General features: G+C 44.1%; 3 protein-coding genes across 3 annotated transcripts; 2 read left to right on the top strand and 1 right to left on the bottom strand.

Annotated features, from left to right (window-relative positions):
* Positions 1-9,025: 9,025 nt before the first annotated feature.
* On the top strand, positions 9,026-61,236 carry efna3a (ephrin-A3a; the record flags this gene model as incomplete). Its single annotated transcript, XM_079231784.1, has 5 exons — positions 9,026-9,138; positions 53,018-53,319; positions 53,587-53,652; positions 55,293-55,370; positions 61,118-61,236. The coding sequence occupies 5 exons, from the start codon at positions 9,026-9,028 to the stop codon at positions 61,234-61,236; spliced, it is 678 nt and encodes a 225-aa protein (XP_079087910.1).
* A 33,817-nt stretch (positions 61,237-95,053) lies between these two features.
* On the top strand, positions 95,054-108,588 carry efna1a (ephrin-A1a; the record flags this gene model as incomplete). The annotated part of the gene is made up of 5 exons (XM_079232146.1): positions 95,054-95,151; positions 105,355-105,650; positions 106,541-106,606; positions 106,717-106,830; positions 106,957-108,588. 5 exons carry the CDS (start codon positions 95,054-95,056, stop codon positions 107,082-107,084), a joined length of 702 nt encoding a protein of 233 aa, XP_079088272.1. The 3' UTR covers positions 107,085-108,588.
* A 6,262-nt stretch (positions 108,589-114,850) lies between these two features.
* On the bottom strand, positions 114,851-116,160 carry dpm3 (dolichyl-phosphate mannosyltransferase subunit 3, regulatory). The gene is made up of 2 exons (XM_079232162.1): positions 116,136-116,160; positions 114,851-115,869 (listed from the first exon to the last, which is right to left on the bottom strand). Exon 2 carries the CDS (start codon positions 115,819-115,821, stop codon positions 115,543-115,545), a length of 279 nt encoding a protein of 92 aa, XP_079088288.1. The 5' UTR covers positions 115,822-115,869; positions 116,136-116,160; the 3' UTR covers positions 114,851-115,542.
* Positions 116,161-121,896: the final 5,736 nt, after the last annotated feature.

The following is a 121,896-nucleotide window of genomic DNA, read 5'->3' as shown; positions in this document are numbered from 1 at the left end:
GTGTCGCTGTGATGCTCTACGGTTGTAAGACGACCAGGAGTGAAGTCCCTTTGAACAGTTGGACGGGTTTTTCTTTTTTTACACAGTAGACAAACACTTGAATCAACGGTCGATCTGATTTCGGGAGATAAACACAGACTTTTCACAGTCTAAGTAAATTCCCCCGCAAAACCCTCGGGTTAAATTCTATTTACAGACAATTAGGAGCATTTACTTAAACCTGCATGAAGGGCCTGATGGGGTTTGCAACCTGGCGCAATATGACGATGAGCAAGACGGTAATTGCAAAAAAACCTGGATTTTCTTTTAATCTTATACTCTTATATAGTACTTTAAATTATAACCAAAGAAGGTTTCCAACATCCATTTTTGTTTTTTTTCATTACTTTTCCACTATTCTTTTCTTTGCTCAGTCCACTTATTGTTTTGTTCAGTAGCTTGTTACTTTTTTAAGCACAGTTGCCGTGTTTCCCATCCTGTAAAACTTGCCTGTGAGGAAGTGCATTGATCCCTCTCTGCAGTTAGCTACAGAAGCTAACACCCAGGGCTAATTTACGCCTCAGATTACTGGTGAAAAGAAAAAGTAGGGCGGTGCAGTGTGAGAGGATGCTATTCTAATAATTGTGTGAAATAAGGCTGAGCTACAGTAACTTGTTGCATGCAGGGTGAATACAGCATGAGCATGGTAATGAGTGCCTATAACAGGCTTGTGGACTGCAAATGACACCAACACATAAATAATCAAAGGCATTGGTTATCAGCTTGATGAATATTGAACCCACTGTGTCATCATCCTCCATAATCAGCTTGTCTGCCTCCTCGTCTGTGTTAACAGTCCTTAATATGAAGCCATAATCCAGCTGCTGATTTATTTATTTATTTGTCTTTCTTTCCAGAAAGCACAAACAAGGAAAGGTTGATGTCCACGCCCGGCCTTGCTCCGGTAGTGATTGTGACATTTCTCCTTCTCCCCCAGGGCACTGCTGCCCCTCCTCCCCCCCAATCCTCTGCACGCCCTCTCATCCCAAAAATGCTCCAATTCCTCCAGAGCAATATCTCTTGTTCGCGGAGAAAAAGGTCACATGCTCCATTATTTCAAAGTGAACTTTCGACCTAACATTTACAGAGGAGGCAAAAAATAGCTGTCGATGGGAAGACGCGGCGGGTTCAGTCCACATGTATATTTTTGGATGAAGGACGGATGCATAGGTGAGTGGAGGCGGCACATATGGATTATCATCGTTTGACAACACAGAGCTAAGTGTCTCATCCAAGAGACAAGGGATTCTAAGGCTGAGTGGTCACACATTGATCTCTGGTCGCAGCCGCGCGTACTGTACGAGCTGTTATGGCATATTGGGAGTCGTTTCTATGCTAATAATATCTGCTCTCCTTGAGCACTGTGGAGCCTGTACATGCAGGATGCAGCCAGCCCCTGCGGCTGCGATGGCAATGACTAACACTGCCTTTTAACTCTGAGTCACGCTGCCAGTCAGCTCTCTTTGCCAGTGCGGTTCCACCTATATAGCATTAGAGCGGTGAGCATGCACAGTGATGAGATGCAAAATTACCTTGTTTTTTTTACCATACACGGTGTGCCATTAAATGTTTGCTGATGACACCCTCCTTCCAGCCAATTACTGGTCATTAACAGATTTCACAGACGCCAGCTTTACTTCCACACAGCAGTGAGGGCGAGGAGAGAAGCAATCCTTTATGAATACATTCAGACGCATACTTGATTGCTTCCTCAATCGATGCTCGTCCTGTGGTCAGTCCTGGCTGCTGATTTGAGCTGGTTATTGACTCAGCTGTTGTTTGCTTTGTCGGACTAAACCGATACCCGGAGCTTCGCTAAGAACAGACCCAAGTGAGAGAAAAACAACAACTTTTAGGCAGAAAAATAGCGCCTGGTCGTGTTGTTATTGCATAGGGCTTATATAGGTATGTTGTATGCTTTGTGTTCTGTAACAAAGGGCATCAACTCATTTCCACGACGCAGCCACAGTGAAGAAAACGCTTTGCCTTTACTCGTATTGATTTGTTGTCAATCTTGGAGAAGCAGAGAGATTTTTATGTCCGTCTCTCGTGTGATTTTACGGCAACAATATCAGTCAGATCGATATACAGTTAATATATTTTATAGTTAATAAGTCACAAGGACATATTAATTTGGCGGGCATTTCTGTGTATTGAACAGCCCATTACAAGGGATTTATTTATTACAGATCAATTCAGATTTGTACTGAATTGCACCTGTTTCGATTAATAGTGCAACGTTATGATTAAAATGCCAGCTACACATTTTCTGAGCTTTCTGATTTATTCTGTGAATGAAAGCTCAGCAGTTTAATTCTCCTTTTTGATCATGCATCTTTCATTTAAGACTCTCACCCCCTCTCTGTTTTTGCATAATATTACATTCAATCAAACTATTTATTTCCCGATAATAATAATAATAAAAAGCTAAATTGTGCCTATGTTTTTGATGTGTATACGTGAATCAATTGTGAACCTTTTTGGATTCTTGAGATGCTACGGAATTATGAATGTTCTCCGCCGTTCTGTCTCAGCCTCCTGATGGTTCTCTGTGATGGAAAACATTCCTCTTCATGTAATAGTCATGCTTATTTACTCCACTTTATGTTTGCTTATTAGACGCATGCTGCTCTGCTCCGGTTTTCTCTCTTCTCAATATTTCATGCCATTGGAAGTGTATCTTTTCTAGACATTCCCGTGAAGCAAACAATATATTCTGTCCCCTTTTTTAAATAACGGGTTGTGAGATCAGCTTCTGCTGGAAAATCAGAACTTTTGTCGGAAAAACATTTCACAATCGATATTCCAACAGCAAGTTCTACAGAATTGTGAAAAGGGCACAACAGCAACAGGTGCCGTGTTAACTGGCGACTTTCAGCTAAATGTGTTTGTGGTTGCTCGTGGTAACTTGCATCAGTGGTTGGCGTAGATAAGAAACACAGATGAGTATGTAATTATGACTGATTGGAGGCTTTTACGAGGACGCCCACGTGTTCTGTTGGTGTTTTCAACAGCTGCCGCCTCTACGAGCAACCACGGACTCATTCGGCTGAGAGTCACCAGTTACCGTCGCTAAACCCAAACATCGGTGGCGACTACGACTGCGAGCGATTACATATGCTGACTAATACTGGACTGTGAAAAAGGCTGGTGTACAGGCCAGGTGTCTGTATCTGACCACATGCTCATGTATTCCACTCACTTACCAACAGCAAATGGATCTGGAGAGTCACTTTGTTCAGGTTGCATTCGGGATATTTGAATGATTAATGCTCATTTATAGCTTAGCCAGTTATTGCACTCCGCTGTAAAACTGTGCGCTCACGCTGACGTACGTCATCGGTTTCCTAACTGTTAAAGGGTCACTCGTGACATTTCTCCACTTACTTTTCATCATTCTGCATCAAATATTCTACAGTGCACGTAACAGACAAAACAACTAAGTGCACGGTGAGCCAAGGGATTTGAGATCAGGTATGGCCTTTTGTTATATTGATGATATGTTGACTTGTTGTCCAGTTTTCCCAATCTTGGAAAACATATTTCTTATCGAGAAGCAATTATTCCAGTTGAAACGTATTCCATCCATACAGGGGCTCCTGGAGGAAAAAGCAGGGTTTATCTCTAAAACTCTTTTTTCTTCTTCACACAATTACTTCAATCTCCTTTTGTATGGACAATGTATGTGGGATGGCAGGCTATTGTGATTATCCATTTCCACAAAGACTTATTCAGACTTATGCTTGTGTGCCTCAATGTATAACTAGACCATGTGTGCTATTTCCGTTTAACCTCCATAAGAGAAAAGTAACTGAACGTACAACAAGACCATACAGGATGTCTGCTATAGCTCCCATAGAAGGAAGCGACTGCATGTGCGTACACACAGTTTCAAAGCAGCACACACTCTCAATACACTTTGTTCTTCCTCCTTCAGACTGCATTGCACTCTGTATGATGATTGAACCTTCTCTGCGCAGAGAATAAACACTCCAAAAACAACATTTCTTTTCTCAGCGTTAGTTATTTCAGTATCATCGGTTTCTATTCTAGCCTATTAAATAGTTTTGCCACCACACTGTTCACACCGTCTTCGAGTGTTGCTGTTAGTAACCAGCTCCCTGTGGCCGGACAACTTGCCACATGAACAAGTTTGTTTGTCTTTTAGACCAGTGAAGTTTTGTTATAGTCTAATATACTGTATCAGAAGGACGAGCCCAACAGTTCCAAAAGCAACTGAAGCACAAAATCCGGCTGCATTGTGTTTATTATTCTGCTGGTTTTCCAAGCCCTCATACGGTGAACATTTTTTTTTGGAGAGGTAACGTGCCCTTAATCCGTGACAATTTACTCCAAACAATGTTTTTCTTTTCTATCTGTTCCTCTAAACAGATTGTCCTCAAAGTTCGTCTCCTCGCTCTTCCGGCCCTCCGTCCTTTACGACCATTTACCAACACATCACTCCCTTCCCGGAGGGTTCAGCCCTTCATCCTATAGCATCCGTTTCCGGGCGTTCCCTTTTCATCACTGCCCGGCGCCGAGGAACATTGTTCTTGATTGCTTGGCAGATGCCATTATCCTGGGCTTATATCGTCACAATCACGTTAGCCATTTGCACAGCTGCGTGCTTACCGAAGCGAGGCAGGTTAAGCGCCACACTCGAGGGGGCAAACCGATGGCGGCCCACCTGGAGCTTGGGCCAGGACTCTCCTCAGCACCAGGCCATTACCAAAAACACTGTTGGCCTTTCTTCCATTTAGCTAATGCCTCCATGTGTCCCTCTCCAGCTCCCCTACCTACACTCAGTTTCTCATACACTTTAGTCTTCTCCAACCTTCTCCACCTCTCCCTTGATTCCTGCACTGTAATTTCTTTCCTCCTCCAGCCTCCATCTATCCGAGCCCCCAGGCTCTCTCTATTTCTCTCACACTCTAAAACTTTTTTTTGTCCCTAACTCTTTTCATCCATCCCTCACTTTGTCATCTGTATGGGTATAGTGGAGTTACGGGAATGTGAAATGCAGATTCACACCAAATGGAAGAGGCACAGAAAGGAGGATGATGTGAAGCTGACAGGTTGCTAACGCGATGCTGAGCTCGGGCGGCGGGCTAGAGATACGTCTTTTACACACGAGTACTCTTACACAGACATGTTTATTTGTCTGGCTCTCCAGGTTCAAAGGGCTGTTGTTATTTTTGTCACAGCCACTTTATATTCACGTTTTGACATTTCACTAGATTAACTGATTAATCAAATAAATTGTTGTTTACTGACACCGCCACTGGACATAAAACTCAATCAAGACAACCTCATTTTAATCCATTAACATTAAAGCTGAGATTAGTCTGAAGTGAGACGTGGGGAGAAGGGGAACAGATGGGTTTAGGAAATGAGAGATCGCATAGATAGAAGCCAGGAGGAAGAATAAAGAAATCGCACTGAGGAAGAAAAAGCGGCAGATTTTCTCCTGGAATATTGCTTACGCCAGGAATGAAGTCAGTTAGGAAATCAATAAGAAGTCAACAAGGATATATGAAAGAGTTGAGGCTGATTGATGATAACAAATTATCTGAATAATCAATATGCCCATTGCTGCTGTTCATGAATTAATCACAAACAGAGCCAGAGTCGAGGTAACGAGCCATGGTTACTCTTAGTGTCGCGTTGCAAAGTACAAACCGTGCTGCGGCAGGAGCTGCGGGAGGCAATATGCATAAACACTGCATCACATGGTACAAAGAACAACTGTGTTCAATAACTTATGACACTGGGAAGCCTCGTTCAGTCGCATGTTCAAATACACACAAAGCAATCCATAAATATGCATGTGTTCCTCTGTGGTGGAGACGAGGTGCAGAAAACATATTAAATGTCACTCTCTATATTTTCGCCGCACTCTCATTGCCACTGTGTGGTCGGTGCGCGCAACAGGAAGCGAGAGATCATCCGATCATGAAGGAATAGAAGAATATGCTCCTCATATGCAGCACTTCCCTCCCGAGTGCGAGGTGACAAATGGATGACAAATGTTAGAGCGGATGGAGGCGAGTGATCCACTGGAGCCTCACAGAGAGGTGGTGGGACAGAGAGAGGGAGAGTTTGGGAGGAAGACAGGAGAAGAAAAAAAGTGATGGTACTTGCTCTTTCATCCGCGCCTTTACTCCAGTCGCCACGGCAACATGCCTGGAGGGCACTCAAGAGAGGCGTCATCACTGACAAAAACAACAGAGAGGCAAGGAGTGAGTGAGAGCAAATGAGAGTGTGTGTGTGTGTGTGTGTGTGTGTGTGTGTGGTGGTGGGGGGGGGAGAGTGAATGGGAGCCGAGAGGGGAGCAAATATGGCAGCAGATCCACAGCTGACTTCGGCTACCTCTCCTCCCTCATGGAAGGGTGCATATGACCTTCAGGGACTTGGCTGAGGAGTGTAATGACCACTCATTCATCACTGGAGGTCATTCAGATTAATGTTTGGATCGCTCGGCTAAAGTTTCACCAACAGAGTCTACGGCCACGTCTATGGGTGTGAATATCACTGATATCCCCTCTAAAAAGGACACTATTATGAGATATGAAATTGGCAGAGTTAATCAAACCGAGGCTAATGCTTAATATTTGGAATTAACTGAGCCATTAATACTGCAGGCTGCCGTTAGGCTAGATAGAGTGGTTAAACCACCACAGGCGAAATTAAACAGGTTAATTAAAGTCTCCAAATGTTCATGCTCTCTCCCTCGGTCTGTATTTCCCCGTGAGACACACACATATACGTGCGCACACAATCACTCACACACGTGTGTTGTTACTATACTCGTAATGACTTCCCACTGACTGTATTCATTTTCTAATATTAATCTGAATCCCAGCTCTAACTTTAACCCTTAACCCCCGCTGAATAGTGAATCAGAAATAATAATTTCTCCAAAATATCTTTCACTCCAACAACCTGAAGAATAAACGCTTTCTTAAAAAAAAACATTCCCATGCCTGTGCATTAAAAACACGTTGTTGTGTTACTGCCGAGATTCTCCAGTGTAGGGCTGGCTAACGTCACTCTCTGCACTAGCATCTGCCCGATCGGCACTAAGCATGTGCAACTCTCAACCGAGAAGAGAAAGAAGCGAGATGGCTCACTCTTTAGCTACCGCCATCATTCAATGAATGATGATGTTAACCATGATGTGGTTAATTTGCGTCATTCGCTTCATTTGCACCGGAAAGGGGGCGTGGCTTGTCTCCGTAAAAACAGTTACCATTTCCGCCATCCAGCATGGAATTAACCACTAGTTCTGCTTTAAACTTGTTGTGGAAATGCCACAAACGTTGGAACACAGCTCAGTGAACTGAGTGCGAATGACGGCCGCTTCCAGCGCTACTTCAGGAGGACCAGCAGCCAGTTTGATTCAGCAACGGCAGGACGGCGATGACGACGGGCGGAGCATCTCAACGCTGATTGGCTTTTGCAACTCAGAGTCACGCACATTTTTCTTGCGAAAGAGGCCAATTATTCGCAATGCGTCATTCAGTCAGTCAGAGCCCGGCGGAAATTTGCATTGTTCGCAAACCATTCGCGTCTGTGCATTGACTTCATTGACTTTGCATGTAATCTATACTCGCGAAAAATACAAATAACGTATCGGATGATGTCACGAGATGTTAATTCTTGTGACATCGGATCGGTGCGTATCTCACGTAGACGCCGATACCTCGATCCAGCATTTTTAGGCCACATCCAAGGTTTTTCCAGTGGTTTTCAATATCTGAACATCTTCAAATAAAATGCCTCACGACGTAGACTAGCGATCGCAGAGTCTCGTCCCTGTAACGAGGCCCCGCGATGGGCCCTGACCAATCATAGCTTGCCGTCTTTCACGATCTCAAAATTGGGCCATTATCGGGTTATCGTGTAATCTGATCCCAGCGCTCTCCACCACCATGGAGTTGGTTTTCCCTTTCATTTATCAAACCTTTCTACATCAAACAGCTTCATTTTCCGTCTAGTTGTTGACAAAGATGTGAACAGCGTACTTGTAATTAACTACGGTAATGATTAAACATGTGATAGTGAGCCAGTTCACAGCTGGTGAGGATTTGAGCCTTTTTAGTTTGTTCCCAGTTTAATCCCAAAGTACACCCTGAACTTTAGAGATAAATAGAAAACTTTCTAGATGTTAAGAATGCTGTATTATTAATATAATAACATACTATTAAATCTCACCTCAAACAAAACATTAAACTACTGTTTCTAATTATTATGTTAATCCTTAGACTAAACCCTCAATTTATGAGTCACGATTTATTTAAATGAAGAGGATACATTTTCTCCACACACTGAAACACAAACAAAGGCACGCACGCGCGCACGCACACTCACGCGGGCTGCATGCGTTGAGGGGGCGGGGCCGCAGCATAGACTGACATGTGAGCGCATCTCGGCCATCAGAGGGCGGTTGTGTAGCGTTGTGAGTGCAGCGTGTGGCTTCTGCTGCTGCTGGTGCTGCTGGTGCTGCTGGTGATGATGATGATGATGATGATGAGAGGAGCGCATGGTACACAAGCCTTTCAGCGGAGATCCAGCGGCTTTAAAGCTGCGCAAAGAACAATAAAGCCCGAGCTCAGGTGCCAGCTGTGAATGCGGTATATAGCCGATGAAAGCAGGAGCGCCAAACAGAAAGCAGGAGAGACTTGAAAGTGCGCAGCGGGCTCGAGAAACAAGTCCAGATAAGATTTAATTCGCAAGTGAAGATGCCCAAATGGCTCTCGTCGCAATGGGATTTGAGTTGAAGAAGTCATCCCGATTCAACTCGTCGTTCAGGTAACCGGGAACTTAAATAAAAGCAAGAAAAAAAGCCGCCTTTTCTTTTTTCTTTTCTTTCTTTTTCTTTCTTTCTCCGACCGCTGGGATGTTGTGAGCGACGCGTCGCCTGGGACAGAAGGAGCCGGGACGCAGCGGGACGAGAGGGCATCCAGGACGAGCACCGGAGGGGATTATGGCTCTCGCAGCGTTTTCTCTCGGCCTCATCACGCTGCTGGCGCTTTCTAACTTGCACCCGACGAGCGCCAACGACCGGCACGCGGTGTACTGGAACAGCTCCAACCTCCTGTAAGTGTCTCTCTCTCTGCGGAGAATGAACTTATTGTGTCCCCTCTTTGTTCACGCGCACCGGCTGACGACTTGTTTACAGGTCGTACACCCTCTTCCAGAAAGACAATAAATAGAGCAATAAGTTATTTCCCTAGCTTTAGGATGAGACAAGGATGTCAACCTGATTGCCATCATCTGTCTCATTCAATATTTTTCATCTCTATAAATAATTTCGAGCCCTCACATTTCTCTTCTCTGTAGAATCAGAGTACAGTAATGCATCTTTAGAGGGGACGTGTTCTATCCCTGCACCCTGCATGCAGAGTGAATACTGTGTGTGTGTGTGTGTGTGTGTGTGTGTGTGTGTGTGTATATATCTCGCTCTCTCTCTCTCTCTCTCTCTCTCTCTCTCTCTCTCTCTCTCTCTCTCTCTCTATATATATATATATATATATATATATATATATATATATATATATATATAGATATAGATATATATACACAGTTTATTTTATTTTCCATCTCACTTCTGCTTCACACCAACACATGTCTCATTGGAGCAGCAGTCACCTTTTCATCTGCCCTGCTTTCCCTTCAGTGCTGTCCGTCACCTTTCCTGGAGCACAAATACATCATTCACACTCGCGGCTCAAACTTCCACACATCTGTATATGTGTGTTCACTGTGAACGAGGGCGCCTGCCTGCCACACACGGACACACTTCCATGTCTTCACACGAACATCGCGCCTATATCCTCACACTCGTATACTCCTCCCACGGCAGTGAGGTTGCTCACCTCAGGTAAGCTTCCCCAGGCTCTCCTGTATCTCCCTCTACCTGCCAGCTGCAAAGCCAGCTTGCTGTGGGGGCAGAGATCGATCGTGGATTCGACTGCCTTTGTCTTCTCATTAGCCACCAGTGAATCCATCTTTCTCACATTCTTTTATCTCCTCTCCTCCTCACCCCCCTCCCATCTCTATCTGTGTTCCTCCCCTGTCCATTTGTATGCACCTCATACACAGGTCTCTCCTATCGCCTCTCTGTATCTCATACTTGCTTATTTTCTTCCCTCTCCTATTTTTCTGCTGCGTCTCACCAGCCGGCCTGTCCCCCTCAATCCCCCCCCCCCCCCCCCCCCCCCCCCCCCTGCATCTCATTACCGCACCCCGCACATCTGCTCCTGGTCTCTCATTCACCTCCCAGGCTCACAGCTGAAAGTACACATATACAGTAGAATCTAGATGATTAGAAATTGTATAAGTAATTTGAATGCACACGGACGTGGGGGTGATTAACACATTCAAAGGTTTCCTCAAGTCAAATAGTTAGAAAACTGCCATAAAACCTAACGGCAACGGTTAAGGTGCTGCTCCCAGCACGGCCACTGCCTCATTAATGTTAATGTGTGCTTGGCAGTCACATGCTGAACTAGATTTATAACTGCAACTAATCCCAAAAATAGAGGAGTGGCGTACCTGCTACTTGCATTTAAGCTCCGTTAAAGTGGCCTGTTTTTTGAGTGTCACAATCAGTACTAGTCCTATCTATCAATTTTAATTAGTCCTTCGCTGTGTGCTCAGTCTCAAATGATTTTCAACGGCGCGGATAAGGTGGCTCCGTTTAGTCGTACATCACAGTGTTAGCACATTTTGTGGCTTTGAATTGACATTTATGTGTTAAAGTGACAAATATGTGCTCAAATTAATGCATTCAGAATACTGTGTATGAGAGAGAGAAAGAGGGAGAGAGAGAGAGAGACAGAGAGACAGAGAGACAGAGAGAGAGAGAGAGAGAGAGAGAGAGAGAGAGGCAGTGGGGGATGGGGAACGAAGATGGAGACAAAGTGCAGGTGTGGGTCGACATGCCTGCGTGTGCAAAACCTCCCCTTTCTCCACAGCGGAGATACACAACACTAAAATAATAATGCAAAAATTGACCCAGTTTGCAGGTAGCAGACAAATCCTCAGCGGCCGTGGCAAGAATACTGACGTCCGTCAAGATATAAGAGGCCGCAGGCTCGGGGGCCACTTCTCCAACACTCGGGCCGTACGCGTGGACAACCTCACGCAGCTCCGGTTCGAGAGACAAATTCAGGAGGGAGCTGTAAGAAATGAAGGCGGCGACAGAGCCAGACACCAGAGGCCCTTTAGGGCCAAACTCTGGTCGGGGGGCCTTAATGTTTTTCCCTTGAGCGCAGACTTCAGCGCAGATGGTTACGGCACAGCTGCGAGAGATGGCATCGCTTGGAAGCCAAGCTGTTTGTGCCAAACGCCATGAAAATGGCTTTTTATGGTAATACACAGCTAGAAATGTCTCGCTCTGGCGTATTGAAAGTCAAAAGGGGATTGTCACGTCGCCGATACCAACAACACTGCCGTTTGATTATTTGCTGCTTGTCTGAAGTAAACAACATCCGAGGCTTATTAAAGCTTTTTTTCCCTCTGCCTCGGACAATTTAAGACGCAATGTCTCCATTATCATAACCCAAAGTAATAGCTCAGAGTGCTTTTGATTACCTCCCCAGTCCGTCACCCCCCTCCCTTAGAAAGTGTTTCTCTCAGCTTCCGCTCTCAGCAGTGTGCCTGGCCAACTCGTTACAGATGTCCCCGCTAATGGCTGACTGAGGCAGGAAAAAACACACACACACGCGCGCATCCCATTAAATCATCTCGCATCTGAGGCCATCTGCCAATTAGAGGGGGGAGATGTGGAACATCTTGAGAGCACACAGGAGCAGCGGTGCACTGCGGTAGCCTCGCCTACCCACCGGCAGCGTCCCGCGCTCCCGCCATCTCATCCCACCATCTCATCCCACCAGGTGTTTGGCCTCGCCGGTTAGACGGGGCCCGCGTCTCCGTAATTGGAAACCCCATGTCAGCGTGATCAAAACAACAGCGCCGCTCTCCCACTTCTTCCACAAGTCACCCGGTGCGTCCAGTGGCGCTTACAACTTAGCAGGACACCAGAGTAATAAGCCTTTGCACGGGCGTGGGAAGGAGTAGGGGACCGAGCTTCGCTAAATTGCCGTTCTCTTGCCTGCTCAGCGAGTTGAAAGTCTTCTTTCACCGTTTGAGTTACGGACCTGCGTGCTTCATGCGACACATCACCACCCCTGATTTAGAGCCGACGCGGTGTCTGTCGGGCCCCTAGACAGCATGAAGGTGAAGAAACATCCAATCCTCCGCATATCCCATCGGGTGTTCGAAAATATATTATCACCTTGACAAATAGCCTCCCTGAGACTTTGAGGTGATCAATGTTGAGTCTAGGTGCCTTCTTACTCAACAGGCTCATTAAGCGGCAGGTCGGTCTGCGTGGGTGTGTGCAGACCCAGCTAGCCTTGTGGGTGGTTCCCTGCAGGCCAGATCAGAACCCTGTAGGGTGTCTACACGGAAGGTTTGTAGATATTTAGTTGCAGTTAAGGGAATTGTTACTGAGAAATGAAGACGAGCGCGAGATGAGTGATGGAGAGGGAGAAGTGAGAAAATAGATGGACGGAAAGAGAAGGATGCGAAGTGTGAAGAATGTGACTGCAGGGGAAAAGGTGGGCGTAATGGAGAGATTGGAAGGAGAGCACGCCGGAGAGGTGGAAAGCAGAGCAGTCTTTCAGAGGAAGAAAGCGAGGGAAAAAGATTGATTGAGTTGGTCTAAAGTCAGGAGGGGTGAAAGAGAGCGCGGGTTTTACCGGATGTGGAAGTTAAGGTTATTTGGCCGAATGTGTTGCAGCTGCTGTTTTCTGACGAGATAATACCCGCGGGAGTTGATCCGCGCTAATGCGGACATGGGCCGGGTCATTCATGTGGACCGATGCTCTGAGACAATAGCAGCCGCCATTCACCTGCCCCGCTGCCCTGCGCCACGCGACGCAGGCGGAGCACAGGCTTCCAAAGGGACGAGGCGATTTGATACCTGATTACATGCACGTCCACCTGCTCTGCCTCTGGGCCATTTCTGCATACAAATGCGTTTTATTCACTGCCACTCAATTCATTCTTTCACATTCATTGTACGGCATTAGGTAGCGTGTATTTATATATTTAATTTTCTGTGGCTGCAGGTGTGTTAAATGAGAATGTGTGAACACCACTGATTGAAAAGTGCAAATGAATCTTTTTTTTTTATACGTTTTTTTTAATTAGCCATGTCTCTCCATCTGTGATGAAGTATTCCCCGCTCAAATTATTCAAGTTGTTTGTGAACGTTTGAATGCTTTATATTCTTGATCGGCCTCAGACATCCAGGAGATTAGTTTGATGAACAGCACTTTTGAATGGATAGTTAACTTGACATTATCACCTGGCTTCATTATGCTGAGGTGGTGCCTCAAAGCTGATTGGTCTGCTAAGCGGCGTGCTGGCCATTTTTAGCTCATATAAAGGAGTATGCTATGAGTCACGTAAATGGATGGAGAAACACTGAAAGGATTGTTAATGGTTCGTATGGATCCGAGGGTGGGTGAGCGGATCAATACATTTATATGGTATGGAGAGGTGAGTGGACCCCGGCCAAACAAAAACACTACACAGTGGCTTTTTGAGCAGCAATCAATACGAGTGCATCAGGTGATCAATGTCCAAATGTATTTTTAATTGGATTTTGCGGTGTGACAGTAAATTTCCATGAAGTATTCTCATGGAGCTCAGGAAGCTGAGATGAAGTATTGCCTTGGAACAGCATGCTTGAGAATTGATTATCTCGGGCTTGTCAGTCAGTGCTCCGGGGCTCACGCTCCATGGAGGCCCTGACTGAGGCTACGCTAAGCGAGGTCTTGGTAGTGGAGCAGGTCCCCGCTTCTGAGGAGACAACGTTCAAAAAAAGATTCATGAGGCTGAGCACAGATTAAAGGAAAATATGTTTTCTATTATACATCTCTTAGATTTAAACAAACTGTAAGTTATTCCTCCACAAGATAAAAATGGAAGGCTTTCATCCTGGCGTACATCTAGAATCAACCTGCTTCACAGATTCAAAGGTGACGTGAGAACATCAGTACACAATATATATATATATATATATATATATATATATATATATATATATATATATATATATATATATATATATATATATATAAGTCTCACAGCTCACCTGCTTAACACTTTGAAGCTAACCGCAGGTGTGTTGTTCATCTTCAAGGTGAATTGTTAAAGAATGTCTATATTTACGGTCAGACTTATTAATTAGAATAATTGCAAAGACTAAAGGAAAGAGCACAGAGGTATTGATGCACATTCAAAGGGCTGTTGCTCTTGAAAAACACAAATTTGACTCTACAGTGAGCATGGGTTAAATTCAAATATGGGTGGGGATTCAGATAAAACCTCAGGGGGAAACACTTCACCGACCTGGAGTTTAATAGATGTGAACCGGGGAAATAAAAAAACCTCTGTCACAATAGAATCCCCCATCTTGGGGCTTTATTTATCTTCTCTGGTCCCAGTGGATCTCAACCAGGGTTCCAGGGGCCCACAGGGGCCTTGTTTTTGAGGAGGTCCCCAGAAATATGTTGAAAGTATATTTTGACTTTAATTCCCTATAGAAGCGATTCCAGTGTGAGTAAGAATCATAAGAGTGACTAATCTGATCTTTACTTAACTCCACGTTATCGCCTCAACAGTTGACCACTAAATAATTATTCTTTAAATTATATCTAACAACGGAAATCTTCAGACTCAGATGGCAGTTAAATCTTGTTTGCCGAATGAATGAATGAATCGTGAGAAATTCTACATCCTCTTTTAGAATAGGGTAGATGTTCACCGGTGAGCTTGGCTCAGTTAAACGTAACAATTTGTAAACTGAGGTTTTTCTCTGACAGTAGGAGACAGTTGAAGACTTCATTTTCCTCGTCAGTTTTTTCAAATGCAAAGTAATGTAGCAAACAGACAATTCACAATTCACTCACTTATTCTAATACGTATATCATGTTTCACAAAGCAGATCTCTGATTTAATGGGATTGCATGTTATACAAATTGCATGGATGTGCTGACTGCCGATGTTTCAGAATGTCGAACAGTAACGTCACACATCTTACTCGAAATGAGAAGCCTCGTAATAAGTCCTGCTTTCAGAGTATCATGCGTGTAACGGGGAACTCAGACCTGTTAAATTTAGCAATATGTGAATAGAGTCTGGACAGTACCACCGCCTGGGACACCACGGTCGGGTCACCGCAGGCTGATTCATTCCCTGAGTTTTTTTGGGCATTCATTAATTTTGCGAAACAAACATCAATAGTGATTTGTCTGAACACATCTTACTTGTGTTAGGCTCGATTGCAATAACTTTAATTCTAGTCTGGCAATTTTCATTTACAGGACTCTGGCAGGTCTGTTTATGATATCTGCGTTGTGGGATGGGCGACGTTCACGCCGCGTTGGCATGTTATGGGTGACGTTTTAGGGTGTGATCGTTTTTAGGGTGTGATCGTTTTTAGGGTGTGATCGTAGAAATACAATTGGTTGTTTACGCCAGCTTGCTCGAAGGTACTAGATGGCAATGGCCGGATAGTGGAAAAGAGTCCATCCAGAGCTACCTCAGTTGAAGCAGGTGCCACTTTCTTTTGAGGAGTCCAAAGAAAAATATAGTAAGGCCATTCATATGCCATCAAAGGCGATTAGCATTCCTTGTGCTCCAAGGTTATAAAAACTGCACTTAAGTGGCAGTGGGAACCCACAGGAGATAGTCCCGATGCCAGCCAGGTAGAACCAATTTCAGACTCAATGATTTGAATGCAAATGCTTTCCACCAAAAAAGGCTTTCCAACCTAGAATGGGAGCTCCACAGTACATTACACTGGGAGTCTTCACTGCAGAGCCCGTTACCCACTGGGAAATTATACTGCCGCTATGATGGAAATGGCTGCCATGTAGGAAGAAGATCAAAGCTGTTGATGGGTGGATGGTCACTGGCTGGAGTTTGATTATTTGGGAAATTGGCCTTGTTACGCTACATGGCCTGGAAAATGATATGGCAGCCACAGCAGTCGGTCAAAATAATTTGTTTTGTTATTGAAGCAGAAGGCCTCTTCTGAGGTACGGCAATTGAGGTGATATTTCGCACCGACCAGCGCCCTCCGAGTTATCAGTGTCCCTTCATAAAAAAGGCGGCGAGTGAGGACACAGGTTTGTGCTCTGTCATATCTGGTTCTCTGTTCATTCCCTTCAGGTCCTGAGCCGTGACAGGTCTTCCCTCTAATGCTCTTGGGTGCTTAACAACAGCGGTGTTACGAGAAGTGGAATCTGTCCTCACAGCTTAGTGGATGATACGGCTCCAGTTTTCCTTTCATGCGAGGGCAATCTGGAATATGGGCAGTGTAATAATTAGGTATTCTGTTATAATTGAGATTTTTCTTTTTGAGGATATAATTACATGAAGATCTGAGACCCTTTGGCAGGCGTCGTCCCTGTAATGAGAATATTTGAAGAAAATTGAAATCACTCTCTCGTGCTCTGTGCATCTAGAATGACTACAGATAATTTGACCCTTCAGCAGCAGCCGCCACCTCCAGTGACTTAATATATCCCTCTTATATTGTTAGAGGGAACATTTAAATCAGTACATTTTCAAGCGAAACTGTTCTATTACAAATATGAGAGCAAAGTCTTTGGAGCTTGAAAGTGTGATGTAAGTCTATTTGATGGGACGCTGTGCCTACTGGCAGCCAAATGAGAGTTGTTTTCCTGTGATGAAGCCGGAGGGCTGATCAATTTTTATATTTGCAGATATTTAAAGACTCCTTCCTGGTGCTGTAGCCGCACAGTGAGAGAGAGCACGTACCTGTTGCTGTAAACTATACAGTATAAACTGCTCACACAAGTCATTATAGGCCAGGCTCACCTGTGAAGGGGTCAAATGGGTTCATTACTAGTGAGTTTCTAGAGACGGAAATAAACATTAATGTGAAAGAAGAACACCCGGTGAGTCCTTCAAAATTTTATCGAAATTACATATATTATATAACACATTTGATTATTCCCCCCCCCCCCGCCCCCTGATTACACTGTAGAAATAAATAAATACATTTATAAAATAATATGGATGGAAAATAATCATTAAGAAAATCAGACCAATTTTCCTGTAGCTTACGTTCATTGATTATAGCTACATTCCTGGAATTTAAATTAAACTAGTATACGAACATTGCATTGAGTGGAATAGATTGGTCCTTTTATTACAGATATCTGATCCAGCTATTAGAGATCCATACTGAGGATAAAATGTTAATTTGCTACTTTTTGCCATCCGATAGCTGTCGAGCTAACTTTTTGAATATGAAAACAATACAGTACATAGTGGCATTTCACTGGCAGGGGAGCATGCAGTGAACAGGTTCATTTTACAGTTTGCTTTGGCTCTGCCCTTGATTTTATGGGGGACATTTGGGTGCAGGACAGTCGTAGCATTGGGACATTTTGTGTTTTAAAGGAGACCATTGTGGCAATGACGCGCTCAAACTCTGAACATTGAATACAAAGTCAGAGGATCAGAGTGCAGCTCTGTCAGTGGTGCCACACTTCTTTTTTTCTGTCCCTGTTTCCATATCTTCACCTCATCATTTAATCAGGTCTCGTGTTGGTCTGCATCAAAAATCTATTTGGAATTCATTTTCCGCCTTGATGTGTAAATTCAGTTATGGTTAATACATGAGCTACGGCACATGCATAATCATGTCTCTCTACTCACACACGTGCATTTTAACTTCTTTTTTTTCCTTCCTGGTGTTCTCACCCATTGATTTAAATGGACAATACGTGACTCATCTCACACTACTGCCATCCTCCATCAATGGGGAGGTTTCCTTCCCCTGCCTCTCTCTCTGGAGCGGTGTGTAGTGCTGGAAAGAGAAACAGCCCACCAGGCAGTCTGTTATTTGCATTTCTTACAGCAGAGGGGGCGTATTTGAGGAGGGTGCGCCCTGCTCGTTATCCCCACATTCTGAATGCTTCACTATTAATGACCAGATGATAGAGGACGTGTATAGCAGGGGCCAGTCGTCCTGTTTACCATACTCCCTCGTGCAAATTCTCCTCTGGCTATGTACCAATCTGCTCTGTTTGTTAAGGTATTTGTTTGGTTGCTTCAGCTGCTCTTCGTTTGCTGTGGGCTACGTACATCTGTGTGAGCTGCTCCCATGGACTCAATAGCCACATTTATAACAGAACATCTCTGTGTGTCGGTACAGTATTAGATGTAGTGTCAGGAATCTGCTAACATCGTGATTTTTATTTTTCCTCTGATGGTAGCAACCTGTGTAATGCTTCGTGGGGACTGTGTCTAGACCAGCGTATAGTTTGTAAAACTAGCAGACATACAGAGACCATCCAGATCCTCACCATGCTGTGTGTGGGTGTATAGAATATCAATGTCCTGCGGAGCGCTCTCACCCTCACTCTGTGTGTGTCTGTGTGTGTGTGGCTGCTATTAAGTGGCACTTACGGTCTGTCTGGGTTATTTGCATGTGCATGCACACTGTACATGATTGCTTGATTGATTGTTGGTGAAAGCGGAGTGATGCATCTCGTGGTCTCGGCCCTCCCTCTCATCTCTGATGGTCGGTCCCTTCCCTTCACGCCTGCGTTCCCTCTCCGTTCGTCGCATTTGAAGTGTTCCTGCTCAGCCTTCGGTTCCCGCTCGGCTCGCACCTTGTTTGGGGCCGATGGGAAGTCCCCAAAGGCCGCTTCGCTCAACCGCATTGCCGTGCGTGGGAGGAGAGTGGGCACAACCTGCCCATTTACCTCCCTTTAATTTATTGCTCAGCTGCCATTGAGAGAGTGAATCACACACATTGTATCATTATTTAGAAATCCCTTTTGCTCGCCGTGCATGCACTTGTCCTTCTAGTACAGTGGAGGTGCACATGAGAGAGGCTGCGTTTTCCTTTTCTCTGCAGCCTGTGTGTTTTTGTGTGTTCAGAGTGCCTTTCAGCCTGGCATAAAGTGTACATACAGTAGGAGATAGATGGTTATGATAAATAGATTTGCTTTTGCAGCACTTAAAGGGATTCTGTGCCACTTCCCAGGAGGAAGAGAGAGTGATTGAAAAAGTTACGACAAAAAATAACCGAAAGGAAGAGGAAGAAAGTAAGGTTGGGGGAGGGAAGTGTAAAAAAAACAAACAGGAGACGGAGTAGGGAGATATTAGGCAGTGTGGAGATGTAAAGGCAGAGAGTGGAGTGGAAGTAGGGATATGGGGGGAGGAGCAGGAAGTTTTTTTCCCCCGTATATAGAGGAGAGGAAGAGCCTGTATGGAGAATATAAATGGTGTGTCAAGTAGTGGAGTATCTTTAAAGACCTCAACCTTTTCTTCTGGTGCTCATGCGTATTGTATCGGAACAAGCAGCTTGGAGGCACTGCTGTAAAACCAGGAAAGAGCACAGAATACGGAACCGCATCAATGCCGGAATTTCCCCCTTTTGCATTCATTAAACCGACAATATCACATTTGGTGGATTGTTTTTTTCACCCCTTTATTCCAGCACTAGGAGCATGTGTTTGGCTCAATAAAACATGTTCATTAGAGGTGACTTGTTTGTTTTTCCACGCTCGCTGATTTAGCAAACATTTGCTCTAATATATCTATCTACTGTATCTATCCATCCGCTCGCTTCTCTGTCTTCCTCATTCACACTGTATCTCTTCCTTTCTGTATTATATGCACATACTCGAACACACTCGCCAATTTTTAGAGTTGCAGCTGTGTCAGGACTCTGAAATCCCTCCCAACACCTGTCAAAGGCGGATCTATGCGAGAAAGAACCGCAGGTGTGTGTGTGTGTGAGTGAGTGTGTGTGACTGTGTGCACATGAGAGGAAAGGGATCAAGAGTAAGGAGAGAGAGAGTGAAAGAGGTACTCATTTGCCACATGATGCAAGGAATAAACATGACCGGCCTGCGTGGAAGCCAGTGTCACAGGTGACAGTCAGTGACAAGGCCAGGAACGGGCCTCTCAGAGAGGCAGGAAGCAGGATGGTATTCCTTTTTAATAGAGAAATGACATCAATGCAAAAGGCATACACACGGTATAGTGGCAGGGAGAGTAGCAGCTGAGCACATTGTTAAGAGTTAAATGATGTAGTGGGGGAGAATAACATATACAGCCTGAGGTCGTTGTTTATGATGTGCAAAGCAAGTGTGACACACAGCGACGGCGAAAGATGGATTCCTCCCGTGGAAATTGGTTTAATACCAGGAGGTTTATTCCCTGAGAGCCCCGACTGATGTTAAAAACATTGTTGGTCGGGTTTGAAAAAAAAGAGAGACTGCAGATAATCAAATTCACATCTCTGGCGGTTACTTTTTCATTTGATCCGGAGTAACGTAAATTGGAACATCAAAGCCCTCTAGTTCTCTTCTCTGTCAACATAAATCCTGCGGAAAGTTTACTCGTAGCATTGTCACGATTCCCTAATATCTCCAACAGCTTCTGACTTGGCATTTGCAATTCATAAACCAGGTTGTAATCCCTAATTAGCAGGCTTTAATTTCCCTAACGGGAATGAACTTTTGGTCAAATTAGAGGTTCCATTAAGTTTTGATTCTAACCTCCAGCGCCTGCCTTACAGGGCTAAATTAGTGCCAGGGAAACCATATCTCCAGCTAATGTGCATTGCCAGGAAGATAACAGCAGTTTCAAAAATGCCAGCAAAATTAGCATTCCTGCAGCGTGCTGTGTGTGTGTGTGTGTGTGTGTGCAAGGTCTCACTTTTTAAATCTATAAAAAGAAGAAGAAAAAATGCTGTTCGTCAGCAAAAACCCGACTTCCCTTCCCCCCATTGCCTCCTCTTCATTAGACAGTTCATCAGCAATCTATCATGATATGTATTATTTATGAGCAGTTCCTTCTAAACACGCAGCACAGGTTTCTTTAGTTATTTAGTTATATCTTCAAACTAGTGCCAGCCCTATTGTGTATATATGAGGAGAGAGAGAGAGAGCACTCTTAGCTTCATAAAGTGATGCTTCTCTGCTTTAATGAGGACTCGTTCCCTGCCGGCATTGCCACCCCCAGCCCCACCCCCACCTCACCCGCGTCAGCTGCTCTGCCAGCCACTGCTCACTGCCTTGTATGCAAATACCCATTTTTCAATCAACCTTGTGGTTCATTCTGAGGCGTTCGATATAGGTCTGGCCTTCCGCGAGGCAATTTACCCAGAATTCTTTTGACCCGCAAGGTCACCTGATGGAATGACACCGTTAATCACTAACCTCGAGTCAGTGCGCACGGCCTCCGAAGAGACGGACGAGGTCACTGAAAGTAAACGGGCCGTGAGGTTGTTTTTAGAGACGGTACTGATGGGGGTGTGATCGCTGTGACTGGGTGTCAGCCCCGCTGAATGCTGGGTAATAATGAAACATCAGGTGCCAGAGTTCGGGGCTTACTGAATAGGTTATTCTGCATTATAATAACACAAGCCCTGACCTGAAGTTGTTGTTGATTGACTCACCAGCTTCTCTCCAGAGGTGGGAGAAACTCACCCAGGCGTCATTGAAAAAATAAGTAAGAGCACAAATCGTAATATTGGAAACAAGATACTGCCCAGATTGCAGCAGCTCTAATGAGGCAATTAAAATCGAACAGAATTTAAAGTAAATAATGTAACAACTTTGTATTGTCAACATTACCTTTAATTTGGTCTTGCATTGTATTATTGTTATTATTGTTATTGCATCATTACATTCACACCATTAGGTCTCTGATGTGAGGTGAGGAACTAAAGTGAAATCCTTTCATTCAGAAGAACCAATGAAGCTTCTTGATGCACAGTAAACATAAGCTGCTTATTGTGCTCTTTAAAATAAAAATAAACTGTAAGCTAAACTAAAATGTTTGTTTCAAACTACTGACTGTAGCGCTCTTTTCACCTGAATTATTTTGTATATCTTTCTCAAACTTGACAGCATGAACATTCTGAATGAACCCGTTTGTATTTCCTGCCAACAGACGCGGTGTAGATGGACTCGGCAGCAGATTCTTAATCGAGGAGTAATTGTGAAATTGTATTGAGTATTGAGAAATTATGCAAATGGTCCACCCTTTCCTCAAGATGCATGTAGAGTAATCATGACAAACTGATTAAAGTTTTGATTGGGGAAGAGTTTGTCGCTGCTCTTGAGTTATTAGTGATGTGCTTTTATAAAACAGCTAATCAACTGAAAAAGTCATTGTACGACCTGAATAATATAATGTCTCCCTAATCAAGGAAGAAGAGGCGACGCGCACACACAGGCTCAGGCGCCAAAGCCGGTAACTCTGATTCCTCGCCGTAAAGCCCTGCAGGTGTGGTCCACTCCTCCTGCGTTGGCTATTAGCACAGCCTATCATTGGTATTCATTTCTCGCTCCTAATTCCCCCACAGTATTTTTTTTCCCTCTCACTTGACAGAGGACCGTGGGTTAAACGCCGGGGGGAGCGCTCCATCACGACTAGATCTGATCCAATTAAATACAGATTTAATCAGCCCCGCAGTCGGCAAGTGAATACGCAATGTGATCAGGCCGGTGGTAACTGGAGGCCCAGCAGCGTGGGAGCTGGCTTCCATCCACGGGATGGAGGATTGGCTTAGCGGGGGAGGAGACACCTCGATCCAATCTGCCCTGTCGATTGAGCACATCCACGTATATCTGCAGACAGGCGTGTGTGAAAAGCTGGTCCTCACTTCTCTGCAGCGCCCGCAAGCCTTCGCTCCGCTGACCCCTTAACCCGCTGATTTAGAGTTGTGAGATGCTGAGCAGGCGAGGCGACAGAGGCCCCCGTGGAGGATCTGCAAGATGTACTGTTGATGCAAACACACAATTAATGAATGATTTAGGGACTGGATTGTATCTGTGTCAGGTGGGAGCGACCTGGAGGAGGTTAATCTTTGGCTTACTGGCAGAGAAGAGGTGCCCCCCCCCCCCCTGCCAGAAAAGGAAGATTTTCCCTCCTTCCTCCCAAATGGCTGCAGGTGCTGATTGTTGAAACCTTTTACTCTGCAGAGGAAGCAGTCCTGTGATATGAAGTACAGCTCCCCAGTGTCCCATCAAAGTCCACTGTAACTGCTGTGTCACCTTCAGAGTTCCAAGGGAGGATTGTACATGTGAAGCTGCTGCAGCGCCTGCTAATGAGAAGTCATTGGGAAATGGGTTGCTTTTTAACATAACCCGATGTCCGGGGTCATTTCCGTTACGACCCAAGACTTAATTACACATCCTGCTGTTTGGTGTATGGTGGCGCGTGCCAAGTCTGTGACTAGATATTGAGGAAAAGAGGGATTCTGGCTGTCGCTCAACTGTGTCGCTGTAAATAAGTAATGCCTGCCTCAGTTAAGCTGGTCCCACACAATGCAAACACAACGCACCGCGGCATTAAGTGCACTGTTTAGTTTCTAAACCGAATCCAACCTGGCGAGTAGATCATTGTGACTGGTGTATCTAACAAGCATGCCAGTCATTTATGCTAATGAAAACAAGCTCCCCTCATTCTCTGTCTCTTTAATGTTTACAGCAATGAATTATGTGCTATCAGATCGTAGCCTCGCATCCTGAGTGCAATTGGCATTCAAAACACTCCTGCAACCTTTATTGAAAAACCCACAGAAGACAGGTGCCTTGAATTTTCTTTTTTTTTTTTATTCAGAAAAGCTTATCTCAGTCTATTGTGCGGAGGGGAAGAAAACCCTGCAATTAATACAGCAAGGACTTGAGGAGATCTCATAGTGCTTCCCAATGAAAGGTCTAAAGAGGTGTATTTGTTAATTACACCGTGAAATTATTCAAATTCTTAGTGGAAGCATTTCAGCCACACTCAGCCCCTGGGACGGGCATCTCTCGCTCCTCTGTCGCCTCAGATCAGCCGGCTTTAATTGCCTCTTGTGTTTGGAGGAAGACCCGCCTCGCTTGTCATTTGCAGGTGTAAATGAGTAAAGAAGAGAAAAGGTTACTCTCAGCCCCACAAGACCGCGCAGTCCTTCAGGGTGGTCCTTTCTCACCCCTGGCGTAGTCTGATATCTCAAACAGAGCTGTGTTTGAAGTGCTTGGTTGGGTGCCTCCGCTTTCTGCACTGCGAGAGCCGCGCTGCTTGCTCAACTCCGGCAGCCCCCTCTGTAAGTTCCCTTCCTTTGTATTTGCATACCGAACAAACAGGAAATTGTGTTCATTTGTATGCAAATGTGTTTGTCCCCCAAGGCCGGGATTTTGAATTAAAAGTTTTACCGTCCCATTAATTCCAAATTACACACAGGCACCGACATGGGCTCCTCTGCCCCGACAGGGGGGCATCCGGCTTGCCATCCGAACGCATCTCTGTCAGTTTGGGCTGTTTAGTTTGCCATCTGCGTTAAGGAGTCGGAATTTGGATTTAATCTGGTCCACTGACTTGCAGATTGATCGATTGCGCCACTTTGCAATCTCCTCTTAATTATCCCACGGAAATATGCAGAGATTTGGATGTGATTGATATTCGAGGATACTACGAGAGACAGACGCGAGGAGGCCTTGGAGTGGTTGACTGACGGGTTGTGAGGAACATGGTGAATGAGGGGGAGTGGTGAAGGCCGTCCACTGTGCCGATGCAGCACACCTCATCAGCCCTGCTCATTACAATACATGTACAACCTTATGAAAAATGCATGACCCCATCAATGACGTGTGGCATGTATGGCCTGATGCTGACAGTCAAGGTAATATGAAAAATCAGCAGCTACACACAGGCTTCTGGAAAGAGACTTTGAATAAATGGCCTTGTCATAGTGTTGAGGATCAAGCACTAACATTGTTTTAATTCTGTTGTAAATCCTGGTTGTCATATTTAGTATAAGATAGAAAGAATATATATATTTTTTTTACAGTTTTTGCAGTTAACCTTGTATGGTTTAACGGCAGCCGATGCAGCGAGGGACACTCCAAATAATGAATGAAAAGAAAAGATAAGTAAATAAGAGAAACTGATGTATCGATGACTGTTCTGATCTAATACCACGCCCTCTCCAGCCTCACTGTTTTCACCAGGACCAAAAATCTAGCATTGCAACATCCATAATCACCATAACCAAGAAGTGATATTGGAAATTTGATTGAACTGTTCTTACAATGGTAGTGTTTTCTTCTTCTTGTGCTCTTTAGTTTTACTGCAAAGGTTGTTCATTATTTATTATGATTTGCCAACATAATTCAATATTTTCACTTTTACGCTTGTGCTTCTTCACCAGTGCACATTTTGATATAAAGAAACCAGTTCTTTGAATGTGTAAAAATGATTAAATGTTGCGCGCACGCACACACACACACACACACACACACACACACACACACACGCACACGCACACACATCACTGTTCACTTATTAATAATGCATTGACCACATCTTGTACACATGCAGAGTTTTGGCAGACATCTGATGTCTCTGTGTGATGAGCCAAGGGGGACACATCATTTCTGACTCTCCAGTCAGAGAGCGTTGGCAGCCATGTGTGGATGCCAGGTTTGCTAATGAAAGGGGGATTTTTTGGCTGTGTTGTTTCAATGACTTTAAAATGGCTTATGTTTTTTGGAGGTGGTACAGAACCTAAGCTGGAAGGAGCCGCCGCTAGAAGAATGAGTCTGACAAAGAGCCAGACTTACAATCCGTGATGTCAGTTCAAAGAGGAATTAAACTGTTTGCTACAAACACTTCAACAAATCAAACGTTATGACTAGTGGTCTTACGAAACATTACTCGATTGGAAAACATTTCATCAGGGATTTTTATCGGACATAATCTATCCCTTAAATTTGGTTTATTGCTTTGGTTTTGTTGAAGGTAGCAGAACGTAGACAATTTCATTCTGTTAGAATAAACATATTTAAGTTAAAAAAAGGAAGAATATACCTTTTAAAAAAATTGTATGATGAATGAAACACAATTTACTTTCAATTTGTATTATGTGTATAACTAATCTTGAGTGCTGCTATTTCAAAATATAATTATTGTGGCAATACTATATCTCAATCATAAAACAATATTCAGAACATGTATTCAAAGAAATTGGTTTGCACACTCATGCAGTTGTTTTGTTTGATTTATTACCGGGAAAATCAATGTGAGATTTATCAACAGATGGAATCACAGTTGTTTTTGTACCTGAACGAAAATCATTTTTCAACACTCGGCGAAAACGCCAGGCAGCTTTCGGTTTTCATTAGCAGAACTGGCAACCGCACTCTCCCACCGCTCAGCTCGCCTCACATCACTCTGATTGCAAAAAGGATGTAAAATCCCTTGCCGTTGTTTGTTGTCAAATCAGAAACCCTCCTTGAAGCTGCATGTGTAAAAAAAAGTCAATTTAAATATGAACTGCATTTAGTTGATGCTTTTTCTATATGAACAAAAACACTTTCATTATTTTCACATGTGACTGAAAACGCAGATTGGGTTTTACACCCAACAAAAGTCACAAAACTTCCATGGATGGTTATACGAGTCCATGTCCTGTTTGTGGTTCATTTTTGTAACAGCTGCTGGTCTGGAATAGATATGCAGCGGATTTGCATTCAGGTAATTGGAGCAAATATTGAACGTAGATGTGATTGCTTAGTCATGTTTCACCCTGCACCACCCTTTCTTGACTTTTTCAGAGGGCCCGCTGCCTTTGTACGGTGTGTGACAGAACGTATTGCTTTGTAATGAGAGCCAATGCCACTTAGACACATTAGAGTGTTTATTGTATACTTCGTGGTCAAGGTGAATGTGAGTGTGAGAGGGAAAAGTAGAGAAAATAGTGTCAGGAGCTTCCAGGCTTCGGACCAAACACGGGAGCCTCACAATGCATCGATGTAGAATGGATAGTTTGCCTTTATAGAAAGGCAAACTATTTCTAATATATAATACATGTTCTCAGTATCCCTGGTGTTGGCACACATTCAATTAAATACATTCGCTTTAATAAATCACAAGGCCGAGCAAGCGGCTGATTCGTATTCGTCATAAGAAAAAATCCTCAACTATGCCTCAAAAGTCAATGCAGTATAAATATCAAACTTCGTTGGTAACTATTTAGTCCCGTTGACTGCTTGTGTGCCTTCCCGCTGTTTCAATACCCTCACTATTGTTCCGTTCTCAAATGAACTGCCACCGAGAACAATATAGTCAGCAGCAATGTACATTTCCTGAGACGGAGACGGTAGTCACAATGGCCACACATCATTACGAGTCATTCTCTCGTGAGAGTTGGAAAGAAAAGCGGTGACTTGGACTGGAGGAGACCTGCATGAGGAGTCTGAAGGAACATAATTGGTCAAAGAGGACTCAAGGTTAAAGAAGGTGGCAGAAGAACGTGGCACGAAGTGTACAAGCTCCATTATGGCGGCCCCCAACTTGGACACCCTATCCACCGGTTATTAGCGCGGAATTGGGAGAATTGAATTAGACTGACTTGTCTTTAAAGGCTCCTAGAATCTACCTGCCAAAGCCTTTCTGCCTTTTTGTCCGAGAGCCAGCGCGGGTCAGCGGGGGCGCCTGAGTGGGCAACGACCGCCAGTCACAGCCACTCAGAGACGCCCTGAGGGGGGGAGGGAGAGAGAGCCGACCACAGCTTGGCAGCTCCACTGGAGTCTGATAAGCTTTAATGGCACCGCCACAATGATTCACACCATGTGAGACACACACACACACTCACACACACAGAAACACAGAACCACACGCTAACACCTCTAGCAGGCTTGTGAGGAATGATTTCTGGACCATGGATGAATTTGCAGTAGCAGGGAGTCTTTATTTACCAGTAATTGCATTTCTCTGCCTTCTTTCAGCCACGTCTTCAAAATGTTGGTGCCTCAGGAAGTTGAAGGTGTCGGGGGCAACAGAACATGTCGGTCTCACACGCGCCTTGCCTCAAGTTGACGGCTTATAGGCCAATCTGCACCTACATGAATACAACCTGTCAGACAGACCGGTTGCATCATCTGCATTTCCCGAAAGCCCGCTCAACCAAAGCCGAATGCATTTAAACCGCAGCGCATGTGTGTCTATTCGCCATACAATGACTTAATTGATTAATTTACTCTCCATCAGCAGAGCTTCATCTCAGCAAACGAAGATGTCCAAACACAACATCTGTATTCGCCGCAGCTGTCTGTTGGTGCAAATTATGATAAACGGTTTTGGGTATTTGGTTAACACACCTCATTACAAAAAAATGAAAAAATGTAATGTAATAAAGGTGGATGACAGTGCTGGCCACTAATATTAAGGGTTGACGACTTGGACGACTGTCTCAGTGTTGGAGCGGGTCATCCTTCAATCAGAGGTTCGGCGGTTCGATCCCTGGCTCCGCTAGTCCATCCGATGTGTCCTGGGGTCAAGATACTTAACCCTAAATTGCTCCTGTAAGCAGTGCCCGTGGTGTATTAGTGGCACCTTGCATGGTAGCATAGCATGGTATGAACGGGTGGGAATGCGCTTTGAGTGGTCGTAGGACTAGAAAGGCACTATACAAGTTCAAGTACAAGCACAAGTCCATTTATCATTTATCATTTACCATTTTCATCATCAGCTCCTCCTGTCTATATGTTGGATTGCGTCCAATGTGTGTATCGAGAAAAAACTAAATCTTTTTTTAAAAGCATCTAAATGGAGTGTAAAAATCAATAATTTAATTATTTGACAGTGAATGCAATCTGGCATTTTGCAGAGTCGTCTTATTATTAATGTTCTGTCAGGCAATACACTTGAATTAACAACGGTGGAGAGAGAAATGCACCAGCCCTGACACACATATCCTTATTGAGTGTCTCTGGGCTGATCAAAGGGATTGGGATGGGAACTGGAGGATGTGTGTGGATGGTTGGGTACGAAGATGTACGCTCCTGCTGCAGATGAGTGATGCAGTGGAGTACCAACCCAAAGTGCTGCCTCCACTTAATCTACACCCGACTAAATTGGAGACACACAGGGAAACACCACATGGAATCAATACTCTGAAACAGTTACTTAAAATCCCCAACTCTGCCCTGCTCACTGCAGTTTCTGAAGCTTCGCCCCCCTTCAGACTAAGAAAAGATCTGCTCCTTGTTAGTAGGAAGTCACTACAATGCAATAATCTACTTGGCAGCTTTGGCTGCAGAGAGTGATTGCTGGGCAGACTGCTACCAAATGGAACAGATTGCAGCATTGCATTTGACTCAAAATGTCCCATCTGCTCCCATTAAGTGTGCAGTGTCTTTTTTGTGTGCTGCTTTCAGCATTATGCTGTAAGTGTGCTCACACGCGTCTCTGCCTCTGGGAGTTCAGTTTATCTATTTATTCATTCTTTTTAACATGCAGGGGGAGGTACTTAAACACACACACTCGCAGACCGCCTCGGTACAACAGGTAATTATTTGCAAAGAATGGAGCAAGTGCGTGGGGGGCAAATTGCGTTGTGGGATGGCTCTGCGGGGCTGAAAGATGTCAATTGACGAGGCCGCCATTTTCATGCACACCTCGTCGATTGTTCTCGGTGTTGAATTGCAGGGGGCAGGGGCACTGTATTCACATGCACCTCTTAGAGCGTGGGTGTATTTGTTTGTCTCTGTCAGAGAGGATTATTTGCCCCTCGCTGGAGAACACTAGCTGTGCACAAACAGCCGGTAAATGGGAACATGAGTTTAGCGATAATTTTGAACCCCTCTCGAGAGCGACGCCGAGGTGTACAGCAAGCCTGTCGCCACCTGTCATAACCCTCAAAACAGCAGGTAGGGCAGAAGAAAACCACCTGCCTGTCAGAACTCTCTCCTCTCTAATTGTCCCACGCACATTCACAGGATTGCTGGTTTAATTCAGCTTTTTATAATCACTGCTCATTGTTCCCGCTTATTGTTTCCTTGCTCAATTTGTTTGTTTGTGTTCACACTTTGGCAACACAAATGTTCTTTTGTCATGCCAACCAAGCAATTTGCATGCAAGGCAATTGAATGTGATTTAATTTAAGAGGAGAGGAGGAGCAGGAGAAAGGGATGGGGAAATGAAGAAGCACCTGCAGATGTAAACGGGTTCAGCAAAGTATGGGATGAAAAAAAGGAAAATTGTTTCAGTAATTATTTCAGGATACATGGACACCGTTTTAACCGACATACCTGACAGCAAATGAGGGATTATTCGTTTAAAAGGACACAATTGCAGCATTAAGTGGTGGGTCGGTTTGTAACTCATGAATCAGGCTGCTATACGGGGTGCCCATTTGTCTGGAGATGCAATACTGTAAGAACAAAGCAGCCCTATCACCTGTGGCTGCCCTGGCTTCTGCATCAAGAGATGTGTTTGATAATTGCAGGTCGATGCTACGCTCTAATCCATTGAGATCAGGCTTCAGAATCCAGTAATCCTTGATAGGATCTCCAATACATTGCAGCTGCTATACGCTGAAGATTATTTTCCAGTATTTTCCAGTTGCAAACAGACGATACATGACTTGTTTTTTCAGCCAAAAACATTTAATTACATCATAGACTACAGTGAGGAAAAAACTGCAGGATTTATAAAATATGTCTAACTTTGTGATGAAAGGATAAGACTCCTGCATGCTTTTAAAGAAGAATATACTATGCGAGCTATTACTGCTGCTATAAGCGTACATGATGCTAGATGATAAAGTTTAATTTCCAGTAACAGTCCAGTTTTACAGTTCAGGTCATGGCTCGCTGTTTGACTGGTTTAGCTGATATCGGTCAGGGTTTTCTGAAGTGTGACGCTCCACCGACTGGAACATGTCCAGCTTGCTCTCGGCTGTGGATCTGGGTGGTTCAAAGCCCTTCACCCAGCACGTAGTTGCATCCAGGGACAGCAAGAAAGGAGACTGATCGAATTGGTTTTACACTTGGGTTGTCAGAGGTCTCCTAACTTCCTCACAAATCAATACAGGTCTTAAACTGCAGCCAACCGGCTGAAACTGGCTGCCGTTTCCTTCCCAACTCGAGATGTGCCCATGTTTCTCATCAGTAATGACTGAGCAGTTTGAATTTAGCCCCTGCGGGCCAAATGACAGTGACTCATGTTGTTCGCACACATTAATAATGCATTATAGCATGTAGCATAGGATAATTAACTCTGCTGCTAATTACGAGCTCAGTCCAAAGTGCCATTCTTCCAGGATGCAGTTTGCCCAGAGAGAGTGCAGGGTGACAATGACTAAGCCTTCCATCTTTGTTGTGAATGATTATATATTTATATATATATATAATTATATAGGCGTTAACATTTTTTTTCAGGAGGGGGGGGTTGCATTCATGTTTCATCATTATGTCAACAAGAAGTGCTACGAATATATGGATATTAATCAGCTGCAGGATTACAGTGTGTGTGTGATATTACAGCTCCTCCTCTATAAAGGGCTGGCTAGCATTTACATTGTTTAGCTATTGGTGCTTTAGTTCTAAAAAACAAATGATAAAAACATTATAACATGAAAGAATTGTTGAAAGAATTGCTTCATTAGTAAATTGACAGTAGTCATATGAAAAATATGTTTCATATATTTAATGAGTATAATAATAATTATCTCAGCAAAAAATCTAGGTAATCTCTTGTTCCAGCTCCTAAACTGCAGATGTTCTATGTTGTATGTGAGAGTAAACAGAATGGGCTTTGGTTTTAGACTGTTGGTTAGGAAAACAAGCCATGTGTGGATGGGTTTGTGGCATAATATGACTTAACATGACATAATATGACTTAATATACAAACGCTCATTGGGAAACTTTATTCCAGACATTGGAAATATTAGTTTGATAAAAAAGAAAGAGAGCATCTGCATCTTACAGTCTTTCCAAAAGCCCATCTTCTGAGGAAGACAGTGAGATGTGGTTGAAAGCTTTGGAAAAAGCTAGCAAGTGGACCTTAAATGGTGATTTTAATTTAGTCAAGATGCTGTTTTCATTGTCTTAATTTCCAAGAGCTGGATGAAATACAAAGTTAATGAATGTCTGTTAAATCTATAAATAAGTAAGTATCTGAGAATGCTATCAACCTTTAAATGCTAACTGTTATTACCTGACCTGGTTTTGATTCTACAGACACATTTCGGTCGATCCCTGAAAAGATTTGGGTTTGATTCACCGCACTACACCTCCAAACAAGCAGTGTGCCTTTTCCCCAGCACACAGAATGACTCAGCTGTTTGTGCTTCTGTACTTCACAGCTCGTTATAGTGTAGTTTCCTTGTACTGAATGTGAAACCCCGTCTCTTTCATTATCTGCTGCTGCTTTAGTTAAGGCAACTGCACCTTACATTGGCTGCACATTACAAATAGACTGATTCTGACTGTGATTTGCATTCTGCCAACTCTAATCCAACCAATGTAACAATCTAGTTGATCACTTAAGTGTAATTGGAATCATTTGAAGCTTTATGCTCCAATCCATGTTAGCCATGCTTCAGTCCCCCTAACACAGTTTTTTTCTCTCTCTCTTTCCCTTCTCGCTCCCTGTCTCTACCCCAGTGGTTCTGGTCCACTGCCCTCCCTCCATCTCCCTTGCTCTTTATTGACTGTTGAGCGTAAGACGGTGTTAAACCAGCATCGATGTAATCGCGCGCATTACCCCTTTGAACTGCCCTTAATTTGACTGTAATAAACCCACACAAAGTTTCTCTTTTCCACACACGCACACATACATATTTGTGGATCGGTACATCTGAAGTGTGTGAGGGAGAAAGCTGCATAAATGGCCATTGCTATGGGGATAGCGTACCCAGTGCAAAGCCTGTCAAAAGCCATTCTGCGGCGCGCTGCACGAGAGCCGCGCTAGCGACTTGCCTTTAATTGGAATGTAATTGGAGAAGCACCATTGATCATGAATCACTTTCAGCTCTGTCTCTCCCTCCTCCCTGAACTATAAGGGCTGCTCCGTTTTCCACTGACTTTCTCTCGCTCTCTCTCTCTCTCTCTCTCTCTCTCTCTCTCTCTCTCTCTCTCTCTCTCTCCTCCTGTACACCACCTCCCTCCCGTAAGCACAACGTCAGTCATGTGCAGTGGAGCGACGCACAGGAACAAGGCCCCCTACTGGGTGCAGAGCGTGTGGGTCAATGTGTGTCTGGGGCACAAACGGCAAGAAACAGGAAAAAGCGAGGGGAGGGAGGGGATGCAGGAGAGCAGAGAGGAGATTAAGAGAGAAACAGAGAGGGCGGGAGCGACGAGAGGGAGCGCACGGGGGGAATCATTTGTAATAGCCTGCGCGCTCTGTTGCGCCATTTCATCCAGCATTTAGTTAAAGCGAGATTTGTTTTGTTTTGCCTTTGTTGTGCGGAAAGCTCGGAGAAGTCAATTTGTTGGCTCATTTGTCAAACACTGGACTGCGTCAGTGGCATCTCAGCGGTGTCGTGGAGCGGAGAAAAGCTCTCTCACTCAGTAGATGGGACTCAGGCCTGTGGAGATTGCCTGTGTACCATTTTAAATGTGGACTGGAAACAATGAAAACTAAGACCACCGGCAGAGAACCTCTGCCCCGCATTGATTGTTAAGTGGAATAGAGCAGCATGAGCGAAGAGGTGGGAGGCAGGTAAAGAGAGAAAAAGATTGCACAATACTGTAGTTAGGGAGCACAGCTGGGCCCCTAATAGTTCTTAAAGTGCAATTCTAGGGAGTGTTTTTAGATTCAAAATATAACCTCACATAAATAACGGTTTCTTAACTAGCTGAAGGCGGTCAAAGTTTCACTTGGCAACCATTAACTCGCCAAACAATAACAAGAACAACAAGTTATTCAACTGCAGCTAATTGACGCCAGTGGGCCGACCAGTCGACGACTCTTGGCCGCCATCTCGTTGTTGTGCTCCGTAAACGCTTGTGTCCAAAGGAAGAAACACCACTCTGTTTCAGTTTGATGTCGGGGAAAAATATAGAGTTGGCAACTTCCTCGAGGTAAACAATTTCACTGATCACCCCGTGTGACTTTCAGACAGGAAGCTAGCAGTTAGTCATCGGTGTAAACGACGGACAGCTAGCGCACAGTTATGGAAAAAAATAAATAAATACTGAAGACATTTTGACATGTCACTGTAGAAAATGCACAGGTGTAAATAATAAAACGATTGATTCCATTTAGCTGCCTCGGTTTCAGGGTTGTGTGCATGCTGGTTTACTTTTGGGGCTCAATGGGACATGAATGCACCAGAGACCTCGTTAATGTCATTAGTAACACCTGTGCTGTTCCTGCTATGACGAGTCAACATCAGAGCTAATGAACAGGTCTAATGGAAGACAACATGTATCTCGTCCAGTTAGTTCAAGGATAATAAGGCATTCGTACATGAGATTTTACATTTTTGCCGGAAAGGTGAGATGTTTTTTAAATTTATCTCTGGAATTTAGGAGGCACCCATACAATATGTTGAATTAAATTAGCCAATGCGATGTGACGAGTTTTTTTTATAATCTCAGCAGTTATTGTCAGTGGTTCATTAAAAGCAAATCATATTTTAAGTTGACCTCCAGGATTCAGGACTGTGAACTCATGCAGCTCATGCTGTCACATCTGAAGCCAACATTAAGCATTAAGTCATGCAGCGACAGCAGAGCTGTCAAACCTACTATTATGGGATGTCAGTCAGACACGGTATCTAAACATGACTGGCCAACTTGTTATAAATAATGCATATGCTATATCTTTATAAATGTGGGCTAAATTGGTCATGTGACTTCTTTCTCAGTAATTGCTTTGCAATTAAGGGAGAACACCAGCAATTATTGATTATGCATGATACAAGTGCATCAGCTTTATTATACCTATTCTACATGAATACAGGCTTGGTGTGTAACGTAATCTGAATTTAAATTGAAATATTGCTCCTGTTTGCGTTGCAGTTAGATATTATTCTTCAGCTCCAGTAAGGAGCGAGGAAGGAAAAGAGAGACACTGATTGTGCTAGAAACTAGAGCAGGGTCAGAGATCCTTCTTTGGTATTTATGAGACATAAAGGGTGACATGAAAAAGTGATCAAATGGATGAGACCGACTGAGAGATGAGTGTTTGATAGAGCAACGATTACTGATGAGGGGCTGGGAACCGCAGCGAGAACAAGAGCAAACAACAAACCAACACCGAGCAATCAAGCAGACAAACAGAAAAGGCCGTGAATAAGGAGCTGCAAATGAAAATGAATGGGAAATGTGGAAATTAAGTGGGAGGCGGTGGGGTCGTGAGATGTGAGGAGATGAGTAGAGAGGCCATGAGGGAGGTTGAGACGGAAGGAAGGACGGAGAGGGGAGCGTTAAAAGGAGAGCAAGCGAAAGGGGGGAGGTTGTTGTTTTAAGATCAGTACGGATGAGTGCGCTCCCCCTCTCTGGGGAGGGGGACCTGTGTCTCTCTACGTCTGTCACTCCACAAGTGTACGCCTCGCTCCGAGGGAAAGGTAAAGGGCGCTTAGTCGTTGGTGTGTGTGTGTGTGTGTGTGTGTGTGTGTGTGTGTGTGTGTGTGTGTGTGCGTTTGAGGTGCCTCGTGTGAGAATGGGGCCAATTTGGAAAAAAGGACTGTAATGCTCTTTTCATCCCTGAATGAGTCATCCCTCCTTTCATTAGGTTGTTTTTCTTCTCTCCACCACCACCCTTTTTTCTCCTCACCGTCTCTTCTGTCCTGTCTTTTTCTTCCCTTACAAATACAGGATGTGCTGTTCTTCCTACTTGTGTAGTTGTGAACTGTCTAGTATTCATAATAACATCAAGTACACAAAGGCTTTGAGGTTTAGATGACCACTGTTTTCGTATTATTTTAATAATCTATTAAGCTGTTGATTTTAATTAATCTATAAACGCTCATAACTGTAACCCAGAGTCTTTTAATTTACATTTTTTTATGACCAAACAACAATCTAAAACAAAATATTACATTTAAAAAAATTGTTTGAATACAATTTTGTTATATAAAACAGAGAAAATAATCAAATCAACACATTTGAGAAGCTGGAGCCAGTAAAACATTCACTGCTTTTTGCTTCAAGCCTTGTGCTTGATAAATGACTTTGATTATCACAATTGTTTCCAATTAATTTTCCGTAAACTAATCAATTAATCAACATTTGTTGCAGCACCATTTTGGTTGCCGTCTGGGGATTCTGCACAGAAAAATAAACGGCTCACGTGTCACTTAATGATGTCAATGCCATTGCACTTTTATTATTTTCTATTTAAAAGTAGATTTGAAGTGACTCATTTTAATTAAATCTGTTGATAGACAATATTTGTGCTGATAGTTAGCAGTTTCATTCATTCATTCATTTATTCCAATGCCATGCCATTTCAGTGACTTTAACCACCTGCTCTTCAACTCCGCCCTGAAGGTGGTATGAGTCCAAAAAGCGTTTACTCAAGTGAAGGTAACATCATTGTTTTGTTTCACAAAGTGAATTGGCTGCTGATGGTTATTTGCAATAGTCACTTTCCACATCACTTAAAAATTAAAATAACAGCTAATGAACGTGATTTCGATCTGGCAGGATGTTCATTCAAGAGCATGGGAAAGTCTGGGGTACGTACTGCTTTTAAATAAAGAATGAATTCCCAAAAATATATTTAACAACCACAAGAATGAATAAAAAGTGAAAATAAAATTAATGTCATTGCTGGTTTTACATTCGGTTTTTAGTGTCCATGGAGGGACGAGACCCCATTATTTAATTTTACAACACAGACTGGCTGACATCTGATTTTTAATTAAAGGCCAGTATCAGTCAAAATATATTAGCAAGACGATTTCTCCGTCTAACGCGAGATATAAGTAATATCCTCCCCGTCGTAAAATTAACACTAAAAAATGGCTCTGTTTCAACGTGATAACGTTCATTTGGCTGAAATTACAACGTGTCAAATGCTCCATTTTTGGTGCTAATAATTGTATCAGTATTGTAACGAGCTGGCAGCAGCCTCTAAAGCCTCCCCCCCCAGACAAAGTTATCATTGTTTTTGCAGGTAGGCAGACCTGTCACCCTGAGTGTGTGTTTAGCCCAGTTGCCATGAAGGTTATCAGACCAGCGCACAAACTAGACGGGGAGGGGAGGCTCCCCACAGGTTAGGAGGCATAAGTATGCAGCACCAGTTAGGTGCTTATTTGAACCTGTGTGTATGTGTGTGTGTGTGTGTGTGTGTGTGTGTGTGTGTGTGTGTGTGTGTGTGTGTGTGTGTGTTTACAGAGCTGTCTGTCTATGTGTCTGTTTATCCGCCCGCCTCTTGTGTGTGTGTTTGTGTGTGTGCGCACACACACGTAGAACCTCCCAGCAGGAGCAGCCAAAGTGCGTTCTTCTAATGTCATCCTGTGGCCGTCCTCCAGCTAAAAGCCAGCGGCTTGCTCTCCTCCACTCTCCTCCCCCAATGTCACCTTTCCTCCCTCCACTTTTTACTTTCTCCTCCTCAAACGCCTTCTCCTCCTCCTCTCCCTTCCTCCCTGTCTTTCTCTCTCTCTCTCTCTCTCTCTGTTTGTCATTTTTCATCATCTGTCCGTGTTTGCTAATCTCCGTCCTTTCTCTGCTCTCCGTCTCAATTCATCATCTCTACTTGGGTTTTGTGCTGAAGGTTACCGAGTCGCTGATGGAGAGAAGACGCCGAATAGACGCTCATAAAGACTGACAGGGAGGGGGGTTATCCTCTTATCCCTCGCTCTTTTTCCCTCTGTCTCTCTTTCTCTATGTTTTCTTCCCCCTCTCTCCATCCCTCTCGTTCTTTCCCTCTCCCCTCTCTGTACCTTTCCTGATCTCTGCCCCTCCATCTGCTCCGTCCTGTCATCTCTACCCCGACAAGGCTCACCTCTGCCTCTCCTCCTCCCTCTGATCCCTGCCCACTGACAGCTGTCAATTTCAGACAGACGTACACACTTCAGGGAAGCAGCATGTGGAGTGTTTGTCAGTTGTCTGTTTGTGCTTAATACGATGTGAAGCCTGTTAGTGTGACCCTTGCACTGGGTTCAACACTTAACCCGTGTGTTTGCTTTGCCTCTCTGAGCAGCACGTTTTTAGGGTTTGATATGTGCATGTTAAATATGGTCGGATCACCTTGCTCTGTCATGCTTCAGCACATAATAATGCAAAGCCACGCACACACAGCTCAGTACATTAGTCTGTTAAGAGTATTCTATCTTTACACACACATTCAGAGCTCCTGTATGCCTCGCTTCACAGGCCGGCTGCATTCGGGCCAGGCAAAGCGGCCTGCCGGTCTCTATCTGAAATTCTAATCACCGCTTGCAGACATTACTATTCAGTCTGTGCTCCCGCCGGCTGCCTACACAACGGCTTAGCTTTGCACAGAAGTTTTGGTTAAACCGTGAAGGCCAAAGCCCATTTCATAACACCCACATTTGTATTACATATTGATAAACACAATCGGTGTGTTACTTCCTGCCCCCAATCTGCCGTGTTCCTCCCTCCACCCAGCCGGACTCCCATCACCTTGGCCTCCCCCGGTCCAACTTCAAAACAAGGTCTTTGTATCCCCGCCCAACATTCACGGCTCATTCTGTGGATCCATTCCCTTTGTCACGAGCTATTTATGCATTTCACATCTTTTCTTAATAATCTCTCCTCTCATCTTTCAATTTTCCCTCCTTTGCCGCCCTCCGTCTCTGCATCCTTTTCTTCTGCCTCGCTTAAAGCGTTTCACCTCTCCGCTATCTTTATGCCTGGGCACATTCCCCCCCATTCGACTCAATTCTTATCTTCACCTCTACATTCCTTCATCTCTCCTTTTCCTATCCTTCTTCTCTATCTTTCTGCCCAGCTACCGCTCGCATCCCCACTTCCCTGTGCCCTCTATCCCCTCCCTCCGTCCTCCTGCCCCCTCTCCAATGGAAATTAAACCCCGTTGGCGCGAACCCGGCCCGTCCATGTCTCCCACCGAGGCCCAGCCACACAGACCCAAGAAACAGACCTTGAAAAACAAGATAAAGTACATCAAAACTGCAATGGGTTCAGCGCTCCATGGGCAGTGTATATTTTTGGATACCATTTCACATTTTTGCACTCAACTCCCCGACCCTGCTCCATCCGGTCTGTCTGTTTCTCTTCCTCCGTCTGTTTTGCTCCTTCTCTCCCTCCCTTCCTTTCCTTCTCAGACAGACATTGTCGCAGTCTTGACAGTGAGGCGAGTCTGCAGTGATTAACATTGATTAAAGTGGCTAACGAGTCTTCTTTTCATTCTGTCGGTGTGATGCCGCGTATGTGTCTAAGAGTGTTGCCTTTTAACGTGTGTGTGTGTGTGTGTGTGTTTTTGTGTTCAGAGCGTGTCCATAAAGCTGTCAATCATCTGGGCTGGGTGTGTGAGGAAGGAGAAGTCCAGCTGTGACTGCTTTGCAGTTGAGGTGTCTGTGTGTTTAATGGGATTGATTGTACACAGGCAAATGCGTGTGTTCATCTCTGTGTATGTGTGTGTGTATACAGCGCACATGAAACACACTCACCGACTGAGCTGCCTGTTTAGCAGAGACTCTCATCCTTTGTTTTCCTACATGGACCATTTTCCCCACAGGTCCGCACAGCGAGAACCAAACGGCCTGCAGCTTAATTCAGCTTCCAATCAAGTGACCGATCAAATCTGTCATTTTACTTCGAGAGCACATTGAGTGTGAACATATGTGATTTTTTTCATCTGCATGGATGTATTTGTTCACTTTATCGTTTGGTTTAGACGCCATCAATTTGGTACTAAATAAAGACGGGCGTTGTTAGATATTTTTTAAATCAATATTAGGATTTTGATTTAAAGCTGCTTTTATTAATATATTATATTACAATGGATAGATATAATTTCTCAGGGCTCACTGAGAGTTCACCTGACTCTGCAGTTACTCTCAGCTCTATAGAGCATTTTTAGCATTTGGTTTTGGTTTTATGCATCGCAACTTTAGTGTTTTGTTCAGTCTCACCAGTCTAATTAGCATTATTTCCAGTGGCAGCTGTTTTATGGAAAAAATACACTACAATACCCGCACCACATGGAAGACAAAGTTTGTGACTGGTTGGTAACACTTCATTTAGCAGCAAGCAAAGAAAGAGCCAGATATTTCTTTCAGGAGATGGTGGAGACCAAAACAGAGAGTGAATATGGAATCTACCAGATTGCCAGAAACTTTAATTGATTGCCAAAATTGCTCTGTATTTAGTATAAAAGTCACTGTTGGGTAACCCGTTCGCCACAAATATGTATATGGTGACAATAAATGACTGAATGTTTAAAGGTAGTAATGCTGTCCCCAAGTGGCCCAAAACTAAATGAATGCAAGTTATTAGATATTGATCCATCAAATATATATACACATCACAATCCGGTGAATGGACATAAAATCACAAATAAAGTATCCATGGTGAGGTTCAAACATTCAGCTTTTAATATGTGATAAATACAAACTGCACTTATATTTTTAGGGATTTTTTATAACAACAATGAAAGAAACGCACAAATGTGTAGACCAATAAGATGATACATAAAAGGATTTGAATTTTTGTCAGCTGCATTTAAGCATATGAAAAATGTACTTTTTACCAAAAAAAAAAGAAGGCCTAGCTAGTGGAGATTTAAACAAAAGCAGAGAATTTGCAAGTGCTGTGTGCTATAAGACCCAGGCGTGATTGAGCGTGTTGATTTAGTGTTGTATGGTACCTGAGCACAGCTCGAGCTGTAACCCTCCCAGCTGAAGCGGTGTTGGCTGGGTGAGCCTTTGAGGCACACAGATTCACATCCGACATGGCTGCCTGAGCCATAAGAACAACTCCATGAATTATGAAAGGGCACAAGCCCATCGCTGGGCTGCTCTGAGAGGGGAAGAGATGGAGGGAGAGATAACTACATGTTGTAGATGGATAGAAATATAGTGTAGAGTGAAGCAAAGTGGTGGGGAGGGGAGAAGAAGAGAAAGATGCACTGGCACACAAGAGAGGCAGATAAAGTGTGCACGTGTAGTGAAGTGAGAGGGTGTTTGTTTTTGGAGGGAGGAAAGAAGTGTGTGTGCTCGTCTTTGTATGAAGGTTTTCCTTGTCTCTGTAAGTCAGTAAGATTGACGCTGCATTGTTCCTAAATCTAACCAGCTGCATAACTATGCCATTGGATTTAGGCTCATCACTGGGTCCACAAAGGCAACATTTTCACACAGACATAACATACACCACGCAGGCTTTGTTCCAGCCCCTTCAAACAGTTTTCACTGCGGAGGTGTGACAGCACGCCAGGCGGGGATCTGCTGCCCAACAATTCCAAACCTAAGCAGCAAACAGAGGAGAGACGGAGACGGGGGATTTTTTCATCTTTTTCTTTTACACCAATTATCTAATGTGTGATCTGGGGGCCTCGCTGCCTGTCATGCGCAGCATCTGGTTTATTCTGTCTTTTAATCTTTCTAGTAATCTTTTCGCCACTGCTGAGCCGGTGTCACAGCAGTGAACTGCAAGACGAGGCAATTCCATTAGGAGGTGGCATGAGGCGGCATTCATTACCGGCCGCGGCCAAACGCTGCGCCGCATAACGAACAGGGGCAGGTGGGGCGGGTGGGAGAGGTTTTGAATTTAATTTGACTCCTCAGGATAATGTATTGTGCCACATCAAAAAGTTGTTCCAGAAAGGGGGTTTTCCATATTCAGGAGGAGGCAGTTTGGCTACAGAGAGAGGATTTCCTCGTGTACCATTGTGTGGTGAAATAACCTCCATCCCATCCCTCTCTGTTCCAGGCCTTTCTCATCGGAGAGAGTGTTCAATGCTCTCAACTGTCCACTCAAATCTTCTCTCAATCTACCGGCGGAGCTTAAACAGAAAACAGTACAAACGTGAAGCATTTTAGCATCCAGTTGTCCTAAAAAACATAAACAAGCTGAAAGATGCCTCGCCTCTGCAGGGATGTCTCGCATCGAACGCTTTCAGAGCGCTCCCCTCTTTACCTCCTCGCTTACATAAGTGCCTATATGTACCGGCAACCTTCACAATTCAGAGCCTTGGGAGACGGAGAGTGATGGAAGGTTGAGGAAAGATAAAGTGGGAGGCGAAGAAAGTATGAGAGAAAACACAAAAGACAGAGCGATGGGAAGTTAAGAGGGGTGGGGGGGGGGGGGGGGGGGGGGACAAAAGACAGAAACTTGGCCGGTTGACGCAGAGGATATAGACGGGAGCGAGCAAACGTGGGATGCGGTCAGTCAATTATTCAGATAGAAAGGTTTGTCGTACCGAGGGAGCTGCTTTGAACATGCCGGCCTCGCATCACCTTCTAATGGGCCACAGATTGACATGCTACCTGAGCAGCCCACCCTCTCTCCTCGTGTACGGGCTCTTATCAGTGCTCTCTGGCGGAACGTGTAAATAATTACTCCGTGACCACTCCGCTGTGCGAGCTGGAGGCTTGTTTGCACAAAGAAAAGAGGATATATTTTAAAAGGGCGATGGGTTATTTTAAGAAAGTGGGTGAATTATTTATGGAAAGGCCTGCTCCGAAGTGTTTGCGCATTTGTGCTTCTGTATGTTCGGTGTGTTCGGGGTGATCTCAAGCTGGGAAGTGACGTAGCGCGAGAGTGTTTGTTTGTTAAACGCCGTGTGCAAGTTGATCGTATTTGGCCTCGGCCAAAGGGGAGTGCAATCCTTTTGCTCTGACGTTTCTCAAAGCGAGTGTGTTAGGGGGCTGCGTACCTACATGAAGCCCTGCAGTTGCCGTGGCTTGGAGATAAAAGAGCAGATTATTCTACTTGGCGCTCCACATTAGTTTGGCGCTGCCTGAATGTTGTCCAGTCTAAATCTGACCCAGAACTACTTCCCTTCATCTTTCTCTCTTCCTTTCCACCTCTCCCCCTATCCCTCCCCGTGTCTTTGTTCTCTTTCCTCTCTCCCTTCAGTCAGACTGAGAGAGGGGTATGTGTGCCAAGCCCAGTCCAGGGGCTTACACACACTGAGGGTTTCTTTTTTTTTTAAGTGAACACCCTACTGTGGTTGACTTCCTGTGAGAGCAGACTTTTTTTTAAACTTCAAAGCTTGCATACTTTACAGAGATAATAGTGGCTGAGTTTTCTCATGGCGCACAAGCATCTCTGGGGATTTACGTTTGTGTCATATTTCATTGGTGGTTATTATTATTATTGTGGTTATTTCCTATTGGTTGAGATGCTGAATGTGTCCATGTATTCTTTAGTCCCATGAATAATAGGCTGATGTGCGTTTGTGAACCTGTGAGCCCTCCTTTTTCTCTGTCTGTGGCCAGACAGTTGGAGATGGCCGAGATAAGCACTTTGTTTTTGGACATGGCCACGGCGGGCCAGCGGGAGAGCCTGGCACCCTCGCCGAGGGACGTGTGTTGTGGCGAATTCATCTCGACGAGAGCTTCTTTTGTGTGTCACAACTCCCCTGCTATCTTGCTTTCTGTCTCGCTGCCTGTGTGTCTGACACTGTCTCTCTCTGAGGGCAGAGCCTTCTACATTTAAGCAGCAGCACACTGCAGACAAAATAGAGCCTGGTGTGTTCTCACAGGTGATATGTCCGGTCTGTGACAAAGAGGGGGCAGCATTTGGCTTTGATTGCCACAATGTTTCCACACCTCTGGTCAGAATCAATTCAGAGTGAAAAAATATCGATTGTTAATGTCGATTGTCCAGCTTCAGTGTCATTGCAGCCACTCTCAGAATGTATTGGAGCAGATTAATCAGATAATGTGTGAGCAGGCTGTGTCCTTGATTAAGGTTGTGAAGATTTTTTTAATTATTAACTTTTTGACACTTTTACACTATTATATATTGTCTAATTTGCATATGATTCATCGCTTTCTGGAGTTACACTTTTTTCCACTCCTTACTGCAGCAGGCACCATAAGGGCATGAGGTACATTCGGAGAAGTTACTTCTCAGATGTTTAGCAGAATAACAAACACAAATATACAGAAATATTTTTATAATATGTATTAAATATGGTTTTGAAATTACTTTTGCTTTGACAGAAATGTGACTGATTTCATTAGTGTTTTAATCAGTAGTGCTTTGACAATAGGATTGAATTAATTCTGAAAAAGTGTTTGATTTAATAAAAAGGTACAACATTTTGAAGACAGGGATGAAAAACATTAACAAGTTTTGGTTAAAAAAACACATTTCTGTCCTGTTTGATTCTAACCCCTCTTCAGTACACGGCAAATTCAATCGAGCTTGGAGTATACCGGGTTGTTATGGTCCATTATCCATGTCTGAATGCTGGACCTTTTTGGGAGAACAGGCCGTGTTGAATGAAGGAGAATGAGTTGTGCTTTTCAGGATCTCAGGAAGCCGAATAAACAGTGAACGAGAGGCAGCAGGAGGCTGTATGTGAGGCAGTAAATGAGCAGTGAGCTCACACATAGAGCAGATGTGGGCGATGGAGCCTTTAACAGTAAGGTACAATTAGAGCCTCACCTTGAGAGAGGTGGACCCTTGTTACCGCGGCTTGTCGCAGGATGTAGCTTAATCCCACCACAAGCTAAGCGGGGGGGATGTCTTCTCAGGACTGTGTGTGTGTGTGTGTGTGTGTGTGTGTGTGTGTGTGTGTGTGTGTGTGTGTGTGTGTGTGTGTGTGTGTGTGTGTGTCATCCATCCTGTTTTGTAACTCAGATTTCTACATAACTAGATTTTTGGACATTGCATACATGTTACAGCCACTCAAAAACGCAGATGCATTAAAGTGAACCAGAGCCATGAAAATATGGAGTTTAATTGCTGGATTCGAGTGCTCAGTAAAGTCTAAGCTGTATTGCTTCCAGTCCGAGTTGCCACACCAATGCAACGCCCAAAGAACAGGGGCCAACTGCAGCCAATAAAGTATTCCCAAGTGCTCCTTGGAAACGATTCATTGTAATAAAGGGAAGGGGTAAAAAAGCCACTATTACATTTATTTAATGCAGAGTCTAGTTGGAGGAGAGCCAGTGTTTAATATTCACATTGTCATCCATATTTCTGTTTGATATTTAAACTTCCTCTGTGGATGTCTAGAAAGTAAAGAGCGGTTTAAGCCACATAGATTAATCAATGGAATTTATGCCAGATCATATTTCCTCTGAACGAGCTGGCAGCAACCCATAATGCTTTGCAAGTGATTTAATCAGAGGTTGGCGCTGTGGCAATGGTGTGATTATGGTGCTCATGATCAGTTTTGTTTCCCTCACTCCAACAATTCAAATAAGGATGCCCATTGAGCCGACGAGCAAACACAAAGTGCTCTTTGCGTCGGGCCGATGTCTCCAGACTCCTTTAAACAGATCTACGTCTCCCCGTTTGAAGCGTTGCACACGAGAGCGATTGAACCGCGGTTCTCATATTGTTTTGTTTCAAGGGCTTGTCGAGGTAAACACTTTCCAGTATTTCCACAAGAAAGATGAAGAAAGATGCATTTCAGTATACATGTGTAACAAATATAGATTTGTGTATCTGGTAGAATTGTATCAGATAATGTATTTTAGGTTTCACTGCTGTCAGATCATTTAAAGGAGATTTTGGTACATTTTATAGACAAAGGGATGCATTTAATAACAGAACAAGAATAACGGCCACATGGAGCGCTTGTATCAGGGTTTTTCTTTCTGAGTTGCTATCTTGTTCCTCGTCTTGTGACCCTTATGGAGGGCTGTAAACCCAGCAGATTGGGAACGTTGTGTGTATTTGTGGTCAATGGAGATTTAACCACCAGCTGAGTGTGGAGTCCTGACTCATCTCTGCATCATCTCCCCCCACCAGCTTAGACTATAAATCCTGGGGTGCTGCCAGAAATGCTGTGTTCCTTAATATGTGACACAGCATGCCCCTCTCATGCATTTGCCTCAGATAAGTTGGCTAATACTTTACATTTCTGAACGGGTCCCTCCAGCTCCTTCCCATCCACTTCACTAAAGGCGCGCCCGGGGCGAGGCTGGGGGAGACGGAGACACCGAGCAACTGAACTGTAGTGTGGAATAGTGAGCAGGTAGTCCGCTTTTTAACCGAAAGATCCATTTTTCAGCAACTGTGTCGGCAAGAATCGGCAACGCGCGCTGCTGCATGCTGTTCTTTAGCTGAGGCTGCACTGTGACCTCCCACCGAGAGAGGAAAGCAAAGAGAATTCGCTTATAGGAGATCAATAAATTGTTTTTTTTCAAGCTGAAATCCATAACTTTCTGCACGTCCAAACAACAGCAGCAATTGAGCCTTTAAACGATGCACACATGAAGTGATTTCCCCGCGTTGTTGTTGGCATGCAGCGTAAATGTCACGACATCAACACAAATGTGTTAGTTACTGAAGTGATTAATTCATTTGAAAACGTTGGTGTTTGAGCAGAGCAGAGAGCGGCGCACACCGTGGTCAGGATGGCAAATGAGATACATTTTTTAACAATCGTACTTTTACACTCTAAGATTTTGTGAGCCTCGGCCTGCTGTAAAGGTGACCGCCTTGAAAAAAGGTAATTGCCGTCAAGGTGTCCTTGAGCAAGAATTTCTGCAGCAGAACTATATGCTGCAGGTGATGTCGATGTACGGGATAGCTCCCAAGGTGCGGGTGTCTGTAAATGTTAAAAAACCTTAATGTTAAAAAACCTTATAGCTTCCCTGAATTAGATAAAGACTGGGAAAGGAATGTGGCAGAGCTTCTGGAACGAGGGCAGCAAAGGTGCAGGGCCGGGGAATGAGCCGTGGGGAGGTTTATACAGCAATGGGTAAATATAAAAAAGGTAATGTTCCTCAATTTCTCTGAGGTTAGAGTGGACAGAGGTTGCCGAGGGAGCTGGTGGATGACTCCCAGTGGTCTAATAGTAAAAGAAAGAGTTGCAGCGTTTGCCTCTTCCCACAGACTGGCTCAGCACTTGTTTCTCCTTCAATCCTCCATTTTGGATCGAAACACTGTAAACCGGGCCGTTAATTGCGGCGTTAACTCAATCAGTGACGACTCACAGGAGATGTTGTGATTGTGTATGTATGCGTGTGCGTTCGCATGCATGTCTGATGGTTGTCTGTGTCCTTTTGTGCGCATGTGTGTGTGCACAAGTAATGAGTTTAGGTGCTGAGGTACAGAGAAAAACAGCAGAGCCCAGCTTGTCGCTGCCAGGGGACTCGATTGTAAACAGACGATTGGTGTGCGGCGTTTAAGTCACGCCATTCCGCACATCGGTAGTTTATCCTCCTGACGAGGCTGGTGTTGATTACCCCGGAGAGTGTGTCTTTAAGGTCATCAATGATGATGCCGCGCTGACCTCATCTGTACCGAGAGCAGCCTCCACAACTCTGCAAACATCACCAGACAGCGACGGTGTGGAGGTACACAGCTAACACTCCATCTGACATAATTGCATTAATATAAAGTTTAATGAACACATTTTTCATGGCAGCCTTCTTGTAAAGCGGTAATGACGGACAATGCAGACATAAAATATACACCTCGTACTGTTAATTAGACCAAAATTACTTACTTTTCCAACAGCTAGTGCGTTAGTTTGTGCTGCGACAAAAGCGTTTATGCCAAAGTCGATTCTTTAAATTGAATGGTGACTCCATGGGGCTGTCTTTGACACAGAAAAGCACATAAAGAAAGTTGTAGGACACATCTTGTATATCTTTTGGAAGGAAAATCTGGCCAAATGAAGGTTTTGAAAAGTGTGAGAGGTAATAAAATCGCTTTTCAACAGTTATCTGCCTTTCATTTCCCAGTAGGCAGCTATGATGTTGCTCGATAAAAGCAAAGCCTCTAAAAGTTGCTGATATGTGCATTTCCAAAGGAAACTACTGGAGTCATTTTATTACGTACAGTATGTATAGTACCTATCGCTTAAGCCTCACTATTTAAAACACTTTAGCACAAACACAAGTGATGAGTCAAGCCGCCTGCTGTTCAAGAGTTTCTAAAAGGATGTTTTGACACCGCTTTGCTGTTGTTAAACGTGTCCCCCAGTTACTTCGCTTCATCAAGAAAAACTGAATATTTAATATACATATATAATAATATCTAATATATATATATACAAATCCTCTTTTCTGGGGTGAAGCATTCCTTTTAATACCTGAAGAGTTGAAACCCACAAGTGTTTGTATTTTCTTCAGTCAGAAGTCATTACTGTCTTTTCTACTGCAAGGTTGGACTATGTTTGTCAAAAGCAACAACTTGTCTCTTACAGCTGTTTTTAATGGATTTTTGAAAACAGTTGGAGCCCCTGGCAGTAATGTAGGGCGAAGCTGCAGCAGAACAAACAGCACTACCTTCAGACTGTGAAGAATACCTTGGTGGGTTGAGACTTTTCATATCCATTCACGTGTGAGAAAAAAAAGAAGAAAAAAAACAATTCCACTGCTATTATGTTCCTTGAAAGTCAGTCGGGCTTACTATTCTGCTTTGATGCTATCTAGCAAAATTATTATTCAGTAAAATGACATGGATTTGTTTTTGTATAAGCTAAGTGAAGCAAAACCAAAAAATATTTCCTCATAATGCCTCATATTTGTTATTTACAAAGGATTCTTTATGGTTGTTTTTTTTTACTACACGGATTATAGATTTCCTGTAGCTGTAACTCTGTTTCTGTCCACTGTATGTGTGTAAGTGTCTTAAGCTGTAGCACTACCTCACCATTGTTATTTATTGATACCGCCGGTATTCTCCAAAGAGCTCTTTTTAGCGCAGATGTGAAAGGTGCAGTGGTGCTATCTGCTATCTGCCTCCCCTGGCACTCCTCACCAGCTTGTGCAGCCTTTACTAACTAGCTGTGCACTCCCACTCATAGGAAAATGATGATGAGACAGCAAAACCGGCGCAGAGACAATGCACAGCGGAAAGAGAGTTGGAGAAAGGGGGGAACGGGGCTGCAGTAAACCGAGAGAACCAGAGCCATCGCTCTTTTTCTTCATGTGCTCCTACCACATATATGTTGATCTCCAGGGAGCACTGTGTCTCTGTCATGGCCTCTGCCTCCCTTTCTGCACCTCTCTCTTTGTTGTCATCATTCAACGCATTTTGCTTCCTCCACCACCACCGTAAGTTATTAGATCTCCCCTCACCCCCTTCCACTGTTTCTGCTCTCCCTCCCTCTCTGCCCTGCAACCTTTCTGTCTTGTGCCACTAAGTGGACTGCTTATATAACGGCGCCCACCTAGAGGGACTCCTCTCACCCAGTCGGCCCCTTCTTCTCACTCCACCCTTTTAGTCTCCTGCTTCTTTTTTCTCTGTCTCTCTCTTCTGCACCACCTTACCTTCTTTTCTTCCTCCAGAGTCATTTCCTCATCCTCCTCTTCCTTTCTTCGCCTGCTTCTTCTAAGGCGGACTTTACATTTGGAACGCTTGCTCCTCCTGCTGTGTATACGTCTGCTGAGGCGATGTGATAACCAAAACAGTAAGCAGTGAAGTAACAGGGCCGCATGTTTATAGGGTAGAAGAAACAATTGGTTGCAAAAATGTTGATAATCGATTACTGGTTATTCTTGAAGTAATTTAACAAGCAAAAAGTATTAAACAAATCCCAAGTGGGGTGCTCAAATGTGAGGATTTTCTTCTTTTTTTTCAGTCTTTTTTCAGTCTTTACTCTTGTGAATTTAATATCTTTGGGTTTTGAATTGGGATTGGACACAACAAACAATTTGAAGAGGTCACTATTGGCCCTGTGAGATAGTAATTGTCATTGTTGTACTACCTCCTGACATTTTAAAGAGTAAACGATCAATAGATTCATCAAAAAAAGGTATATTGATAAAGGAAAAATAATCATCACCCCCACTTTGGACACTCAAGCCACACGAATGCACCAAATGAATTGTCCATTTCAGTAGCCTCTCATGGACAACTAAAACATGAACGCATTGCTGTGGATTAACTACATTTCCTGTCTCAGTAGCAGCTCTTTACCCATAATACTATCTCCTGCTCAAACATCTCCTGCTCTTGCTTCCTTGCACGCGGCTCCTCTCGCTTGCCGACGTCCTCTCACATATTTCTCAATGACTGTATCATTCTCCGAATTTTTACACGCCACTCGCAACCAGGATTCTCCTCACGGCATGTTTTCATATTCAACACAGCCTCTTTCTCACACTTTCATCTTCGGTCTATCTGCTTACCATTCTCTCTATCCCACACCCATTGTAGCGCTTTATCTCTGCCCCCCACCCCTCAAACTTCCTCCCCTCCTCCTCCACCAACCCCCCTCTCTAAATATAGTCCCTTTGAAGCATAGCTGTGTTGTCTCTTCCCGCAACACTGCAAGACAAAAGTCTGTCATCTCACATCTGAGCAGCGGGGATAGAAAGCACAGATAAGATTGATGGCCCCAAAAAGAACAGTGGTTAAGAAAACTGATATTCATCTGCCTGTGTAAACGAAGGGAAGGGGTGAGGATGCGAGGAGGATGGGAGTGGAGGAGAGGATCCAGGACAAAAAAGAAACAGTTGCAACGCCACAGCGAGAAAGATGGCGAGATGGAAAAAGACAGCGAGAGAGAAAGAGAAAGAGAGAGAGGTGTTCTGACATTTCTGATCCACATTTTGTAATTGAATAATAATCTCTCTGGAGGCCTGACCTATACGGTGTGTGTGTGTGTGTGTGTGTGTGTGTGTGTGTGTGTGTGTGTGTGTGTGTGTGTGTGTGTGCTCTCCCCTTTTAGTCTGTATAAAAGAAAATGTGTAAGAAAGGAGACAACTAGGAGGAAAGTGCAGAGGAGGTTCGCTTTTCAAACACAAGACGGCACGATACCTCCACCTAGTGGTGAACATGAGTCATTACAGCGGCAGTTGACACGTTACACATCACTGCAGCCAAGGACAATTCCCATCTCATCAGCTCACCTGCAGGAGCCCTTCTAATGACTTCTACTTTGTCTAATTACAGATTGTGTAATTTACATAATAAGTGTATACTTAGTATTACAAACAGTGAAGATCACAGCGTGGCAGCCGAATGCAAAATCATAGCACATCATCATCTCAGTTGTTCAGTGTGGAGTCTTGAATCAGGGTTACTATACTGTTTTGTACATCACACACACACACACACACACACACACACACACACACACACACACACACACACACACACAAACGCACACTAACACACACTCAACCTCAGAGTGGCCTTCCTCACCATCGTACTCAGCGACGGTTGCCAGGGGAGCTCGGGCCATCATACGTGCCGCACGCAGGCCGGTTCCCTGCGGCCCGAGCATACATCGCCACTGACAGGATCTCCTTCCGCCTCATTGACCCGGCTGGTGGCCGGCTCAGGGGGGAGACAGGAGTGCAGATTATCATCCTCAGCACTGTACTCGCCACAAGGCGTTTAGTGAGGAAATGTGTGGGGGTCTGTTGCTTTTACGTTGGTAATGCTTTTCTCTTTTTGTAAATTGCATTTCTGGGTTTCGCACTGACATCATCGTGGGCTCTGGAAACATGGTTTTCACTATTTTCTGATATTTTATGGACTGAAGAAGTGTGTAGGAAGTAAGGGTAGTGGCCGACATTGAATGTATTATTCATAATGTTATTCACAGCATTAGTGTATAATCACCTGAAACAAAGAATTATTTTGTTTTTGTAACCAGAATGAGCCGTTTATCTCCCACAGGCTTCTAAAGGGAGGGGTTGGCGTGGAATATTCAGTTGGATGCAATCTGAAACCTCATGATTTGATGCCTCTAAATCCTAAAATCCTTAATCCTGCTCCTTTTAATTGTACAAATTATTGATTAATAATTAAAAGAATAGTTTAATATTTTGGGAAATTATCTTATTTGCTTTTATTGCCGTGAGTTAAATGAGAAGATCATAATTTTCCTATCTGCCCGCTCGATCTGAAGCTACAGCCGGGAGACTACCGACCACGTAGACCCGACTGTCTTTTTCAGTGGGAGACAAGCGGTCTTCATGGGGAGGTAGCAGGTCAGCAATATGTACATCACCTGAAAGCTGAGAACCGGAAGATTAGTTTGACATGCAGCTGAGCAGTGTATCAAGTTGTTCTAGTTATGCATCAGAAATGAACAATACACAATTAAAAGTGTGTGCTTAGAATATTATGATGATAGTGTATGTATGGTGACCATGTGCTATTACATCTTAAAAGTTGTTGCAGCAATTCTTTGGTTAATACCATGTGTTACCCAGATTTAGTGGGATTTGGGGTTTTATATACTCAAGTTGATAAAATATGTCTAAAATCCCTCTAAAATCCCTTTTGGACACATTTGCAAGAATTGCCTTTTTCAGCGATTGGATGGTGAGCACTTCTGTTTTGTAATCTGCTCAGAAACCCCCATATTGTCAATATACCGATGAGAAGGGCCGGGGTCTGTAGTTTGTCCTGGTAATGTTTCACGAGGCTGAGATTATCCTGGAGGTCACAGCAGGTCATTTTATTGTGACGTGAATAAAAAAAAAGGTCTCACGATGTGAAATGGCTACTATGGTGACTAACATCATCACGCATGAATACAAATGGCCTCATTGGACCTACACTGGTCTCAGCTTTCCAGTCAACCCCGATTTATGCAATTCCAAGACTGTTTAGGGACCCCAGTATGCAGAAATATTCAAATATCCTATTCCTAGAAAAGGTGTAAATAATACATTTATATCCCATGCATGGTATACAACTGCATGGTATTATCATAAAGTCTGTAAAGGGGAGACTCCGAAAATCGGCTATGTTTTGCCTATGTTTGGAGTCCTTTCTCGACAAGCAAGCATGACCTATTTGGTATCAATGGATTCATCAGGTCGTCTAGTTTCCTATGATGACATTATCTTCACTCCATCTCTGAGGCAGCTACAGCCTGCGATACCTTGCAGGTCCACGACAAGTTGCAGTTTTATGAGGTGTTCTATGTGGGACTATTTCGAGGACTTTTATGGTCTCTGCTTGCCTGCCAACCTCAGGCTTGTGATAAAGCTCCAAACTTGTTTTTGTTTCATCAGATAATGAAAACAGTTTATTATTTGGGGCCCTAGTTACTTATCACCGTTTCTGTCTTTCTCTTCTTCTTCTCTTCGTTCAGACTACGGAGGGAAGGATACACGGTGCAGGTCAGCGTCAATGACTACCTGGACATCTACTGCCCGCACTACAACACCAGCCAGCGGGGGACTTTGGAGCGCACCGTGGCCGAGCAGTACATCCTCTACATGGTCAGCTACCGCGGCTACCGCACCTGCGACCCCCAGCTGGGCTTCAAGCGCTGGGAGTGCAACCGGCCCCACGCGCCTCACGCCCCCATCAAGTTCTCTGAGAAGTTCCAGCGCTACAGCGCCTTCTCGCTGGGCTACGAGTTCAACGTGGGCCAGGAGTACTACTACATCTGTGAGTCAGGCCAGTAGACAGCGGTTTATTGTGATGGAAAATGTCTGAGATGTGCTGAGCATCCAGTATTGTAATATCGTCTCCTCAGCTGCCGTCACCCACATGTATTGATGGCATGTGGGTGTTGCTAATAGATTCTGGAAGTTCAGCTGAGGACAGGCGGTTGCTCAGCTGCAGAGCTTCAGTTTGCACAGCTGATTGTCGAGGGCGGCGTCGCCTGCAGAGGGCACAAGGTTGACATCTGTGTGTTTGCTCTCTCTGTTTTAGCCACGCCCACCCACCACCATGGCCACAGCTGCCTGAGACTGAGGGTCTACGTCTGCTGCTCCACCGGTGAGAGGAAACAGCTCGGTCTTGCCTCGTTTCAAACCATTTCCTCTCTTCCTGCGTCACTTCATCGCCACTCTCTTCTCCCCTCGTATATCTCTTTGTATCGCCCGAGCACACAGAGAAACAGACAGAGGCAGAAGAACTAAGATCTGACAGTCTGGTCTCAGAGAGAGGCTTTTACTGCCGCGCGCTGTCTTGCCGAGGTTTTGATGATGGCGTCTTTTCCCTCGAAGAAGCGCTTGGAGAGTGATGGCTTAATGTTATTCTCTGCCTCAGTGCTATTACAATAATGCTCTATCTCTCTCTGTGAACGACGTGCTATCATGAAGCCGTATAAAAGATGTAAAGGAGGGAAACTGATTCGGCGGCAAGATTTAGCTCTCTCTACTCTCCTTCTCTCTTTCTCTCTCTCTCTCTCTCTCTCTCTCACTCAACATCCCTCTCTCTTCTAGCTCTCTTGACCATCTCCCCCCCTCTCCTCCTTCCTCTCCCCCACTGTCTTTCTCCTCTTCTCTCTTTCTGGCTCTCTGATGCCTGCTGCCCTGTATAGTGTGTGTTTGTTATTTTTACCCCGGTAGCCTGCTCTCTCCCCTGCAGGCCTTTGATCAGAGAGCCCGGTGCCGAAAGCCTCCCCCTCTCCTCTAACCTTGTCAGCACTAATACATCCCACACTCAGGCCAGTGTCAGCCCTGTGTACACATCACCTTAACACCCACCCTCCCCATCCCAGTGTCACGGCTAATCTATTGATGTGTCCACCACGCCTCCGTTTGCTTCTGTGCGTGTTTGTGTGCATCGCCGCGTGTGTTCGTGGTGTAGGAGTTTGAGCGTTTGTGTGTGTGTGCATATGGTAGTTTGCCGGCCGTAAATCTTTTTATTGTGTGTGTGTGTGTGTGCATGAATGGCGATGTGTGCATTGGTGCATTTAGTCAGTTTACAATCCACAACCTTTACTCAGCAAGGTCATTTTAACAGCTTGCTATCAAGAAGCTGTTGGTTTCAGCCGCCTCCAGACCGTTTTCATGTATTCTCTGCGTGTCTCCCACCTTAACCCTTACAATGCTTTTTTTTTAGATAAGAAAGAGATGTGAATATTCATCATGACATATGCTTTACATCTGCAAAGAGCTGCGACTTCATTGTCACCAGCTTTCTATGTAAATTCTCTGTAAATGCTATTCATGCTAGTCATCCTCCCAACTGTACAACAGAATCACACAGACGCACATATTTAGTAAAAAAGAAATAGATACAAAAATGCGTACACAGTGAAAAACCCACACATCTTTCATTCATGGATAATTTGGCAATGCGGTCTGAATGTAATTCTATGTCTAGACGAACGGCAAATGTGAAAATGTTTTCTGTCCATCGGTTCCAAATGCTTTTAATCTTCAAATGGAAGTCTGAATCCTCAGTCCAGGATTTCTTCATGCTTTCTCCGTGACAGGGGCACAACTGCTCCACATTGGGCTGTATCCGTATACAATTTAGTGGTGCCTGAAAATGCACATTTCACCCGGTCTTGTCATTTTAATGACGTGTTTTCTCTCCCTGTCTCTTCCCTCCTCTTCATCCTCTGCTTTGTTTTTCTCCCTCTGCTGTCTGTTCTGTCTTTGTGTGATATGTGGTGTGTGTCTCAGTTTCCCAGGCAGATGATGACTCCAGTCAGACCTCTACCGACTACACAGTCAGGCCAAACATCAAAATACACAACATCGGTGAGTGACCGAGTTGCTGAAAATGCAAAAGCAGCCAATTGCCAGATTCAGATCAATATGTGTCTGTGGCTGCAAAGCTTGATTTGTGTCCCAATCATTGTGAAAAGGCACCAACCATTTGTTTTGTTTTTTAAATGTATTTTATGTTTAGCAAACTAATATCCACAGGCCGTAGCTGGTTGATGAGTTAACCCTTTATTTTCTGGGTAAGAACACAAATATGGAAACAAATGAAGGCACTTAACCCAACAGCAGACGCATGATCTATTATCCAAGATTAAAAGGTAACTCCAGTTTTAAAAAATTGGGTCTTATTTTCATAGTCTATTGGTTATGATAAGATAATAATCAGCAAAGTAACATGGAAGCACCAAACCAGTATGTTGAAATGGCACTAACCTTACTGTGCAGTTCATTTGTCACTGTTGTTTTCCAATTTTGCATTTCCGTTGTTACATACATTTAGTCATGACAGGTCCCAAAACAATCAACAGCCTCACGTTGCCTCACATGAACAAGATTGTAATGAGTTGCACTTGGTGAGGTAATCAGATCACTTATTTGGGGAGAACTAGAAAAGACAAGCATCAGTATGGGATTGATTCAATACTTGCAAGTTTGAATTAAACCAGAATTACCAACAAAAAACTAAATATCTTACAATTCAACACACACACACACACACACACACACATGCACACGCACACGCACACACAGCAAAATCTCCACAAGGTCAGTAGATGTCTCGTAAGGACCGAAGGGTCCATGTTCACCTAAAGAGAAAGCATGTCACCGAGCAAGTCAATTGAGCAGCTGAGTGGTTACATAAACCCTCTATTTGTCTTTCTCACAAAGGCCTCTTGCCGGGGATCATTTAGTGTGCTTGTTTCTGGGAGCTGTGGGCAGCCTGTGACGAGGGCTAAGAGAGTGTGACCTGCTTGAGATGGAAACTGAGACCAGCAGAGACGGAGCGAAGAGAGCTCTTAAGCCATCGGCATCGAGTTCCTTCAGAGAGAGAAAGAGAGAGCGAGAGGGCAGAAAAGTGAGACAGACAGGAGGAGAGGGAGAGACACGGTGAGACAGAGAAAGTCAGTGGGATGAAAGACAGGAAGGAGAAAGACCTGACAGAAAGAGGGACAGATAAGGCAGCGAGGGAGAGAGAGAAACAGGCAGAAAAAGATAAAAAGCAGAGAACGGGGGGTGCAGAGAGAAGGGGCAGAGGAAGAAAGAAGAGCTCAGTGGTGGGCGAATTGCTCAGCAGTAACTCAGGCTCGAGCTTACGTAGAATTTAATATAAAAAAGAAACACACGCACACACTGGCAGGGAATCATAAAAAATCATAGCCTCTAGCATTATGATGCATTTTGCTGAATACATTTGGAGGAATAACAAAAATCAGGACACACAGATTTATGCACACACACACACACACACACACACACACACACACACACACACACACACACACACACAGACTCAGAGAGAAGTCGTACCCCTGATGGCCCTGCTGACCGCTGGACACCCACTCTCTGACTCACCCTCAGGACCAGACCAGCCCACAGACTGGCTTAGCATCAACAGATCTCTCTCTCTCCACATATGTTTGGACTTGCTGTCAGCCTCCTTACTTTATTATTAGCTTTGCTTCTACGTCACACGTTCCTTATTTAACAGGGTGTTTTGACGATAATCCTGGTCTATTAGAATTCAGGTCTTGTTTTTTGTAGTTTTGGACTTGTAACTATGGGTAGTAACAAGGCTGTTGAAGTTACTGCGGGGAACTTTTACCTAGTAATGAAACCGTCTCAGTTTTTTGCTGATGCCTCTATATGACCTAAATAAGTAAACAAGACCATTAGAAAGAAGATTTGCTACTTCGATATTGTTATTCTTAATGCTTGTATTCGATCCCACCAGGTCTGGTTCACCAAAACCTTTTCTAGGGGGAATCTGGTGCTTTGAAACACTACTGCAATTGTCCACAGGGACCGCCAAAATACACAAACACAATATTAAAGTTCCTCTTAATAGCGTTAAGTTTGTTGCTGAGATCAGGAAACATAGTAACATTGAGCGGTAAGATGGTTTAAACAAATCCTCGGATCAGCCAAACTCACTTGGAAGTAGAAGCCAACAATAAAAATATTTCGCAAGCTGTCTGCTGTAATCATCACAGTTCATCATTTGTGAAACGAGACGCTGCCACCGTTGGCAATCTGTGTGCCAGCAGTGCTTGTGAACCACTTTTGTGAAATGAGACGCTGTCGGCTTGTTTACAACCCGCCCGATCGTCTGACTTGCTCGTCTTTGTTGTCTCATTAGAAAGAGTTTCCATTTTTTAGCAATTACTTCGGTGAGCCCACGATGTAACATAAACTATAAAAACAAGACCCAGGTTGTAATAAACCAGAATCATCTTTTAAATGTGGATTGAGTTTATTGATCTCTTTTATGATTTTAATTCTCTGAACCCTTTGAAACACACATCTGTTGTATATAGCAGAGTAGCAGAGATTTGCAATAGTCGAGCTCCTCATAACGAACGGCGTGTGACCACAAATGTGCTACAAGAGTTCAGCATCAGCCCGGCTGCTTGCTGCTTGAATTAATCATAACCGTATAGTTTCCTGCAGCAAAGCAGAACGTGCGTTATTCCAACTGTGACTTGCCCTTAAACACTGTCCTCCTATATAAAGTGTCTGCAGCAGTAGAAGGGCTAAAGCCTGCAATATAAATGAGGTAGTGGACCGGAAAATGCAACAACAACAAAGATCATTTTAAGATGCATCAATGGGCACCGGCACCCAAGACTCATTTGTTCTGAGTGGCTTGTTATGTGGCTCAAAACCAGTCGTAAGATATACTTGAGATGCACGATGCAAACCAAAACATTTCATCCAACATATGCATATGTAAACACTGGCCAATTCACAAGGAATGGATTGCGCCCGCTGATAGCACCATAAATTGCACATTGCCAAATTGCACACCGTTCCTGTGCAATTTGCCATTTTTCTGCATTTGATAGCATTTGCCTTTGCGCCAAGAACACAGTTGGCAGAAGAATGGCAAACAAAAAGAAAAATTAAATATTCAGACGGCGAGTTGCAGAGGCATCCCTCAAACCTTCAGGCAAACAATTTAAACGTGACTGAGAGAAATCATATGTCAATTTGTCAGTGCTGCAAAATAATAATTATAATGATTCTTATTCATAGAGCACCTTTCATGCCATAAGCACAATGTGCTTTCCAAGGTGAGGAAATTCAAAACCATAAGTAGGGACAATTGCAAGAGGTAAATTAACTAGACTAAGAACACTGTTTATAAATGTGCTTCACATTGTTAGCACCAGCTCTCTGACGAGGCTAATAATTTCACTTTAGCTGCGTGTGTCTATTAGCCCTGATCTTTGTTGATTGGACGTTCTTTTCAATGAGGAAGTATGCATATGACCTCATTTTGATACGCAGAAATAGCACAAAAGCCCTGAGACGTTATTTGCTTGCCGGGTGCTCTTTGAGGATTCATTTTCTTTCTGTCTCATTTGTGCAAGGTTAGCAGCTGTAAAAGCCGCCCAAAATCACTGTTTCAAAATACATGCTGGACCACCTTTGGTGAAGCCTCCGAGCCATTTTCATTTTGGGGTGGGGGGTTATTTTGTTGGGTTTTGTTCTAAACAATCATTAAGGAGTGATGTATACATCATTATATTTTCAGTTGACAAGAAAGCTACCGTAGCAGCTGGCAGGTGCAACTCAGTTTCGTGTTTTCTTAGACACTCAAATACATTTTCATAGTAAAGAGTTGTTAATCCAGTTGTTATGGGAGTAGCTCCAGGCAGCTGTGAGGGAAGATAGCATTAAGGCATGTGTTAGCCAGTTGAATGCCCTCCACAATATCACACCTCCCCCACTGACCTGTAGAGCTGTAACCAAACATGATGGCTCCATCGCCTCATGCAGTTCACGCATCACCGTCGTGGAGAAGTTGGCGTGAGGACTTATCAGACCAGACAGCCTCCCTCCACTCATCGATGTTTCTTATCTCACTGTAAATGCCTTGGGCGCTTCACCGTGGACGGGAGAGCTGCTGTTGTACCCCATACAGACGAGACTGCACAAGATTGCGCGCTCGGAAATTGATTGCTGTATCCCACAATTGTGCTGTGATGTTAGGACCTTTGATAACTTGTTATGGCCCGAGGCGCCCGACGTCCCCCACATTCATCATCCAAGGGCGGCCTCCTTAAATAGCAAGGATGTTGAAGAGGTGCAGCTTTCTGATTGTCAAAGCTCAAATACAGTCTGCACCAACACACAAATTGAATCCGCTCACAACGGACTCGAAGCAGCTGTGGAAAGGGAGTTGTACTCGTTTATGTGAATATAAGTGAGAGTTAATTTATTTTGCGTATCTTCATCTGGTCATTTAGTTTACATTGTACTCTCTCTGGTGAAATGGCTTTGGAGAGACAGACCGGGTGCTGTGAATGCCCCGCACTGACCTGGTGCTCCACCTGAGGCGAGGCTGCGTTATACTTTCCTCCTTCCTTCACTGACTTTGTTCCGTTTGCGTTCACCCCGGTGTGAATGTCAGCGTTGTGCGTCACCGCCACAGACGGACGCCTCGTGTTCCTTAAGAACAACCCTGACGTGGGCGCAGAGTCGCACACGCCCAGGACAAACCAGAGCGGTCGGATGGGTTACTCTCAGACGACAGACAGCAACAACAACATTCCGTTCATTCATCAAACATCAAGCTGTCATGTGATTGTTGTCTCTATCGGTTATCTCTTATCACATCCCATGTTTTCCACTTGTAGCCAATTACTGTCTCTATTATATTTCGCAAACCCCAGGCAAGGCTTTAATGTCACAGCGAAACAGCTTTTTGAAGACACCGTACCTCCTCAATTTGATGTATTTCCTGTTGAAAGCCAGCTTGATTGGTTGGAAAACGATCTGCCGGCTGCAACTTTTACACACCGGGACATTATGATGACAACATAATAAAGTAAAAGTAATACGGTTTTGATAGACAAACACAAGATTGTCTGCAGTGTTTGGGCACAATTTGTCAAAGTGCAGCTTTCTTCTGCACTTACTTGGATTACTTTATTGGAAGAAAAAAAAAACATGCAGCCAGCACTGGTTGTTTCTATAGTTGTGTTAGCAGCAGCGCTCTGTTTGGTTCCTTTTGCTATATTTTGGCAAGTAATAACCCTTTGGATATAATGGGAAACATTATGTCGAGACAGAGCATAATGACTCCGTTTAATCCACTTTTTACCGAATATTACAAAATGTGTTCTCCCAGCTCTTTCTCCGTTTTCCCCCTCCAGCTAATGTTCTGTTGTGTCTAATCAATGGCAAGGCCATAGTAATTTGGTTTGATTGAAATCCCACGAGGATAAAAACATCATTAGTGTGAAAGGAAGAGTACATGGTGAAAAAAAGCCAGATCAGAAATAAAAGTGTTTTTAATTTCTCATCCCACGGGGGAAATGGCCATGTAGCAGTGCTGATGATAATTGTTGGTTTGTTAATTGCATCATGTCTTTTTGTCTGCATATGTTAAAGCACAATTAGCATGCATCACACATTGCCTGTAGATTGATGAATTAATAATGTAGTAATGGTTCGTTTCCCTCTGTCTGGCGCACACGATCTCTCTCGCTCTTTCACACTCACGTTCCTCTCTTTTCTCACTTTCTCGTTTTCTCTTTCTGTGACTTTCTCTGCAGATGAATTTAACCCCGAAGTTCCCAAACTGGAGAAAAGCGTCAGTGGCAGCAGCCCCTCACGGGACCGCCTTCTCCTCACCGTGGCGATGCTGTTTGTGTCGGCCGTCCTTTTGTCCTAGCGACTTGTCACCCCGAGTGACACTTCATGCAAAGCTGGGACCGCCTTGTCCAAAGGGCTTTGTGTCCACCACGTTGTTGTTGTGAGAGTTAGCAGAAACACAGACGGAGATAAAGTAGAGGTGCAAACAGAACCACAATCAAAAGGACACAGAAAGAAAAAAAACCTTGAACTTCACTTTACTAGACTTTAAAAAAAGGAGAGGCCTTTTTGCTGTCATATTTACACCAGTGCATTTTTGACACTCCATGCGTTGTTGGACATCATCGTCATATGAATACCATGGCATTTCATGTAAGGGACGTTTGCCACGACATGGAGACCACAACCTATATTCAGAAACTTCTGTGCTGCTGTCATGCCTGTCAGCCAACAGGCGATTGAGAAAGTGAACTTAAATGAGTTGGATGAAGACTACACACGCTTATTGTAGCATGGATGTAAAAACACTTGAGGAATCTAAGCCGCACCATACGCATTGAAGAAATGTGGACTTTGCAGTGGATATTTAGGCCTTGGACCACGGAAGTGTGCTGATGGACAGAACTCAAAGTAGATGTAGTAAAGAGCAAGCTGGACTCTGGAACTGTACTGATCTTACCTGGGCTATACAGGATATGTATGTAATCAGTGAGTGATGAGAACTGCTGTCATCATCCTGGACATTGAAGAATGTTTTCACACCGTCTCGTTGGATCTGCTGCTTATAAGAGCCCAATGTGTTTCTCAAGAAAAGGGAAAGACTTTGAGGATATCCACGGGCCTTTCAAGTATCCATTTTCAGCAGACATCAAAAACACCCCTGGCTTCTGTGAGCTTTTGGACAGCGAGTGCCCTCTTAGAACTAGTCCTTTGTCTGCATTTCCTGCCTTCACACTGTAACATCCTAGAAAAATACAGACCCCGGACTAGTAATTTGACGGCACTTAGACGTGGTAGATGTGTGTTTTTTTTCCCTGATGCATTTACCTTCAGCTCTCAACGGAAAATATCCGGATGTCAAACCTTTCTCCTCGCAGCAATCAGCAGTCATTCAGAATACCACTAATTTACAATTCTTTAAAACCTCTCTCCAGCAAGTTCCCATTTATTCCCAGAGAATGCCATCAATTCCTTTTCCACTTCAGCGGTTCCCAGCCAATCAGTGCTGATGGCCATTACAGCAGTCCCGGTCACCATGGAAACGACCCTAAACAGCCGCAAGAGTGCGGCAGGTGCCTGAGGAGAAATTGTGCTTTGAGTCTCAAAGTAACGCTGCCGCCATTTTGTTTAAAAGAGAAAAAAGAAGAAAAAAAAACACGTGTGAATGTGCAAATAAAGAGAAGTTCACTTTTTTTATATTGTAATACAGGACAACGTAGGATGGCATTAATCAGATTACAATGTTGTGCTTTTTGAATTTATTTACTTTTCAAATGTATTTATTTTAACATTAAAGTATATTATTTATCTAATTATCTAATTTATTAATGTGCATTTGTAGGCCTTTGCTCAATAAGCTATTGTGCCATTTTTGTATTCTTTTTTTTAAACAGTGGAATTTTTACTGCAGCATTTTGCTTGTATAGATAGATAGGCAGATGTAACTCTGCCTGACTAAAAGAGAGGGTTATTGGTTATTACTGATCAGTAGGGACATACACTCAGTAACCCTACTCCAATGTAACAGACACTGCTAACCAGATTATGTTGCTGAAGCGCTCGTCATGAACCGACTGTGCACAGACGGAGTTGATGGAAGGGCAGCATTCCTCCCTTGTGAAAACAAAGGAGTCTGCATTGTAATGTATATTTATAATACATGCCGGTTATTGAATGTGTGTGTGTGTGTGTATGCGTGTGTGTGGGGGCAAGAGAAGAAAAAAAAACGTGTGCACATTTGTGTGCGTATGTATGTAGAATGTGTTTGTCCGCGCTTCTCGAGTATGTTGCATTTAGAAATTCCGTACCCGTTAAGGAGTCGTTTGTAGGATCTGAATATGCAAGTGTGTATGAGAGAATGTGCTCTTCTGTAATGTTGGTTTACGTTACGGGGTTTGGGAAGCGGGGCGAAAAGCATTTACCAGTGTTGAAGACAACCACAAGAAATGTGTTTACCTTTGACAAGAATGAATAAAAAAACAACTTGTAAATTGATCCAAGAATGATTAAAACAATGCCTATTAAAATCTTTTTGCAAATTTACTTGTGTGTATTTATTTCTAACAGTTTTTCTGCACATAGATGACATGCAGCCTTATCCTTCGCCTCTGCCCTTTCCTTATCTCAACAGTGACTGCTTCACCTTCACTCTTGCTGCACTCACCACTGTTTGTTTTTCTCGATCACCGCTTGAGAGCAACTCTCCCTCCTTCCCCCAGTCTCCGCTTGTAGACACACACTCTTGGTGTAGAATTATCACCCTTTCTCACATGGCCCATCCGTGCAGCACCTCGCTTCGGTTCTGCAAACACTTCTTCTGCCATAAAACATAATGACAGCGTGAGCGGGGGGGAGTCACGACTCCACATCTCCCACTCTATCCATCTCTCTCTCTCAGAAAAAAAGAGAAAAAAAACACCTGCAAGCCATTCATGTCTCCACAAATCTGTCTCCCGCCGTCTCTCCACGTCTCTCTCCTTTTCCTTCGCTCCTGTCAGTTCCTTTCTAATCTTTGTCCGCAGAGCAGAAAGACGCTGACAATGGGCAGGGACACTTCTCCCAAATGCAGTAATGTCCATGTGAAAAGGGACAAAGAATTTGTGTCTTTGATGTTACACATCAAGCCTAAAATCACATTAGAGAGCAAGAAGTAGGGCACATCCGGCTCTCGGCTGTCAACTTCTCACCTCCAGTCCCGGGTCAAAGATTATATGCACGAGTGAGCGTGTATGTGTGTAGGGCTCCTGCCAACAAACTATCTACGTTTCTTTATGTGATCGACAATTTACTTGACAAAATGTGAATCGCACTTAACCAAGCAGGTTACCACAAAGTGATCGCATGTATTAATAAATGTTTCACAGCTGCTTGACTCTCCTGTGAGGGAGCAGCTTCTGATTCGGCCTGACGTTTGTGCATTTAGCTGACAGACTGATAATTGTTGAATATTACTGTGGGATTTGTCTTTCAGTCCCTCGTCTACTTATAGGTTTGGACTTGCACATAAGTGTTTCAGTGTTTAGACACTGGGAGAACAGGGGAAGGGTTTTAGCTCCTGCTCCGGGCCCCGAGTTGACAACTTAAACCATCATTTTTTTGCAGGAAATCGACCTGCTTGGTTTTTGGCAGCGAGGCTGTCTCTGGTTAGTTATATAAGGGCATTAACGCTGTCATATTTACACCTTAAATTCCTGCCTGGAAGGGCTAACGTTTTACTTGTGCCAAAATTAAACATGAATTGATGCGCTTACTATTTAAATGAGAGAATCAGGAGTGTTACAGGAGTGAATTAAATATGCCCACCTTTCCCCGAGCAGCTGACACGGAGCCTCATGTTTCCATTGTGAAATAGAGATTTAAAAAGTGCCCTGTCCAGACTGTAACTGCGAAAGACGTTTCATTAGCAAAAGGACACGACCTCGTCTCCGTTTGGAGGCATGTTATCGTTTTCTGAATCATTTGCTGTGAGATAAGCCATCTGTAGCACGGGCAGGCCCGTCGAGAAGAATTCCCCAGACAAGCTGCACCGTCTGGCTATGGATGCCTCCTCCTCAGAGAACCTGTTACAGCTCAGGACATCAATGGGACAATCACAGGGACCGGTGCTGCCTTCAAGTGCTTTTTGGAATCGCCTGTTTCGAAGGTTTGGAGTCGTAAAAAATGAGTTGTGTTTCGTTCAGATGCCTCGGGCCAAAAAAATGATGTCACTGACATATGAAGGTTTTATTTTTGGAATCATGCAGCTCAAGAAAGAAATTTGGCAAATGCTTTTGTCCAACACATTTTCCTCATCCAATGCACGTATCAGGGCGTTGCTAAATGAATAGAAGGAGGCAGGAATCAAACACCAACTCTACAATTTATGACCAGCCTGAGCAACCAGCAGTGAATGTATGAAGTGCATAACGCTCGTAGGCATAATGATCAATTTAACCTTTTAAGCCCCACATGGACCTATATAGGTCCTTTTTTAAAATTTTAGTTAAACTGTGTAAAACATTACAATAATCATGAACAAATATATTGATGCTACACATCAAATTAAACAAGAGACCCTGGGCTACAATAATTAGTCAGCCATTTCAACACAACTCAAACACCAACTAAAATAATTATTAAAATAAAATAGTTATAATTTTGTCACGAGTCAGCCCACTCTGCATGTTTCCGGAACTAGCAGCCCGTAGCTTGGTGCTATCAGAAGCATCACCGAGATACGAACCAAAGAACACAGCAACATAAATCGCTGAGTCAGCACATTTTGAAACTTTTTTGTTGTTGAAAAAATGCATTTCCCCCAGTAAATCCACACTGATGCAAGTTTATTGAACATCATAAGTCATATACAAGTGAAATATAAGGTTTGCTACATGAAAAAATTCAAATGTCACAGATGCGCGAAAATATGCGCAAATGTGCTGAAATGCAAATTTTGGAAACCTCGCCTGAGTTTTCTCTGTACTTTACCTCTCTGACTTTGTTCTGCTTCACTTTTTCAAGTGAAAACATTGCAGAGATACTGTTCACATATTGTGCTGTGATTTGGGAGAGCCTCAGGGCTTAGTGAAGCATCATTTCAAGGAGATAATCATCCTGAAAGTGCTTTTTTTTATAGGCGGACCTGAAACTTCTATTTTTTCTGTGTTTCAATCTTTATTTACTCTTAGCCAGCAACATACATACTAATATTTACACATCTGACCAAAAGCTCACAATGATTTCCTTTATTATAACACCAAAATTATTCAAATAGCCCTTGTGGTTGCAGAGATACACCCTTTTTAGTTTGAGTATGCTATTTCGAGCAGAAAACCTAAAAACTGCCATGGGGCTTAAAAGGTGGTTCGCAGCTATACATTAATCAGAGTGCACATGTAAACATGTGTCAATGCCAGCTATTTACTCACTTGAGAGTCGACTTTCCTTGGTGCTCAGCTAGTATGTGTGATATTCAGATCTCAGAAAGACGCAACACATTTCCAGTTAAAGTAAATATCATTCAGTGCATTCACTCACTGGCACATTTGAGAAGCCTTTTTTTTCCCCCAGTTAGTTTGTGGATTCCTGATTCTTGACAGCACTGTGAGTTGGCACAGGCAAAGTATACTGCATGTGCACCCATGCATTTATTGTATATAACAAGTCAGGTTCAGTTTCATGTGCTCGCTTGTGTCAGACGCACTCACAGGTTTTACAGATACACTTTAAAGACAAACAATATGATGACAAGAGAAACATCTCAACCTGGTACCTTGTTGCCAGACAGCAGACTCCATGAGAAACCTCTACTTGGTGTAACCGCTTCATCTACTTTCCACCCACAGGTGTCGCCAAAGCTTTCTTTCAGTCTGTGTCTCTGCTGGAGAGATGGACATCTGCAACAGATTTACAGTAAGTATGTTTGCTTATGGGATGAAATATTAGTTCAGCCGAACAATGATGAGTTGGTTTATTTATAAAGTGGCCTGTTTACCCTGTGTAACAGATTGTCCTATCTGTTCATCTAAATTGCTCTGAATACATGTTAAACTGCTGAAGTCCAGTGGGACCAAAAAAATAACATCTCCTCAAACTCATTCAGGGAGTTTAGTGCGCCAGCGTTCAAGGCTGCCAGTGAGGCAGCTCAGGGACGTCCAGTGTGGAGGAATGAAGAACCGAAGGCAACATTTGGGAAACATGTCTCTTATGTAACTGTTAAAATGATTATCTGACCTACTGTGCTGACCATTTCTTTCAACCTTCAGGATTATATTAGTCCAGGTGTAAATCTTCACAGTTTGAGACCAAAATAAACTTACTTTCCATGTAAAAGAGTTTGTTGATGACTTGATCTGTGCATCCTGAGGACAGGTTTGTTGGTGGTTGTCTGGCATGTAATCCTCTGTGAAACCGCAGTTTGACGTCTTTACACTTAATTTTGGGTACCGATTAAAGTTAAAAGTTAAAATAAATTAAAAATTCTGGAGTTTTAGAGGGGCTAGATTATTTTAGACAGACTGAGAGCTACTTGTTTCTCCCTGTTTCCAGAGTTTTTGCTCTAAGACAGGCAAATTAAGTAAACTGTACTATTACTGTCACTGACTGAACCCTAATAATGATGAGGATCTCTGTTCCATAGCTGCGGTATGTATCTGTTCACCCGGTCGCAGGTGGTATCTCAGATGCGTCTCCGCTGGTCTGAAAGTATCCTGATGGGATCTCCTCAAATCTTCCCAGGATTCTGGATGTGACTTGACAGGTCACTGTGAGTCAACTCTCCTCTGGAGAAACCCAGGTGGGGGTTTGAGCTGAGATGAGGTGAGGAGACATTTTGGGATACAAAATGGCATCATCTTGCCTGGGAAATATGATGCCTGGCTCGTGCGACTAAGATACTTACGTGTAGTCCCCTGGTGACGTACAAGCAAGTTTTCAAGGCCGGCAGAACATGTGATATGTCGGCCTTCATTGTATTATATTCCACAGCTACTGAACTAATACAGAGGGATCTGTGGGGTCGCCATTCAATCTCGTTAATAGTCCCTTTTGAGCCTATAATTAGCCTTTGGTGGAACAAGGGTCACGTTGAAGTCAAAAATGGGAAAACTGCAAGCAGCTTGGCTTCCTTGAAATAGGCACAAGCTCATTGAAGTCGTAATGGGCCTACATTACATGAAAACCTCAAATTTTACAATAACCGCACACTGATTCTGGGTTTTCTGAGGCAGACCTTTTTGGACATGTTGTGAAGAGAGGCAGAAGAATGTGAATGTGCATCTTAATTAGAGCAGCGTTAAGCTTCCTAGAGGGCTTTGCTTTTGCGCACATTAATTTGGGCTCTTGCCAATCCTCTCCAGATCAGTTGACTAATGTGTTGACAAGTGGAGGAAAGTTATCGCAGAATATCAAACAGACCAAGTTCGCCGTCTGCAGCAGCTTCGAGTACGAGCTGCAGTCGCGCGTGTGAAAGTGTGTTGAATATTAAACAGGGCAGGATTTGACTGTAACCCTGGGCTTTGAAAAAAAACAAAAAACAGAGGTAGATGTCAGGCTGCAAAAGGACGAATATTGTTTCCCCTTAGTTAAGGTCTTCACGTTGTATTTACATTCATAAACATATCAGTGAAGTCAGACATAAACGTTATCTGTTTTTTCATTTAAGAAGCTAAAGCGTCTTATGAATAATAGAAAACACATCTGATCTCTGCTGAAAGCTGCACTGTTCCGTTGCATAAACTCTGTTAGCAAACACATCCCTAAGTCTCCCATGTGTGAGTGTATTAATGGATGTGAGATTCAAGATTATTTAACTGCAGCTTCTCCTTGCCTGCATTAATACAGGCTGCTGTGCAGATTGTGGAGAAAGTTGAAGAGATGAATGAATTTGTAATCAAATATAGAAAAGAATGGACTGTGGCTACAGCTTCACAGATCCACTCCATGGGATAGTTTTTTTTTCTATTTCTATTTTTTACGCCCTCCAGCTTTCACTTGTTAAAATTCTCATCTCTTCTTCCTTCCTCTGTTTTTTCTCTTTCTCTAATTTCCACTACTGTAAGTCTCGCCAAAGTTAAATCTCTCTACCATAAGCTTGCATTTCCTCTGATCCCTCTTAACCCATGTCTTCATTTTAGACTATCGTACCTAACCTCCAGCCACCACATTGTTCCCTAATCACCCCACAATCCTCCTCTTCCCCTCTGCCTCCAGATTTAGCTGTAATCCCTCATTCCATGGTCGCTACATCTGCACAGCACTCAACAGCTGGGGACCCACTCACACAGCCATAGACTGTGTGTCTGTGTGTGTGTGTGTGTGTGTGTGTGTGTGTGTGTGTGTGTGTGTGTGTGTGTGTGTGTGTGTGTGTGTGTGTGTGTGTGGCAGATATGTACTTGTGCCCACACTTTGGACATCTGGTCAAATCTTAAACCCAGGAATAGCTCCCAAAAAGATGTTGTGAAGGAGTATTCAGTATCAAAGGAAAGATGATACGGTTTGTAATTTACAGAAAGCGGCCAAGAGAGTACATCTAGTCTGGTTTGTAAACAGCAACAAAAAAAAGGACAACCAGCCTCGAGATGACAACCAGGAAGCTGGATTTCTCACTTTGTGATTCACTTCATAAAGCCGTCAAGCCAAAAGCTGGAGCTTTCACTCACACACAACTTTCTAGAGTTACTGCACGTTTCTAAATTATTTGGTATTGATTAATTATTAAATGATGACAATTATTTTCTAGATTGATGCCATGCGACTTTGAGACTGCAGCATGCTAGCAGCTATGTGAGGCTGTACTCTGTACTTTGAGCTAAATGTGGTAACTTTAGCATGCTGACATGCTCACAATGACATTGCTAACATGCTAATGTTTAGCAGGTATAGCATTAACCACAATAACCATCTTAGTTGTATGTGTTAGCATGCTAATAATTGCTAATTAGCACTAAAACTAAAGCACAATGAGCCTGATGGAAATGTGGAAAAATTAGTTTTGCAAATATGTGTTGTTACCGATTAGTATTGAGTGTGTGTGTGTGTGTGTGTGTGTGTGTGTGTGTGTGTGTGTGTGTGTGTGTGTGTGTGTGTGTGTGTGTGTGTGTGTGTGTGTGGCAACAAGGCCAAGGCGATCAGAATTACAGCCATGAGATACATTTGATAAGATACATTTGTTATTTGGGTTTGGTGAGTTTGGATGGCGCACCGAGTTTGCGAGGTCAGGATGAGCCGTCTGCAAGCACACTATGTTCAGAGTTAAGCGATACAAGTTACATCTAAAATAAACAACGTGATAAATCCCCACAGCAATAGTGACTCTAGCGTGGCTACATACCAGGGGATAGACAGTTTATTAGGCTCATCCTCTGGGGACCATGAATGTTTGTACACAATGTCATACTAATCCAATACAGCCGCCAGAAATACGTCTCCTCCGATGTACAATACAAGCGTAATGTTTTTACAAGTGTACAAATATGAATTAAATTGCATAAGAGCATAAGATCCTAAAGCATGAATAGTTCATGGGGGATATTTGCACACCGTGATTTTGTTTAGCTTGCTGAACTCCTCAGTCTAAAGACGAATAACTGATATCAAGGGACACTTTATTGAAAGGTAAAATGTGTTGCACTCCATAGCTATATTTTGTACCTTGTGTGAGCATGTGTCGGATCCACTCACTTCAACTGACTGCTTCAGATGTCAAAAGGTATCTTGGCTTACTCCCCTCGGGGGAATGTTTTCACCGAAATGTCATATTGACAAACTAATTTTGCAAATGCCTTTCAGTTTTAGTATTCCTTCTGTTTTATGGAGACTTTGATGCAAACTGAGACCGACATGCTGTTTGACTTAAAAATATGCATTCAGAAAAGAAAAAAATACGGACTCCGATCTCATGAAAACATTTCACAAACAATCTTTGTTTATGAGTTATTGGTGTCTTCATCGTCTTTCATCGACGACTATGCATTGGTCTCAGCAGTAAACTGTTTCTTATTCTGGAGCATAAATAATCTTTGAGGCTGAAGCCAAATACCCGTTCACAGCACATACGACTTGTATGAGCGCAACAGTACACCAGCAAGCTGCAGAGTGTTAATAGCCATAATGATAGATGAGATGTTAACACAGGCTGGTGAAGCATTCAAATGGAGTGAAAGAACACAGTTGCATCTCATTGCTAGAACTCGAAGGTTTTGGAAAGTTTTTATTATTATTAATATTATTATTCCTTAGCTGTATAATGAAAAAGTAACAGCATTTTCATAAGTAGAGCTCATTGTTTTTTCACAGTAAGTAATAACAGTTATTTTAAAATTGGACACATGTCGATGTCGTGTTTGCAGAGATCGCATGTCCTACCCCCAGCTGGCAGCTTGTATTTACGGGAAACCCAACATCACATGAACGCAGCATGATGTTGGTTGGAAGCCAGCTGAGGGCCAGCCTTTAACAAGCCGCACCTGTGCCCAATCAAACCCCCAGCCTGTATATCTGTTAGCCTCTGTAAACACTGAGGGAGGGAGGCTGGGACTGAAATGAAGAACGACTGCTACTTTATACACACTACATGTAAAACTGTGGCACACGTTGTATGTTTCACACGGTTCAACCCCTTCACACTCAGCCACAGTGGACTGTACCAGGAGGCTTCATGCAAAGCAATTGACCAATAAAGTCAAAGCAACCATTTAACAATCACTCCCCATGAATCTGCTCCCGAACTGATCTCACCTGGATCATGGAGGTGATTAACAGCCTGTATCTTACATACTAAACACCTTTGTTAATACTTGTGCATGTGGGTTTTAGTAGACAATTGAATTCTGAACCCCCACCCCCAGAAGCAGCCATTGTAAGAAACTCTGAACTCATTAGCAACTTTTATGCTGAAAAACTGTGATTTAAAAAAAAGAATTTTAAAAATTAATGGATGTTAAATTGTCAGTTTGCTCTTCTGGCAATCTCTAATGTCTTTTTTTTGTCTTCACATATCTTATTTCAATTTTATGAAGGATGATAATGATTTTCAAGTATTTCTTATCCATTACATTTCTGTGCGATTTAAATGAAAGAGTCTGTTAACAGAGAACACGGGGCCTCCCAGTTCATTTCCCCTTAAATGACCCGGAACAAACCTCACTCCCATCGAGGTCCCAAAAAAAGTCAAGTACTGACAGACACTGATGACGTCCAGGCACAGCTTCAGTTTAACGCCGTTATCCCCAACGACACCCTATTAGCAAGAGCTTTAAAGCAGTTATATTTCCTTGTTTGAATGGAACCCTGGATGGAGAGAGAGAGAGAGAGAGAGAGAGAGAGAGAGAGAGAGTAAAAGACCTCAGCTGGCCTTTTAACCATTATCAACCAGCCTATATGAGGGAAGTGACCTCTGCCCAGACACGCATGAGACTAAGTCCTCTTAGGCCATCAGGATGTGTTATGAAGTACCGTTGATTTCACTGAGTGGGATCAAACAGAGGTGAAACGTGGACAGATACACATCTGCAGCATTTGTGTCTAAATCTATAAATGGATATTGAAAGAGCAAATGAAGTTGATGCGAGATGAGTAAAGGAGAACGACGTGTGTGTGACGTGTGTCTGTGTCATCGGGGCTTGTTTGAGTGAGTTGAGTGCAAATGTGGATGTGCATGTGGATGCATGCTCAAGGCAGTACTTATTCAACAGAATGAAAACAAGTCAGAACATGGCTGCATGGTTCACCTGTCCTGGCAGAGCTGTTACACAATCCCTGTTCAGTTAAAAACACATCACAGAGAAGCAGAATAACAATGACACAGACTGTCTGCTGATTTCTTCCTTAAATTATTGGGCTTATTCATATTATGTCATTTAAATTTAATCACATTGCCCATTGGCAGTGGGGAATTTTTTCTTTGTCTTCACGTAACAGATTGCATTATACTCGTGTCATAGATAATTTATCTCTTTTTAGGTTAATTTGTCATACATTGCACAGAGGAAGCAGATGATGCATTCAAGCGTGTTTATTGTTATCATGCAAAGGCTTACCTACATTTACTGTAAACGACTCACAATTTCGTAAGTGGAAATTTTCTTATAGTGTGACACACACTAGTGTCAGAGCTAGTAGTTATTTGCCTCAATCCTCTTTTGTGCTGTGATCTACTTTGTTTTTCCTAAAGGTAATGGTGAAAAGCAAAGAACACCAAATGGTTTTCTTTTTTGTTGTTGTTCTCCTTCAGCTTTAGTGTTCCCTAGAATGAATACAAAAAATTAACTTGATTTCCTATGTAAAGTGGGATCCGTTCATTTTGAAGGCAGCAAGACTTCTTCAAAAAACATTTATAACAACCATGTCAAAAAAAGGCATTTCAGTGGCGGTAGACTTGCTGTGATTGTTGCCTTAACCCAGATGCTGTGGTTCAGTGAGTTCAGAACTTAGTCACACTAACATTTACAACAGTCTAGCTTTCCCCGTTTTGATGCTAAGCTAACCAGCCAAAAGGGCTAGCAGTAGCTATATAATCAGCGAGAAAGCAAAATAAGTATATTGTATTATGTCAAACTACTCCTTTAACTTTTACACATGACTCAGTTGACCAACTGCAAAACATCTCTTTATTGCTGCACCGCCAAAAAAATTGAAGAAGCTACGAACTATTTCTGTGTCCCATGGCCTGCAAGCAGTCACTACATCACCAGGCCTCCAGCACCACCTATGTATTTCACGAGCACACACAAATTCATTCTGCTGTGCCACTTTCAGATGTTACTTGGCACTTTCTCTGCACCCTGCTGCTCCAGACAACAGGCTGTGCTGCAGTGAGCTCACCAATCCATTTATAGCGGATCACCAGCAAGGAAGGTCTATCAAAGCTTCATAGTACCCACTACCTCACTGGCTAACATGAACACTCCAATTAATCCTTCACTAATACGATTTCTTTCACTGGAATTGTGAAATTTGCCAATAGCAATGGGATGATTTAGAGCACCCAACTGGGCTGAGCCCCTCATATCTCCTGAGATGAACATAGCTTACTGTGATGCACTAATGCCTCCTTGAAGCCCATTGGTGGAAATCCAAATGAGGGCACATCACCCCAGATAGTATCCATATGTATTAGCCGACCATGAGGTCCAGGACAGGCTGCAAACAGACCATCCAGCTGTTGTGCCAGTTGTGTGGTAAACACAGCAGGGATTAGCCCCTGCTCTTAAACTAGGAGATAATGATTCAAAATGACCCACGGTCAAAGGTTGATTGCATGTGTCCTGTTCGGTGGGCAGCATAATATGCTCCCTGTATCCTGTCTGCATTCAGAAATAGAAAGACCTCTGGTCCGGGTCGGCGCCCGAGCTTCTGCCGTCACACCGCAACTGGCGGGCTCACCGCTGGACATTTTTGGGAGCACAAAAAATGATGAACTAATATATATGATGCAGATCCCATGCACAGAGAAGCAGGCACACACACACACACTTACGTATCTACTTCTTGATGAGCGATAAAAGCAGAGAGTGACCATACAGGCACTCTAAACCTCTGGGTTAAGTGTATAATTTTCATCAGGTCATAAGTGGCCTTTACTGCCATAATGAAGGTTGATGAGTGGTCTAATGTGTAAGTACAGCACCGCGCTTTAAGGTTGACTGATGAATATGACCTCAACTCCCCTTAAATATTCAATACTATTGCACAATATCAACACAGTAAAGAGCATAATCTTTTCGCGCAGCAGCTATAGTTATTAGTCAAATGACTCTGGTCGTGAGCTCAAAGAAATCCATACAGGGCTGTAATGTACCTTTGTATTTCAAAGTGTGAAAGGCTACAGCAAGTGTTGGTGATGTGCATGTCCTCCTTCAATGGCACACCTTTTTCCATAGCATTATTTGTGCACAAAATGAACCGTTGACTGTGTTCATCTTAAAGATTCAATGATTGTTTTTTTTTAATGTTCTGAACACGAATGAATGTGAAGAAGGGTCAATTATCTCGTCCTGAAACTGAAACAATCCCAGCTTAAGGTACACCGAGCAGCTTTTTCCTTTTCTGGATAGAGTGTCCCTGGTTGTCATGAATATGGATGTGTTGACATGCCCGCTGGAGAGTTGTCATGATTTCATCGATATCACTTTATCCGTGTTGGCTTAAAAAAAATTTTTTGACCTTGGGAACAATAGTATGACAAAAATCTATTCATCCTCCAGATCATCTCCATCATGTGAAGGATCATGTTCTTTGGTCGAAGAATTTATACTTTTTATGTTTGCAGTTCATGAGCTAAAAACTAAAAAACGTTGTGTACATTTTACCTGTTTAACATCAGCACATTCACTTTTTACAACCATGTTAGCATGGTAGCACCATCTCCCGCCCCTCATCACAGAAGAAAATACATACACCTACAGAAAGAGGAAAATAATGAACACATATTAATACAAAAAAATAAGAAATAAGAATAGACAGAAAATAAATAAATAAAACTATGTTTGTATGAAAATTATGAAATGGCAAAAATAATCATTCATAAATAAGCAGGGTCGTTGTCGATCTGCAGATTTTTCTCTCGATCAATCTGTGAACTCTTAATCTTGTTAAATCTGTTTTTCTTTTTTCTATCGGTTAATATCTATTTTAGATTTGCAATTGCATTTGCAGAATTGAATGTGAATCCTATAAACAATAAAAGAGTTATTCAATTATCAAATTCAGGTCATGTACACAAAGGTGTACCACATATTGCAGTACACCTCCTCAACAGGGATGACAAATAGAGGAACGGATGAGCTCTTTGTCAACTCTGTCATGTCTAGTCACTTCCACTGAGAAACCTGTTCGCCAAACAGGATTTGTCTCGCACGGCGCTCACACAAACAGCTTCCCCTGCACGAACACGTTTATTATTAAAAAGTCTCCTACTCCTCCGAGGAGACAGTGAGTGAGCATGCATATTCATGACGGGAGCATGTAATGTCAAGTTACAGCCGAAGGAAGGAAAGCATGTACCTGCTAACCCTTCCTTGGTTGACCGGCTAAGGGCTTCTACCTGCCAACAAACACAAGTGCACGATGCACAGGAGGCCATGTAGAAAGACAGATTTCCTCAATGAGGAATTTGTGGTGCTATAGCAGCTGAATGTAGCCTGTTTAAGAACGATAGCTGAAAGCCAAGCCATTGTAGGGGGGCGGATCCATAATGCAGAAATCCCGAGAGGCTGCACCTGCCTGCTTATACAGGCAAGAACACACACGTTACTTTCCACACACACACACACACACACACACACAGACACAGCATGCAGGGCCAGTGGAGGCTGTTGCTGCGTGGGTGTGAGGTGCAGAGTGGGGCCCCTCTTGGGCAGAAGGGTCTTTGTTCCTCTTTCATGGGCTCTGCTTCCCTCTGATGATGGGCCCATTGTCCGTGTCTCCAGTGGACCTGCACCATTCAGCCGCGCTGATAAAGCCCCCTTTCACAAAACCGAAGCAAGGGAACAAGGAGGGAAAGGGGGAGAAAGGGGGAGAGAAAGGCAGTGATGGAAGTGTGGAAAGGCAAAGGAGATAGAAAGGAGGAATGCAACGAGAAGCAGAGAGGGTTCAAGGTAGGAAGAAAGGAGACGGAGGAGAGAGTTCTGGAGGGGTGAGCAGGACTGCTGAGATTTTTAGAGGGTCGACTCCAAAAATAATAAGAGTAGGGAAAAGAAAAGAACAAAAAGGATAACTGGATTGGAGTATTTGAAGTTGGATGAACACTGTCTCCTCATCTCCTGATCTGAGATTAGCCATCAGGCGAACAGAAGCTCTTGTCCCTCCAGTTGTTTCCAGCCCGTTAGATCACACACTGTGCAGTCAAAACCCAGCACATATGCAGTAAGCATGACCCTGACTGTTTTTCCATCGCTGATATTATTTTCTGAATTATGAGGAGAGCGTTGCAGCACCCTTAATGAGAGCTAACATCAACGCTTGACTCGTAACTCTCTTGGCTGCAGTTCAGAAAAACACAGATTACGCAATTATGCAGATTTGTTTATGTATTGCATGTAACCATGCGACTGAACCAAACACGGGCTTATTTTGCTCGGAAAGGCGGGGAAGGACGAGGATAGGAGGCAGAAAAGTGACCGCTGTCGCTGTCATGCGGAGCCGGAGGGGATGCTGCTGAGAATGTCACACAGCGTTGGGTCATACCAGCAGGGCTTGGCCTTGAGGCAGCCTCTCCCCTTTCTCCTCCACAGGATTAGAGGGGCGAGTGGTGAGCTCTCATCATGCTCATGCGTTTTTCACCAGCTTGCTGCACAAGCGCGCACGGGGAAAACGCACACGCAGACAGCAGTCAGAAGTAGTAAACAGTAGCCAAGTACCACAGGAAGACATGGATTGGGGCCACAGAAGGACGAGGAAAAAACAAGACAGCTGGTCACTTCAGATGGTTAATGATCCAGTTGCCTTTCACTCTGACTGAAAAGCAGAAATAACAGACTTGAGAGATGTAAAAGCAGATTTGCCCCAAAGATTTACCGAGATCTTTTTTTTTACCAAGAAGTCCATTAATCTGTCCTGAAAAGTAAACATCTAAAAATAGTTGCCATTACGATGAGACCGTGTCGGACAGATTATGCGTACTATTTTCGGTTAAATCCTTGTGACGTGATGCATTGCAGCGGAGGTGGTCATCAAAACATAATCTGTAGTGAGCACGTCCACTATGCTCCATGTCAAAGTGCAATAGCTTGAACTGAGGCATTACGCTTTGATGCTCATGTCCGGCAATGTAAACACATTCTTTACGAATAATGTAAAGTAGAAGTATAAGAGATTTCTCTGAGAGCAAGCTGGTCTGTGTCAACACACAAGATAAAGATGCCCTTCCAGATACCAGTGGCGGGCTGTCAGGGCCTGCTAAGCCTTCTCTGCTGGCCTAAACAGAATCACAAAGTTATAGCTATTTTTTAATTTTTTATAATTAAAAGTTATATCTATTTTAGAATTTAATAGTTTTTCACAAATACACTACACGTATTCTAATTATTTTTCCCTATTAGCTTATTTTCTCATTGACCAGCTCCTGTCTTGGTGGTGCGCCGAACAGCTGATCCACTGAAAGCGCAGGTAGAAAATCCACGGCCCGCCACTGCAAGATATAGATGAAAAAAATAAATCAAAGCTGGTGACTCAGTTTGACAAGTCGAGCACTCTCATTTGAGCTTTCTAAAGCCAGAATGTTCACCCACATCTGTGAGAGAAAACTAACAAATTGCTTTGCCTATGCTCATCAGAGGGAGTTCAAAGCCAGCCTGGTACGTCATCGCATTTAAGGGCAAAATAAAAAGGGAATTTTTCTGAAACGCTAAAAATATTCAGTGATGATTACAAAGAACTGCCAACAGCCTCAGAGGGCTCACTAGTGTGCCAAGGCAATGAGCCATTTCAAAGGTGCAGCGTCCAGAGAGTTTGAATTTATTTTCATTCTGTCATTTTAAGCCAGCGACTGCACCATGTCTGATATCTCACAGACTCGTGTGTGTGTGTGCGTACAGGGGTCATTCAGGGGGCCAGAATAGATTTAACAGGTATCCGCATAGAGCCGAGCAATTATGTCAGGAAAGCGGCCCGCTAAATGAGCATTTGCATAAATCCTTACACAAATAGACATCCTCTGAAAAAAACAAAAATATAGTGGTGTAGCTCCGACTCAGATAAAAATAGCCGTTTTGTGAATGGAGAGGGGGATGCTAATCCATAGGCTACGATGGTAATTACAGGCGGTCTGGAGGGGGGAGACAGGAAGCACTGAAACTGAGCGGCGAGTAAAGCCACAGGGAGGATATGTTTTTTAGAGGAAACGTGGATGTGTTCAGGACTTCCATTTGCACAGCAACAGGCACTGAGACAAATCAACAAGAGGAGAAAACAATAAATGTGGAGGCTGGAGAGGAAAAGGATGAGGAGACATAGTGGGAGAGGGGAAGACAGAGAGGAGCATAAGAACGTGTTTCTTATGACTTCAGTGTGTCATCCTGACAGCTGTGGTATGCTGTGTGTGCTACTTAGATTTAAATAAAATCACATTTAACAAATAAGACTCATTCAAAGTACATTTAGATTAAATGAACAGAAAGCAGAATGAGGAATGCAAAGTAGAGCGACAGGAAGATTAATGTCACTTTAGCAAGGGAGGTATAGAGAGATGGGGGGGAAGCAAGGAAGGCGAAGGGAGAGGGACGGAGCAGGAGGGGAAGGTTAAGTACAAATTTGGAACCGCACAAGCCAACCACACGCTGAAAGACTGTAATTTGGATTTTCCCAGAATAGCCAGTAAACGAGGGAGAGAGGAGGGACGGAATAACATAAACTCTTTAGCAGCACGCAACACGCACAACAACAACACACTCCCAGGAACGGCCATCATATCTCACACACACACTCATGTATAGAGGCATACATATAAGCAACGCATACACCACTGTACTTATATACAGCCCTTTAGGATTGCAGAGTAACCTGTCCTCTCTTTTTTGAAAACATTGCAAGGAACAGTTTAACATTTTGAGGAATGATCTTATCTTGCTTTCTTGTAGAGAGTTAGATGAGAAGATTGATGCCACGCTCATGGCTAGATGTTTAATATGAAGATAGAGCCAGAAGCCAGTTAGCGTAGCATATCACAGAGACTGGAAACTTTAAAATGTCTAACAGGGCTCTGTAAAAATGAGACATACCTTGTTGAATAGTGGGCTTTTTAGTTTTACCTTTGGATAGAACCAGGCCAGCTGTTTCCCCCAGTTACTAGTCTTTATGCTAAACTAAGCTAAGCTAACCGGCTGCGGGGTCGGCTATGGTTTATGTGTGCAGGCATGTGTGGTATCAATCTTCTCTAACTCTTATCACAAAAGTAAAGACACATATTTCACAAAATGTGAAACGTTTCCTTTAATGTGAAGGTGTTTTCTTTTTCCCGGTTTCAAACTCCCATTAAGAGTTGGAACAACCAAACAATATGCTCAGCTCAATCTCCTCCACCATAAGTCCAGCCTTATACTTTTTAATGGGGGTTTCGCTTAAGCTAACAACACATCTGATTAATTGTTTTTCCTGTTTTCATAGTTTTTTCTTGCTGTGGTCATTGTTGTTCTTTACTGTCACAAATGTCTCTGTAAAGGATCGGGCCTCTCAAACACGTAATTAATACTTCTGGTACGTCCGAAAACAGCTGAAAGCAATAATGTCATCAGCAGCAGTAGTGTCATGGCTGATTTATGACTCTGCGTTTAACACTTCCACACAGGCCTGCAAAGCGCCGCACACAGTGAGCTTAAGATATCCATCTCTGTGGAGGTTATGTCCTTGTCCAGACCCCGTTCAGCTGCATGTCACTTATGCGGACAATGCACAGACATGCGTTGCTTCCAGCAGCTGTCTATCACACTTACCAATAGTTTTAAATACACATGCATTCAGTATAACTGGACACAGATGTTGTGAAAAACTCTGCAGGACTTGACAAGCTGTCTAAAACACTAAGAGCATGGATTGCAGTGAAGTATAAACAAAGTGTCATTCACCACACGACACTGAAATAAGCTGAGAAATCACTTCTAATATGTCAAGCCGCTCCATAACGGCTTGACACGCAGCTTTATTTCATTATCATGTAGAGAGTGGATGTTATGATTGCGCAATCATGACTGGAAGATAGCTGGTTTCAATACTGGCATTGCTGGGAAAGTCTTAATGGGGAAGAATAAAAACTGCTCACTTTAATTTCAGTAACTGCTGCAAAAGTTCCCTTGAGCGATGTATTAACAGTGGTGTGCTGTGTCTGAATGAGGCTATTGGGCAACTGATGAAGGAGTAAAACAAAAAGAAAGCTTTATGTCTTAGACTCTGCATTGTGAATCCTCGTTTTGCTTTATTCCACGATGACTCCTCAAGGTTCTACATGGATAGCTGCACATCGAAAACAAAAGAATCAATCGGATCTATTCTATTTAACAAATCTGTTTCTCTCAACGTCAAAACCAATACAAACAAATAATGATACTTGAAAATCTTGTCAAACATGAACAACATTTTCTTGAAACACATTAGTGTAAATAGGTCTTTAAAATTGGCAGGATACATGTATAAATTTAGACCGATAAGTAAGCAAAAAGAAAAATAGTAAGCAGAAGATTTTTTATTACAGGCTATAGGTTACTATAAACCTCACCATGCCACACCTTGAGATCCAACTCATTGAGTCTAAGGTTAACCTGAAATTGTATGTATTCCTGATTGGTATCTCCATGTTTGTGCCATAAATGTGATAACCCACATTCATTAAGATTGAGCCTGCTTATCTATGTTCAGTGTTTGTGTTCTCATACCAGCAGAAATATGTACACAGTGCTGCCGTGCTCTCTCTAGAGAACAACCTCTTTATTTACTTCCACCTTGTCTGACTGTTCACATTCACAGTTAATCACTAGTTTGGATGGAGGATAAAAACCGTGAACAAAGCTTCCGAAGACTCTGGCGATGCCGCCAGCCCTCCGCACCATGTTCTGTTACAGCAGGTCAAGCGGAAGAAGTAGGTCAGCTGTTGATTGAAACTGGGTCAGGTTGGCCTATTGCTGATGGCCCTTGGGCCATCCAATGTGGGTATTAAGTGAGAGCCGCCCTCATTTACAAACAATAATGTTCACTCCAGGATGATCACCCTGTGATCCTCCTTGATGACTATGTCATTTTGACTTCTAGATTTAAAGTCTCTCTCGAGGATGGAAGGAGATTATGGTTCATTTACATTTTGTAAGTTTTAAGCAGGAGAAGGAGGTGTAGGAGAAGCTCTGAAGTGAGTCAGTAGAATAAGAATCAGCAAAACGTAATGCAGAACATAGTATTTCCTCACAATATTCTTGAATGGCTTGGTTGGATTGTGCAGTATTTATAATGCATATACATGTATATATATAATGTATTATTAGCAGAGATCATTTGAAAGACTATTTAAGATGCATCCCAACAGTTTCAGTAAATGTGTATTTTTCTTGACACTGTCTGGATTGTCCTGACACACAAAATATCTCACCTGGTCCTGAGAAGTTGTGTAGATTTACACCACTTTCGTGTCTGTACATTTTAATAGGCATATAGTCTGTTAGCTTAGCTTAGCACAATTACTGTAAATAGGAGAAATGTCAAGCTAGCTCTGTCCACAGGCAGCAACAATGTTTTTGTACAGATTAAACAAATGAGGGAAACATATGAGCTTTGGAGGTTTGTAGACTCATTCAACTGTGTCCCCACTTCCAGTCTTTATGCTAAGCTAACATGCTGCTGTCGGTAGCTTCATATTTGCTCTACAGACATGTAAATGGTATCAACCTTCTCATCTAACCCTCGCCAAGAAAGCCAATGAGCTAATTTCCTTCACTATGTTCACACGAATGTTAAAGGAATATTTAAAATAATGATCTGTCTGCCCTGAACTCTGATCAGTGAGATACAGAGCGTTTTATCTGCTGTTCAGATGTCCTACTTTATTAGTGACTTGAACCGCTGAGGAAAGCCTTCCTTCCTTCCTGTGGGATAGTATTCACTTGCTTAAACACATTTGTGATTTTGTTTGGCTCGGAGTATCTGTTATTACCGCAATGTTCTTCTTCTCTATGGTTTCTGAAAAAGCAGCCCGGAGTGCTAGTCGCTGCTAAGATGAGTCAGCCCATCAGAGAAAACCAGTATCACCACCAGCCATTTGTCATTATATATTCCCTGAACTTCCTCTCATAGCTCCGCGGCTGTCCTTCATGGTGTTTCCAGATTTCAAAAGACATTTAACACATCTGTGATTTTCATCTTCTGTGAGGCAAAAAAAAAAAAGCGAATAACTTAGAGCACCGGAGTCAAACCGCAAAGATATGGCTTCCCTTGCTTGGTTTGATTAGACGCAAGATTGAATTTCTTACCAGCAGTAAACAAGCTGGAGGGCACCATTGACATCCGGGTGGAAAAATATAAACCTCCGTTGTCATGACAAGTCATGGAGATTTGCTTGATGGCATTGTTTTCCTCGGCTTGGCTCTGCATTTCAGGGATGATTGCTCCGAGGCCGCGATGCCAGAATCAGTGAGGGGGTGAGCTCGATCATTTCTGTTTGATGCAACATGGTACATTTAATAGGGGTGACATTCAACCTAATTGTTGGTGAGGACTCTTTGTTTTCATGCGGGGCATCATTTTCCTCATGTAGATTTGACCACATAATTTTGCTGTCTGTGAACGCTGTGACATTTTGTACTCCAGCTAATAGTACAAGTGCCCCATACACAGCCAATTATTTCAGTTCCCAAGGTCATTTCATTCTCCAATCCAGAAATGAAAACATTTTTGGCAAGCTCTGAACCGCGCTTGGATGTGAATAAATCATTCTAATAGTGCGCACTGATGGTTGGGATCATTTAACGGCTTTCCTGCAGCTCCGAGCCAAATGTCCAGGCTAATTATACTTGATCCAGGGATCTCATCATCTCACTCTTTCTCTTTTAAATAAAAAGTGAATAGGGCCTGATGAAAGATTGTTATCACCAGGTGTGTTTGTTTTTCATGCTGCGGGCCATTAACCAGCCGATCAAACACACACGCATGCACACATAGCTAAATGGAATCACGCGAGATACATACATGTTCATACACATGCCTGTATGAACTTAGTCTACATTACACAGAGGCCTCTGATTCATCATCAACGCTCAACTGTTTAGCTTGGTAGATTCTACACCATCACCAAAAACAAAAGACGATTATTCTTGGCAAAGGAACAAAACTCCCCAATGTTTTCCACAAAACGCACACCAATGCATCACGTCCAACCTGTCTTCAAAGGTCCTGCCAGTTGTCTGTGTTTGGTCCAGTCCTGCTGCCTGTAACCGTTGGCTACAGTCACACCCAACACTCTCACAGAATCAAAATTGACAGATGAATTGAACCGGTACTCATTTCCATCCATTTTATTTCTGCTCACTCCCTGCCACCTGCGGTGCAGCGTACGTTTAATGTGATAGGAGTAGTCTCTGTCGGGTCAATAAAGTTTTTATAAAGGCCAAATCACATCCCAGCATGCCTGAGGGGGTCCTGTGTGCCAAAACAACAAGAGGAAAGGAAAAGTCTTTTAATGATCCCTCATCCATGAAATATTTTCCCGGGTTACAGTATGCTGGACTGATTTTCCAGGAGACTCAGTTTTAGTTTTGTTTCCCAGTGACACTACCATTTCTTTGTTGTTTAGGATAAAAGTCATTTTGTCCAGAACCCATGACTGTATTTAGATAAGTTGGTTTCCAGGGTGTTGTGGTCCTTTATGTTTGGTACTAAACAGTGAGTGTTTTGTTTGAGCATTTGTAATGTGGGCAGCACTCACACGAGAGACATGTCCAGTAGAGGGTGGAGGGGGGATGTTGGCGACCGTGTGAACTGAGCTGGATGCTGCTGAACAACTGACTGCATTTTTGTGTTTGGGTTTGTCCGAAATGTATCCGTCTCTATGTTTCTAAATGCATGTGTCTCTGCAGTTCTAGGAAAGCCTGCTCCCACTCTCTGTCTCTCTTTTTTCTGTCTCAAAAATGTCCATCTGCATGTGTTTGTATATGTGCGTTGGGAGAAACCTGGGAAGGGCCAGTGTCTGGACAATCCGGGCAGACAGACGGATGATCATGCCAAAATGTGACCAAGAGAGAGGAAGGCGATGTTAAAAACAAGGGAGGGCAAGAGGGAGAGAAGTCCGAGAGAACCTGGATGCTGGAGAAAGTGTAGAGACGGGGCCCCTGACCTGACCACACTGACACACTCGGGTCTCTCGCTCCTCGCCAGCTGTGCATTGTGGTCGATTCGGAGAGGACACACTCGCAAACACATATACTTAACTACGCATGCTGGCGATGAGGACATACTTGGCCTGAATGCGTGTGTGTCTTTGAATGTGACAGCCTATCCATGCATGCTAAAGGGAGAGTGGACGCTACCAAAAAATCCTCCCGTCTGTGTTTGTTTTCCCTCCAGCCTTTGTGCTCAAGTCCCTGAACCTGTATGCACATCTGTGTGTGTGTGTGTGTGTGTGTGTGTGTGTGTGTGTGTGTGTGTGTGTGTATATTTACACGTCTGCTGGAGTGTGCAGGTTCTCGTTTCCATCTGTTTTTCTTGCTCAGCAGCCTAAGCGGGCAGGATATTGGTATGTAGAGTGTCCCCATGTACCACTCCATCATCTCGGCCTCTTCACTGTGTCTCCACATGTGTGTCACGTCTGCGAACCATTAGCGATGTCGAGCACAAACGGAGTAATTAGGAATAAGTGCTCAAAGGTGCCACAGTTTCACCACACAACCCCCCCCCCCCCCCCCCCCACCCCCCACCCCAAATATCCCCTCCCACAATCCTTTGCCGCATTCGCAAGCAGCAGTTCCCACCACTGGAGACTGACTGTTACCCAACGCACACGTCTCTGCAAATAGAAATGGTGGAGCTAACAGGCGATGTGGGCACCCTGTGTTTTCAGAGCGGGCCCCAGCGAGTGCTGACTGGCCCTCGTAGGGGTTATTTTTACTGTGTGTGTGTGGCGCGCTGCTCTGTAGGACTGGCAGCGGAGAGAGAGGCGCAGGAAATGCAGCATGGTCAAAGAGTCAAGGAGGGGAAAGTTCCCTCTTAACACAGCAGTTTGTCATGTCTGTGTGTAGCGCACATGGTTACGTTTCTGTGCCTCTGTGGCTATGCATGTGTACATTTCATTGTTACCAAATGCGGGTGGGCTTTTACAGTATGCATGCGCTGTGTTTAGGCAAGGAGAACTGGTTTGTCGGAGTGTTGTGTGTATGTGTTTGCCTCCCCATTTCTAGGAAACCGGCTCTTCTTGGCAAAGCCAGCAGATCCACTGCAACCTCTGTAACCTCCACCCACCGCAACCATCACCACCACCTCCACCCTGCCTCACCCTCCAGGAGAGAAGCTGGGAATCGATACTCCGCAATCTGAGGAAGTTAGCGTGCCAGCATCAGTAAGCTGAGGTTTTCGGGCATGGAACAGTCAGATACACGCGCACTTCAGCGCGTAAACACACACACACACGCATGCACGCGCGCACACATGTTGATGTTTGCGTGGACGTGGGGACTTCCCACGCGGGCTCATCATGACATCTTAATTCAGCAGCGCCAAGCGCAAAGTGGTGCACAGCGGAGGGGAAACGGGATGGAAAAACCGTGCTGCTCCAGCTGAGGTCAGTTCTGGAGACAAACCCCTTGATGATGGAGCAAAGTAAAAACCTGAACTATGTGCTTTAATCGTTGTCCTCACTCTGCCCTCAAGCAATACGTGCTTCTGCTGGAGTCAAACAAAGGACGAAGAGGGAAATCAGCACAAACATATTTGCATATGCTCACAGTTTACTCTTGAGCGTGTGCAAGTGTTGTGTGGAAAATGGTTCCAAACAATCGTAGATGCAGTCTAATTATGACAATGGTGTTTTCTTTCTCCATCGGTTCTAAACCGTTGCACATATAAACAAATCTGCCATTTATCCATAGCTTTTATGGACGAACACACCAACTCATACACACACTCCCACATACACACAAACGTAAGCGCACCGAAGCCACCGTAAATTACAGTCGTCCCATCTGGGAGCATTAAGAAAGCTGTTAATGAATAGGGTGCTGGAGCAGCAGCCACAAGTGGAGCAAGGCAGCTGGAGGAGGGAGGTGTGGTGGAGGCAGGGAGGATGGGGGAGGCTGGGTAGCATCTGGGTAGCAGATATGTGTGTAGTCATGTAAAAAAAAAAAAAGGCTTGCGGTAACATTGCACGTCTTGGGGGAGGAGAGGAATCAAAAGATGTGTTTTGAAGCCAGTGCTCTCTGTGACCTGCCTGGTGGAGAATGCGCTCTGTGAGTGTAGCAAATGCAAATAATACCCATAATCAAAATCATGTTTCTTTTGTAAAAGATATATTCTGCCGAAGGTCGAACGTGAGTGTTCACATTTTAAGCAGAAACATTTAACATTGTACTAACATGATGAAAAAAATCCAGATAAACTCAGTAAGCCCATTCAGGAGCACTGCCCCGTACGGCTGAATGGGCTCACCCAGAAGTGGGGCTGCAGGGAAAGGGCAGCAAAGCTCCAGACTAATGACTGCACCTTATCTATGGGAGGTGTCGGAGGAGGTGTGGCAACAGAAGGGCCGGTTTTCCTAAGTGACCTTTAAATACCCTCTGCCCTTTCACAATACCTCTACTGGCGGGCGTTGAAAGTGGACACATGGGCAATATACAGAGCAGAAGTGTGCCTGACAAGCAGACAAAAGGCACCACCTGTATGCTAATGCATGGTGAGGCTTTCAGAGGGTCGAGGCAGAAGGATGAAGTGTGCCGCTCTTCTGGAGAAGGCCCGGGGCTATAAAACGGAAGCAGAGGCCAAAAGATTTATTTTGGACACTCTTTTTTTTTTCAACAAGTAGAAAGGGAAGAAACAAGACAAATCTGAAGTGTGACACTTTATGGGGGAGAGGGGGCTGTAAAATTGATTTTCTCCTTCTTTAAGGCTGCAAAGGAAAGAGACAATAAGAGCAATGTGGGTGAGCGACTATAATCGGTGCTGAGGAGAGAAGAAAAGGCATGGGTAGTAAAAATCATTTCCAATCTTTGTGTTAAGTAATGAGAAAGAGGGAGAGTGGTGGAGTGTGCTCCTTCAGAGGAGGTGGTGGTAGGGGCCGCAGAGTAAGGAGACAGATAGGACCAACGGCTGTAAAATTCATTTTCCCTTCCTCTCTTTAAGTAATGGGAGAGCAGAAGTCGCTAAGGTTGAGTGCGGTGCCTTTGTCAATAAGCAGAGGGAGGGAAATGGGGTAATAAAATTCATTTCCTCTCATTCCGTATTTTCTTAAGAAAGAGAGAGGTTTGGCTGGCGGAGTGTGCCGTGGCAGAGGCACGGCTGTTCATATGGAAAAAAGGAAGGGAGGTCAGAGGCTGTAAAAGTCACTTGTTTCCTCGAGTAATAAGGCAGAGTGGTAGCATGTGCCAGCTTGAATGGAGGGTGGAGTAATTGCTATTAAGCAGATTGTTTTTTAGCATGGCACCCATGGCAACAGAGACGATTCCTCCCCTTGGAGCCGGAGACCACATGTGCCTACTCTTCGCTCATTCATAAACAGACTTATGTAAACACATCTTCAGCATGCGCACATGCGCTGCATTCGTGTCCGTAGGATTTAACGCTATCTCTGTGCTCTTCCAGACATTGGAGCGGCAGCATTTCCTTTTTTTCCACATTATCTTGTTTTTTGCTGAAAAGCCCCGAGCTATGTATTTACCACACTGTCTCTCAGTGCGTATACACACAGACCTCTTCACTGCATCTTTTTCACACCATCTCTTACTGTGGTTCAGCTGCAAAGCCCCAAACCAGCTTTGAATACATAACGCACATGATTCTTCTTTCTCTGCAAAACGAGTCGCGAAAGGCAACTTCAGAAAGTTGCACGAATACTACTTCCCATCTGTCAGCAGGAGTCAGCGGCGATGCCACCGCAAAGCCATTGAGCGGTACGTGCATGTTAAGTATAACCTCTTGTTAGCAATGGTGTCACTTGCCGTCAGTGTGACGGTAAGGATGGCGCTATTCTGGGCCCCGCCAACTGACAATGTCTCCCGTCTCCCTCCAGGCTCCCGAGAGCCTATCAGCGCCGGTGAGGTCTGGGCTCTCTGGACAGATCGCGGCTCTTTGGGGCAAGCATGAGCATGTCACTGTCATGTGGACATATTTCAGGGGTAATGAGCAAACATTGGACGGCTTCGGCCTCCTTGGGATTGACAAGCGTGAGAGCACATGCTGTTCTTTCTCAATAGTTCTGCGGGATCAGGTGCTAGCCTACAGCTTCTTCCAACAACAACAACAACAACAACAACAACAACAACAACAAAGCATGGCTCTGCAAACAGAGTCAATACGATTCAGCTTCCACATATATTTCCTCTGGAGAACGGTGCTCAGCTGGCCCGTGTGAGATAAGCATAACGTGGTGCTGGATTTTAGTTTTGTATGCATTGTAGTGATGTAATAGTGCTCCGGTCGGCCCTTGTAATTCGGCGGGCCGGATATTCACAGTGAGCCTCTTGAGCGATGCCAGGCTGTTGTCTTGTTGTGTCGAGGGAGAGCAGGGGACGGTAAACAGAGCCTCTGGGTGGTCCCCTTTCTCTGGACTGCCTGGACACACTGTAAAGTCTGCTGACAGGAGAGCAGCTCTTTCTTTTCAACACAACCACTGCCGCTCTCCTCTCCTTTCTGTTCTGTCACTTGTTTGTGGCCGCCGCAGTCTATGGAGCTGCCCTCATACATATTGAAGGGGCTTTTGAGGAATCCACCAGTGTGCGTCTTTTTTCCTATTTACATTTGAGTGTCAATCTCGCCCTCTTTTTTCTTCTTCTCCTTGTGTCTGTCTGTATTTTTCAAAAAAAGTACTTTCGCATTCCACTATTCAATTTCTGTTTTTCTCACTCTGGTCCACCTGCCCACTTCGATGGAAGCCCCCCCTCACTTTCTCACACCACTTAGCTGCAAATTTCTCTCTTTTTGCCCTGGCTTTTGTTTTGTAGATGAAAACTCTTCTCCCTACTTTAACTCACACTCCTCCATCTTTTCTCTCTAAATGTCTCTCCACAAATGTTCATTGCACTAGATCTCTGTACCTTTTATGCAACTTTCTTTCTCATCTCTCAACTATTTTTCTGAGACTTTCTCTTCTCTGCTCCCAATTTCCTCCGATAAATACGATCATAATCTATTTCTGCTTTACTAAATAATACTCCTTTCTGCTACTACTATAGTCCTCTCTATTATCTTGTTCCATCTCTCCAGCATCACTCTCGTATCTTGCGCCCATATATTTCTACGTTAGAACTCATCTGAACATCTTATTACATGTTGTGCCTCTCCTCTCTCCCTCTGTCCTTCTTGTTTGTTTCCTGTCTATTCCTATCTTTATCACTCTCTCCTCTTGCCGGCCCCCTCTCATTCATTTGGCATCCGTCCCTACTTCCGCTTCTCCTCTGCACTCACTTTTGCCTCAACTATATTTATGTTTACACATTAAGTCCCTTTTCACCTTTATTTCAAACCTTCCTCCTTCTTATCTCCTCGGCGTTATTAAACTTCCTGTAGATTTCCGTCTCACATGTTGAAATCTTGGTGTTTTTTTGTGCTGCTTGAAGCTGCACTGGATGGATGAGACTGACTCCCTCGATTTGTCGCTGCTATTCAAATGACTCTGCGTTTCCCAAGAGAAGGCACTGCATCGCTCATTTGTTTGTCTGTGAGTCGCCTGCAATATCTCACACACCACTTACTAGATTTTGACAGTGTAAGGGAAATGATGCATCGCACCTCTAAAAATTCAATTTGCCCAAGGGAGACAGACATAATTGCAGGTCGGTAAAGGTAACATGTTTGCTAATAACAGGCTCACAGGTTTCCCTGCATCATTTATAGGTGAAAACATGTTAATTGTTGCTTTATGGTTTATCCCTCCTTTGCACTTTTTCTCCTGCATCTTTCATAATTTGCATATTGTCCTTCCTAAGAGCATCTTTTTTTAAGCTCTTCACTCTCATCTCGCACGCCTCCTCACTTTTGCTTTCATTCTTGGTCTTCCACTCTCGTTATCTAACATTGTGTTTGCATTTCTCCTCGATCCTCCTCCTCCTCATCCGCCTCCTTCTCAGCTGCTCTTTGTCTCTCAGTTTGGCTGTTTGGTGGGTATGCAGGCGTACATTTTTGTGTGTCTGTGTGTGTGGGTGTCTTCCTTCAATGTCTAAGCACAGCGACTGCCTGGCCGTCGACAGGGCCGCTCACTACGATGTCATCTTATTAGTCTTACCTGAACTCCAATCTCTCAGCCGACACACTGATCATTGGATACGGCTATGGATAATTAACCACCTCTTTGTTTACTTCTGGTAATTAACTACAGCTAATTAAGAACTGGCACTTACCACTTCATCACTTTGCTGTAATGCTAGGGTTACTCACTGATTACCTTTCAAATTGCTCCACCTAATCATCAACTTTGCTTCCAATGCCACTGCAACACTTGTGGCAGAGCAAGCAACAAAAAAAAGACCATAAACAGGGAAACCATTTTAGGAAGGACGGCGATGCTATCTTCGTATTTCATAAGAGGAGGTAGACCTGTGCAATGCTAATTAAAGGAAACACTTCACTTCCATTGTTTGCTAAGAAAGAGCTCGAACGACGCCTGCAGAGGACCAATATTGACTAACAATGGCGGACACGAACTGGACCGAGCACTGCTGGGTTGCTTCTCAGTTCACACCAACACAGTTATTTATGTAAATAGATGGTGAGGTGTTGTTTGGGGATGGGCACATGATGATAGTCTGTCTTTAAACCTAACAGTTGTATTCTGAAGGGGCCACACACTTCTCCTTTAATGGTCATGCTGGAGAGCCAGAAGGAAGAAAGTGGCAACAAGCTGCCTCAAGACGAGTCTCTGCACATTAGACCCGGTCTGAGAACATGCTGAACTCGGAGCGTGCCCTCAGCTCCGCCAGGTGTGTCTGCCTCTCCCCGCCCAAACAAAAGAAGAGTTGAATCGCACTTAAATGTCTTTCCCGGCCCCCCTTACGGTCAACAAAAACTGGGATATGACTATCTGGTTTTGTGGATCATAACATATCGAGTATGAAATTAACCTGCAGATACTCAAATTCAAGATGAGACCAGATGTTTGTGCGGAGGTCAGTTTTTGAGCCACAGCAAAGACCAAAATGTGGGCTGCAACTGACTAGAAAAGGCTTGTTTTAGCCTCGCTGATCGGCAAAAAAATATTTTGCAACAATTGTTTAAGAGCAGTGAAGATTCAGCCATCAGTGACGGTACAAAACATGCAATAATGTAAACTTTTCAAAGAATTGTGAATCACCGCAACCCGGAGAGGTCTTTAAACATACAGTACAGTCATGGATGAAAAAATAAAAATGTGAGGCTGATGGTACCAGTAGTATGCGAGCTTAACTGTGGACAGACAGATCAACGCAATCAAGCACACACACACACACACACACACACACACACACACACACACACACACACACACACACACACACACACACACGCATGATCTTCCTACACGCTTGTACCTGACGTGAGAGAGACAATTAAAAAGCATGCATGTAGGTTGTTCCGGCACAGAGGTGAATGTTCTTTACACTTTTCAGAGATTTTTGAGCAGAAAATCCTCCATGTTTTGATTTCCCTCTTCAGGATCACAGAAAGTGCAACTCTTTATGACATCATCTAATTACTCTGGTTAAAAAGGATGGAAAAAAACAAATTATGGACAGTCAGTTCCCATGCCTACTTGAAACAGTTGTCCCTATCATTTTCTTATATCTTATTTTCATGCCACAGAACAGGCTCAGTGCAAATTCTTTCAGGATTTGAGGTGGATAGGGTTGTGTTTATGTGTGTTCGTGCGACTGTGTTTGTGCCTGTGTAAACGTGCAAGCCTGCAGAGATCCATGCACGCGTGTTTGTATGTCTGTTGAAGAAAATAAATATACCAGGGCTGAGCTGCAGTTTTGTCCCACTTCATCTTTCTGTTTACTCATTCAGTATTTCAGGTTGGTTGGAAATGAAAGGTCTACTCATTTGGCTCCTGATAGAGTTTTGACATGAATGTCTGTGGCGTGGCGAAAGCTTTTCCACAACAAATCTTCTATTGCAATGCAAATGACAATTATGTTGGCAGTCCCTCGCACCCTTTTATCTTCCCACTGAGCCAGAAAAAACAATTGGACTCTAAAAAATGTATCCACCGGGATGAGCGCTCCTTATGAATACGAAACACATTATTTTGGACGACCTGCTTGACACTGAGTAGCACAGAATTATCATATATATGTGCCTTTCTGCGTTTGGACTGTTAGATCTGAAATGGTTTGTCAGTTTGGACTGAATTTGTTTATGCAGATTGCTTGAACTGTGACTATTCTCAGAACCACTGAACATATCATATATTGCCTGTAATATACAGAGGACTCACTTGAGTCTGCATGAAGTAAACAGTAAAAGTATAGGCTTTATGTAAAACACTTGGCGAAATAGTGTGGGTGCCTGTTTGAGGTGATTATTCAAAGAGGACAACACAGCACGGAGTTAACAGGAGATGTAAAGAGATATTAATGGTTGCTCTAATCTGCTTGGAGCACCAGGTGAATGGTATTTAATTGCGCTGTGACAATTAAACTGTCAGATAAACTGTTGATTTGCAGTCAGTATACCTGACAGTTTAATCATCTTGCGAAACTGTCAGGCCCTCTGTGACAGCCACAGCCGTCTAAAGTTTCATGCACTGTCTGCTGTGGCTAACCTGATATGGGATGACTTTTACCAAATCATAACATCTTAAAGGCGCCATCTCAAGGCTGCACAGAGCCTCAATGCCCAATTTGAATTTAAGTGTTACATTGTGGTCACATCGGGAGACTATACATGCTTGTTCTGCCTTCCTTCACTGCTTTCTTGAATATGGACCAAATACCAGCTGAGTTTTCACGTCAATTAATTATATCTATATCCTGGAATTGTGTCAATGCTCCAAACTCTTAGCTGTTTAAATGTATTATCCACAATGGTTGCACCTCTTTTGTATTTGTTATTTGCTGTGATACTGTTGAAAGCTGCTGTTCTGCTAAGCAGGCATAGCTAATACAGTACCTTGTCGAGCAGAAGCAGGCTTGAAACCCCCCTCTGGCAATATGGCTCACTAGGCTGAACAAGCAGCTCGCGCTACAGATTATCCATGTCAATGGAACAGAAAATGAGAATCGGGATTTGCAATGTATCTGACAGCATGGAGGTTATGAGCTTCCAGCTGAAGATACAGTCTTTGTATTTGACTATCTAGGTTTCACGTGTCATGAGGCCTATCATTTCAAAGGCTCAAAGACGCATCGTATTCAAAGTTAAGGTGGAATTGCTTCCATGTGGATATAACAAATGAACACCCTGAAAATAGGATTTACACATAGTGGAAAAAGAGCTCTGTAAGATTGAAAAAATAACAACTTCCCTTCAAGAAATCATTGTGCAAACAAACCAGATGTTGCTCAACCAGTATTCAAGCAGGGGTGGTGCACTTCAGTGATAGATAAGAGCTCAGGAAGAAAACGCAGTTTGAATGCATTCGACATTGGACATAATAACTTGAACAAAGGTGAAACGTAATGCAATAGCCTTGCATCAGATACAAGAACACGGCGTTTTGCAGCTTTTCATTCAGGTTTCATTTACAATGTGTTGCGTGTGTAAAAGCTGCTTAATGTTAGGTGTTCATTTACATGTTGCAAATGCAATGACATTGATTATTTTTCATGCACAAAAGTAACATAAAATATATATCATTTGACTAAATGAGTAATTTCCTGCTTTAAAACATGTTCATCATCTACGTGACTCATATTGTAGTTTAACTGAAAAGAGGTGTCACTATCCGATCGGAAATATTTTAAACGTAGGGTACTAGAGATATATAAACAATCAAATCTGCAAAAACCAAGTGACATTTTATTAGCTACATTAAAAGACACTACAAAGTATGATAATGTTACTGGAAGCAGATCATTTGACTGCCTGTAGATATGATACTGCAAATATCAATATCAATATCAATCGTAGAAATCCCGGGGAAATATGGGAAATTAAATGTTGTGGACCTACTCGGACATACTGTACATGTTGGGCTGTAATATTGTGTTCAACACGTAAACACACAGCAGGCCTACATGTAGAGAAAGCTGCGGAGCGCGCGTCTCTCGGACCGCCCTCTGATTGGTCCCCTCCGGTACAGAGGCGGGGCTTACGGCTGTGGGCATTTCACAAAACCAGCCACCATGCAGCTCGGGCTTTCATTGACTACGGATTTGTCGAGTTAACCTGATCTCTCTACGGTGTTTTTTTTTTAAGTTACTCCTGCGCGTATCTACTTGCGTTTTGTTTTCTTTGAGCTTCACTGCGTAAAGTCGTTTCCTACTCGTGCAGTCTCGAGGTGCGTGGACGAGCTCCTCTCGGTGAACTTTTTTTAGTTGCTTTTTTTTCTTCTTTTTCTCGCACAACCTACCTGAGTTGTGTTTCCTCTCTGCACGCCTCCACTCCTCTCCACCATGGATTTGGTCTGGATTGTGGGCTTCGTTGTGAGCGTCTGCGCGTGGTTTGTTTCCGCGGAGCGGCACAGCGTCTACTGGAACAGCACGAACCCCAAGTAAGTCTCTCTTTTTAATTTGGGGTTTCCCATGCTCATGCAGTGCTCTTGAATCCACATTTGCACTCACTTCATTTATTTGCCAATGCAAAAAAAAAAAAAAAAAAACTAAAAAACAAAGCCTGTTTGGCATTTTTAACATCAAATAAACTTTTACCTTAATTCTCAGTGCATTGCACCATTATGGTCTATACTCGGATGCGTTTGAATAGTTTTGACTCATGCATATTCAGCGAGCTACTTGTGATGAATTCGTGATGGAGGCAACTGGCTGCGGTTGTCATGATAATGCAGGACAGTTGGGAGTCTCTCTCCCTCCCCCTCCCTCCCTTTCTGGGCTCGAACCTGTTATTATGCTGCTGTTTACCTGTAACACTTTGTCCAACCTGTTGAGATTTAATCCATGTCGCAATCTGCGGTATTAGTTACACCATCTATTTATTTTTGTGGCAAGATAGTTAACATCTCCTATTTGTGAGGGAAGATAGCTTTTTTTTTTAATTGGTGAGTGTTTCATAGACAGATAAATACGAGGATTGTTTTTTCTTCTTCTTTATTTCAGGACTTTATTAAATAGGATATATGAATACTTAAATACACTTCCTTACTTGCAGTTTATTGACAACACAGTTAAAAAGTCAGTGAATTTCTGTTGTTTGGATGAAGACTCAACAGCATCAATGAGCTGGAATCCTACAGGGGAAGTTTTTTCCCCCGCTTGCAAGTGGTTATGTTTTTTTCCCTTTCTGGTCTGACTCAAAGCACAATGTGTTGAAAGATCACATCCTCTCCATCTGACAGAGAGTCCGAACCTTCTGTGTTGGAGTGGGAGTTTGCGGTGTCTCCTAAATCAAGAGATATCACTTGGGGTTTACGTGGCTGTCAGGGAGACATAGGGGTGTTCATATTTCAGGTGGTAAGACGAGTAATAATGGTGTGTGACAGAGACGGAGGAGGTAACTTGAGGCCTGCCCAGTAGGTCACGCTGTGGGGGAGAGAGATGGATTGCTCAGGGGAGGAGGAATTGGAGCTCAGATTGTGGGGGGTTAGGGGCCATTCAGAATAAGTGGGGGTCAATTAGAATGATGTTTGATGGTGGCCAAGGGGGGAACGAGGAGAGTTAAGTTTACACGCCACAAACAAACTTCTACATACACCGGCACACAAACACACCCACTCGGGACGGGCAAGCACAAACAGGGCCTCCTGGCACACAATCACAAACCAGGACACTCAATCACACAACTGACAACACCATCTAAATCAATCAGGCGCTCTCGCTCGCTCACTCCCTCTCTCTCTCTCTCTCTCTCTCTCTGCACACATGTGTTGTCTTGGTTGCAAACAAGCAGATATTCAATAATGTTCACTAGAGCTTACATTCAACCACGGTTTCCCTCCAGATCTCCCCAGTGGTTGAAACTACAGCATGCACTGTTGTCGGAAAGGTCACAATTACAGCGTCAAAGCCCTGAAAATCAGATGGAAAGTCCCAGATGGAAAGGAGTTTTGTTGTTTCCCCCCCACTGTGGCACGGCAGTGATCATGCCTTGTGTGTGTATACTAGTAATCCGTTCTTTTGCACTTGCTATTTTTTCTCCTGGTGACTGTGCTAAATCTCCCCCTTTGGCTACTCTTAATCCTGTATTCGCGGAAAAAGCACAGAGTCTCTGAGATGTTTTCATTTGGTGCTTTTCATCATTCCCAGCAATCTGCTCTCCCCTTTGACCCGTCACTTCATACAGCGTGTTGACGTCCATCTTTTCCTCTTTCTTCCGGGTTTATTATTCCATCTTGTTGGTTAGAAAGCTGTCGTTAATCAAATTGATCTCAGATTGATCACAGTGGTGCATGCGGTGCAGGCTCATTTCCTTTTCTCAGTGTGTTTGTTGATGGATTTAGACACACACACACACACACACACACACACACACACACACACACACACACACACACACACACACACACACACGTGTATATAGGTCTATACATGCACACTGCTCCACTAGTGTGTGTGTCTTCCAAGGTCATCCCTGCCTGTACTTTAACGACCACTTTGTTCCAGCATGAGTGAACTCTATTGCTGACTGAGTCTTTCAGCACTCGCTGACCTTTTTACTTGTTGGTATATTTACAACCTTTGTCTCTGATTAGCAACAGCTTAATCACCAGCACCGGTTGATTCCCAGAAAGAGGCTCACCAGTGTGCCCAGTTAAGTCGGGCCCCTGCATGCCAGTGTGTGTACGTGTCTTTTGTAAAGTGTGTGTGTGTGTACTCACAACATCACCAGGTTTGTGTGACTCACACACTCTTATACACATTAACCTCAGTCATCCACACACACATGTGCCACACAGTGGTGATTGATGTTAACATCGTCCCAGGAGCCCTCTGGACTCCAATAATCTGCTCCTTCCTCCCTTTCCCCCTGCTGACAGAGCACGTGTAAGACCCCCACCCCCACCCCCCCCACCCCACACACACACACACACACACACACACACACACACACACACACACACACACACACACACACACACACACACCTCTCCTCCTCCTCCTCCTCTTTGTACCTGTCTCTCCCTCTCTCCAGCACCTCCCTCCCCCTCTCCTTGGCGAAGTTCCCGTTTTAACTTGGTTCTGTGGTCTCCAGTCCCGCGAGTCTGTTAACCGTTTCATGGCTCTCTTTCTTGCACATGTTTATTTTGACATCAGCCTCATCCTAATGATGACACATTTTTGAGCTAATCTGTTCCGACTCTGAAGTTTTGCCTCTGCTATGCCTTTCTAATGAGCTTTTTTTTTTTTGATTCAGCTAAAACGTCAGAATACGTTTCCAAAATGTGTAGAACCTTTTAATTGAATATGCTTTTTGAGCTGTGATTGCTCAAATGAGGGACTTATTCAAGGTGTGCTTCCTCCGTGTGAATGTTTTTTTGTGTGTGGTATTTATCCAGTCAATAAGGGTGTTTTGTGATGCATCCCATACAAATTGGGGAACGGTCTTCACGGTGAGCCACAGAAAGAGAATAGTAACTGGTGTGACCGATTGGGGTCAGAGTTCGCTATGTGATGAAGTGGCACAGCCTCTATCAATCTGTCAGTCATTCTGTCACGGCGGTGGTCCCTGAATACTGGCTGCCACTCAGGCCGGCCCCTCTTCACACGGCCGTGGCGCTGCCTCTGGGAAACTCTCATTCTTTCCCCCTCCTGTCTTTTCGGTCCCCTTCGCTCCTTCACCAGCTTTTATCTCAACTTTACAAGCTGTCCCTTTTCAGTCTTTTATTTCCTCACCTCCAACTCTGGCTCTCGGTGACGGGGGAAGGATTGAAGCCTGCTAAGAGGTGTGGAATTTTTTATCGTTCTTGGCATCCATGGCGATCCGTCACAAGGCACTTTGCCCTTTCCTTCACACCCCCCCCCCCCCAGCCCTCTTTCTTAAAGCTTCCTTCTTCTACCTCCCTATGAAAAGCCGCTCTAGTCTTCCCAGCAAACAGGTTTATTCCTTTACACTTGTCTGTCCGTGTCTGCTTCTCCCCTCTTGAGCGTCTTGCTGAAGCAGCGGAAATGGAAGCCGTCGAGCCAGTCTGAGAGCTCAAGCAGGACTTTAAATAAAGAGAAAAACAAAGGTGCAGGAGTAGGTGAACGTGTCTGTTTGACTTCCATGCATGTGAGCGCACATGTTTGAGATGAAAGATAAGATTTGGTAGTGAGCGGGTGTGATTAGGTGGACACAATAGATAAAGGAGTTCTGCGATTTACATGTAATCTGAACCAAAGCTAGTTTCCTTGAAAAACATCTCCGTTTCCCACTTTACTTCCTGATCCAGCCTTTATTCTAAACGCCCCGCCCTATACTCTTCAGCAAATTCCGACGTCTATCCTCATCTTTTTCTCGCTTTGTCTGTCGCCTCCCACCACCCATAATCTGATTTTTGTAATCTGTCTGGTGAATTCAATCTGGGGAATATACTCTGAGAGATTGTCAAACCGATGGTAATCGCCTCTTACAGGCTCAATGCTCATTGAAGTGTGTTGGCGTTCCCGATCTTTACAGTCTGTAATCGTCTGTAGGAAGACTTTACCTTATGGACCACATTCCCAGAGTTCCCCTCCCCAACCCCGAAAAGCGGATTTTTATCCTGGTCGATATTCCCACTTGTTGTTGCCAGTGTCAATGGGTTGTTTTATTGACTGCACCAGATAGAGAACCAGGCCAAAGGTTTTACCTTCCTGCAGGCGTGCTGTCTGTGTGTTTCCCTGTGAAGTGCTGCGCTTCCTGGCCACGTCTTTTCCCGGGAAAACAGCGTATCCTGTCTGCACAATAAACAATACGGTTCTCACACCAACACACGCAAGACTGTAAAGGCCTGGACTCTGGGAGTTGCTTGAATTTCCCAGGCGTGTTTGTGGAATGATCATATTTGAACTAAGAGAATAAGTATATTGGCAGTGATTAATTGTTACCAATTAGGGATGTGCTCAACTGTCGCGCCGTGAGGATGATTTGGGATCCACCTCCCCGCCTGCACTGCTGTCAAATGTCTGCGTCTCTATTCTGGATTCTCCTCTGATCAAAGTCGCCCCAGTCCACCCCGCCAGTGTTTCTCTGCCCATCCTTGTGCCTCTTCCTTATCTTCGCAGCAGACTTCCCTTGCTCCCCCTCTTTTTAACCGGACAGAAAAATCAGAGGATGAAAAATACATTAATACGCAGATTTATGAGTATGGAGCCTGCACTTTCTTTCTCAAAGTGTGTGTGTGTGTGTGCGTGTGCGTGTGCGTGTGAGGCAGAGATAAAGAGTGTGTGTGTCCTCCAGACTTGTTTGTCAAGTCGTGGTGATGTTCAATGCACCAACAGTGTATACGTGTTTGGACGAGGAAGAATTAGTCTGCAGGAGTCAGATATTATCTCTGAAAATTAAGCATTGTGTTTCTTTTGTGTAAATGAGGCTCATTGTGTAAAACTTGTTTTTCTCTGGCGTTTTTTTCTCCTTTTTTGTTGGATGTCTGGTTCAGTGTGTAAACATGTCCACACAGCAAATACTACCACCCCCTAGAGGTCAGTTGTATTATTGCCACTGTTACTACTAAGTAAGCTACTGCTACTGCTACTGCTACTGCTACTACTACTACTACTACTACTAACACTACCACTACTGCATTAAAACAAATCCATTCATTAACTGTGGCTTGATCTTACATTATTTCCCTGTGGAATTCTTTAAGCCACCAGCTCAGACAAGAGTTCATGTAAAAAAAAGATGAGCATGAACGTTTTGCCTTGTGGAAATCAATCCAGGAACATCTATTTTCTTGTACAGAGATTTGCCTCCTGATAAATGTGTTGTCAGTGGTGACCTTTTGTGTTCTGGCCCTTTTTAGAAGATACAAATGGCTCAGGGGACAGCGTGAGACGCTTGGAAAGAGCATATGTATTCATCTAAGCCTTCTTAGTGCAGCAGAATCAGCCAATTATTTCTCTGCCGGATTTAAAGCTTTTGTCGCTTTGCCGGGTGGCAAAAAGGAGCTCGGCAAGTTCAGCCAAGAACGCCGGCGGAATGCCCAATGATCCGGAAAGACAAAGGTTGAATGACGGACGGGAGAAAGCTGATTGAGATGGATGACAAAAAGTCAAACGGTGCAAAGAATGAAGGTTTGAATATTGTGTTTAAAAAGGAGGAGCCGCGTGAGTTTGGACCATATTCGTTTCTATGACGACCCCAGCGTGCCCACGCGGCATTGTGCTCTGCAAACGGTGGGTCAGAAAGTTGCATATTTGGAATACCATCTTTGTGATTGGTTCAGCGAGTCTGGGGGTTGGGGGTAGGGAGAGAGTTGACATGAGGATCTGGTTTGCTTATTGAGTGATGAAAGACGGACAGAGAGTGGGAGGAGACGGCTGACATTGATGGATGAATAGATAGACGGATGAAACGAAAAGAGTTTGAGCAATAACGTTAAACCCTCCCGCTTAACTAAACTCATGATGCACCTCCGAGCGGCTTCACCTCCCTCTGATGTGCCACCTCCCTCGTGGAGTCGCTTCAGATGTATCTTGAAAGAAATGGCTCCCTTGTGGCCAGTGTCTTTCATTACTCTGTTAACACCTCTAACTTTCCCCTCTGCTACCACCGGCACACTTGCACACATATTCAGTCACTGTCTCTTCTGAACGCTAAAACTCCAGTGTAAAGGAGTAATACCCCTTCTCTGTGTGAGAACAATAGTAGCGGGACACAAAAAAAAAAAGCCCCACTCTGCCTATCTCGCCCCTTACTCTGTCCCCAGCCCCTCGGCCGCTGCTCCGGGCCTCGCTGTCCGCTCTAAGCCCCCGTATTAAACAGGGTCTGGTGCTGATGAATGGACCACAGCTCAGCCTCTGCTCCACCCAATAATCCAGGCTTGGATGAGCCGATTAGGTGGTCCCCGCATTCCGGTTCACTCATCTGTGGCGCAGGCCAGTCACCGTATGGGTCACATTACTGTCAGGTGCAAAAACCTGTGAGGAAAATAATCATGTTTATGTGGTTGGGGTGACCCGCACAGGTCAAGTAGAGCGGAGCTCCTGTTTTTTTAGACGTGGCCTTTTAAGGACCTTAAAGTAGTTCTGAATCGATCTTTAAAGTGTGCGATTCCCGTCGCTAGAATTTTAAAAAGCACAAGGCCCCTCCGGTGCTGACTTGGAGATTGTTCGACCTTTGATCCACATTGCGGCTTCTTCGCCTCAGAGGTCCAGCATTCCACAGGGCGATAGAGTGCATAGATGAGAGGGTGATGGATGGGTGAAAGGAGGGGGTAGAGGTGGAGAAGAAAGCAAAACGCTGGCTAGAGAGATTAAAGAAGAGAGATTAGACTCCTGCTGCTGAAGAGGCTCAAATAATTCAGAAATTCCTTCTTTGGATAGGATGAAGAGCAGCCGGGAACAGCCTGTAGTCTATTTTTCAGCAGATTGTACACACACACATTTATACATTCCCTCACTGCTATCAACGCTGTCCATTATTGGCATTTATTATCCTCCATATCACACACTCCCAGATTCCCCAGAGCTTTTCAGACGCAACACACACGCCCAGTCCAACACAAACAATCACACATTTAAGAGTCTCGGGCTGAGACAGACACACATGCACGCAATCCACGCTGCATATCTGCCATCGCTCCACAAATCATCCTTAAGTACAGAATACAACTCTTCCATGATGTTGCTTCGTCTGACGCTCCAAGCGGCCCTGTCATAAAGAGAAAGTATCTTCGGATGAACAGTGGGAGTAAATCAAGACTATCAAGACAGAGAGAGGGGAACAGTCTGGAGGAGGAAATAACAAGGGACACACACTGGGGGAGACGGAGCAGGACTTTGTCTGCTAAAGTGACGGTGGCACGATTTGACTTTGTTGACTAAACCTTTTCACACAGAGACTTAAGCTCCCTTTGAAGTGTGTTACTGCGATCAGTTAATTAAGCAGATGATGTGGAACGTTTCAATGCAGAGGCGTTAGAGGGGAACAAAAGGCAGCAGGATAATTAAAACGATTTGCCATTAGTAAAAAAGGGACTAGCCAGCCTCCCCGGGTGCATATTCAACCTCTGTTTTCTCTGCTAATTTAGGTATTCCATCAGTTCAGGCGCGCTGTGAATGGAGACACTGTATGGAACGGTGGCGTTGATGAAGCAACTGTAGCACTCGCATAGATACTCGCTCTGACTGAAAGAAACTTCAAAAGCCATTTCCGCCAGCCCACGCCTATTCATACCCCTCCTCCCCAAACTCTTAGCCTAAAGGGGCTGGGAAATGGGGAGCGGGAGGGCATAATTACCCCCCTCCGGGGCAACTTTAATACCCCTTTTTGTGTTTTAATTGCACCCCCCTTTGACCCCCTTTTGATGAACACATTGGGAGCATACCACAACTGGTTTGTTATCCGGGCTCTGCAAGAGTGTGGGGGGGGGGATTGGCTTTAGGGGGTTTGTTTGTGTGTGTTTTCTGTGTTTGCAGCGGGATGATAACTCTGTCAGGCAAAAGCAGACAACAGTGTTTGTTCAATAGTGTTATCGATTCGACTGGAATTGAAAGTGGCAGGGGGAAAAAACACTTTAGCGCCAATCTGGTAAACAGAGCGTGGCGGGCAAACTGGAGATAAGCACAAAGCTGTCTGGACCATGGCAAAATGATAATTATTGCCCCCCCTCCCCCGACACACACATACCAAAAGTTGGCTGGGGCACACTATTATCAGCACAGTTCGATGCAAGTAAGAAGGTTAAAAGGTAGAAAGGTTTTCTAACGGGCCTGTGTTGCCGGCTAATCTGGGCATCAGCATTGAGGCAATGCAGCCAGGCGGAGAGAGGTAAAGGGGTGGGTGGGGGAGCAGGAGTCAGGTCCCAGTGTTTGGAGCCACAGCGTCTGTCCTTTTACCAGGCGGCACCAGGGGGACCCCTGGCCAAAAACAACAGCAGCTAACGAGCAGCAGGGGCCAGTGCACTTTGATCGTTCGTCACACATATGGACCGTGTCACACAAACACAAAGTCCCCAAATGCTGCTTGTTACATTTAGTGGTTTTATGAGGAAACGACAGAAAGAGGTTTTTTTTTGTTCTGTGCTAAAGGTGTCCGATTAGGACCCTGTAGGCTTTTGGGAACTCTTAACTCTTTGAGATCTGTGGATCAGATTAAATAACTTACTCACACTGGATGCCTGCCTCTTTGTTTGGGGTCGGCGAAAGCCTCATGAACTAGCCATGTATTCATTGCAAAAGCAACAAAACCCTATATTAGACACACATTCTCCTTGTGTGTTGTGAAAATATTGAAGTCTGTCAAATTTCTTCCATTCTCAGAGAACCCCTGGTGCTCCAGAACAGTAGGAGACGGTAACTGATAGGCATCGCTTTGGAGCTCAGTACCGGGGGAGGGTGTGTGTGTGTGTGTGTGTGTGTGTGTGTGTGTGTGTGTGTGTGTGTGTGTGTGTGTGTGTGTGTGTGTGTGTGTGTGTGTGTGTGTGTGTGTGTGTGTGTTCGGTGGGTGCAAATAGTAGGTAGCTACTGCTTTAGGTTGTTGATAGATGGGAATTACTGGGAAGTGTGTGTGGCTAGCGGTCAGCTACCGCTCCAGACCGCTGATAGATAGCTTTGGCTGAGAAGAGAGCATTAGCTGTGAGCCGCCCCCTGAGCAGCCACTCAGTCAGGGGCTAAGGGACAACGCTGAAATACCTTTAATGTCAATTCCCTGGAGATAAACTCATAATATCTCTTGGCAGAAAATCCAGAAGGAGGAAGGAATCATCGGCAGTTGAGACGGCCTCAGAGAATGCTAAATTGTTATTTTTAAGTGTTTCTGGAATAATTAAATTGTGTTTGTGGGGACATTAGAAGCAAGTTGAAATGCCAAAAAGTTTTCTGCGATTGCTCCTTTTAATCTACGTCCAAGGAAGGGAGAGAGTTTAGTTTACTTGAGGACCATCGTAAAGAGGGCGGAGAGGGCGGAGGAGTGATGGGAGGGATGCAGGGAGGAATGGAGGGGAGGCAGACAGTCTGACTGTGTCTCTGTATTTGTAATGAGAGGGAATGTGGTGGGAGACGGTTACAGGCCGTCACCAGACTCGTTGTGTATGTGTCCGCCTGTCTCTCTCGCCCTAATGAATAGCTTAAAACACATGTGACCTTCATTTGAATCCATATCGCTCGTCAACTCCGGTTTGTGTGCTTCTGTCGAATGGGACGTGTCATAATGCATTCTGCCTCTTTATCCGTGTGGGTGTTTTGTGCGTCGCCCTGCTGATGTCGATACTCATCTCCCGTCTTAACGGGCTAACTGACTGCTAATGTTTCTCTGTAAACATCACTCGACTCCCGGGGAACGTGGGATCAATGTGCACTCGGTGCAGCTGCAGATGCGCCGGCCTCACGTTCATCCATATTTATGGACATGTTCTCTGCAGATCATTATTCCCCTTATTGCGTTTTCCCTCTTCATTCCGCTCCAACACACACATATTTCCTCGCTCTCTCCCTCTCCATGTCTTATTCCCAGGCCTCTTAGACTTTCCTCTGATTTCCCCGTTGTACTTTGGCGTGTAGCCGATCAATATATAATCACAGATTTTGAGGCTTATATGTATTACCGCTCTGATGGTATAAGCACGGTTATCGGTCTCCTGCCACTTGCATAACCATCCTCCTCTGCCTCCTCTCTGCAGGTTTCTATGGGACGACTACACTGTGGAGGTGAAGCTCAACGACTACCTGGACATCGTCTGCCCCCATTACCCTCAGGGTGAGGTGCCACTGCTGGATGCTGAGCGGTACGTGCTCTACATGGTGGAGCGCGAGGACTACGACTCCTGCAAGCCCCAATCGTACGACCAGATGCGTTGGGAGTGTGGCCATCCGTTTGCTCCTCACGCCCCTGAGAAGTTCTCAGAGAAGTTCCAGCGGTTTACGCCGTTCACGCTGGGAAAGGAGTTCCGTCAAGGAGAAAGCTACTATTATATCTGTGAGTGTTATAACTTTCTCTCAAAGTGTTCTCGGTGTTTGTCAGTCTTCTTCTTTCTAATTATAGTAATGTTTTCACTGAGGTTTTATATAACGCGCATATAAAATCGTATATATCCTCACAGAAAACCAACATTGTCAATGCTCCTAGTTTTCTCCGCCCAGTTAGAAAAGGCTGGATGTGAACAAACCTGCCGCTAACATCAGCATATTAGCACGCTCTCATTGATGATATTAACCGTTTACAATGTAGAACATCTTAGTTTAGCGTGTTAGCATTTGCTAATCAGCACTAAACCCAATGTCCAGCCGAGGCTGATCAAGTGTCATTAGTTTTGCAGGTATTCAGTCATAAGCCTGTGTTAAAGACTAGCTGATGACTAAATGAAAAGTTAAGCGACCGCTAAAATTATTACAATTCATCCTGAGAGGGACACTAATGTGTGTACCAAATTTCATGGCGACCCATCCAAAAGATTCATCATATGGGACCCATATGGGAAAATGTCATGGCAATCAGGGTCATATTTCGACTGAAGGAAGTGAGGGCAACATTCTGCAGTTTAGTTTTTCTACGAACCGGAACGCGCTGGAGCTCGGTGGACATGGACATTAACCGGGGTGTTGGCTCAGTTTGCCAAGTTTATGCAACACTTCCCCTGCTAGAATGTAACCACATAGAGCCATAGACGATGGCTGTCATTAGATAAACTGCAGGACACACTTCGCCTGGTCACAGATGGCCTCCTAAACTTGGTCCCTGTGTCTGTCTGTTGTCAAGTATTTGCGTGTGTGTGTGGCTGGGTGCATGCATGAAGGTGAATTAAGGGGCCCGTGGAGGCTAAGTGTATTAGTTTGGATGTTAACGCCTGTGTTGTTTCTTCCCGGCAGCCAAACCTCTGCACCATCATGGACAGGAGTGCCTCAGGCTCAGGGTGGACGTCGTAGCTGCTGATGGTGAGTTTAACCGCCCTCCCGTCTGTAAGGAGAGCAGCATAGTTGTGATAGTCGAGTTAAGCTATTATGAGACCCCACAGTAATTGATGGCATTTTTGTTTTTGTTTCAGGCTCTCAAGAGGCCAGAGTGGCTAAGGGAGGCCCAGGTGGGGCTGGAGCTGGAGCTGGAGCTGGGAGTGGGGCTGGGGGTGGGGTTCACAACCCGTCCAACAGACTGCCTGCAGGTATGTTTACCAACCCTGCGCCCTTTCTAATTATCCCTGATCTTGAAACAGACCAGGCACATTCAGGGTTACGTTTGGTTGTAAATATGTGGAGCTAATGTGTCTTCTTTATCTCCCATCTTCAAGCAGATGACCCAGTGGTAATCCTGCCAGACGTCCAGAAGAGTGTGCGGTCAAACTCTGTGGTGACGGCTCCATCCCTCACGATGCTCTCCCTGCTCGTCCCATCTTCATTACTGCTGTGGTTGCACTGAAAGTACATGAAAGGACCGCTGTCAGCACACTTTCTTTTCAGGGACTACAATGAAGACAGTCCGTGGGGATGAGACCACAGACTCAAAAAGACAGTTTTCCATGCCCAGTGCTGGCCACGGGGAAGATTTTTGAAGCTTGTAAAGTACAGATGGAACGTGCTGAGGAACTCCTGAGCATTTGAGACAAAGTATCTGTGCTTCATCCTTTTTTTCTTGGAAAGACCAAGCTCTCCTTAATTTGTCTTTTTTTAAGGCTCTCTCCAAGTTTGGAGGATAACCCAAGAAGACAATATGAAGAAGATTAAAAGTGACTTAAAGAGGCCGAAGAACAATCAAGAGCAAAGACATCAACTCTGTTTTGAATTCTATAAATTTAGATGGGATGAATCCACATTCGGTGGAAAAGTAATCTATCACCTTTCGAGCCAAAGATCAGTCATCTCTTCAACTTGTACACTATTCCACCCTTGAGTATTGTGTATTACTTGTTGTATTGTTATCGTAATGGTATCGAGTGGCATTGGTGTCCCAAGTACTTTCTCTAAATGTAGCATTGACAGGCACGGGGGCTCGACCATGTGCTTATATACTGTAGCACTAACGCTGCACAGTACAGACACAACGACATACACCCCATAACAGTGTTACACATGCACACAAACAGACACACACACACTGACATCAAATGACATGAGACATAAAAACACACTCCATCGAACTGTGTTGCGTGTACATTCTGTGAAGATAATTTATAACATTTGCAGCTGAGAAGTTTTACTGTATATACCATGTGCTCACAAAGAGAAATGTTTACTGTTGGCAACGGGGAGCGCCGCTCTCTCTCTCCGTCTCCTGGTAGAGTTGGGACCTGTGTGAAAGGGCGAGTGTGTGAGTTGAAGTGATAGTAAGAAAAAGGGAGTGATTGCTTGAAAGAGTGTAGATACAAAATGTTTTTCTGCCAAAAGTGAACACTGAGATGTGCATTTGTGTGTGTGTGTGTGTGTGTGCGCGTTTGTGCTACGGAGAGGCTGGACTTCTCTGTTTGTTGGATCTTGCCGCTGTATTGGTTAAGCTGTCTAACATGGAGCGCTGGTATCTTTTATTACAGGACCCAACCCTGTGTATCACGGTGCTTTCCTCATGTTTTCAACACATTTATTTAGACCTAATAATTCACACAGTTTTGGATCATTTAAAAAGGTTATAGTCACCAGCTCACAAGAGACGAGACATGGCATCAAAGTTGCCAAGCACATCTTCACCTGACAGGCTGGCTTGACCAACAAAGCACAACGGTGTATGACTACCATTGAAGTCAGTCTTTTTTATCTGCATTCTTGTTACCTAATTTTGTACATGTGTAAGTAAAAAAAAAAAAAAAAAAAAAAGGTGTATAATATGTATATATTTATATATATATATATATATAGAAGATTATATAAAGAAATGTTTGATAAATATGCTAAATGTGAAAATTTCATGTGAAATAAAAGATATTTTTGGAAAACCCGAACAGCTTTCTTGTTTATTTTTTAGACCCATGCTTGCATGTCTAGGCAGTCATCTCTCCACCTTGTTCACCGTTTATTTGGTAATGTTGGTCTGTTTTGTGCCTTGTAGTTAAATATCTCAACAATGATTTGATGGATTTCAATTAAGTTTGGTTCAGACATTCAGTCCCACAGGATGAATTGTAATAACTATAATTATGCCTGGATTTAACATCTAGCTCCATCAAAATGTTAACTTGTCTATTACTAACTAGCAAATGTTAGCACGCTAACATGCTAAACTAAGACGTGGAACATGGTAAACATCAGCATGTTAACATTGCCGTTGTAATTACGTTGACACGGTGGCTTTAGCATGTATACAGGACTAGTTTGCACATGATATTGGGTAAAGGTTTAATTATGAAGTGATCCAGTTTCCGAGCATTATCCTAAATTAAAGATCACACTTCCCCCTTGAAGTAAGGTGATTTTGGTGCTGAAAAGCTTTCAAGAAACCCAGCCCATTTCTACATTACACTCAAAATATCTCCACAGAAGGAGTCAATAGCGCAGATAATGAATCACACACACGCTAATGTGACAGGAGTTGAATAGAACCAAGGCCAGGGGTGGCTGGAGACCAAAAAAAAAAGCAAAACGATGAGAGGACTGTATTTATCATTACTGTTACGGTTGCCTTTTGGCATGAAGACTAAGCACACAGGTGTGATCCCTCTACTGTCTTTATCTAAACCTTCTGTCGAGCCTCCCCCTGAGCTACACACACACACACACACACACACACACACACACACACACACACACACACACACACACACACACACAGCTCCTCTGTTCTCCAGCCACGATACTTTGCTTGTGTGCAAGTTGCATGACGAGCAATTGTTCCCGTCTCTCCTCCTGTCTCTCCTTTCCCAGGAGAGCTTTACGGCTGTGACAGTGAAAACAGCTGTTGCACCAGAAAAAGTGGTGCTCCTGCCTCTCCCCAATGTTTTCAAAAGGACGGTCATAAATTAGGGCCGGCAGACAGGCCCCTTAACGCCTGACCCCAAGAAGAGGCTCCACTGAGCGGTAGCTCGTCAAGAGCAGACAATTGTTTTTATTTACTTGCTCGTTCGGCGTACCAGCTTGAGTAAATGTGACCAGCAAGTGTGAAACCTTTAACGCTGTAGTAAATGTAAAGGGCAGTGCGCAGATAACCAGAACCAACGTGGAGCACAGAAAAACTCCTGAGGGCATCGTTTTCACAGGCCTGAAAGTAGAAGAGAAATCTCCATTTGATGTTCGCATACGATTTTAAAGCTCGAATTCACAGATGAGACGCATTAAAAAAAGTTAGCAAGGTGAGCATGAATTGAAATATCTGAACATTAGGAATGTGATCAAAGAAAATGCTTTGAAGAAACATGCTGTAAAGTAGAATGTCTAATAAATCAAGCCTCAGTGTTTGCCTCTCACATATTGCCATTATATTATCTTCATGAATAAAAGAGCTGTTCAGAAAGTATTTCTAGAATCCTCAAAGACTCTTTCAATCGTCTTAATGAAAAGGAAATTACATCAGCAGCATGATGTCAAATATTTTTCTTCTATTGCTCCAGCTGTTGCTATATTTCCAATTCAGGTTGCCAGAAATGACTCATCTCCTTGCTTTCTCCTCTCTTTGTACAATACAAGAAAAACAGAAACATGTTTTGTATTAAAGTAAAGAATGTTTCAGTTTAACATCAATATTGACGAATATAACTGCGATTCTTTCACTCTGTACATTTCAAGCATGGCGTTAAGGTGTGGCATTTCCAGCTACTTTTGATTGGATTTATCAGCAGAAATAGAAATGGAAATTCAGTCAGCCATGTTTCTACAGTAGCCCAGAATGGACAAATCAAACGCTGGCTCTAGAGAGGCCTTTTGAGTTTTTTAGGGGACCGAAAACCAACGTAGTTCTCGGACATGCAAAACTGTGGTAAGTTAACGTCGTTCAGCTCGCCGAGCTCTCCAGCCTTTTCTAGCTCGTTCTTGAGTTTGCCATGACATTTTGTGCAGACATTCATGCCTTCATGAGGATGACTTTCAATATATGTGTCCAATACTTGACTAAAAACTAAATCCCTGCACAAGAAAAAACACCACTGTGCCTAAATAAAGCCTTCCACATAGCTGTAAGCATGACTGTCAATTCTTAGTTCTGAAAAAAGAATGCTTAGCTATGGGACTAACACAACTTGAGAGGCACAAATTGGGGCGGTATAACATCAAACATGTCCCAACAAACAAGGCATTTATCAATATGTTGCACATCAGCGTTTAATCGAGCGAGAGCTGAGCCAATATTGTGTGTAACTAAAAACTGCCAGGAGGCCATGAGACACAGCAGGAAAATTAAAAACTCAGAGTATAGGTTTGGCATGGCCAGGTAGTCGATCTCTACATCTCTGGACACTCATCAGTAGGACACATGATCCATGATACACAGACTTCCTGTCCCACAGGAAGCAGCCTGTGAAGCTGGGGAAACGCGTCTCAGCCTCTCGGACCCTCAGCACCGGTTCTCCCCAAGGTTGCGTTCTTTCCCTTCTTCTCTTCTCCCTGTACACCAACAGCTGCACCTCCAGTCACAAAGTCCGTCAAGCTCCTGAAGTCCGCGGATGACACCACCCTCATTGGACTCATCACCCGTGTGGATGAGTCCGCCTTTAGGTGGGAGATTGACCTGGTGCGGACTTAACGACTTAGAGCTCAACGCTGAAGATGGTTGTGGATTTCCGAAAGAACGCAGCCCCACCCGCCCCCATCACCCTGTGTGACTCCCTCGTCAGTCCTTCCGCTTCCTGGGCTTCACCATAACCCAGGTGCTTGAGCTTAACATCAGCTCCATCACAACGAAGGCTCAGCAAAGGATGTACTTCCTAAGGCAGCTGAAGAAGTTCAACCTGCCAAAGACAATGACTTCAACACTGCCATCATTGAGTCCATCCTCTTCTCCGCCATTGGCTTCTGGTATGCTGCAGCCACCGCCGAGGACAAGGGCAGACTGCATATCCTCCGCTCTGCTGAGAGGGTGATTGGGTGCAATCTGCCGTCCCTCCGAGACTATTTCGCCTTCAGAACCCCAAAGCGGGCAAGAAAGAATGCAGCCGACCGCTCTCACCAAAGAGCCCCCAGAGAACACAAACTCTTTGAGTCCCTTCCCTCTGGCAAGAGACTACGGTCCATCAGGACCAAGACCTCACATCATGAATACAGTTTCTTCCCATCTGCAGTCGGGTTCATCAATAAAGCCTGGGACCCCCACGGACTCAGACACTTACATCCCCAGGACAATTCCTTACAGTTACACACCCCTGCACATCTTTTATCTATAAAGATACATTTGACACTTTGATAATACTTGTTTTCTACCCTTATTTGTTTGTTTTACCATATTGTATTGTACATTTTCATATTTTCTATTTTTGTATTATATCTTTTTTTTGTACTGTGTTTACTGTTACACACCAATCACCTAGCCAAATCCCATATATGCGTAACGTACTATAAATACAATAAACAGTTTCTGATTCTGATGGGCAGTCCCTGTCTGCCTGCTGGCATGTGGTACTACTCGGAAGAGCCAGGAGTATCTGCCTCACAGGGCCTCTGGGACGTTACCTAATGTTATTGTAGCTATTTGTAGCATTTATAAGCCTCCATGCTGCCCTAGAATGGGAACCTGGTGTCCTGTAAGTATCAAAGCAGCTGTTTATGAGCAGCGAAAGAAGAATAGACTAACCCGTGAGTGACTTTTTAACCAGGTTCCCATCATTTTTATTCAGCCATGATGCACGCTCGGATTACATGACGTTTTTTATTTTAGCGGCATATTTGGAAGCTCCTTTACTCCCTCTTTTACTGGAGTCCAGCTTTAGAGCCAGTAAAAGCTTTAGATGACAGCTGGGTCATACTGGGCTGATGGGAAGGAAACACCTTGGTTCCACAGGGGAGGACTCATCCTCTGAGCCAATCAGGACACATTTTGGTCCCCTGCCATTTCTGGCGGTCAGGGTGTGGTCTGCTCTTCCCGAAAAAGTCCTGTCACACACTCTCTACTACGGTCATTTGTCTTGTTCCAGCTCATGCTTTGGTTTCCTGTCCGTGTCACTAGGTCACTTTCCTTTTTTTTTCCTTTTAAAAAAGAAAAGTCATTCTCACTTCCACACTTTGTTCTGCGACTTTAAACCGTTCTCTCTCTGTATCCACCCCCACACCCGCGCCCCCCTCTTTTGTCACTCTCATCTAGTCATTACTGTTCACCCTTTTCTGTATCTGTATCAAATCTCCATTTCTTTCAGCTCAGGGCCTCGATTACTAACTCCATCTCTCTTTCTGTAGATGGGTTTGAGGTTTTACTGTGAAATGTGTGGGTGGGGAAAAAAGTCTTCTGTGCAGAAAAATGATAGGTTATCATTTTTCAGTTTTTTGGTTCTCAGCCTGTCTAGATGGATTTTCTTCGAGCAGTGTCACTGAGTGTCCCTCTAAATGTTTTTTATAGTGTCTTCAGGTCTCAGGGAGGCCATGCTGCGGGCACAACCCCGTGGCCGGCCGCTCTCACTGTCTCCGTCCCCATTAGGCTTCCTCCTGTTTTTCAGCTCCTCTCCCAATTTATCTGACGCCTCTCACCTCACCACTTCAGAATGGAACACAAAGAACATTCTGTGCACGTTTGCCACCTTTCTCAGCCAGTCGAAGACAGGCAGAGCAATTATGAAAAACATTGTGTGGCTAAGTGGCCTTCATACTCCAAAAACCCCCCTCAAAAAAAGAGAATTGAAGCGAGGGGATTTTGAAGTTGCCACTTAGACATGTTACATCACCGAGAGATTTTAGATGACTTTGCCACGAGTCAAGTTTACAGAACCACATAAATAATTTATGTAATTCATAACAAATCAGCTTCATATTTTCTATTCGGAAAAACTTTGGTTTCGTATTATTTCAGGTCAGGTTTAGGTAAGCTTATAGCTCAAAGTGATCTACATGATACATGATAAAAGTATGAAGGACTGCGTGAAGTTTTTGATTCCTACAGGAAAATACACTATGAAAGATCATTCACGTCAAGAAAAGAAAAAATACTTATAAACTCAAATCTTGACAGGCAGGGATACAACACTACAATCTAATTATTATTATTATGGATTTTGCTCAATGCTTCAAGTTACTGTACTCAGGTGCCCCCTCTCTTGTAAATACTGACACTCACTAAAAACAAACAAAAAAAAAAAACAACAGCACTGCTTAAGAAAACAAGCTTGAGTACTTGAGGTTGTCTCTCATGGGACGGCTTTTGATACATCTGTCTGTGCATCAGATGATACTTGAATACATTTGCTATTGTGCTAAGCGTAAAGTCTGGACTGAAGCTTACTGTATGTTTGAAACAAAGGATTAAAAAAAAAAAGACAACTACTTGTACTTACACGCATTATACACGGTAGGTAAAATGTTTGTCCTATTCCGAGTTAGACTTTTGTCTGATAGCCTGCAGGATAAAAACAGACGGATGTCTGAAGTTAGATATAGGGAGAATGATGACAAAGAAAAGCAATTTAACGATTTCACATGTGGTTACGAGGGAGAACACAACTGCCTAGCAAGGGAAGCCTTTGGTGTAATTGCCAGAAGTAGAAGATTTGCTGGTAAATAACAGGTTGCCTTTCATCCAGTCTGCTCTTGCAACAGCTTGCACACGTTCACAGGGGGGGCTGACGTTGCAAGGCACAACAGGCAGTGCTCTGCACACACAGAATCGCTAACTCGCTTGCATTTCTTCTTAAGTTATGGGATCTTTTGAAACCCTGTAATGATGCCTTTGGCCGGGCTATGCTTTGTTTATGCTCAGCGGGGAACTAGCTGTAAATGAGCATATGCAGCATTTTAAAGCGCACACAAAAGAACTGTATTCGCCAACATCAGATTAGTGCAGGACTACATACTTAGCTTACATTCTCTGATTGGAGCAAACCTCTGAGAGGGAAGAAAGTGAAATGCTGTATGAAGTATATCTCACGTCGTCGACTACAAAATGGGACAAAAGAGATCTGTCTCTTGCACAGAAGGAGGCATTGAGAAGTTGATATAAAGCCCTCGGGCCATGCGAGTTATGCTCGGAGAAGGAATGCATCATATATATGCAGCGCACTCATGCACATACTCGCATACCTCCTGGCCCTATGCGAGCCCCCAACCCACAAACATGTCTGTAGGCAGAAAAACTGAAGAAAAATAGACTCCATTTTAATTAAGTTCCGGCAATAGCCCCCGGGCACAAGTCTGAAATTGGACAATGGAATGAACACTTCTTTACAGATAAAGTCAAGTCCATACAGAGAAGCAGCAATATCCAGACAGTATTTAGAGTGTTCCACTGTGACCTTGCGGTGGTTTCATTGACCGACGACTTGTTACAGAGGATACTTTAGCTGACGAGTAACTCTCAGGGGTATTTAACTGTGTACTGTTACCAACAAACGACATCACTGTGTGTGTGTTTACAGTTTGTGTTGGTTTGGGGGGTGTTAATCAGTAAAACCACTTGTGATGTTAAATATCGTTCACTTCATAAAAGAGGTCTTTCAATGGCAAGAATACTAAACATGCATCTTCATGGTGCAAACTGCTGTGTTGTCACTTAATAAGTCACTTACACTAAAGCACATTTGATCAATATCTAATCTGAAAGAGGCGACACTGAAGAAGAGACATTGCTGCATGACGGGTCACAATGATTGATGTTCTGATCATGTCTGCTGGAAACGAAACAAAAAGGTGCCAATTCTGAGTAGCAGTTGCATACGACATATTTCACACATCCTAAACAAGATATATTTTGTGCAGACACTTGGTCGTGTGTAAAACTAGTCCGTTTTAGTCTCTCAAAGGTCCCACACAGTCCTTCTCTACATCTACATCTTTAGGCCCCTTTTCCTCAAGTCCTCTTGGGCTTCTTTGATCTGCTCCTTCAGCTCCTTCGCCGCCTCCTCGCAGTCGTTGAAGGTGGCCACCCTGTACCCCACCGTGGCCAGGGAGAAGCAGCCGAACGACACCAGCAGGTACAGAGGCATCGGCCAGGCCACCTCTCTGTAGGTCTGCGGCAGGCTCAGGTCCAACAGGTCGAAGGAGACCAAAGCCCACAGTGCGCCCACCAGCGACACGCCGAGCAGCCACTCCACAAGTTTGGTCATGACGAGAAGAGCTGCCGCGGGGATTCAGGTGAGCAGCCGCGAAACAACCTGAAACAGAAACGGGCGGTCAGAAGGCTACAGGTTGTTAGCTTAGCTGTAGTACAGCAGAAGTAGCTAGCACTGTGCTAACAGCTAGCTAGCTGTTGAGCTGTCGATGGACACAACACAACAACACACCCGACAGACGGACGACAAATAGCACGAGGCGACGGGAACAACACGTCGTACGGAGGACACTAAAGGGACCGATTCGTTCATTTAAATAGCATTTCCTTCCATAAATACAACTGGAAGAAAGTATCCGGTGTGTTTACCTCTCTAAAGCCACCTCAGCTCAGCGCAGCTTTATGACGTAGAACGTGACGCCTGATGGGACATGTAGTCCGTGCTGTGTTGTGACAGAGATTACAACAAATCTACTGCATTTTGATTCATTAGTGTCATACTATTCGCAAAATACATGTAAAGCCTGAACTTAAAAAAAATCTATCTATATACATATGTAATACTGTGTTTATGTTACTATTGTACTACTAAATTCATACTTTATTAAATATGTCCTGTTTTGTTGTAGATATTGTCCTCTCTGTCAGTGGAGTGAGAAGACAGTGGCCAGACAGATGAATTACAACATGCCCTCATTATACTTCTCAGTAAATCTCAATGTTGTCTCTGTTTATGTTTTTCATTAAAACGGTGCCCTAGACTGTTGGCGGATGTATTAACAACACTAGCCCCCCGTCAGCTGAGAGACAGAAAACAATTTGTTTCAACTGAGTCTATAATGAGGCCCCCAGTCAGGCTTTTAACTCACATTAGACCTTTAACTGTTTCTCTGTGCCATCCTCTTAATTTAGAAAAGCCATTTTGGAAATGAGTTTACCATTAGCGCTAGCTGAAAGCTATCCATAAATAATAATGTTATTCCAAAGCGAGGAATCCAACAACAATTTAATTAGGGGCCTCTGGGAGCCCGCTGTTGTTTGATCTCTGTGTCTCTTTAGGTGCTGTGGGGCGCGTCCGCTCATTCAGGGAGGTGACCTGTCCAGGTGCAGAGGGCACAGACCTCTCCAGGGTGAAATCAGGAGGAGTGGGAGACGTCAACATCATTCAGTTAGCTGGGGAGAGGGACACACTAAACAGCCACTGAGAAATAAACATCATTCTTTGAGGGAAAATGGAGAGTTATTCTTAGGATGGTGGTGTTTATGTTTGTCTGCACCAGTGTTAATGGTGTGAGTGACGATCTGTGCGTCTGCCAGAGGGGTAAAGCCTGTTGCTTCTGTTTATAGAGACTGTTATGTGCAAGACTGGAAGATAGTCAGGGTTTATCTCTGTTTGTGCTGAAACATAAATCTTGAAATCCTGAAAATCAACAATTATCTTTCCAAGTCTGCAATGTTGTTCAAAGATGCTTTTTCTTATGAATAGCTGTGTGGCTTTGTTTCTAACGGCCATGACACATGCTGCGCCCAAATGTCTGCTTCTCTTTACTGCGTTTGATTTTCAGCACAAGCAGCTGCGGCACAAGATGCTGCCGCTAATGATCACTTCCATTATTGATCGATATGTTGCAAGTGTTTAATAAGCTTTTAAATAATTTCCCCCATTTCATCAGTAAGATCTCAGAAAATAAGGAAGGAAACCTTTTACAGTCACACCGAAAGATATTAAACCTGGAAAAAGAGTTGAACTCAGTACATCTGTGGCCTACTTTTGATGGATATATGACATACATTATGAATTATTGATTAGAATTGTGGTTCACTTTTCTGTGAATTCTATGTTTGTCTTTATGAAATATTTTGGTACATTTAAAAGGTGGAGACTCAAATAAATCTTCAGAATCAAATCCTCCTGGAGCTTCTTGCCACACTTAATAAGTTGTGCTATGATATGACTGCATCGATAGAATAAACTGCATCCAGGTGCAATTACCCATGACTCGCGGCATCATGACATACAGCATAGCGTGTGCTGTGTCCTGCCTGTGTTGCATCGCTATGAGACGCTCAGTGGGAACAGGCGAGCTGGCGTTTCTCAGTGTATCTCCCTGCCAGCTCCTGTTCCGTTCCAGTACTCAGGAAACCTGCGCTCCAGCCGAGAAGGCCTGGCAGACACAACACAACAGCCTGTGAGCGGGAGGGGCAATGAAAGAGAGACATGCAGAAAGAGAAGGAGAGAGTGAGACAGAAAAGGAGACAAGGATGCAGGGAGGCAGAATGAGAGAGAGGTGAAACAGTGGCAGCAGTTACTCCCGATAACGAACCAGAGAAGAGAGGCGGGGGCGGATTTCATAGTTGACGGGGCAAGAGCGAGAAAGCTGAGAGGGCCAGAAATGAAAAAGAAAGGGAGAACTGAGAATGTGGACGAAAGAGGAGAGGGCAACAGGGAGAAGAGGAGAGGCGGGAGCAGACAGGGGAGAGAGGTTTAGCCAGGGGGGTGAAATCAGGGGATTTGCAGGTGCAGCTTGAACAACCAATGACCTTAATGGTGCATTAAATCCAGCTGTTGCTTATCCAGACTTTTCCTCAATCCCCCTAACACCTTCGACTGTGCAATAGACTGCCCGCTGCACCTCGGTTCACACAAATGGAGGGAGAGAGTATGGCAGCGTAGGCTGAAGGAATGAGAAAAGACAGTGAGGGATCGGCAGAGATGGAGCGGTGGAAGAGGAGATACTTGAGCCTCAAGCGCAGAAACACGAGTGACCGCGTGACTCCATCCACAGAGCAAAGATAAGGCGCAGAGATAAAACAAGAAAAGTGGTAATGGAGGGTTGTGTTGATTCTATCTCATGGCTTTGTCAATATTAGCAGAGTGAAAGGTCCAGATAAGAATGTGTGCTACTAAAGGGCTATACCGTGAACAAGAGTTGGCTAGATAATGTGTAATATCTCAAGGGTGTGAAGCAAAAGCTGTGGAGGCAGAGGAAAGCAGACAGAAGGAGAGAGCGGGAGAGAACGCGTACTGTTAAAACGCTGTTTAAGATAACAATGGAGCTTGGACTCAAAAACAGGAACCCTCTGTTTCCTGAGCTGGAGACCATAGCTGTGTGTTGTGTTGTCGTTAGATGTGTGTTTGGGAAAAGGAAAGAGTGACTAAAAGCGCGTCACAATGTCCACGTTCCAGGGCTTTTGTCGCTGGTGGAAGAGAGAGATACCCGTCTGGTGCCCAAAGCACAGGAAGGAGACGTGAGCCTGGCAAAACCAGCCAAAATCTTTAAAGGTTGTCCTGGGAAATATTCGTCTGGAATGAAATTAAATAGACTGAGCCTGGCAGCTAAATGTCAGACCAATCAGTGAGCTATGAGGGCTGGTTGAATTGAAGAGGCAACCCCTCGGCTTCCTAGACCTTTTCAAAATTAGTTTAAACTAGACACTAGAAAAGCATTATTTTTACAAATGTATTTCTCACCGCAAACTTGATCGGGAACTGGTTCTAGTTGGGAGAAACTTTACAATGCAACCCAAGAAATCCCAAAATATTCTAGTTTGAAAATCTGAAGAATTGAGCAGTAATGCAGCTCTTTGTATTGGGGCCAATTCCTTTTCCTCAAATCTAACCTGTTGGAAGAAAAAGTCACAAGTAAACAAAATCTTCTTCAGTCGATCTTGGGCCTTTATTTTGTCTGGCATAATTGGCGCTCTCTAACTAATACACATCTTTGGGTCTTGTGTGTGCCTGTGTGTATTTCATTATTATTATCAAAACTTTAGACATGATTGTCAGTGTTGACGATTTAAGTTTGACATTCTCATGTCTCAAGCTTTGACCCGTGACAGCCAGGCAAGTCGTTAGCTCTCCCAATTTCTCGACGACGCTCTTTTGTGCGTACAACTTGAAACGTCACCTGGCCCTCGCAGATTAATTTTTGTGTCTAGACAGACCATGTTGAGTGAAGCAGAGTTTGCGGGATGACTTTTTCAAGTGGCTCCGCAGACAGGTGAGGTGACCACGGATCAAACTAGAAGCCTCGGCCCCCGTGATACGGCTCATCAGGGGTCCCGAATTTGAAGCGGGGGCTGCCCAAAGTCTTGACGTTGATAAGCGCAGCGCTCTTGAATATCCTTGAGCCAAGATCATCTGCGGACGGGGAGAGTCTGTATTAAATTGCCGAGATAGTAGTTGTGAGACCCCTGCGCTACTTAGGGCCTACTTAATGAAGTCTTGGGCTACGCAACTGGGTGTAAGGTCAGAGGGTGGTCAAGTGTGACCAGTCTGAGCCATGTGAGAATAGCACTTGTCTTGCCCTCGGTGCCCCCCGAGTAAAGACACGCACCTGTTTCAGCTGCTGCTGTGACGGGCGCAGAGGAACAACGGAGGAATGCGTCACCCCCACCACCCCTCTTTTTCTCTCCCTCTCTCGCTCTTTCTCTCTCTCTCCACGCTGTCCTAATGAATCTCATCACACGGCCTGTGTTTGTCCTACTAGTGCTTTGTTTGTTGACCTTTTATAAGACGTCATTACATATTATCTTCATGGGTTGTGTCATTTTGCCCCTTAACACAACCGCAACCCCCTCAACCACGGCCCACTGTGTGTGTGTGTGTGTGTGTGTGTGTGTGTGTGTGTGTGTGTGTGTGTGTGTGTGTGTGTGTGTGTGATCAAATGCTTCTTGTCAGTGTAACAGCCATTAACAATGAACAACGGGCATAAGCTTGATGATGTCTCCCTCCTCCCTCCCTCCATCCTCTCCTCTCACCCTGGAACACAATGTCCTTTAGCGTTACCATTATTGACAGTGGAACTAATTGGCACATGGTTATGGAAGTTCCCCCTGGGCCATTTTAAATTGGACTGCACTATTTCCTCCGACGTCTGATGGGTGAGTCGGCGCACGGGACCCGGGGAGGTATTGATTATAAATGTATTAATGTGGGTCAGTGCTGTGTGCTCAGCATGGGGCGGATGATGTAGGGCTGCGTGTCTAGACGAGAACAAACTGACTTCATCTGGTGTTTACATAACAGATGGTAATGGGAGAAAGATGGGAATGTTGTCCGGTAGTTTTATCTGCTCACAACATTGTTTTCCTTTGATAGATGCGTTGGCACGCAGGTGTTAGGGAGAAGCAGGTCCTGCATCGGTGAATCTGACTGCTCGCCGTGTGCAGCTGTGAACCGGAAGCAGGGCAGCGTATCTCCTGCCAATACCACATTGATTTCAGGGCAGACACTGCAAAGTTTATCGCCTCATTTCACTGATGTAATGAGGGGGCTCTGGAGTAAATGGGCCACACATTAAATAGCCAAACTAAACATGAAGTTACATACAAAAACTCATTAAGTCCAGTCAGCATCACTGCCTGCATACAACACATTGCCTTTGGTCTCGCGTTATGCAGACGATGTCCTTTCCTGCTCCACTAGATGAGGCCTGGCGTTCAGGGCTGAAGTCATGTTGCTTAGCATGATCAGAGGAAGCGTGTGGGTTCAGTGACCAGGGCACACATCGATATGCTGTTAGTCGTCAGACCAATTACAATGCAATTTGCATCTAAATAAGCTACAGGGTTTAATGATTGAGTATGTCAATAACCGCCACTTGAAAGGTGCAGCCACTCATTCATTTCACAATTACAGATCCGTTTTTTGGATTCGGAAATCGCACAAATCCACTGTACATTTGCCGACGCCCTCTAACCGTCAACGACTTTATGTCGGGAATGCAAAAGGTCAAGGATTATGGATTTGTGGCGGGCAGTGGGGTAATACCCTGAAAGCTGATTGTGTCTGCCTCAGGCAGGCGTGGCTGTCTGTCAATGCCCGTAAATGAAGTTGGTTTGGTGAAACTGCTGCGCCGTGGTCCAGTCTATCTCCTGATCTGGACACTAGCCATATTGTCGTTCACCCCCCCCCCCCCCCCCCACCCCCCCCCACCCACCCTACACCCCACCCGCTCGTTCAACTCCAAAGACTGCGACTGCTTGACCTTTTAGAAATCTGACCCCTGAGGCTCCTCGCCGCTCCCCCAGGCACCTGCCAACCTTTCACCCCTTCACTGCGTGAGCATCTGGAAGGTGAGGAGGGACAGACGAGGCGGCCGGGGTGGGCTGTTGTGAAGTATTGACA

Source organism: Taurulus bubalis (genome assembly GCF_910589615.1).
Source record: "Taurulus bubalis genome assembly, chromosome: 16".
Taxonomy (NCBI): domain Eukaryota; kingdom Metazoa; phylum Chordata; class Actinopteri; order Perciformes; family Cottidae; genus Taurulus; species Taurulus bubalis.
This window is presented reverse-complemented; position numbering and strand designations above follow the sequence as displayed.

Coding starts and splice junctions, on each gene's coding strand:
- dpm3 (XM_079232162.1), bottom strand. CDS start 115,821: ATGACCAAACTTGTGGAGTGGCTGCTCGGCGTGTCGCTGGTGGGCGCA.